Genomic DNA, 124206 nt, shown 5'->3' with positions numbered 1-124206 from the left:
CAGAAATCATTATGAATAGGCCTTTGGAGCATCCAATCAGCTTGGAGGGAACATTGGATGTAGTGAAGGATATGAAAATAGTGTGGCCTGGTAGATTAAATGTAACGACGTTGAAAGAATGGAATTGTATGTGTGAGGGATTATCAGTCATGCCATAGCTTGGGCCTACCTCTTGGTTTTGCAAATCTAAAAAGAATTAGAAAATGGATGTGAAATAATTTTCAATACTTATGAATTTTTTAAAATTTCTAATTCTAGCAATAGCCTTTTTTTTCTGATGTCAGCGTTTTGTCAGCATTCTTGAGAGCCAATCTGTAATTTAGGTTATAAAATGCACTCTAGGGACAAGTCTTATTTTGCTCATGTATCCCCTTTATAAAGGTCTCAGGGGATCCTCTGTGCATTTCCTTTCAATAACATTCAAGACTTAATGCTCTGCTGTTCCAATTACAAATGCTTTTTCACTGCTCCCAAGAATGCCAATCTTATATAGGAAGTGTTTGTGTTACACTTCAGTAAAATTACATTTGTATGCAGCACTCTTTTTTTAGTCTATTTGCTATTGAGCAGCTGTCCCTTTCTGCTACCTGATATTTTCTGAGGACTGGTATTCAACTTGCAGCCATATCACCTGCAGAACACATGATGCATGTGTTCATGATCTAGCACAAGATATTGTGATAGTGTATTGGTGTCAGTGGATCTCTGGCACATATGTAGAGACCCTGTGTGATAATGCATGAGATAATGCATCTTTTGCTCAAATTTCCAGCCTTAATGCAGAGCTGGAGAAGCCCTATGGCAGTTCACCTGTACCTCCACACACATCATCTATTGCATCCGCTGCACCCGATGTGGCCTCCTCTATATTGGTGAGACAGGCCGCTTACTTGCGGAACGCTTCAGAGAACACCTCTGGGCCGCCCGAACCAACCAACCCAATCACCCCGTGGCTCAACACTTTAACTCCCCCTCCCACTCCACCGAGGACATGCAGGTCCTTGGACTCCTCCACCGGCAGAACACAACTACACGACGGCTGGAGGAGGAGCGCCTCATCTTCCGCCTGGGAACCCTCCAACCACAAGGTATGAATTCAGATTTCTCCAGCTTCCTCATTTCCCCTCCCCCCACCTTGTCTCAGTCGGTTCCCTCAACTCAGCACCGCCCTCCTAACCTGCAATCCTCTTCCTGACCTCTCCGCCCCCACCCCACTCCGGCCTATCACCCTCACCTTGACCTCCTTCCACCTATCCCACCTCCATCGCCCCTCCCCCTAGTCCCTCCTCCCTACCTTTTATCTCAGCCGGCTTGGCTCTCTCTCTCTTATTCCTGATGAAGGGCTTATGCTCGAAACGTCGAATTCTCTATTCCTGAGATGCTGCCTAACCTGCTGTGCTTTGACCAGCAACACATTTGCAGCTGTGATCTCCAGCATCTGCAGACCTCATTTTTTACTCGAGGTTCTTAAGATAAACAAATGAATCGAGAGCAGCAGCAGATCTCCAATCTGTATTATTGTTCAACAGTGTCAATGCTGATTTGATTGTGGTCTCAACTCCACATTCCAATGTGCTGTTTATATCAGAGATAGTTGAATATGTTTCTATTTTGACTAAACTCAGCACAGGATACACTGTCTATTTACTGTGCTCCCACCAAAGCGACAGACCTCAAGAATCTAAACTACAATACTGGAAGCCTGTTTTCAAACCACACCTCTCAGAGAGCTTTCTCCCTCGTGCCAAAGGCCCCATCCTTCAAACCAGAAAATAAGTATATTAAATAATATGAATCGTTCATGATGTGACAGATTTAAATATAGTTTAAATCATCTTTCAGGACAATTTTCTTGATTTAAATAACTACACATATTTTGGAGAGTTTTATTTTCTAACTCCATTATGTACAAAATTGTAGTTTGTGCTCTATTTCCTTTCTGCTCCCAATGATTTTGATGTGTTTGGTATATAATCTAGCTGCTGTCTCCCATGCCTTGTGTACATATTGAGTTTTGTTGCACCAGGGAGACATGAAATCTGCTCAATTGTAGAGGTGTAGCAGAGCTGAGCCTTGGCTCTTTTTTTTCTTGTTTAACTACACACCTCATATTGCAAATGTATGATACTGTAGTAATTTAAGAGTTATATCGGAGGCTAGGTAAGAACAGCAGGTCTTGTTTTCCAGTGACAATCTATTCTGTTCTGTTTCCTGACGATCCAAGAGATGACTGGTTACTTTGGGTGGTTTTAAGTTTCCATTTCCAGAATTTTTTCCCAAACCAGCGTGGCATTTGAACTCCTAGATTTATATTTCAGTGACAACCATGGAACTATCGTAGCCATTATGTTTATATTCTTTATCCTTTGCAGCATAGTTTACACCAGGCGAAGCAGCAAGTGTGACCCTGGTTGCTTATTTCACTTCCCTCCCCTTCCAATCCCAGAACGTACTTTGGAATCCCTTAACAGAAAATAAAGAGTTACTACGTGGCTTGGTTTATGAGGAATATAAGTAGAATATTATGACGAGACAGCATCCTTTATTTCTTTAATATCATCCAGCAGGTCCTCTGGACGAGGATCCAACAAGTCTGAGTCTAGCATACTGAAGTTCTCATTGGTGAGCATTGAAGTCAAGACATCTTCAGTCTGGTGTAAATCAAATACTGAGTGACACACTCCGAGAGTGGATAGTTCTGCAGGATATGTCCTATGGAAGGCTGCTGAGTCTCCTGAAGTAGCCTCCAATACTGCTATTCTATTTTTAGCAATTATTTTCAGAAAGGTATAGAATTCATGGTAGCTGATTCCAGTGCATGATTTCAACAGCAACTGCAGCAAATAGGAACAGAACACAGACATTGGTCATTAGAGAGAATAGAGTTTGTATGTTGTTAAAATTTTGAGCTTTTGGTGGTTTCTTCAAACATTTAACACATCATAGATTTAGAGGTACAACTATATCATTTCTAGTTTTCTGAAGCTACAATTTGTCATATTGTGCATCCGGAGATCTATGTTTCTTCAATTTTTCACAATATCAGAGTGTGAAGACTGTTTTCGCCTGTTAAGTACAAAGACACCATTATATATTTTTCTATTTAATATGTAATGTTGAGCTTCACAATACTCGTATTGGGAGTTAAATACTGGTCAGATTTGGTGTTAAGCATATAGAACAATCAGATGCAGAGTAACGCTCCTTTCAAAAATATCTGACAGGTCTAGTTGAAAGAACAATGTGTACTGTTTACATAATGCTTACATTACTGCATTTAAAACCAAGAGATCTAAATTGGCTATTGAGAGAACATAAGCCCAAATCCCTCCGTGGTGATATGGATTTGGTTTAAAAAGTTATTGATGATGGTAAAAATGAATTGATTCACTAATTTCTTCAGGAAAGGAAACCTGGTATTCTTATGCGTGTTGCCTATCGTGTGATATGAGATCACTTCATATGGTGTTGCCTGCCTATCTTCTTTTCCACCTATCCACTCCACCCCCCCCCCCCCCCCCCCCCACCAACCTATCACCTTCATCCCCTCCTCCAATCACCTATTGTACTCTATGCTACTTTCTCCCCACCCCCATCCTCCTCTCATTTATCTCTCCACCCTTCAGGCTCTCTGTCTGTATTCCTGATGAAGGGCTTTTGCCCGAAACATTGATTTTACTGCTCCTCGGATTGCTGTTTTTTTCCAGCACCACTTTAATCTAGACTCTGGTTCAAAATTGCTAGCAAACCAAGCACTAAATGGCAACAAACATCAGATTTAAGTGCTCCAAGAAGATGGTCTTACTACAATGTTTGGAGGGCCATGAGCAATGTACGATCAATCGTGGCCCTGGAGACGATGCTCACATTCTGAGAATGAATAAATGTATTACTATGTTGTGTTCCATTTCACAAACCAGCTTTTTTACTTCTCTAATTTATGTTGAAATTCAAACATTGCTGTCATGAAGAGTAAGCAATAAACAGATGAATTACTCTCTCTTCCAATACCTGACAATGTTGATTCCAACCCTCCATATGGTTCTTCCACTCTCTGATCTCTTCCTGGACTGCCATCAGCTCCTGTTGGAGGAATTGCCACATGATGTCTATGTTGCAGCCATTCAGCCAGTTGTGGTTAATGGAGATGGTGTCCTCCTGAACAGAAGAACACAAAATGACTTATTATAGTTTGTACAAAGTGAAGAGAGAAATAAATCTATTATGATGAGCAATCATGACAGAAAAATTGAAAACCCAATACCGCAAATTAATTAGAACATAAAAATGTGTTCCAATTATATTAGGTTGTAGGGCTTTTGTGTCTCAAGAGTGGTGTCTTAGACATCCCATATGAAGATGCATGTAACTTAATAGGATACCCTACCTTGCAGGCACCATCTCAAGGGCTCAGATTTTATGGTAGGATCCTTCTGAGCTGATATTTGTTATTTCAAGATATCAACGCGGTCAAGTGTGAGAATGTTGCAATTGTCCAATAATCCTCAATATTATCACTGCGACAAATCATTGCCATGGGGGAAGCTACAAGGAGCTACTGTCAATTCATAACAAGTGCAAACCTTGAACATTTTCCTTTTGTTTGCAGAGACCAGATTCTTGTATATGAATACATGTTGCCTATAGCAAGTGTAAATGAGCCATGTTATGAACTGGACTGATTATTTCATTTTGGTTGTTAATGTAACTATTAGGTTCAGTTGTCCAATTGTGAATCACATCAAACAGTTGATTATTTGCTTTGGATTTTGCAGTTAAAAGTTGGTTCAGTACAAACTGTATGCTGCCTCATACAGCAACCGAAGGAATCTGCTGTTTGATTCAAACTTCCAATCATTTCGGACTTTTAGCTGATATATCTGACATCACACAGGTCCTGAAATTCAGAGACAATATGCTCAATATGTCTCAGAGAACGTAGTATTCTGTTCGTGGAAAATATATTTGTGCTCTAAATGAATTGTAATGAAATAGCTTAACTTATTCTTCAAATATTTATAACTACTTTGCCTTTTTGGGAGAACTTGAGGTTGACTGTGGTGGTCCATTTGCAATGTTGAATAATGGTGTGAACATGATAACCATTATCCTGCAGTTAGCTTTGTTGAGATCTATTTCTTTCAAAGGTATGTAAATGGCTTAGGGCTTGTTCAGAAGAATGCTAATCAGGCCATTATTACAGATCACGAAGTTTCACAAATCCCTACTTGTAGATTTCATGGTCAAGGTTGCTTTAGGGTATATAGAGGTATCACAAGGTTTGTTTTCTGTACCAGATTGTAAACTTGATGGTGCCAACTGCTTGGAACAAAGATGACCTCTCCAGCATCCTGCACCACCTCAATGGGTTGGCAGCACTGACTGTATTTTGGGTAGCGATTCTTGTCCTGCAGAACTGGAGACTGGACATCATAAATAAGGTTACCACTGTGGTCCTTCAAATGTTCCTCTTCACCAGGTGGGAACAGCAGCCACTTCTTCCGCCCACAGATGTTGGCTGACCAGCTGTATGATCGGAACACATCAGCATGAAATGGTGTCCTACACGAGGGAGGAGGAAAGGGAAATGTATCATGCCAGTGTGAAGCTGGAAATATTTTTCTAAATTCTTCGTTTTTGCAATATCCAGTTTATCCAGTAATCTAATAACCTAATTTTCCATCTCAAGAATGGATTGGCCCAGAATTATATTGAAAACATATCTGGTCAGAGAGCCATATGGACAAATGATTTAGGAACAGCAGTAGGCCACTTAGCCCCTCAAGCCTGCTCCACCATTCAATCAGATCAAGCTCTAACTGCAACCTCAATTCATATTCCCTTCTGCTCTTGATACTCTTTCATCCCTCTGCTTAACAATGATCTATTTATCTCTTCTTTCAAAATATTGAAAGGCTTTGATTGCACACCTTTTGAGGAAGGTAGTTACAAAGACTCATGACCCTCTCAGATAAAGAGTCTCCTTAATCATTGTCTTAAAAACCACATCTGTTATTTTTAAACAGTGACCCATAGTTCGAGAATCTCCCACCACAGGAAGCATCCTTTTCACATTCACCTTGTCAAGCCCCCTCATTATCCTATATGTTTCAATCAAGTCCCTTCTTATTCATTTGAAATCCTACAGATACAAGCTTAACCTGCCAACCTTTCCTCTTAAGATAATCTTCTCATTCTTGGTACTAATCTCGTAAACCTTACATGAAATACTTTCAACTCATTCACATTTTTCATTTAAATAGGCATGAATATGTACATAGTACTCCAGATGTATTCTTACATATGTATACAACTCTGTACAACGCAAGTGTAATCTTATAACTTTTGTATTCAATTCCCCTCACAATAATGATAAAATTCTATTAACTTTCCTGTTGTAACTGTATACTAGCCTTTTGCAATTCATGCACTAAGAAACTAAGATCTCTTCACATCTCTTTCCCACATTATACTCTATTTGCCAGATCTTTGCTCACTCATTTGACCTATCTGTATCTGTGTCATACCTATCCTCTTCACCACTCACTTATATTGTTAGCAAATCAGGCCCTTCATCCAAGTTATTTATAGAAATTGTACATTGAGGCCCATCACTGATCCCTGTGGCACACTACTCATTACATCTTACCATCTACTGATATCAATATGTCACCTTCTACACCATAACCTTTGATGTGGGATCTTATCAAATACCCTCTGGAAATATAAACACAATACAGCTGTTACTTCTTCAAAGACATCCAACAAATTGGTCAAACATGATCTACCCTTCACAAAACCATGTTGACTCTGTTTTATTATTTTAAACTTTTCTAAATTCCACGCTATAAATTCTTTAGTACCAGCAACCAATATTTTCTTTATGACAGATGTTAAGCTAACTGGCTTGTAGCGTCCTACTTTCTGGTTTCTTGCCTTTTTGAATCAATGAGTTTGCTACTTTCCACTCTAATGGAACTTTCCATGAACTTAGGAAAGTTTAAAAAATTAAAGATTTGCATCGACTATCTCATTATCTACTTCTTTAAACATCTTGGGATGAAGTTCATCGGAACTCAGGGACTTGTCAGACTGCCATTCTAATTCTGCTTTCTCTCCATAGATTCTGCCAGATCTGTTGAGTTTCTCCAGTGATTTTTGTTTTTGCTGTTGTTCCAACTGTTTGCTCAATATAACTTGCTCAGAGCTTGTAATTTTCCTGAGTTCCTCCCTCCCTTCCATTTCCTGATTTGCAGCTGCGTCTGGAATATTAACTGTATCCTCAAGTGTGAAAACTCCTGTAAAATATCATCTGACATCTTATTTTCCATTATTAATTCCTGACACTCAATTTTTGTGTTAGTTGTTCTTTACTCTACATAATATTCTGTCTAATCCTCTGGCCCACTATTTATCTTCGCACTGATGAGAACCATCCGATTGATTGAGCTTTAGTTTGTTACATAACTGTAAGTGGAAAAGCAGTCAAGAGACATTTTTAGCCTATAATCTGAAAATATATTTGTGTGTGTGTGTGCAGGAGGGGGCAAATAAACCAAAAAGCTTAAAATAAAAAATTCTAACAACACCTAAGTCTGCACAATCATTGTTAAAGTGACAATCATTGTTTTATAGACAAGTGTCAACTTAACCCACCCTTGAAACTTGTATCTTTGATCTTCAGAGTTTTACTTTCTTTGCTTAAGGAACAGTGGAGCACTATTATTGGTGTATTCTTCCCAGTTAAATAATGACAATTGATTTTTGACAGCAGAAAGTGCCTTGGTTTAAAGTCTCATCTCATAGAAATGGAAAACTAATGCTCAAACTTACAGGAATTTAAATGACAGCCTGTTTCCTTTGGTATAAAGGTCAATAACTAGTGTGCACAAATTGAAAACAATCGGCAAAACAAAAAAGATTCTCTGTTTGAATTATAATCTGGAATACACTACTTTAAAGGTGGGGAATGCAGATTTAATGATGGCTTTTAAAGAGAAATTAAAAGTATTCCAGAAAAAGAATAACTCCAATAAAAGTTAAGGAGAAATCTCTTCACAGAAGAAAGTAGAAGTAAAAAGGTTATGAACTTTGTATCATAAGTAGTTGTGACAGATGCTTTGAAGGGAAATCTAGAAAAGGACATGACGGAGAAAAGAAGGATTTGCTGATAGATGGAAGGAGGCTCATGTGGAGAATATAGAGTGTTCTAGATTGTCTGGCATGTTTCTGTCATGTGCACTGTTTGGACACAACCTTCTGAGAGGGCCAGGTGTCTCAAGTGCTGCCCACAAAATCAATGAAACACTGGTGCTGACTCTTAGCAGGCAGACCAGCCTGTCAGGTACATAATACTTAGGAGGACAACAGCAGACAATCTCATGACTGAAGATCCTGGAAATAACACCTTATCTGCTGCTAGAGCTGATCACTCAGAGGCCAGCCATTTTAATACTTGGCATCGTCATGGGGGTGTGAATACTGCCTGAACAATAACCCCAGAAGTCCCAGTATCGAAGAGCACTCTGCCTTGAACAGCAAACAACTCAGTCCAAGCAGGAAGAGAATGTAAGTGGCAGTTAGTTGAGCACATATGGGTTTCAAATGCAGGTGGGTCAGGAGCATTACAGAAGTGCCTTTCTGCCTGAAACTTACTTCTGTAGCTACATATTCTGATGTCAACTCTCTCATTCAGAAAGGCTCTTGCTTTTTCTGTGCCTCCTGTGGAACTGAAACATTCTACTCTATTCAATTCTATATAACTGTGTAGGAGACTTACATGCATTTCATTGTCTCCATTTATGGACAACTCAGTGTGTCCTTTGTTTCAGGAGTAAACTCTTTTTGGCATGAGATACACTTACCATGATCCTTTGGGGCCCATGTAAACAAAACGATAATCGTCCAATTGAATAGAGTCCCAGTATTCATTCAGCCAGTCAGACTGGAAGAAGAGAGGAGTACTGTATACCCCATGATCAGGGAAAACCCTAAAATCCAAGAAATGTCAAGGTTAATTCAGGAATATTACGTGTGTAAGAAAAATCCATCAAACATGTTCCTTTGATCAGCAAAATAATCTGACCCATCTGGTTCAATCTTGCATACTTTGTTCTTGAATCCTCTAGTCCTTTGTTAATTGTCCTAGTTAAATAGCTTGCTCAATCCCATATCCATACCATTCTAAACATTTGCCAGATTGTCAAATTATTTTTCTCTAATAATGTTAATAAGTTTGTTGCTTGGATTTTTCTTCTTTTAGTCAGTCTGGTCATTCCTTACCAAATTTCATTCTAGTGCATGCATTTTAATTCCTTTTATGCTGAATTAGGATTCATTGTTCACACTGAGTCTGTGTGGCTTGAATGTCCAGTTGCTGTAGCTCCAATACACTGAGTATATGAGAGGAGAAAGATTTAAAACTGACATGAGGGGCAACATTTTTACACAGTGAGTGGTTCATGTGTAGAATGAACTGCCAGAGGAAGTGGTGGATGCGGGTACAGTTACAATGTTAAATTTAGATAAGCACATGGATAAGAAATGTTTGGGGAGTTAGGGGCCAAGCGCAGGCAAGTGGGACTAGTTTAGTTTTGGATTGTAATTGGCACAGACTAGTTAGACCAAAGAGTCTATTTCCATGCTGTGTGACTCTATGATTCATTTTTAATTTACTGCCAGTTTATACTCTATAATTTTGGAAACACATTTTCAGTCTTGTTCCCTCATCACTGACTAACTAGGACATTTGAGGACAGCACAATAGACACAGAAGCGGAAGTAGTTATTCAGACCATTGAGTTTGCTCCACTGTTCAATGAGATCATAGCTGATTTGATAATCCTCAAATCCACTTTCCTGTCTTTTCCCCATTACCTTCATTTCCCTTACTACTTAAAAATCTACCTCAGCCTTCAATATACTTTACCACAGAAGCTGGGGCATGAAGAATTTCTCCTCAATTCTCTCTTAAATGGGTGATCCCTTACTCTGAGATTATGCCCTCTGATCCTAGATTCTCACACATGGGCAAAAAGCCACTCAGAATTTACCCTGTAAAGCCCTGGTCATATATTTCATTCTTCTAAATTCCAATGAGTACAAGCCCAACCTACTTAACCTCTCCTCATAAGACAATCCTTCCATATCTGGAATCAATATAGTGAACCTTTTCTGAACTACCTCAAAATGCAGTACATCTTTCCTTTGATTAGGGGATCAAACTGTTTGCAGTATTCCAGATGTGGTCTGAGGAGTGCCTTAGGTAGTTTTAATAAGACCTCCTTAGTTTCATTCTCCAGTCCTTTTGAAAAACATGCCAACAGTTGATTTGCCTTTCCTGTTAACTGCTGAACTTGGATGCTGGTTTTTTTTGTGATTCATGCACTCCCAAATCCCTCCCTGCTCTATCTTTTTTCAGTCTTTCACCACTTAGTTTAATCCTTTAGTCTTCTATTTTTCCTGTCAATGTGCATAACCTTATATTTACCCATACTATATTCCACCTAACAAATTATCGTCCACTCACTCAACTAGTCTATATCCCTCTGTAGCCTCTGTCATCTTCATTACTTGTCTTCCCACCTGTTTTTGTATCATCTGCAAAACTGCCAATAGCACATTCACTACCCTCATCTAAGTCTTGATTATGCAGTCCCAGTTGTATTCTCCGGATTACAGTTTGCCAATCTGAAAATGCCCTCTTTATCCCAACACTATTTTCTACTAGTTAGCCAAATTTCTAAACAAAGTAATATACTATGTCCAACACCGTGTGCTTTTATCTTATTAAGTAGCTTATGTGTATACCTTATAGAACACGTTTTGGAAATCTATTGGTTTCCCTTTGTTCATCCCCAAAGAATAATAATTAATCAGATATGATTTCCACTTTATGAGACCTCATTGATTCTGAATGTATATATTATGTATCCAATCATGCTATGTGTTCTGACTTGAAAACAGTAAATAAGTAATAGCTTTTGGTGATCAAGGTGTGTGTGAGAAGTTAAAATCATTCTGCTACCAATCATGGGTGGAAGGCTCTTGAAGCATTGGACTGTGATTAAGAAACTGCGTGTCGACCTGAACTGGAAAGTAAGAGTTGTATGGCCCTGATGGGCTACATCCTAGTGTTCTGAGGGAGGTGGCTGAGGAAATAGCGGAGGCGTTGGTTGAGATCTTTCAAAAGTCACTGGAGTCAGGGAAAGTCCCGGATGATTGGAAGATCGCTGTTGTAACCCCCTTGTTCAAGAAAGGATCAAGACAAAAGATGGATTAATTAATTAGATGGATTAATGAGCCTAACCTCGATTGTTGATAAAATTCTGGAATCCATCATTTCTAAATTCTTGGAAGAGCAGGGTCGGATTAGAACAAGTCAACAGGGATTTAGTAAGGGGAGGTTGTGCCTGACAAACCTGTTGGAATTCTTTGAAGAGGTGACAAGTAGGTTAGACCAGGGAAACCCAGTGGATGTGGTCTATTTAGACTTCCAAAAAGCCTTTGAGAAGGTGCCACATGGGAGGCTGCTGAGCAAGGTGAGGGCCCATGGTGTTCGAGGTGAGCTACTGGTATGGATTGAGGATTGGCTGTCTGACAGAAGGCAGAGAGTTGGGATTAAAGGTTCTTTTTCGGAATGGCAGCCGGTGACAAGCAGTGTCCCGCAGGGTTCTGTGTTGGGGCCGCAGTTGTTCACGTTATATATTAATGATCTGTATGAAGGGACTGGGGGCATTCTAGCGAAGTTTGCCGATGATGCAAAGTTAGGTGGACAGGCAGGTAGTACTGAGGAAGTGGGGAGGCTGCAGAAGGATCTAGACAGTTTGGGAGAGTGGTCCAGGAAATGGTTGATGGAATTCAATGTGAGCAAATGCAAGGTCTTGCACTTTGGAAAAAAGAATACAAGCATGGACTACTTTCTAAATGGTGTGAAAATTCGTAAAGCCAAAGTACAAAGGGATCTGGGAGCGCTAGTCGAGGATTGTCTTAAGGTAATCATGCAGGTTGAGTCTGTGATTAAGAAAGCGAATGCAATGTTGTCATTTATCTCAAGAGGGTTGGAATATAAAAGCACCGTTGTGCTACTGAGACTTTATAAAGCTCTGGTTAGGCCCCATTTGGAGTACTGTGTCCAGTTTGGTCCCCACACCTCAGGAAGGACATATTGGCACTGGAGTGTGTCCAGTAGAGATTCACAGGGATGATCCCTGGAATGGCAGGTCTAACATACGAGGAATGGCTGAGGATCCTGGGATTGTGTTCATTGGAGTTTAGAAGATTAAGGGGAGATCTAATAGAAACTTACAAGATAATACATGGCTTAGAAAGGGTGGATGCTAGGAAATTGTTAGGTGAGGAGACTAGGACCCGTGGACACAGCCTTAGAATTAGAGGGGGTAAATTCAGAACAGAAATGCGGAGACATTTCTTCAGCCAGAGAGTGGTGGGCCTGTGGAATTCATTGCCGCAGAGCGCAGTGGAGGCCGGGACGCTAAATGTCTTCAAGGCAGAGATTGATAAATTCTTGATGTCACAAGGAATTAAGGACTACGGGGAGAATGCGGGTAACTGGAGTTGAAATGCCCATCAGCCATGATTGAATGGCGGAGTGGACTCGATGGGCCGAATGGCCTTACTTCCACTCCTATATCTTATGGTCTTATGGTCTAAAGTTGCTGCTCTGTATTAATAGGTATTATTTATAACCTAAGTACAGTTTCCTGAGTTACTGCACAAGACTGATTACTGTTACCTTCTTGGTTAATTCAACAGGTTAATATTGGGATTTGAAATTAAATTATATATGATGTCTAAAATTGAACCTCACACAATTGTCCCCAACATCTAAGTAAGTTTGTTGGTTCAGTACAGAACAAGACCTTACATTTATACAGTATTTTATTACATCTCTCAAATAATATGCAAAACATTTCAAAATGAATTGATGAAGTGCAGTGACTACTCATTTGTAGGCAAGGCAGGGTTAGCTTTCTATTGTGGAGCTTCATCTACGCAGACTAGGTTAACACTATCCATTTAAGTAATTTGGCATTTCAATCAAGAGGAAATAGGAAGACTTTCAGCCCATTGATCGCAGCTGCATATTTAGATAAGCCACTGCATCACCTCAGCTTTGATTACTGTGGGGCTCAGGTAGAATGACTTGACAATTTGAAATGAAAAGCAACAGGATAATTATCCTGCATGCACTCACCTGTGCATGTGCCAGTCTTTCATGTACAAGCAGCCCTGTGGAGATGAATAGCCACTCTCCCTGTGTTCTCTCCAGTAATTGAGGTAGTCCCTTAATGGGATATTGTGCTTTGGATTTGCATTGTATTCCTTCACATCACAGTTGGCCACAGGGACAACAAAATCTCCTATTAAAACAAAGGAGCAATAAAGCAAAATTATATGGAATGCATGGACAGAAAGAACATCATTTCAGAACTAAGTGCAAAAATAACAATTTAAAGTTTGGACCTGTGTAAAGAGTTACGACATGTATTATGCAATGTATTATATATTATACATTTTAAAATGTATATTTTTCATGGGATTATTTTTGAGATGTGGGCATCACGAGCTGGCCAACATTTATTACCCATCACTGGTTGCCCTTGAGAAGGTGGTGGTGAGCTGCCTTCTTTAAGTGCTGCAGTCCATGGGCTGTAAGTTGATCCACAATGTCCTTAGGTAGAGAATGCCTGGATTTTGACCAACAACTTGAAGGAATGGCAATACATTTTAAAGTCTGGATGGTGAGTGGCTTGAAGTGGAACTTGCAGGTGACAGTGCTTCCAGGTATCTGCTGCCCTTGTTCTTCTAGATAGAAGTGATCATGGGTTTCAAAAGTGCTGCCTAAGATTCTTTTATGAATTTCTGAAGTGCACATTTGGATAGTACACACTGCTGCTGTTAAGCATCAGCAGTGGAAAGAGTTCATTTTTTTGTGGATGTGGTGCCAATCAAGTGGGTTGCTTTGTTCTGGATGCTATCAAGCTTCTTGAGCGTTGTTAGAGCTGCACTAATCTAGGTTAGAAGGAAGTATTCCATTATACTTCTGACATGTGCCTTGTCGATAGTGAACAGGCTTTGGGGAGTCAGGATTTGAGTTGTTCGCTGCTGTATTCCTAGTTTCTGACCCATTCTTGTAGCCACTGTTTTTATGTGGTGAGTCCAACTGGATCTCTGGTCATTAGTAACCCTCAGGATGTTGACAGTGGTGGATTCAATAATGTCTACACCATTGAATGTCAAGGGGCAGTGGTCAGCTTGTCTCTTATTAGATGATCATTGCCTGGCATTTTTGCCCTTTCATAATTGCCCTTGAATTGTTCGGCTATCACAGAAAGCAGGCACGAATCAACACATGGTTTTGGGGCTGCTGTCACACATCAGCTACACCAGGTCAGGGTGGCATTTTCCTTCCCAAGGGCATTGATGAATCCGCCTGAAATAACTCCACAAAGGCTGGCATTCCAACACTAAGTCAACATTGATTTACACATGCACAGTACATGACCCAGCTAGTTCAGAGTCAGCTCTGAGAGCATGCAGAATGCCGGACACTCCTGTTTTATATCTGTCAGCTAGGACTCTCTGAATGGACTAGATTAACAATACCAGTCAGGGAAATCATATACTGCAAGAGCCACCTGGCTGATCTCGTTCCAATCACTACACTATCAATGACCAACTCTCAGGAAAGATTTCAGAAGTGCATCCCATAATAATTAAATATCTACTTTGCACAGCCACATAACTCAGAAACATGGAAATGACTCAATTTCCCAAGTCAGCAGGATGCTGGGGTTGGCTCACTTCCTTGCTAGCACAGAGGTATGGAGTCAAGGTCATGTTTTACCCCAACTCCCTGCAATTGTCAGTATTGTGTATGGAAGCTTAGAAAACTGATTTCTTGCTCACGGAACAAACAGTATGCTGTTGCAGAATCATAACATGCTACTGGTCACCCAAGGAGACATTGTTTAATATAGCAGCTAGCAACAGTTGTTGCAGTTTGATAGCAAGACAAAGTTTATTTATAAAGTACCTTACAGTCGCTCAAGACATCCCAAAGTATTTTACAGTTAATAAAATAGTTCTGAAATGTGCTGACTGTTAAAGTACATAAAAACTTCCAGATGGTGAATTCCTCCCTTGGGCTGATAAAGGGAAGAGGTACAAGAGAATCCAGGTTCTTACTGCTATAGAAAATGACTAAATATTAACCCATTATTTTGGTTCCGTACCACAAGTCACATTTCTTGTCACTAGTTTGCATGAAAACAGTCTGAGGGTGAATCAAAGCTTTGTGTTATTTCTGCCTCCAAGATGAGCTGTGGGCCATAATCCACAACATCACAGGGAAGACATGCATCTATCTCTGCAACATTACATGATTCCACTCTTGTCTCAGTACAACAATTGCTGAAACCATCAACCATGCCTTTTTCTCTCTTGACTTAACTATTTCAATTGTCAACATCCGAATTCTACCCTCTCGAAACTGGAGTTCATCCAGAACTCTGACCTCATGTCCTCACTGTCTGATTCACCCAATGCACCCTTATCTAGATTGGATCCCAGTTAACCAGCACTTTAACTGTAAAATTCTCATTTAGCAGTACTGGCTCAAATGTTCTTAATATAAAATGCCCACTCTGTCACACTTTTTTGTCTTGCACACATCAGGACAATTTGGAAGAATTCAAGCTGAGATTTAAAATGTATAAGTGTGCTGATTGGTTGGCAATTGGAAAGTGATTGGTGGAGACATTGCCATTGAGAATGCAATATCCTTACTGGTCAGTATACAAATTGGAATTCCTACAATTCCATGCACTGTAAAATATTTCTTATTGGCAAACTTGCATATAAGGCCTGAGCAATTAGCTCACCACGAAAGATTAATGCTGAAATATGACACATCAAAACTAGTCCTCGGATAATGGCCAAATCATTCCTCACAATATATCATGTGGACTTAAGAATGGTCTCAAAGTAGCCACTGTTGGTCATGGAAAATGCCAGTCTATCTCAGATTACCGTTGAACAGTAAAGTACCGCAAATGTTTGAGCAATGGGTGAGCTAGTGGTTTCATGCTGTTCCAATGCGGTAGAAACACTAGTGATGTTGTCGCAAACAGGATGCTGCTGTCAAGCTGAAAATGCAATCTACCTATTCTTAAAACTAACATATGAATTTCAGTGCTGATGTGAAACCAGGTATGTAGGCCATACACACCAAAGACTGGAGGATTGTGTAAAACCCTATATCTCTTTGGCTGTTCACAATAGTCAAGGGACTCACCATATTGAAATAGCCTGTGTTTTCAAACACTACAACAGTGTCTACATTAAATGTGAGTCTGCAATTGGATGACATTTACTGGATAATCCTGAGTGTGCAAAGAATTACACTGATTTTAAGGTTGTCAGTCATAGTCACAGCGTGACATACATTCATGTATTGGACGCTACATATATTATTACACAGGACTCCACTCACTGCAGACAGAAATAACATATACATACTGTATCTATTTCAACACAACAGTCATTCACTGATTCAATTCTCATGGCAATGCTTTGATGAATTAGAGTCAACCTACTTGGTTTAAAACTTAAACAAAACTTGGCTGTTCTATCAGTCAACATCAACTAGTGCATTCTTCACTGCAACATCTCTATCAGAATGATCTTATCAAACACTCAGTGATTCTCCTCTTATACACTATAAATGTTGGCTTCCTTTAAAACTAATATTCTTATGCATTGTCCTAATGAATGCAAGACAAAAAGCTTTCAGCAATATTAAAGTTCTCACTACTGTTTTAAATTCCTCAATGATGGTTCCTCTCCTACCTTTGTAATTTCTTCCAGCCTTTGAACCCTCTAAGGTATTTTCAATTGTATAGCTTGATTTGTTGGAAATAACTTATATAGAATGGGTTTCTTATAGCTTATAGTTCAGGATTGTGACCAAGTTGACACTAGGATGGTCTGTAGCACAGGCATCATAAGATATGGTATTGTTATACTCATGGGAATTAGGGTTGTGTTTTCTTGAATTGTAGTTGAATGAGCAATCAAAGACAGCCATATTGGAAAGGGGGTGTGTCAGCTGCTCCTTCTCTTGAGCTTTTTGTCTTATTCCTATTAACCAGGGCTATGCTGACATCATGGGCTCTAATGTGGATCATTGTCTCTAATGAGTTCTCCAGAGTGGTCCTGTCAGTGGGGCGGTTACTTTAGCATCCTGTTCTAAAGAACGGTCACGGGACACAAAACAATGACTCTGATTTCTCTCCACAGACCAGCTGAATATTTCTAGCAGTTTTTGTTTTATTTCTGACTTCCAGCATCCACAGTTTTTTTTAAACATTAGTGTCTCAGTGGTCTGCTCTGATATTTGAATAGAAGCATGGCTTTCCTTTACACATGTGCTGACCATGTGCGGGAGAGGTTTTGATGTAGAGTCATGAATCACATTTAAAGATTTCTCTTGTGGCCTAGTAACCACTTTTGATTTGTGGTGGTGACTGAAAGACTGAATGAAAGCATTGTGACTGTCGTCAGCACAGTTAAGTGGTTTCATTTAATTGCACATTCAGCAAATCATTATGGTTGCAATACTTCTCCACATTTTAGGTGTTGCACTCACGAGCATCCAGGGGAAATCTCATCACTTTTACAAAGCTACGTGCACACCATTTGCTTTTTTGTGTTCAGGGGGAACATAATAAGCACCTCTTCCCTTGTATGAAGTGCAGCTATCACCTTTCTGCAAGAGAGAGGCACTGAACTCAGGGCTATAATCATCTTTTTATAACAACTGGCCCAACTCTGATGCTGCAAGTTATGTGGGCAATTCCTTCATAAAGTGTAGATAAGACAATACTGGTCCTGATTTAGATGCGGCCAAGAGAAATGTTCCTGGAGGACTCACAACGGATAAAATCTCCTGCTGAGTACACATCCACAAGTATTTTGCTGCCTCTATTATCTTTTGCTCTCACATTGTAACTTAAGGGGAATTGCAACTGTAGCATTTATAAATGGGAGAAAATGATCTGACTAGAACTGTTATAATCGTAGAAGGTATTCTTCATATCAGGAACCACTCCTTATTGACTTGCCAGGGTTGGACAGTTTGAGCTTATAGGGAGAGGCTGAATAGGTTGGGGCTATTTTCCCTGGAGTATCAAATGCTCAGGAGTGATCTTACATATGTTTGTAAAATCCTGAGAGGCATAGAAAGGTCAGGCAGCATCTCAGGAATAGAGAATTCGACGTTTCGAGCATAAGCTGATTGAGGGCTGATGAAGGGCTTATGCTCGAAACGTCGAATTCTCTATTCCTGAGATGCTGCCTAACCTGCTGTGCTTTGACCAGCAACACATTTGCAGCTGTGATCTCCAGCATCTGCAGACCTCATTTTTTACTAGGCATAGAAAGGTAAATAGACAAGGTTTTTTTTCCCTGCGGTGCAAGAGTCCAAAACTAGAAGGCATAGGTTTATAGTGAGAGGGGAAAGATTTAAAAGGAAGCTAAGGAGCAAAATTTTCATACAGCAGGCGGTGCATGTATGGAATGAGTTGCCACAGGAAGTGGTGGAGGCTGGTACAATTACAACATTTAAAAGACATCTGGATAGGTTTCTGAATAGGAAGGGTTTAAGAGGGTCATGGACCAAATGCTGCCAAATGGAACTAGATTTATTTAGGATATCTGATCATTTTGGACAAGTTGGACTGAACAATCTATTTCTATGCTGTATATCTATCTGACTATATAATTCTGGCCTTATGACCGTCTCCAATTTTAATTGCTCTAATATGATAGCTATGTTGTCTAATGTTCTAGAATCTTTGTATTTCTTCCTGCCTTTCGGAGACTATTTGAAATCACTCTTTTTGATCAATCCACATGTGACTACACTTCAAATTGTTCTCAATAATACTCAATGGGCTTCTTAGAACACTTCCCTGCCGTAAAGGTGTAATGCAAATATCCTTAGAAATGCATGTTTTTGTTGGGTAACATTGTGCATTATAGTGTCTGACTTTCAAGATGAGAATGGTGTCATTGAGTTGCCATCCAACATCAGGATTTCAAGCTATGAAAATATGTGGCACCACATTCAAACTAAAACTGAAATAAGGTACTGAAGGAAGTGAGTGTGGAAATTACAGAAGCACTGTACATAATTTTCAATCTTTCTCAGATTCAAGAGTAATGCCAGAGAATTGGAGAACTGCAATTTAAATAATTACAGGCTCAATAATTACAAACCAGTAAGTTTAGCTTCATTGATGGGAGGACATCTAGAAACAATAATTCTGAATAAAATTAAGAGTCATGTGGACAAAAGTGGATTAAGAGCCAGCATGTTTCCTTAAGGGAAAAATCATGTTTAATTAGTTTTAGTTTTTTTGGAAAAGGAAACAGAGAGGATTTGTGGACAATACTGTTAAAGTGTGAATATAGATCAATAGCCAACATGTGTACTGAATCCTGATTTTTAACAAGTCTTATGTCCTCATTGCTACCTCTCTATTGTTACAGCATTACTGAGAAGTTACTTTTAATTCCTGAAGACACCAAGACAATCCATGAGTGTTTGCAGCAATCCTTGTCCAAATATCTTGTACACCATTTGCCCAGGCCAGCGATGCCTACTCAAGGTTATCTCAGCATGGTAGCTACTACAGGGTCAGCCCAATTGTCTCATCAACCAAACCACACAGTCAGGATCAGCAACTTGTGTTTTGACAGCCACTAATAACCAGACATCTAGGCTAATATTCTGGGGATGCTGAAAATGTAATGCTGGTTAAAGCACAGCAGGTTAGGCAGCATCCAAGGAACAGGAAATTCGACGTTTCGGGTCAGAGCCCTTCATATTCTGGGGAGGTTGGTTCAAATCCCACCACGTGCTAGAACTTAATTGAATTGATAAATGTGAAATATAAAGCTGGTCTCAATATTCCACGACAAGAATCATTGATTGTTATAGAAACCCCTCTGGTTTACTAAGGAAATCTACCACTCCAGATATATAAAAAAATAACGTTGGATTTAACTGCTGTAGGCAATGGTCCAGCAAACCACTCCGTTCAAGGGTAATTGAAAATAGTCGACAAACTGGGACTTTGCCTGCGTCACCCACATTCCATGGGAAAGAATGATCTCACCTACCCCTTTCAGCAAATACGCGACCAAAATAAAATGGGACTAACCAAAATGTTTCAGCAAGTGCTCAAAGTCAGGCTTGCCATCCCCTTTCACCCACTCTTGCCTGCTCCTCCAGCCTTCTGTAAACTCAGGCGACAGTATGCATGGGAAATTGGGAAGCAGAAAATCCCTGAAAAACTGAGAGTAACTCCGATCTGATTTCCGGAGGTAATCAGGTTTTCGACCTTTGCGAAACTCTCCATATGAAGTCCTGTCACTCTGGAAAAATACCAGTGCACTCTTCAACGTTTCCTCGTCCATGTTCAGCAGTCAGGAATCTCACTCATAATAACCCTCATATTAAATGACCAGACTCCTGCAGCTTTTCTTTCCTCAAATATTCCTCGCTGAACAACTGCAAATGCTGAATCTGTTTTAGGCTTAAAAATAATGGAATAAAATGAATAAGAGAACACTTCCAGTCTATTAATCCCCTCTAAAGGAACCACAGCAGATCAGATTAATGCAGAAAACCGTCCATTAGTAATAGTCTGTCGCCCCAGACAGCTGCTTGTTGCTAAGTCTCCATTATTCAGACCAACTCCAACTGCATTGAACACGACCGCCACGTTACAGCCGGGCACCTGGAGCCTAGTGCGCAGCCGCAGATGCGAAAAAGGATCATTGAGTCCCGGAGGGGCGGGGTCAGTGATTGGCAGGAATTGGGGAGGGGCGGGGTCATGCGCGTGATCAACTGGAAAGAGGGAGGGGCAGGGTCATGCAGGAGATTGACAGGACCAAAGGAGGGGTGGGATCTGTCTGTGTTTGACAGTCGACAGGCACGGGGCGGGGTCAGTGTGTGATTGACAGGAGATAGGGGCGGGGTAAGTATGTGAATGACAGGGAATGGGAAGGGTTACACCTGAAAGCTAGTGTGCTTCCAATTAAACCTGTTTGTACCCGAAACGGAGACAGTGAGGACTGCAGATCAGAGTTGAGTGTGTGTTGCTGGAAAAGCACAGCAGGTCAGGCAGCATCCGAATGAAGGGCTGCGCCCAAAACGTAGATTTTCCTGCCCTCAGGGTGTGGGCTGGGGGCATGGATCTGACCAGGGAGTCATGAAGTGAATATTCTCTCTGAAATGCCAAAAGGAATTGGGAATGAAGGATGGCATTTTTACTGGGGGGGGGCAGCATGGTGGGAGGAGATGTAGTCCAGGTAGCTTTGGGAGTCGGTCGGTTTGTACCATCTCTGATATCTCCATCTGCTTCCTGGACTGCTCTATTTCCATCTCTGGTGATCAATTAGCCACAGACATCTGCCCAGCCCCACCCCTTCCCATTTATATCTCAGCTCTCTTGGCCCACAAGCCTCAATCTTGATGAATGACCTAAGCCCGGAACATTGATTATGCTGCCAGACCTGCTGTGCTTTTCTAGCACCACACTCTGGACTTTGATCTCCAGCATCTGCAGTCCTCACTTTCTCTTAGTACGTAGTTGGGAATGGGTGGGGACAGTGTGAATTGACTGGAGATGAGAAGGGGCGGTGTCATTGTGTGATTGACTGGAGATAGGAAGGGGCGGACCACTGTGTGATTGACATGGGATTGGGAGGGGCGGGGTCAGAAAGTGATTGACAGGATATTGGAAAGGGCGGGGACAGTATGATTGACAGGCTATTGGAAGGGGCGGAGACATTGTGTGATTGACTGGAGATAGGAAGGGGCGGAGACATTGTGTGATTGACTGGAGATAGGAAGGGGCGGGGTCAGTGTGTGATTGACAGGAATTGGGAAGTGGCGGAGTTAGTTTGTGATTGACAGGAGATGGGAGAGGACAATGTGAGGACTGCAAATGCTGGAAATCAGAGTCTGGAGTGTGGTGCTGCAAAAACACCTCAGGGCAGGCAGCACCTGAGGAGCAGGTGAATCGTCGTTTCGGGTATAAGCCCTTCATCTAGAATGGGGGAGGAGCGTGGCCTATGTTGTTAGGAGATGGGAAGGGACGGAGCCAGTGATTGATTGACAAGATATAGGAAGGGGCGGGGTCAGTAAATGAGTGGCAGTGGATGGGATGGGGCGAGGTCTGAATGATTGACAGGAGCTCGGTGGGGGGACAAGGTCTGTGGTGCTATCTATCGATGGGCAGGTTCAGGGTCTGAGATGGGGCGTGGTCAGTGAATGATTGACAAGAGATGGGAATGGGCGGGGGTCGGTTTGTGAGTGACAGAAGACAGGAAGAGGCGTGGTCTGTGCTGTTGTCCGTGATGGGAAGGGGCTGGGTCAGTGAATGATTGACAGGAGTTGGGAAGGGGCGTGGTCTGCAGTGATTGACAGGAGTTGGGAAGGGGCGTGGTCTGTAGTGATTGACAGGAGACGGGAAGGGGTGTGGTCTGTGGTGGTGTCTGCGATGGGAAGGGGCGGGAGTCGGCACGTGATTGACAAGAGATGGGAAGGGGCGTAGTCTGTGGTGTTGTCCGCGATGGGAAGGGCCTGGGTCAGTGAGTGAATGATTGACAGGAGACGGGAAGGGGCGGGGTCAGTGAGTGATTGACAAGAGCCTGGAAGGGGCGGGGTCAGTGCGTGATTGACAGGAGACGGGAAGGGGCGGGGTCGGTGAGTGACAGTGTCGTTCAGGTGGTGACAGGAGGCAGCTTGAGAAAGGCCGGCGGGAGGTGGAGCTCTGCTGAGAGACAGATCTTGAGTGGAGTTAGCGAGAGATGCGAGCTCCTGGTTAGCTGCCCGCCGGAGAGATGGAAAGGGCCTGAGACTGGGGAACAGAAGCAACGGCGTGAGTATTTGCAGACAGCGAGAGCCTGGCCTCCGGGCCACAGTCCTGTGAGGGAGCAAGAGTGTTTGGGGCACAGAGAGAAGGGACCCCAGGCTGCCAGGTTCTGCAGAGTGAGAGGGAATCTCCCGGGAGAAATCTTGCAGGAGAAAGCAGGTTATTTGAGGGAAATATTCCAGGAGGTAAATCCCCCAGGAGATAAATATCTTGAGTTAAGACTTTACAGGTTAATACCATTTCAAGAGAGAAATCCTGCAGGAGAGCTCAGATCCAGGGCCAAGTAAATATTTCCCGAAAGAATGTCCAGACATTAATCCTGCGGCAGTGCGAGACGTTAGCAGCTTGGAGTGGAGAAGGTTGCAGGCTGATAGAGTAAAATAGAATAGCTCCTGACATGGAGAAGTGTTGGGGAACAGAGAAAAAATAAGCAGGAAATATGGTGATAGCAGTACGCTGGACATAGAGCAAATTAAGTCAGCGACATAGATGAGTCACCCGAAAGTAGAGGGAAAATAAAAAAAACTAGCGCCACAGTAAAACCCCTGGGAATATGCAGAAGAAAACAAACAATGTAATGCACAATGTGCAAAGAATTATAGAAAGGAAAATTAGTTGGAAATAAAACACAAGTTAGTCGAACAGAGATGCTTACAGGGTAGTAGACTGAAAGATGTAAGGAGTTTTACTTGCAAAGAAGTGTTCTCTTACAGACTGAAGTTCCAAAGAAATTGCAGTAAACTTGCAGGTGGTGAAGCAGCCAAATGTCTGTTGGTCTTCATAGCAAAAGGGTTTTAGTCCAGGAGCAGGGATATCTTGCTACTATTGTACAGAATCTTGGTGAGTCCTGGAGTACTGTATGCAGTTCTAGTCTCCTTGCCTGAAGAGGGATGCTCTGGCTGTGGAGGGAGTGCAATGAAGGTTTACCAGATTGACGTATGAGGAGACACAGAATTCAATTATCGAGTCATCTAGCACAGAAACAGAGCCTTAAGCCCAACGTTCATGCTGACCAGGTTTCCGAAACTGAACTAGTTCCATTTGCCTGCATTTGGCCCGTATCCCTCTAACCCTTTTTATCCATGTACCTGGCCAAATAACTTTTAAGTCTTGTAATTGTATTTTCCTCTATTACTTCCTCTGTCAGCTCATTCCATATATGCACCTCCCTCTGCATGAAGAGGATTCCCCTCAGCTCCCTTTCAAACCTTTCCTTTCTCAATTGAAACTCATGCCCTCTGGTTTTGGACTCACCTACACTGGGGAAAAGGTGCTGGTAATTCACCATGCCCTCATGATATTATAAAGATCTGTAAGGTCACTCCTTAGCCTTCTACACTTCAGGGAGAAAAAAGCAACATTCCTCTCCTTATAATTCAAGCCCTCCAGTCTCAGTAACATCCTTGTAAATCTTGTATGGAACCTTTCCAGTTTAATAGTATCCTTCCTACAGCAAGGTGACCAGAATTGTATGCAGTAATTGCAAATGTGGCCTGACCAATGCCTTGCGCTGCTGTATCATGATGTCTCAACTCCAACACTCAGTACTCTGACCATTGAAGGCAAGTGTGCCAAATGCCTTCGTCACCATTCTGACTACCTGTGATGCCACTTGCACCCCATGTGTCTCTGTTTGATAAAATCCATAGGACCCTACTATTAACTGTGTAATTCCTGCTTTGCCTTGCCTTTCCAAAATGCAACAACCTAGTATTTATCTAAATTAAAATCCATCTGTCATTCTTTGGTCCAGTGACCCAGTTGATCAAGATTCCATTGTAATCTTAGATAACCTTCTTCGCTGTCCACTTGAATACTAATTTTGGTGTCATCCACAAACTTACTAACCATGCTTCCTATTGGGGAAATCATTTACTTAAATGATGAACAACAGTAGACTCAGCATTAATCCTTGAGCCACACCACTGGTCACAGGCCTCCAGTCTGAACAACAACCCCCTATCAACACCCTCTGTCTCTCACCATCAAGCCAATTTTGAACCTAATTAGCTAGCTCTCCCTGGATCTTGTGTGGTCTAATCTTAGCAACCAGTCTACCATGCAAAACTTTGTCGAAGGCCTTGCTAAAGTTCATGTAGACAATGTCTACCTCGCTGCCTTCATCTATTTTCTTGGTCACCTCTTCAAAAACCTCCATCAAATTTGTGAAATGATTTCCCATGCACAAAGCCATGCTGACTATCCCTAATTGGTCCTTTTCTTTCCAAATGCACATATTCATGTCTCTCAGAATGCCTTCCAACAACTTACCCACTAGTGACATCAGGCTTCTATAGTTCTCTGGCTTTTCTGTGCAGCATTTCTTAAATAATTCACAGATCCTGGGGATTTATCTACCTCCAGCACCTTCTGCAATGTGGACTGTGTTCAATTACTTTTCATCATTTTATATAAATGATTTGGATGCGAGCAAAGAGGTACAGTTAGTAAGCTTGCAGATGACACCAAAATTGGAGGTGTAGTGGGCAGCAAAGAAGGTTACCTCAGATTAAAAAGGGATCTTGATCAAATAGGCCAATGGGTTGAGAAGTGGCAGATGGAGTTTAATTTGGATAAATGTGAGGTGCTGCATTTTGGGAAAGCAAGTGTTGCTGAACAAAGAGACCTTGGAGTGTAGGTTCATAGCTCCTTGAAAATGGAGTCGCAGGTAGATAGGATAATAAAGAAGGCGTTTGGTATGCTTTCCTTTTATTGGTCAGAGTATTGAGTGCAGGAGTTGGGAGGTAATGTTGTGGCTGTACAGGATATTGGTTAGGCCACTGTTGGAATTTTGTGTGCAATTCTGGTCTCCTTCCTATCGGAAGGATGTTGTGAAACTTGAAAGGGTTCAGAAAAAATTTACGAGGATGCTGCCATGGTTGGAGGATTTGAGCAATAGGGAGAGGTTGAACAGGCTGGGGCTGTTTTCCCTAGAGCATTGGAGGCTGAGGGGTGACCTTATAGAGGTTTATCATGAGGGGCATGAATAGGTTAAATAAATAGGATATCATGGGGTGGAGGAGTCAGGAACTAGAGGGCATAGTTTTCGGGTGAGAGGGGAAAGATATAAAAGAGATCTAAAAGGCAACTTTTTCAAGCAGAGGGTGGTACGTGTATGGAATGAGCTGCCAGAGGAAGTGGTGGAGGCTGGTACAATTGAAACATTTAAAAGGCATTTGGATGGGTATATGAATAGGAAGGGTTTGGAGGGATATGGACCGGGTGCTGGCAGGTGGGACTAGATTGGGTTGGGATATCTGGTTGGCATGGACGAGTTGGACTAAAGGGTGTATTTCTGTGTTGTACATATCTATGACTCTAAGACATCACTATTTACTTTCCTGAGTTCCCTAGCTTCCATGTCTTTCTCTACAGTAAATGCTGAATTGTTTGTTTAGGATCTCATTCCATACATCAATGGCCTGTTGATTTTAAGGGGCCTTATTCACTCTCTCTTGCCCCTAATATACTTGTGGAATTTCTTTACAATCTCCTTAACCCTATCTACCAAAGCGCTCTCATGTACCCTCTTTACCCTGCTAATTTCCCTCTTAAGTGTACATCTCTTATACTCCGCAAGGGATTCACTTAATTCCAGCTGTCCATACCTGGCATGTGCTTCCTCCTTCTTGACCAGAGCCTCAATATTTTTATTTATCCAGTATTGTCTCTTCTTGCCAGCCTTACTCTTTACACTAACAGGAACATGCTGTCTCTGAATTCTTGTTATCTCCGTTTCTAAAGCATCCCACCTCCAAACAGCCTTCCCCAACCAACTTTTGAAAGTTCCTGTCTCATACCATCAAAATCAGCCTTACCCAATTTAGAACTTCAACTTGTAGACCAGGCCTAATCTTTTCCTTAACTATATTAAAACTATTAGAATTACGGTCACCGGTCCCAAAGTGCACCCCCACTAGTATCTCATTCACTTGTTCTGTCTTATTTCCCAAGAGGAGGTCAAGTTTTGCCCCTTCTCTAGTCGGGCCATCTACATATTGGTTAAGATTATGTTCACTGGAGTTCAGAAGAATGAGAGAATTTCAGAGAAACCTGTAAAATTATATGAGGACAATACAAGGTAAATACAGAAAGGATGTTCTTTATAACTCGGGAGTCTGGAATCAAGGGTCATACTTTAAAGACAAGGTGTAGGCCATTTAGGACTGAAACAAAGAGAAATATTTTCACCTAGAAAGTGGTGAATCTGTGGAAATCTCTGACACAGAAAGTGGTTGAGGCCAAAACATTGAACATTCTCAGGAAGGATTTAAATCTAGTTCTTAGGGCTAAAGGGATTAAATGGTGTGGGGAGAAAGGAGGAACAGGATACTGAGGCCTGATGTCTCAGTGGTTAGCACTGCTGCCTTACAGCGCGAGGGACCTGGGTTTGATTCCAGCCTCTGGCGACTGTCTTTGTGGAGTTTGCACATTCGCCCCATGTCTGTGTGGTTTTCCTCCGGGTGCACCGGTTTCTTCCCACAATCCAAAGATGTGAAGGTTAGGTGAATTAGTCAGGGATAAATGTAGGGGATTTGGGTTTGGGTGGGATATTCTTCAGAGGGTCAGTGTGGGCTTGCTGGGCTGAAGGGCCTGTTTTCACCCACTAGGGATTCTACTCTTATGAGTTGGGTGTTGAGCCATGACCATATTAAATGTCGGAGAGGCGTGAAGGGCTCGAATGGCCTACTCTTGCTCCTATTTCCTGTTTCTATTGGGATCTCAACAATAACAATGTATGTGCTGGATGTAGATGTACATGACCACATCAGTGTAATTGCCAGGAAGCTACTGAGGTAGAAAGGTATGAAACTGTATTGAGATAAGCAAATTAATTTCATATTTGCAATACCAAAGAAAGAGGAGAGAAGAAGAGGCTAAATCCTTGAGAACTGATTTCTGGTATTTTCATTAAAGATTCAGACTTACTGGATTGAAGTGGAACAGAGGAAAACGTTTTAAGAGAGCTGCGTTGGACAGGAGGATTGTTAAATAAAACAAATGATGTGTAAAGCTAATTTCTCACTGATTTATTTGTTTATGGTTAACACTTAAATACTATGAGCCGTGATGAAATTGTTAGAGGTCTTGCCTGCGGGTCATGGGGTTTCTGGTTCAAAGTCCAACTGTCGGGTGAGAATAAAAATAAAACCTGTAGCCTCATAGGACTCAGCAAGGTCAGTATTGTCAGATGTCTTGTTTTTTGCATGAGATGCTAAACAGAAGCCCATCTGCCTGCTGGGTGGTTGTAAAAATTCCTATGACCCTGTTCAAAGAGAATAGTGGTGTGCTGGTCAATATTTATCCCTGGATCAAATCACAAAAGAAGATCATCATGCCATCACTTTATGGGAACTGGCTTGCTTCTTTGTTACCTGCGTTACAACTATGACTACAACTTTGAAAGTTCTAGATTGTTTGATTGGACATCTCAAAGCACTTTATAATGATAATGAAGCACCATGTATGTCCACAAAATTTCTCTGTTCAATGCTGGATGATGATGTTTAATGGTTCCTTCCAGGTATTGCTTCGATCTTCTTCAAACTCACAGGGAAAAAGAACAGTTTGAAAAGAAATCTACTTAAATAAGAGCACATTGGTCACACTGCATGTACATTTTGAAGTGCACAAGATAAATCAAGCCAAGAAGTCTCATTCACCAGTAATTCTTTCCCCTTCTGGGCCTCCACCATCATCATCCTGATGTCCAAAATACTGACCTGTGAGCTTACAGTCAGAGCAAATTACTGTAAAACCTTCATGCCTTGTTCCTCTCCACAAGCCTTCAGTGTGTGCTCCCTCTCAAGGTTTTGGCCATCTTTCCTGGAATACCTTGTTGAAATTCCTCCGGTCAGGTTTCCACTCCTGCATGTCCAATTGGTTGGCCACAGGACCACGTCTGATCTACATGTGACTTTGGAGCAAAACCAATGTGATTGGTTCTTAAGTGCCCTCTGGGCATTTAGGGTTGGGCAATAAATGCTGCATGGCCAGTGATGTCCTCATAGAGTCATAGAGATGTACAGCATGGAAACAGACCCTTTCGTCAACTCATCCATGTCAAGTAGATATCCCAAACTAATCTAGTCCCACTTGCCAGCAACCAGCCCAGATCCCTCCAAACCTTTCCTATTCATATACCCATCCAGATGCCTCTTAAATGTTGCAATTGTACCAGCCTCCACCACTTCCTCTGTCAGCTCATTCCATACACGTACCACCCTGTGTGAAAAAGTTGTCCATTAGTTTTCTTTTGTACCTTTCCCCTCTCATCCTAAACCTATGCCCTCTAGTTCTGGACTCTTTCCCCCCCCCACCAGGAAAATGACTTTGTTTATTTACCCTATCCATGCCCTTCATGATTTTATAAACCTCTGTAAGGTCACCCCTCAGCCTCTGACACTCCAGGGAAAACAGCCCCAGCCTATTCAACCTCTCGCTATAGTTCAAATCTGCCAACCCAGGCAACATCCTTGTAAATTTTTCCTGAACCCTTTCAAGTTTCACAACATCCTTCCAACAGGAAGGAGACCAGAATTGCCGCAATATTCCAACAGTGACCTAACCAACGTACTGTACAGCTGCAACATGACTTCCCAACTCCTGTACTCAATACTCTGCCCAATAAAGGAAAGCATACGAAATGCCGCCTTCACTATCCTGAGAACCTGCACTTCAAGGTCTCTTTGTTCAGCAACACTCCCTAGGACCTCACCATTAAGTGTATAAGTCCTGCTCAGGTTTGCTTTCCCATAATGCAACACCTCACATTTATCTGAATTAAACTCCATCTGCCACTCCTCAGCCCATTCGCCCACCTGATCAAGATCCTGTTGTAATCTGAGGTAACCACCTTCACTGTCCACTGTACCTCCAATTTATTCATCCTGTGATTGAATAAAAAAAGGAAATTGTTGCTTGTAGAACAGAGGTGAGCAATAGAAATGATTGTAAGGGTTAGGAGAAGGATTTTCAGAGATTTAATAAAGTTTTCAAGGTTTGAAGGAACTTAACTGAGACAATGTGTTTAAAACCAAATATTTTATATGTGAGATAAATAAGTTGGTTAGTAAGACAGGAGCTTAAGTGGGATAGTTTCACCCAAAAAGTACTTCGATAATGCAGTAGTTTACAAACATAACCTATTCCAACTTGCGAAACGTTTCAGGGAACATCTGAGATGTATGCGCCAAACAACCCCACCGTCCTGTGGCTGACCAATTCAACTCCTCTTCCCACTCCACCAAGGACATGTAAGTCCTGGGCTGTCTCTACCACCAAATCCAAGCCATCCGATGACTGGAGGAAGAACACCTCATCATCTGTTTTGGGGCCCTTCAACTACACAGCATCAATGTTGACTTCACTAGTTTCCTTATCTCCCCTCCCTCACCTCATCCCAGATCCAACCCTCCAACGCGGCACTGCTCTCTTGAACTGTCCATCTTTCTTCCCACCTATCCGATCTGCCCTACTCTGGACTTATCACTATCACCCCCTACCTGCATCTACCTATCGCCTTCCCAGTTACCTTCCTCCCTCATCCCCATCCTCCTGTTTATCTCTCAGCACCCCCTTCTCCTCCCCCCACAACATTCCTCATGAAGTGCTTATGACTGAAATGCTGACTCTCCTGCTCCTCAGATGCTGCCTGACCTGTTGTGCTTTCCCAGCGCCACACATTTTGACTTTGATCCCCAGCATTGGCAGTCCTTGCCTCCTCCTATATTTATGTAGTGCACTGTCTAACCATGTAAATTAGACAGAAATTGGCATAGAGCCAAGAAGTAATTACTTGCAGTGGTGATGAAGAGTTTGAATCTCAACAGTTGAGTGAAAGTGGAGAGGTTTTGGGAAGTAATTCTGTTTTCGGTGCGCTATCACCAATAATGGGTTGAAGGGAAGAGGAAATACACAAGCACCAACTGTGTTGGAGGAAATTAGATTAAGTGGTTGGGTGCTGGAGAAACTTGAAGATTGTTATAAACTGCCGTTGAAATGGGCAGTACAAAAAAGTTTGGGCCTCTTTAGATATATTTCGATGGGAAGGGCATTGAAAGACTTCGTGAAAAGGTGAAGCAGAGCTTTCAAAATGTTTGTGTTAGTTTTTTGGTGTTTCTAAAAATGTTTGATTTGTAATTGTTTTTGTAATTGTAAATGGTTTTCGACTCCCACAAGAAAGGGGTCACTCAGGTTACTAGAAGATGCTGATTTATTTTGTGGGCCTTTTTGAATTGACAAATGACCTGATATCGGAGCAATTAAATTTAATTATTTCATTTATAGTAGACTGCTTTCTGCGCTAGAAAGAAATCTCACCCGACAAATTCCCGATAAAATTATTTTTTAAGGGAGAATTTGTGTAATCGTTTTAATCAATTCTTCTTTACCAGGCTACTGCTGTAAATGTTTTGCCTTTTAAAGGTATCTATAATTTCTTCTGCTGAACCCAAACTAAACTTCTCTCCTTCACTTGCCAAATGTGTCCCTAGGTATCCATCTATTTATCAACATACACACACGCACCACCTGGGAGATAAGAGAGCTGCTGTGATGAATAAAGACTTGTGCATCCATTCCTGGCCTGGTTCATACTATCTTGACAGTGAGAAACGATGGGTTTATGGCAAACTATCGCTCACACCGGGCCAATTGGCATTTACATCTGACAAGGAGGGGCTTACGCTGACCAGCTTTAAGCTCTCTGCCATCACCAGCATCAAGAAGGAGGCATCCAGCTTCATATTCAGCTCACTCACCGTGCTGGTAAATGGCAACGAGAAGCACTGGTTCAGTTCGCTGCAGCCCAATCGGACAGTGGTTTTTAACGTCATCGAGCACTTCTGGCAAGCACAGTTGCTTTCATCCGATGGGGTGGAAGTAGAGGCCAGCCCTGATCGCACATCCAAGGGGAAACAGCTTATTCACTTGGCTTCCAGCTCTCACCAACGCTTGGAAGACACAGCCAAAGTACTGCATCATCAGGGAGAGCAGTTTGATCGCATCATGAAAGGGCTGGACAAGATTGAGTCAGACATGGATGTGGCAAACAGGTATTGGAGCCGTGTGGGTCTTATTTTGTGAGTTTTAAAAGAAAGAGGAGGCAGCAAACTCCAGGAAAGGTGAGCTAAGAAAGCAGTGCAATATCCAGTGTGACACACATGACATAAAAGGGAACAGTTTTGTCCCACATGCTAATGTATAGCGTATATGTCTCTGCATATGCTCCCACAAGCATACAAACTGCACTATGCCAGGTAAGAGAAAAAAGTTGCTTAACCATTTTCTTAACTATGTCCCAGAATAAAATCTTCTCCTGGGTTACTTCCAACTGACAATTATTTTGCTTTTTAACATATTTCTGCCATTATCAATCTGCTTAGCTATTCTTCACCTCCAGCTTTGATAATGCTTTCCCACTCTGGCCATTCCCCAGGAATGGTCTTCATTTTAGCTCCCTCATACTCCAGTCTGTACCCCTTGTACTTTGCTGCTTCACAGTTAGTTGATTTTATCCATTGGATCTAACTTGTCCACATCTAGAACCATCCGACATCTTCCTCCTTTGCTAAAACGGATTCATATTCCAGGTTCCTCTTGAATAACAAACATAACCATATCAATCTCTTAGATGAACAAAGGGGTGGAGGAAACTATGGGTTCATTCATTCTGCCCCTCTCTGTTCATCACGATGCAAATATTCTCCATCCCAACTAGAAACCCTGCAATCTTGGACGAATAGAAACAGACTAAAATCTCTGTTTAATTGGGGGGGATATATAGATGGACAGTTCTTTTTTCAACTATTGAGGCGTTCAGGACTGTGACCTTGAAGGACATTACCACATTCCTATGAGTTATATCTTCTGATCTCCACCCAGCAAGAAGCAATTCTGATTCCCCAAGTTCAGCGATTCAGTGTACACCACACAAGCTCTATTTGTTAATTTATTCATTCACAGGCTGTGGGTCTTGTTAAGTAGTGGCTGTTACCTTTAATTGGCCATTGAATTGAGTAGCTTCTTGGGCAGTTACAGAGGACATTTAAGAATCAAATGTAAGTCAGACTAGATGAGGGTGGCAGATTTCCAGAATGTAGTGATATATTTAATTGACAATAGTTTCATGGCACTGTCGCTGACACAAGCTTTACCTTCCAGATTCCTTTTATTGAATTCAAATGCTCCCAACTATGGAGGTGGGGTTTTAGCTTCAGTCTCTGGATTACGAGTCTAGTAACATCACCATTATCCCATTCTCACCCTTACAACATAAATATACTATTTTCTAGGAAGGAAAATAATGTTTTGTGTCAGATTTCCAGGCATCTGCAGTATTTCATTCGCTAAACATTAACTATGTTCAGGCCTTGTATAACCTAAGATTGTGACCATTATTCCCCCCAGCCCCTTAGCTGTTTTTTTCCTTACTTCTGAAATGCACAATCTCTTTGAGAATTCTGTGCCACTTCAGTTTGGATCCTATGAATTTCCCAGTTCTCGTGCTTCACTGCTGTCACCTGGACCTTCACCTGATTTGGCCATACATTCTTGATTTACTCCTCTTCTTTCCTTCCCCTTCCCACTCTCTCTAGAATCGTAGAATCTCTACAGCTTGGAAGCAGGCCATTTGACCCATCAAATCCACACCGGCCCAACGAGCATCCTGCTCATCCTATCTCTGTAACTCTGCATTTCCTGTGGCTAATGCACCTAGCATCCTCATCCCTGGATACTTTGGACAATTTTTGGCACATAGAGTCATAGAGATGTACAGCATGGAAACAGACCCTTCGGTCCAACCAGATATCCCAACCCAATCCAGTCCCACCTGTAAGCACCTGGCCCATATCCCTCCAAACCCTTCCTATTCATATACCCATCCAAATGCCTCTAAACTGTTGCAATTGTACCAGCCTCCACCACTTCCTCTGGCAGCTCATTCCATACACGTACCACCCTCTGTGAAAAAGTTGCCCCTTCGGTTTCTTTTATATCTTTCCCCTCTCACCCTAAACCTATGCCCTCTAATTCTGGACTCCCTAACCCCAGGGAACAGACTTTGCCTATTTACCCTATCCATGTCCCTCATATTTTGTAAACCTCTATAAGGTCACCCCTCTGTGAGAGGAAACTGGAGCACCCATAGGAAACCCACTCAGTCATGGGGAGAATGTACAAACTCCACACCGACAGTTGCCTGAGGTGCTGTCAGGCAGCAGGGCTGACCACTGAGCCACTGTGCTGCCCTAAAACCAGCCTTTTTGGTCAAACTTTCAGTCACCTCCTCATCTCTCCTCCACTTGTTCAGTGTCAACATTGTTCAGTTATCCTCCTCAGAAAACTGACCAAGTTGTTTTAATCCGACGCTATATTGATCCGGTTATTGTCTGGTACCGAACAGATTGTATTTTTTTTGTGTTGACTCCTGCAATTTCACAGTGCACATTAGAATTAAAAAGAAACTGTTTACTGCACATCAATATGTGTGCAATCTGATATGTGAACAGAGTAATGATCTTTATATTAGAATGGAAGAGCTGGTTGCCAGAGGTAGAAGGTTCAAATTTGCATTCCTAGATAAAATCCTTGAGGGTGGGTTGAATACTTTCACTAGTTGGCTGATGTTTGCAGCCAATAAACAAAATTGCTTTTCCATTGAGAATGCATTTTTATGTTTTCATTTGCCTGTGAACCTTTTGGGACAAGAGATTCTGAAGCAGTAACCTATGCATGAAGAAAGCTGGGTCTAGATGCAATAGAAATTCCCCAGTGATGGAATATCATCAGGGATCCTGGAATAGCAGCTGTGCAATTTCAAAACAGCCCCTTGTTTGTGCTCTTTCACATACTTTATGTATTGCAAAACTTACAAATGAATGGAAGTCAAGATTGTGCATTTCATTTTATTCAACTATATTTCATTTAATTTTAATATTTCATGTCTTTAATGATTTGTATAACATACAATTAGCTCAAGGCAAATATGTGCAAATAGAATCATATTTAAGGGCTGGTTCACACTTTGCTCATAGACCTCTAAATGTTTTCAGCCCTCTGGCCACACTTCATGTATAAACTCAGATTCTGAGAGCGTGCTTTTCATAGACTTTGGAAAACTTTATGGTGTGATGAAAATGGTGGCTAAGATATAGCTCCAGGATTTATATTTCTCTGGGTTTCTTATTTTCACCAGTTTAAGGGTGCAAGCTAGTTTAGATTGCAATCCCACACCTTGCACTCCCAATCTCGCTGGCTCAGTATCAGGGGATAGACAGCACCTTGAACTCTAGTTTTCATGGAGTCAGGCCAGCATTTAAAGGATTTGTGATTCATGACACCTCGGAGGTTGTGAACCATAGTTGGCCTGAGAGAAAAGTATGTGTGAATGTTGCATCCTTGCCCTCTATGTCCCCACCAACCCCTAGAGCTATTCCATTTCCATTGAACAACTATACACTTTATATAGCAACTATGGACCCCATAGCGACAATAGGATTAGATTCCCTACAGTATGTAAACAGGTCCTTCGACCCAACAGGTCCACACCAACCCTCCGAAGAGCATCCTACCCAGACCCATTCCCCTACATTTACCCCTGAATATTAAAGTCGTGAAGTTTCCCCTGACACTATGTCAATTTAGCATGGCCAATTCACCTGACCTGCACATCTTTGGATTGTGGGAGGAAACTGGAGCACCCGGAGGAAACCCACACAAACACAGGGAGAATGTGCAAACTCCACACAGTCGCCCGAGGCTGGAATTGAACCCGGGTCCCTGGTGCTGTGAAGCAGCAGTGCTAAACACTGAGCTATCGTGCCACCCCATGTTCTTGAATAAAGCATGTTGGTCTTCTAGAGGGTGAAAATGTGGAGTTAATAGAAAATATTAAAGAGATGACAGATGTACTGAATAAGTCTGTCTTTATTATAGAGCAAAGTTCAACTTTGGCACTGGTCCCCAGATGTTAGTAAGGAGTAAGCAGGTTTGACAGGGCTGACTTTGCTGCTTCTTCTCACTTTGTAGTTTGTTTTGTATGATTGGGCTGTTTCAGAGACAATTTGAGAATTGCTGACATTACTGTGGTCTGGAGTCACACAAAGGCCCCAAAACAGATGGATTTTTACAACAATCATGATTGTTTCACAGTTGCCATTAGATTTGCTTTTAATCCCATATTTAATAACTGATTTCAAATTTCACCATCTTCTTTGGGATTTGAACCTGTTACCCTAAACATTAGCCTGGTCTTCTGGGTTAGAGTGGTGCTGGATAAGCACAGCAGTTCAGGCAGTATCCGAGGAGCAGGAAAATCGACGTTTCGGGCAAACCATCAGGAAGGGCTTTGTTCCTGATGAAGGGATTTTGCCCGAAACGTCGATTTTCCTGCTCCTTGGAAGCTGCCTGTCCTGCTGTGCTTATCCAGCACCACTCTAATCTTGACTCTGATCTCCAGCATCTGCTGTCCTCACTTGCACCTGATCTTCTGGATTACCAGTCCAATGTGTTATGATCTCAGACTACACTGCCAAATTTGTTAGAATCTGGTTTAGACTAGTAACTTTTTTTTTGAAACATACACAAAGTAGCATATCTTCAGGTACTAACTATAAAACTAAAACCACTCGAGGACTAAAAGATTTCATGGTTTTCAACACTAAACAATAAACTTTACTAGTTAAAACGGTAATATAGTATGCATTCTAACATCCAGCGTTAACCTGAAGTCAATATAGTTTACAGACACACTGTGTTTAAACTCCACGAAGTACATCAAGTTGCAAATGTGGATGAGACACATCCCAAGGATTTCTCAGGAACCTTCACCCTCTCCCCTCCCCTTCAGATGTTAGGATAGTGTGGGTCACCAAATATTATTGAAATTTTACAAGAGATTCTTGTCCTTCTCTTTTGCAGACTTAGCTTTGGAAACCCCTCAAAAGCCAGTCTGTTGTGGACTGCCTCAATAACTATTTATGCTCTGGTAGTTCACTTTCCTGAGTCTGTGATGTTCTTAATTCTGGGCTCCAGAACTGCACTCCACTTAATCACAGGTACAACTCTGGGCTTTTCACAGACTGAGTTTTAACAAGCTTGTACTTAGTTTTCCCCTCATCTTTAAATTTACTGTGCTATACCAATCAAATTCTGCTTGTGAGCTTTTCAACCCCTACTTTCAGCTGCATTGAAATATTAATTTCTTCACACAAGGCCATTATGGTTTATGAATTTCTGTTGAATACTAACTGTATAGAGGAATCCAACTGACCCTTGGACCTCTGTCTTAGCCCCAACTATACAGAGCCAGTGGCTTTTGAAACAGCACTTTTCTGCACAGACCCTGTTTTTGGCTCTATCTGTAACTATTGCTGTTCAGTGACTCTGAAACTGCTGTTCAGTGAACATTCAGCTGTTTTCAGTGAACTACTGAAATCTTGTAACAAGCCCATCCCTATTGCTGTGCAAAACTGAATACTGTAACCACCAGAGGAACTCAAATGTAACTAAGAGAAGACTAAGTTTTCTGAATGTTACAATTTTCACAGATACTGCTTATACAGAAACTAACGGTTGCAAAAATGGATTTCATCACAGCTGCTCTCAGTATCAGCATGTATTTATTATGCATTATCTTTGCTGAGTCCAGATATTCGTTAAGGCATTGAAACTGCTTTATCCCAGAGAGGACATTGTTTTCTTTATAACTCTGGCATCTGATCCACTGTGAATTTCATAATCTTTATTTACACAAGGTAAAGTGGTTTCAAGTGCTTATATCCTGCGATAGATACTTTAAAGGGTCAGGATGATTGACACTTTTGTTGGACTTTGGTAATAGATACGTTTAACACATCCTGTTGTCACTGTAAGGTTCATTTGTTCCAAACAGAGTGTATAGTGATTGAAGCGGGTTGGTTAGGCCAGTTGGCAGGACAGCTGATTTGCAATGCAGAGTGATACCAACATAGAATATGGAACAGTACAGCACAAGAATAGATCCTTTGGCCCACCATGTCTGAGCTAACCATGATGCTATTCTAAACTAATTCTGTCTGTCTGCATGTGTCCAATACCTGTACTGCCTGCCTATTCATGAACCTGTTGAAATGCATCATAAACTTTGCTGTTGTATTTGCTTCTAACGCCTACCTGGCAGTGTTCCGGGCATCTACTACCCTCTGTGTGAAAACAACTTGCCTGACACATTTCCTTTAAACTTGCCCTCTCTCACTTTAAACAATGGCCCTTAGTACCTGGCATTCCTACTCTGGGAAAGAGATTCCAATTATCCACCCTATCCATGTCTTTCATAACTTTACGTACTTCTATCCGGTCGCCCACACTCGAGCAAAACCAATACAAGCTTGTCCAACATCTTTTTCAGTCTGATCCAGACAACTGCGTTAGTTCAATTCAAGCATCTGCTGAGGTTACCACAAAGACTTTCTTTCACAGTCTCTCTCTTGGCCTGAGGCACGGTGACTCTCAGATTAAATGACTAGCAGTTATCTCTTTTGAATGAGCGAGCAGGCCATGGTCTGGTAAGACTATGGTGACACCCAACCAGGACAACCAGTACCTACAACAAATCCGAAGCTTCCAGCAACAGATCTCCCTCCGGATCCTCCGCTCCACGCTTGCAGCCATGCATCACTACCTACATTCCCTGCAATTAGACCTACCCCAGCTCAGGACAACACTCTCACAGACCTGCAAAGGACCTCTACTGTTCTTCATCTACAGAAGAATCCATACACTAAACAAACAGTTCTTCCTAGCCATGTTGGAAATTAAAGACAGTAAGTACCAAAAACTTTCATGTACTTACCCCCCCACTCTGGGTTCCTCAACTGTTCCAGAATCTTCCATCGGCCTCCGAAATCAGTCAGGCGCCATTAATCACGCGGCCGCTACAGCGCCCGCGGCAGCAAGTGCTGCCGCCGACCATGACGTCACTTCCACCCCCACCGACCTCGCAGCCTCCGTGATCGCTGCTCAGACAACCGCCTCCACGATCGCCAGGAAGACCATTGCCGACGGATTCGCGACCCTCGCAGCAATCGGGAATAACAGGGTTTCTTTCGTTGCCACAGCCACTTCCGCCCCTTGGGTTGCCGTCGCCGCAGACACTTCCGCCCCCAGCGACATCACTAACCTACACGACCACAACGCCTCATGTGTCTCCGCCCCCACGCTGATCTCTATCACCACGCCTAACTCCGCCTCCACGCCGATCTCCGTCCCTGCCCCTACACCTAACCCCGCCCCCACTCTCAGCTCCAGCCCCACAGCAGGTCCTAGCTCCCAGCCCTTCCATGTTTTCACCATCCCTCCAGACCTCCCCCTCTCTGAGGATGAAAGATCAGTTCTCAGCAGAGGCCTCACCTTCATTCCCCTACGCTCTCGGATTAACGAGTTCAACACGCGGCGAGACATTGAACAATTCTTCCGCCGCCTTTGCCTCCATGCCTACTTCTTCAACCAGGACTCTCGCCCACCCTCTGACGACCCCTTCTCCTGCCTCCAACACACCCCATCCACCTGGACGCCTCGTGCTGGCCTCTTACCCGCCCTCGATCTCTTTATAGCCAACTGCCGCCGCGACATTAACCGCCTCAACCTATCCACCCCTCTCACCCACTCCAACCTCTCACCCTCGGAACGTGAAGCCCTCCACTCCCTCTGCTCCAACCCCAACCTCACCATCAAACCGGCAGACAAGGGAGGCGTGGTAGTAGTTTGGCGCACCGACCTTTACACCGCTGAGGCTAAACGCCAGCTCGCAGACACCTCCTCCAACTGCCCCCTTGACCATGACCCCACCTCCCACCACCGAACCATCATCTCCCAGACCATCCATAACCTCATCACCTCAGGGGATCTCCCAACCACCGCCTCCAACCCACAACCCCCACTGCCTGTTTCTACCTCCTGCCCAAAATCCACAAACCTGACTACCCTGGCCGACCCATTGTCTCAGCCTGCTCCTGCCACACCAAACTCACCTCCGCATACCTCGACACGTTTTTGTCCCCCTTAGTCCAAGAACTCCCCACCTATGTTCGGGACACCACCCACGCCCTCCACCTCCTCCATGATTTTTGCTTCCCCGGTCCTCTTATCTTCACCATGGACATCCAGTCCCTGTACACCTCCATCCCCCATCACCAAGGACTCAAAGCCCTCTGCTTCTTCCTTTCTTGCCGTACCAACCAGTACCCTTCCACTGACACCCTCCTTTGACTGACTGAACTGGTCCTCACCCTGAACTACTTCTCTTTCCAATCCTCCCACTTCCTCCAAACCAAAGGAATTGCCATGGGCATCCGCATAGGCCCCAGCTATGCCTGCCTCTTCGTAGGATATGTGAAACAGTCCATCTTCCGCAGGTACACTGGCACCACCCCACACCTTTTCCTCCGCTACATTGATGACTGTATCAACGCTGCCTCATGCTCCCACGAGGAGGTTGAACAGTTCATCCACTTTACCAACACCTTCCACTCCGACCTCAAATTCACCTGGACTGTCTCAGACTCCTCCCTCCCCTTCCTAGACCTTTCCATTTCTATCTCGGGCGACCGAATCAGCACGGACATCTACTATAAACTGACTGACTCCCACAGCTACCTAGACTACACCTCCTCCCACCCTGGCCCCTGTAAAAATGCCATCCCATATTCCCAATTCCTTCGTCTCCGCCGCATCTACTCCCAGGAGGACCAGTTCCAATACCGTACAGCCCAGATGGCCGCCTCCTTCAAGGACCGCAGATTCCCCCCAGATGTGATCGACAATGCCCTCCACCACATCTCCTCCACTTCCCGCTCCTCCGCCTTTGAGCCCCGCCCCTCCAACCGCCACCAGGACAGAACCCCACTGGTTCACACCTACCACCCCACCAACCTCCATATACAGCGTATCATCCGCCGTCATTTCCGCCATCTCCAAATGGACCCCACCACCAGGGATATATTTCCTTCCCCTCCCCTATCAGCGTTCCGAAAAGACCACTCTCTCTGTGACTCCCTCGTCAGGTCCACAGCCCCGCCAACCCAACCTCCACTTCCGGCACCTTCCCCTGCAACCGCAAGAAATGCAAAACTTGCGCCCACACCTCCTCCCTTACTTCTCTCCAAGGCCCCAAGGGATCCTTCCATATCCGCCACAAATTCACCCGCACCTCCACACACATCATGTATTCCATCCGCTGCACCCGATGTGGCCTCCTCTGTATTGGGGAGACAGGCCGCCTACTTGCGGAACGTTTCAGAGAACACCTCTGGGACACCGGGACCAACCAACCCAACCACCCCATGGCTCAACACTTTAACTCCCCTTCTCACTCCACCAAGGACATGCAGGTCCTTGGACTCCTCCACCGCCAGACCATAACAACACGACGGTTGGAGGAAGAGCGCCTCATCTTCCACCTGGGAACCCTCCAACCACAAGGGATGAACTCAGATTTCTCCAGTTTCCTCATTTCCCCTCCCCTCCCCCAACCTTGTCTCAGTCAAATCCCTCAAACTCAGCACCGCCTTCCTAACCTGCAATCTTCTTCCTGACCTCTCTGCCCCCACCCCACTCGGCCTATCACCCTCACCTTGACCTCCTTCCACCTATTGCATCTCCAACGGCCCTCCCCCAAGTCCCTCCTCCCTACCTTTTATCTTAGCTTGCTGGACACACTTTCCTCATTCCTGAAGAAGGGCTTATGCCCAAAACGTCAAGTCTCCTGTTCCTTGGATGCTGCCTGACCTGCTTTTCCAGTAACACATTTTCAGCTATGGTGACATTACCCATAGGATTGAGTGCTGGAGAAGAATAATGACTTGGCATGGAGGGTAGGGGTTAATGACATGAGGTGGTATGGATTAGATACCAGGTGGATGTGAGGGGTGAGGCCTAGGGCATCCATAGTCCAACATATTGATGTAGGTCTAATGTTAGTCTTTTTTTAAAAAATACATTCCTTCCTAAAATTTGTAACAAAACTAAATCCAAGTCCAAGTGTTCTGTAATGTACATTAATGAGATAGAAGTTTCAACTGGTCTTGACACAGCATATTTTACTCAATATGATTGTCAGTTTTAATATTCCCCTTTAAGGAAGTCTATCTGTAATCCCTAACTGCTCAGTAAAGTAATCAATAATTAACGCCATGTAAAATTGCCAAGCAATCAACTTCGATTCAGGGCAGTTAGGGATAGACAATAAATGCTTACCTAACCTGTGATGTCCACATTCCATGAAAGAATTTCATGACGATCCTTCTCAACCTAACCTCACTTTGTGGCATGTGTCCCTCATACACAGTCTTTGGTATAGGCTGGATAAGTGAAAGTCTATAGTTTTCACTCCCTATCTATGCAAGCTACCATGTTGGATCTGGAATCAAATCTTTCTATTATTAGTTCGTACTTCTGGCTTGTCAGTTCAGTAATAAAACAGCTAAACCACTGTATTGTTCACATGCTGTTTTTAGCTGGTGTTCTATTGGATGACACTTATACGGTGGTCTTCTAGCTGATTTTTTTTTAAGTTAGGGTAATCACTACGTTCCATAATCATCAGACTAATATTTTGTAAGGAATCAACTTGAGACTTTTATTGCAGGGATTAATTTCTTACAATGCAGAGTAGTTATGAGACAGTTACTCTGGGAGCAGTTGAAACTTGATTTTGTTTTCTGAAAGTATTCCTAAGGGTGGGCTATTTTTGCTACAAATTGTCAGTAGGACTACCTATACATGCATTATTGCCCATTTTTAGCTTGGCCTAGTTTTCCAGGAATTGTATTGCACAAATAACACTAGTTTGACTCAGTTTATCATTGTGTTTGCTTGGAGATAGCTGTACCATGATGACTTAAAAGAAATTAAGTATTCTTTTCGGTTTTACCAAAATATAAACAAAATTGCTAAAGCTTTTCTTAGGCTGGGACATATTGTTTAATTAGTGATCTGTGGCATGAAGGATAGCCTGCTACTGTAGTGTGTTTCTTTTTCAGAATTAAATACCTGGATAGTCTGTTGCTTGTTTTTGGGCTGAGGGTGATTAGGCCGGATCCTGTCCATGACAGTTGTGGGAAGGGGATTTGGCTTGTGTTGACAATCTGCCATGAAAGTATTGGTGCTGGGTAGCAACAATGTAGGGGCATATTCATGTTGGAATATGTGGGTTTGGAGGTGATGACATTCCTGTGATATTGCTAATCTTGTCCTGAGTAGTAGAGGGCCTGGAGAGGATATCAAGTAAACATGCACTCTGGATAGTACAGGAAGGATGACGTAGAGAGGAGTGTGTTGAAGATTGAGTCTAGCAGCATGGAAGATCATCAACAATACAAGATTACCATCGATGGTACCAAACTTGTTGAGTGTATTTTGAGCAACCTCCATCCATTCCTGGCAATGGTGAACTTTGGGGAAGAGACTTTGAGAACTTGAGCCACGTACCAAAGACTGCAATTCGATTATAATTGCAGCATTGATATGTCTGGCCAAGTTCAGCTTTTGATCAGTCAGAATGCTTACTGACAAACTCAATAATAGCAGCGCTGTTGCAGTTTGTAGAGGTAGTTAGACCTTTTCTTACTGGTGATTTGCAGAGACCTATGTAGCATGACAAAACTACTACATCTTGGCCCTAGGTCTTCCTTTTACCTAGCACAAATTGTTAGAAGATCATTGAATGCAGAATGAACAATTGGGCACACAATAATCATCTTACACAAACACACACAATTTCATGACCTAGATAAATTTGTGAATTCTCAGGGTGATTGAGGCTTATATAATTGAATAAGCAAGAGAATGTGATTGCTTGTGTTTCAGTCAGCGTACGGTGTGCATCCGCATTGGATTACTTATTCTGTGTTTATTTTTTGGAACAAATATTTCACTTAACAATCCCCAAACACAGCCTTGCTGACCAAGAGAGATATTTTTGTGGAGACAGCTTTGCACTAAATAAAGAAAAGATGCTATACAAGGTTTTGTCCTATCTAGTGTACAATAGGGGCACAAAGGCTGAGATTTTGCATTTTTGTAGTGGTCCTCACAGTGCAGAATTATGCCTGAGCAATTCATAAGACGAGAGCAATATTGATACTAAGGGAATAAGGAAAGGCAAAAGGATAGAAAGTGGAGTTAGGTTTTGGAAGGTTTTTTCAAACAGGAGTGATGTTCTAGTGGGAATGGAGTGCAAGAGAAAAAAAAGTAGAGGATATGAGGGTAACATACTGGCTATGTTAGCGAGATAGGAATAAAAATGCCATCAGTTCAAATTCCACCATGATTAACCTGTATCTGACTCCTGAGCTTGCTCATCAATAAGCTCATCTTTAATTTCCCTTGAACTGCTGAAAATGTGTTGCTGGTTAAAGCACAGCAGGTTAGGCAGCATCCAAGGAATAGGAAATTTGACGTTTCGGGCACAAGCCCTTCATCAGGAATGAGGAGAGAGTGCCAAGCAGGCTAAGATAAAAGGTAGGGAGGAGGGACTTGGGGGAGGGGCGATGGAGATGTCTGAAGAGCTTCTGTGCAGAGGAGATGACCTGGGGGATGCAGTGAGAGAGAAACTCACTGAAATCCTTGTAGAGGGAGGAAGAGAGCTTCTTCAAGGAAGGCATCCTTGCAAGAGGATTCGCAGTAGGTTCGAACTGCCTATTATGCCACTGAGTTGGAATACCTGGGATTCCCAACAATGGGAACATTCACAGTGGTGTTTTTAAACTAGTTTATTGAGTGGACAGTGACTACAGGATCCTACGCTGAACCAGGTTTAGATATAGCCAGTATGAAAGTCAGGACAAAGATGTTGCCACTGGTAGATGAATTATTTTGGTCCCTAGTAATTTTTGAAAGTGTGATTTGGGATGATTTTGTGCAGATTTTATTTATTTTGGCAGATAATGCTCACACTGTTGCTAGTCCTTGAAATTTAGTCAGGTTTTACTTTATTGAGACTATCACATTGTTTTTCTCATTTCTTATTTGAAACTGTGAGCAAGAATTGAGAATTGAACTTTAACAACAGCTAGTTTTAAAAATAGGGAAAGAAGAAACAAGATGATGCTTGCGTATGCAAACTGATCTGGAAAGATGATTGCTGGTAAATTATTGCTCTAAGAACAATGCAGATGTTTCAGCCACAGGATGGTTAAAGCTCAAGGACTGCAGGCTGGTTGGATGTTGCATTGGCCAATCAAGGAAACGTGCTGGTGTTTGCCCGCCACAGAGAATGTTGGAAAAAGAAAGAGAAACTGTAGAAACTGATTTTTGCCTGGGTTTTTGGGGGCTGAGAGCTTGGAAGCTGCTGGTCCAGAAGGTTTCTTTGTGTTTTACGCTCTCTAACTTTGCATTCAGTTAAAGCATTGTTGATATTCATAGAAAATAATTCCAGTTTAGAAGAAATAAGTGAATATTCATCAGAACTTGTTGGAAGCTGTTCACATTGTTTGGAATTCAAACAAGATACAGTTTTAAATGCCTGTATTACAATGCATTTGTTAAGGATTCCAAAAACATTTGGTATTTGCTGTTGAAATGGTTACCGAATTGGCAAATTGCAAATCTTTTGTTTTCCTTTACTTTGTCCCTTAGCTGTCTGTCTGTTTATATGGGAGAGTGGGGTTTACGAGAAAGAAGATTGGATTTAAATCGTAGACATTAATTAGGTTACTTTGTGATTTAGCTATGCTCTGCTATACTTACAGTATTAATAAAATGTTAACATTTGTTTAAGTTATAAACTTGGTGTCCAAGATTTGTAATTCATAAAGTCTGGTTAGAGGCTCATTCAATCACTGCAAATCCAGTGATAGTGAGGCTGATTTTATTTGGTTTACTTTCCCTGTGCCATAACAATTTGAGTTTTCAAAATAGATCTGTGTATAATTTTATTTGAATATTTCTTTCCCCAATAGTCAAATTAGATTTTCTTCTGCAAAATTTTATTGCCTTTACAGGAGTGAAATGTTACAGAACTATTAATCTGAAAACATGAGTCCAAATCCTGACATGGCAGGCTGAGAATTTGAAAACTGTTGAGCAGGACTGAGCATATATATGAACCCATTTGCACCACATTGTGTTCGGTCTCAACTTCTCTCTGAAGTAGCGTATCAATCAATTTAGTTGTATCAGATGGTGGTGATTCTTTCATCATTTCTGAAAAGATGTTTTTAGATTCCCTACACTGTGGAAACAGGCCCTTCGGCCCGACAAGTCCACACCGACCCTCCAAAGAGTAACCCACCCAGACCCATTTCCCTCTGACTAATGCACCTAACAATATGGGCAATTTAGCATGGCCAGTTCACCTGACCTGCACATCTTTGGACTGTGGGAGGAAACCGTAGCACCTGGAGGAAACCCATGTAGACATGGGGAGGAGGTGCAAACTCCACACAGACAGTTGCCCAAGGCTGGAATCGTACCTGGGACTCTGGTGCTGTGAGGAGCAGTGCTAACCACCGCGCCACTGTGTTCATTGTCTATGTAACGCAAACAATTAGCTATTTAACTATGTAAGATAGGTATGAAACCATATAGTATTAGACATTGCAGATTTCCTTTCCTTCTGGATGTTAGTGATCCAGTTGAGTTTTAAAACATACTGGCAGCTTCTAGTTTCATGTTGTGCAAGCACATATTTGCTAAATTCATTTTCCTATCTTTGCATCACGATCTCTTGTGGCTAGACCAGTCTCATATTATTTGATAAAGTAGAACTAATTGTTTAGAATATGCCCAAAGATCTTGTAGGAAAAATGGAGGAACTCGAGACTTCTGAATTTTATCTGATTTTGTTTAAATCAAATTAACACACACAACTTCAGACTTCTGAGGAGATTGGCCTGTTTAAAGCATGACACTTATACCAGCTCTTCGCCTTTCCATGCTCTGTAACAGCTCTATAAATTAAAACCTCTGTCAGGTGATAACTAGTGAAATATCTTTAATCTCCTTGTGACAGACTGCTAACTGAGCTGGAGTCTCCGCCGTGGTGGCCGTTCAGCAGTCGCCTCCGAAAGGCTCAACAGGAAACGAAGAGTCAACAAGAACTCCCGCGATCTGCCTCAAAGGCTTTTGGGAAGGAAGGTTTGATATTGAAAGTCCCTGTTCTTTATTGCCAAGGTCAAGATCCTAACCTGAAACAGGGAACGCTCGCAGTTCTTTGCTCCGGTCTGGAAATCTGTGATTCGAATGACCAACTTGTGCATAAGTTCCGACGGGAGGAGGTTGATGATGTTAAAGTGCAAAGCCCTTATGAAATGATTGTCCGTCAGAGGTTCATAGGGAAGCCTGACATCTCCTTTACCCTACAGTCTGCAAAGATGACTGATGTTGTTTCCATTGTGGAGATACAGTACTCCAAAAAAGTGCAATTCAAAGATGATTTGTTGGGTCTCTTCAGACCAGAGGACTCTCCTGTTTCAGACAATGTTGGCATGGGTGGCTCCATATGGAATGCAGGTATGACTATTTTCATTTGATCACTGTGTGTGTAAAACTTCTCGTTTGGTAAATATATTTTGCTGAGGAACTTGGACATATATTTACATAAAGGATCTTGGGCTCGAGCTTGTGCTCTCCTTTTGTATAGGAAAATTGCTATACCGCTGATTTATTGTATTTTGATCCTTGCTCTTTCTAGATAAAAGTAATCTGGTGAACTTAGTTCGAAGCAGCCTATACAGAGATGCTATCACTTACCTATTAAGCACTTGAAAAGTTTTGAACATGATTCTCTTAGTCCAGAGCTGAAAAATGTGTCGCTGGAAAAGCGCAGCAAGTCAGGCAGCATCCAAGGAGCAGGAGTATCAACGTTTCTAGTCCGGAGGCATGTTTTACTATGAAGCCAGATTAAGGACTTCAGTGATGTGAAGTGAAATGTGTAGCAAAACAGCTTGTATGTTTTTATAATTTCAATAACTTTCCTACAGTAACTATATGCACATGATTATTACATATCCATGGAAAAATGATAGCTAACCTCATCTCATATTTTTTTCTTTTAAATTTTAAGTATCGCCTGGTGTTTAAATGGATTAAATGATAAATTTTTTTTGTACAAAGTGAGACTATTGCTCCCTTCTTGTCTATCTTGGTCTCTAGCCATCTTTTCCGTTTAGCCCTGTAACTCTTTGGCCTTTTTTGTCTAATTCTTATTTGAAAGTTAGTTTTGAATCTGTTTCCACCATCCTTTGAGGCTGTGCATTTGAGACCATAACTGTTTAAAAACAAAAGTGTTTTCTCATGAGAGCTTTATGTTTTTTTTCTTTGCCAATATTCTGAAGTTATTATTTTTTAAATAGTCTTTTGAACACTCCTATAAAATCTCGTCTCTTAACCTTGCCTGATGTATGGAGAACAATCTCCAGCCTTTGTTTTCTGCAGTTTCTCCACATCATTGAAGTTCTTATGTGGTAAGTCTTCTTACAGCAGAGATTAGGCAATTTGTTTGCTCTGAGGGGTGAGAGTTTTTGGATCTTGATTCGTGAAAGGTGGTGGATATGGAGTTTTTCAATATTTTTAAGGCCGTGACAGTTAAATTCTTGTTAAGCAAAGGAGTGAAAGTTTATCAGGGTTAGGCAGAAATGTGGATCTAAAGTTGCCATCAGATTATATGATTTTTTTAAAATAGTGGAGCAAGCTTGAGGGACTGAATGGCCTACTCCAACTCTTGTTCTAATGTTCATCTCTCTTCACTCTACCTAGACCTTGTCATCATTTCTAAAGTGTTCTCCAACTGAGGCCGGTATAAAGCCAAGGATCCATTATTTTTTAAAGATTTTTGTACATACCTCTGCAGGTTCCAAGATTTGCTTCATGTTACCTGTCCTTATTCTTCTAACCAAATAAAACATTGTCTTTTATGTGTTAACCCATTTCAGCATTGTCTTTCTTGCTGAAGTAAGCTATCCTTCTCACAGATTACTACAATTCTATGTTTTGTATTGCTTGCAAGTTTTGAATTGATGTCATGCCAGCCCAATTCATTGATCTAGATCAAAAAGAGCACCAGTCCTCATACTAACTCTTGGGGAACAATGCAGTATATCTCTCTACTTGCATCAGCTAGTCAATTTAGTAACCATGTTGTCATTGCTTTTTGAGATCCATTGACTTTAATGTTGTTAACAAGCTTATTTGTGGTACATTGTCAAATGCCTTTTGAAAGTCCATATACACAATGTTAATCTCTCTGTTGCTTTGTCTAAAATTTAATCAAATTAATTGAACATCAACACATATACTGAATTTGATTTATTAGCCCATTAATTTCCAAATACCAGTTCATTTTACTCTGAAATGTTGCTCTGAAATTTTTCCCAACACCGATGTTCCGCTGGCTATCCTGAGATTGCAGCAGGGTACAACTTTTACAATTCCCAATTCCTCTGTCACCATGAATTTCTAAGGAAAACTAGAGGATTACAAACAAATTAACATATGAAATAGAAACAGAAGTGGACCAATCATCCTCTCTGCTCTTCAATAAGATCATGGCTGATCTGTTGAATTCAAAGTTACCGTCTACCCCCAATAACCTTAGATTTCCCATGCCTAACAAGAACCTCCACCTCTGTCTTAAAATATATATAATGACCCTGCTTTCACTGCCTTCTGAGACAGTGTATTCTAAAGTCTCAAGTCTCAGAAAAATGAATTTTGCATCTCTCTCCTGAGAGGTCAAACCTGAATTTTAAAACTGTGCCCCCTAGTTCTGGTGTGCTCCAACAAGAGGAAATATCCTTTACATGTCTGTTTTGTCAAGACCATCTTACACACTTTAATCAAGTCACCCCTTACTCTTCTAAACAGCAGTGGAATCAAACACAGTCTGTCCAACCTATTCTGATATGATAACATATTCCTTCCAGGACTGTGGATATCTTTATGGGCATCTTTACTTCCTGTAGTACCTAGGATGCATCTCATCAACAACATTTGACTTTTCTATGTAGTGCTATCTAATATCACGACTTTCTTCACTGCCGTTGATACATTAGCAGCATTGCCTGTAGCAAAAGCAGATATAAAAGCTCTGTTAAGTACATCAGACATGACTCCTGCTTGGGAAAAAATACAGTTTTGATTCCCAGATACTCCTACCCCCTTTCACAATCTGTCTCTATTTATTATGTTTATTAAAGGCTTTTGGTTCAATTTATCGGTCAATACCCTAGTCTTATACTCTGTTCTTGCCCCTCCAATGGAGAGCAGGAGAACACGACAAGGCTTTACATTTATGAAGAATCTCTACAGTGTGGAAACCGCTTATTTGGCCCAACAAGACCACACTGACCCTCTGAAGAGTATCCCACCCAGATCCATTCCCCTCTCCAATTACTTTACATCTCTTCTGATTAATTCGCCTAACCTACACATCCCAGAACGCTATGGGGAATTTAGCATGGCAAATTCACCTAACTTGTACAACTTTGGCTTGTGGGAGGAAACCAGAGCACCCGGCGGAAACCTATGCAGACACTGGGAGAATATGCAAACTCCACACAGACAGTCGCCCAAGACTGGAATCGAACCAGGGTCCCTAGTGCTGTGAGGCAGCAGTGCTAACCACTGAGCCGATACCTGACACAGTATCTTCCAGTATCCGAGTATGTTGCAAAGTGCCATACAGCCAATTAGGCAATTTTGAAGTCAATGTTGTAATATAGGATTTTGGCAAAACAATGTGGCTGTAACAAGGTTCCACAAGTAATGAGTTAATGGCTGGAAATGCCCTTTAATGGTCTTGATTGAAGAACAATATTGCCTGTGATGTAGCAGAGATCTTCCCTTCTTTTTTCAGTACTAGTGCCATAGGAACATTTTGCATCCAGCTGAGAAAACAGATGGGGCATTTGGTTTAATAGTTTATCAAAACCACTCCCTATTTCATTGAAGTGCCATGTTTTTGAAGTAGCACTTGAATACACAACTTCCTGGTTCAGAGGTGAGAGTGCTATGCACTGAGCCACAAGCAATATCTATTTCAGTGGAGTGTTGATTATGTGAACGGAATAACTATAGCAGAAGCAGTCTCTCGAACCTGCTCGATTTATGGCTGATATCACCTCAGCCTCAATTCTACCCTCTTTCTCGGTCTAACCCTTCAACCCATTACTAATTAAAAATCTGTCTATCTCCGTCTTAAAGTTATTCAGTGCCCCAGTATCTACCACACGCTAGGGTAGTGAATTGCACAGATTCATGACTTGTCTCTATCTTAAATCTGCCATTCCTGAACCTAAAACTAAAATCTCTCATTCACCACCATGTGTTATCGTGGAGGTCAAATTCAGGTTAATATGTGCAGAACTTTCCATTAGGGTAGCTTGATTTTTAGGATGGAGAAGTTGTTTAATGTATTTTCATTAATTTCATTTGGGGAAACAGGGGAGGATAGAATAGCAATTTGAAATGCAAGTTTTTCTTAACACGCTTCTTTCTTCCCATCTAAACCTTTGCATTACAATGATTTTAGAATCTGTGCTTCTTTTTTCCTACAAGATAGACCCTCGTTGTCTGCCCTCATGCTGAAATACAAGGCAACATACACATATGGAGGTGGAGAATGAGATGTAAGGGCACTTACTAGCACAGTGTCTGCATGAAGATTGAATGATTAGATATACTCTTGGGGGTATGCCTAGTGTTTGTACATGGACATCTCAATGAGTAGGAAAGGCGGGATACCAAAATTTAGAGTATGAATGTATGTACATTTATTTAAACAATAATGTGTCAACTGGGGAAAAATAATGAAATTATGAACTTGTTTATGAAAATTGGGTTCATCATATTTTGCTTTCCTTCATTCCATCAGTTATGATGATCATTTCCACTAGTTTCCAATAAAAGAAAAATAACACCCACATCATTTCTGGCTTGATGCTTTTAGGTAATCATTTCTGATTGTGTCTATAGCCTTCAGTACCTTAAAATACAAAACATAATTCACCTTTTCTGCTACACAACTCAAAATACACTCCAGCTACAATATTAATTTTGAAAAGCAAAATCAGTCTCTACGTTGCTCTGATACACCCTATTTCTATCACAATTTCTTCCTCCTTCTCAAGGCCGAAGGAAAAACCATCTCTTTGACGCTGGTAGACTTGCACTCTAATGTTTTTATTGTTCCTTCTTGTGTGAATATTTGAAGATGATGATAGATATGTGTAGGTGGCGAAGAAATGTGATTTGAGTAGCTATAACCATTGTTTGGTGTAATGCGACAATGTCTGACACTATTAAATACAAGTGTTTATATTCGCTTCTCACAGAACAGAATAAAGTTCCAGTACAGAAAGGAAAGTAAGTACAGCTCTTTACCAGAGCAATCCAAAATTTAATCTTATTGTCCTGACATTTTCCAGTCAACTTTAATCTGCTTTGCATTGTTTCTGCTCTCATCCCTATGGGAAAATACTCTGTGTTCTTAACAACTATTTTAATGAATTTCCCTCAGTTTTGTTCTTTATTATTAGTAATTAAAAATGACAATTGCTCATAAGGACATAAGCAGGAGGAGTAGGACCTGCAGCCCTTGACTTTACTCCACTATTTGATAAGACCATGCCTGGTCTGTCCCAGGCCTCAACTTCCCTTTCATGCCAGCTCCTCATTGTCCTCAACACCTCAATATTTAAACAATGTATCTACCTCCCCTTTCAATGCTTTCAGTGATCCAGTTTTCATGGCTCTTTGGGTAGTGAATGTCTGGAACTTCCTCTGGGTATTACTCTGAAAATTACTCTGTGTTATAGAAAGACAGACTTTGCTCTTCCAAACTAGTATTGGGAGTGGAGACAGTATTTTCAGTTGTGTAGCAGAAAGAGTGAATTATGTTTAGTTATGGTGGCTCAGTAATTAGCAGAGGGCCAGGGACACAGATTTGATTCCACCCTTGAGTGACTGTGTGGAGTTTACACTTTTTCTCCCAGTGTCTGCTTGGGAGTCCAAAGATGTGTAATATGGGTGGATTGGCTATGCTAAATTGCACATCATATCCAGGGATGTGCAGGCTAGGTTGATTAGGGAATGGGAAATGCAGGGCTACAGGTGTAGAATAGGGGATGAGTCTGAGTGGAATGCTCTTTGGAGGATCAGTGTGGACTTAGTCATAGAGATGTACAGCGTGGAAACACACCCTTCAGTCCAACCCATGCCGACCAGATATCCTAACCCAATCTAGTCCCACCTGCCAGCACCTGGCCCATATCCCTCCAAACCCTTCCTATTCATATACCCATCCAAATGCCTTTTGAATGTTGCATTTGTACCAGCCTCCGCCACTTCCTCTGCTGCTCATTCCATACATGTACCACCCTCTGTGTGAAAACATTGTCCCTTAGGTCTCTTTTTATATCTTTTTGCCCCCCTCACCCTAAACCTATGCCCTCTAGTTCTGGACTCCCTGACCCCAGGGAAAAGATTTTGCCTATTTACCCTATCTATGCCCCTCATAATTTTGTAAATCTCTATAAGGTCACCCCTCGGCCTCTGACGCTCCAGGGAAAACAGCCCCAGCCTTTCAGCCTCTCTCTATAGCTCCAATCCTCCAACCCTGGCAACATCTTTATAAATCTTTTCTGAACCCTTTCAAGTTTTGCAACATCTTTCCGATAGGAAGGAGACCAGAATTGCACGCAATATTCCAACAGTGGCCTAACCAATGTCCTGTACAGCTGTAACATGACCTTCTGGTTTGTATACTCAATGCTGTGACCAATAAAGGAAAGCAACCAAATGCCACCTTCAATATCCTACTTATGTGCAATTCCACTCTTGAGAGACAGTGAATCTGCACTCCAGGGTCTCTTTGTTCAGCAATATTACCTCGAACCTTACCATTAAATGTATAAATCCTGCCCTGATTTGCCTTTCCAAAATGAAGCACCTCATATTTACCTAAATTAAATTCCATCTGCCACTCTTTGGCCCATCTGATCAAGATCCCATTGTACTCTGAGGTAATCTTCTTCGCTGTCCACCACACCAACAATTTTGGTGTTATCTGCAAACTTACTAACCTAGTGTCTTTCAGTCAGGTGATTCTCATTCATCTAAACACTAATGAATAAAGGCTTAAACTGTTTAACCATTCTTGGTAAAATAAAACCACGTCCTGCCAATTCACTAATGTAGATGATAAAGAATTGAAGTCCCCAGATATGATCCTTGTGGCATTCCATGAGTTACACATTCCCCAACTCTGTCTTCTGTGATTTGGAGATGCCGGTGTTGGACTGGGGTGTACAAAATTAAAAATCTCACAACACCAGGTTACAGTCCAAAAGGTTTAATTGGAAGCACACTAACTTTCGGAGTGCCGCTCCTTCATCAAGTGGTTGTGGAGGACAATTGTAAGGCACAGAATTTATAGCAAAAGTTTACAGTGTGGTGTAACTGAAATTATACATTGAAAAATACCTAGATTGTCTGTTGATTCTTTCATCTGTTCGAATACCATGATAGTTTCACTTCTTTCATTTTTTTTAAAAGTTGCATTCTTGGGTTAACTGTAACAATTGGTGTTAGCTAGACAATATGTTGAAGGTGTTAGCCCCTTGTGTTCTCTGGCTGTGCCATGATGTTTAGATTGATTCTAATCTAAAAAATGAGGTAACAGAGTTTTACATGAATTCATGCATTTTTTTGAGCAAAGTACAATGTAACTCTGCAAGTACAAATTCACCCCACAAACATATATGTGTGCATGTAGGTCTTCTGTGTGTGTGTGTGTGTTTGTCTGTCTGTCTGGGTTGGGGGGGGGGAGTTGTGATTGTTAGAGTGTATTTGAGTTTAGAGTGTCTTAAGTCTGTGAGGGGGAGCATGTGTGAGTGAGAGTGTTTGTGTTTGGGGTGGGGGGTTGGGAGTGTCTGTGGGAGAGAGTGTATATGTGTGTGCGCGTGAATGTAGTGCGTGTGTGTGTGTGTGCACGTGCGTGTGTGCGTAGGAGTGCCTGTGTGTGTGTGTGCAAGCGTGCATCGGAGTGTATGTGTAGTGCAATGGTGGTCACCTGTAGTGTGACATGAACCCAAGGTCCCGGTTGAGGCCCTCCCTATTGGTATGGAGTTTAGCTATCAGCCTCTGCTCGGCCACTTTTTGCTGCTGCCTGTCCCGAAGTCCACCTTGGAGGATGGTCACCTGAAGGTCCAAGGTTGAACGTCCTGGACCACTGAAGTGTTCCCCAACTGGGAGGGAACACTCTTGTCTGTTGATTGTTGTGTGGTGCCCATTCATCTGTTGCTGTGGCCTTTGTTCGGTTTCCCCAATGTACCATACCTCCGGGCATCCTTGCCTGAAACGTATAAGATAGACAACATTGGCTGAGTCACATGAGTACCTGCCACGTACATGGTGGGAGGAAATCAAAGACTAGAGGGCATCAGTTTTAGGTTAGAGGGGAAAGCAACAGACATTTCAGTCCAACTTGTCCATGCCAACCAGGTCTCCTAAACAAGTCAAATTTGCCTGTGTTTGGCCCATATCTCTCTAAACCTTTTCTAGTCGTAGAGGTCCTTTGACTCAAACTGGTCCATACAGACCAAAATGTCCATCAACTCTAACCCTATTTCCCTGCACTTGGCCCATACACTTCTAAAACTTTTTTATCCATATATTTGTCCAAATGCTTTTTAAATGTTGTTAATGTATGCTGCTCAACCACTTGCGCTGGCAGCTCAATATGCATACCACCCTCAGGTCCCCTTTTATTCTTTCCCCTCTAACCTAAAACTGATGTCCTCTAGTCTTTGATTTCCTAATCCAGGGAAAAAAGACAGTGCATTCTCCCTACCACCAACCCCCACCATTCAGTCTCCAATGCTGTAAAGATAAAGGTCCTAGCTTGTCCAACCTCTCCCAATAGTTTAGACCGTTGAGGCCTGGCAACATCCTTGTAAATTTCTTCTTCACTTTTTCCAGTTTAATAACATACTTCCTTGGTGAGCTGAAAATGTGTTACTGGTTAAAGCACAGCAGGTTAGGCAGCATCCAAGGAACAGGAAATTCGACGTTTCGGGCCAGGGCCCTTCATCAGGATTCCTGATGAAGGGCTCTGGCCCGAAACGTCGAATTTCCTCTTCCTTGGATGCTGCCTAACCTGCTGTGCTTTAACCAGCAACACATTTTCAGCTCTGATCTCCAGCATCTGCAGACCTCACTTTTTACTTCCTTGGTGACCAAAACTGAACACAATACTCCAAGTGCAACCTCACCAACATCCTGTACAACTGCAATATAATTTCCCAGCTTCTATACTCAATGCCCTGACTAACGAAGGCCAGTGTACCAAAAGCTCTGTTCGCTGCCCTGTCTACCTGTGAGTGCACTTTCACAGAACCATTCTCCTGAACTGCAAGATCCCTCTGTTCTACTACACTCCTTAATGTGCTACCATTCACCTTGAAACTGCTAGGAGAAAGTGAGGACTGCAGATGCTGGAGACCAGAGTTGAAAAATGTGGTGCTGGAAAAACACAGCAGGCCAGGCAGCATCCGAGGAGCAGGAGAACCGACGTTTTGGGCATAAGCCCTTCTTCAGGAATGAGGCTGGTGTGCCAGGCGGCTGAGATAAAAGATAAGGGGGAGGGAATTTGGGGGAGGGGCGCTGGGAATACGATAGGTGGAAGGAGGTGAGGGTGAGGGTGATAGGCCGGAGAGGGGGTGGGGCCGGAGGCGGAGAAGTCGGGAAGAAGATTGCAGGCAAGAGGGCGGTGCTGAATCCGGGGGTTGGGAATGAGATAAGGTGTGGGGAGGGGAAATGAAGAAGCTGGAGAAATCTACATTCACCCAGTGTGGTTGGAGGATTCCTAGGCGGAAGATGAGGCGCTCTTCCTCCAGGCGTCGTGTGGTCAGGGTCTAGCGATGGAGGAGGCCAAGGGCCTTCTTGTCTGGAGGAAGAGCGCCTCACCTTCCGCCCTAGGAACCCCCCAACCACACGGGATGAATGTAGATTTCTCCAGCTTTCTCATTTCCCCTCCCCACACCCTTTCTCAGTCCCAACCCCCGGATTCAGCATTGCCCTCTTGACCTGCAATCTTCTTCCCGATCTCTCTGCCCCCACCCCTTCCTTCTCCGGCCTTTCGCCCTCACCCTCACCTCCTTCCACCTACCATATTCTCAGCGCCCTTCCCCCAAATTCCCTCCCCCCTACCTTTTATCTCAGCCTGCCTGGCACACCAGCCTCATTCCTGAGGAAGGGCTTATGCCCAAAACGTTGATTCTCCTGTTCCTCTGATGCTGCCTGGCCTGCTGTGTTTTTCCAGCACCACATTTTTCAACCTTGAAACTCCTATCTTGATTTGACTTTCCAAAATGCAACACCTCACACTTATCTTTTTCAAACTCCATCTGCCATTTCTCAGCCCACGTCCCCAACTGATCAAGGTCCTGCTGCAATTTCTGATAAACTTTCTCACTGTCCACAACACCTCCTATTTTAGTGTCATTTGCAAACTTATTAATTACGCCTTGTACATTTTCATCCAAATCATTGAAATAGATAACAAACAGTAATGTGCCCAGCACCGACCCCTGAGACACTAGTCACAGGCTTCCAGTCCAACAAGCATCCTTCCACTATTACCTTCTGCTTCTTACCATCAAGCCAATTATGTATCCAATTTACCAGCTTGTCCTGGATTCCTTGTGGTCTAACCTTCCATAGCAACCTTATCAAAGGCCTTACTGAAATCCGTATAGACTACTGTCCTGCCCTTGTCAATCTTCCTGGTCACTTCACCAAGGAACTCGAACAAATTTGTGAGACATGATCTCCCACGCACAAAGCTATGCTGACTATTCCTAATCGAACCCTGTCTTTCCAAATGCATGTATATCGTATCCCTCAGAATCTTCTCAAGTAACATAGATGTTTATTTGATTTAATTTTGATAAGTTTCCAATAACCTTTTGACTTATTGTATTTCCCACAATGCTACACCAAAGCATTTTCTTATAAAAATATAGAAAAAGGCCTTCCAGGCCAGAAGTGAACTTTATTGCAGAAGTTGCATATAAGGCAGCAGGTTAAGGGTTGGTTTATTTCCTTGAAGGACCTTGGTGAATCCATTGTATTTTTACAGCATCTAAAAGATTCTTGACTCATGCCAACAACAGTACAGAATTAAAATTCTAAAAGTCATGTTGGAATTAAAATTTGACCACATGGGCAGCACGGTGGCACAGTGGTTAGCACTGTTGCGAATGTATGTATACATTATCTTGAAAACTTCTCCAGTAACTTACCCACCACAAATGTTAGGCTTACTGCTCTATATTTGCAGTCCTTCTTGAATCAGGGCATGCCACTCGCTACCCTCCAGTCTTCTGGGACCTTTATCCATGGCTAACAATAATGCAAAAATGTCAGCCAGAGCCCCCATAATTTCTTCTGTTGCCTCTTGCAGTGTACTCGCATATATCTGGTCAGGTGCAAGTGATTTATCCACCTTCATACATTTTAATACATCCAGCACATTGTCTACTGTAATACAGACTATCCCCAAGATATGACCACTAACTTTCCCAAGTCTTAATGTCTTTCTCCACCGTAAACACAGAGGAGAAATACTCATTCAGGTCTCGCCCATCTCTCTTGGTTCTATACGTACACGTCCACTTTGGTCCTTGAGGGGTCCTATTCTCTCTCTAGTTTTTTTTTTCCTTTAATATTCTTAAGGAACCTTTTTGGATTCACCCTAATCTTCTCAGCCAAGGCTATCTCAAGTCACCTTTTCTCCTTCCTGATTTCCTTCTTCAGTAAACTCCTGTATTCCCCATATATCTCCAGGGATTCCCATGACTCTAGCTGGCAGTACCTGAGCCATACCTCCTTTTTTTTTCTGGTCAAAGCCTCAATATCTCTTTTCATTCATGGTTCCCTATTCCTGTCAACCTTGCCTTTTACCCTCACAGGAACATGTAGACATTGAACTCTAGCTATCTCACTTTTAAAGACTTCCCACTTTCTGGAGGTCCCTTTGCTTGCAAACAAACTACTCCAATCAATCCCTGCAAGATCCTGTCTAATTCCATAAAAATTTGTATTGCCCCAATTTCGAACTTGAACCTGTTTTTGTCCCTCTCCATAACAATCTTAAAATTAATAGAACTATGGTCACTGGTCCTTGTCCAAATGTCTTTTAAATGTTGTAACTGTAGCTGCCTCTACCATTGCCTCTGCCAATTGATTTGATGTATATACATGGCCATCAGTGTGAAAACGTTGCTCCTCAGCTCCCTTTTAAATTTTTCTCCTCTAACCTTAAACCTTTAATTTTGAACAAAAGACTTTTGCTATTCACCTTATCTATGCCTCTCATGATTTTATGAACCCCTTAACTTCCTACACTCCAAAAAAAAGTCCACACTATCCAGCATGTGCCTATAACTCAAACCCTCCAGTCTTCCTCTAACACCCTTGTAAATGTTTTCTTGTAAACCCTTTCCAATTTACTAACATCCTCCTGTAGCAGAGCGACCAGAACTTTGTGTAGTACTCCAAAAGTGATCTCATCAATGTTCTGTACAGCTGTGACATGATGTCCCAACTCCTATACTCAGTGCTCTGACCAATAAAGGCAAGCATGCCAAAGACCTCCTTCACTACCCTGTCTACCTGTGACACTGCGCCATCTCCTCAGCCACTGCTTTAGCTGATGTGATTGTTTGCACAGGCACCCAGACAGGCCACTTGTCAATGTAGATCTAGCCAGTGGTGGCTGGGTGTGGATCCTGGGTGAGGAGTCCACCAAAACCTCAGTCTAATACCTACACTGTGCCAGCTGCCTGTGTGGCAAACACACTGCACATCAACTCAATCATATGGCTATGGTGGAAACTAGTAAGGGATAGTTCTTCAGTTTTCTTGAGAGGGAGCCACTGTCAGCCTGAGCAGGTGGAACTATCAGTCACTGGTACAGTCTGCACATGGTCCAAGTGCTTTTCCACTGTCAGTCACCTGCTTTGAAGGCTGGTGCTCAGGTGATTTGTTCCAGTACAGTCTAATGGTCAGTGGTCAGTCCTGTTGGGTCAACTCAAGCAATCTGAGGAATTATGTATTGTTAGTTGCAAATACAATGGTCAAGGGCCTAGTCAGCCATTTCTGGGGGCTGCTAGTTGAAGTCATTCAGTGGCATCACTGCCTAAAGAAGTTGAGGAGTGAAGGCTAGTGGGAGAGGGCCGGACAGGCATTTTGTGAGGTGGGGGACAAGGATAGTAATGGGGAGGAAATACTCAAGGTGAATAGGGTGTAGTATAAAGTGTAACATAGGGTATGGGAGAGTGTTTTAGTAGCAGTGATCACCGCCAATACCTCCAGAGGGGGAGCATTGAGGAGTAGGGTAACATCAAGGTGTAATGCTGGGGTTCAGGGATGAGAGAGTACACTTGTAGATTAGGTTCAATGTGTAGGTCTTCACATGGGGGAGTATGCATGGAAATTGGTTGTTGACTAGTATGAAAGGAGACTTGAAAGTCTTGAGCTTTTTTGAAGGAGTGTCTGGCCACCAGGTGCAACTTAGTGCTGACTGCAATCCCTGCCATCACTTCCTATCCTTGAGCTGTGAAGTGGCACTAGAAAATGGCTGGGACAGTGTCACTTGATTGGCGAAAGCACAAAGTCCGTGTTCATTAGATGCTAGGACATTGAAAGAACAAACATATAAATTTGCAAATCCCATCTACAATTAATTTTCAAATATTTCACTCTCCATTTGCATGCTCATCAAAGGCACTTTACAATCTGTCATTGGTGTTTGCAAATTGTTTTTCATGGCTAAACTTCAAAATGATTAAGCTCTTGTAAAGTACTTTGGGGTATCCTGTGAGCCTTCAATCCTTTAGGATGGAAGTACTAGTTGTTTTGGAATCTGTTGTGTAAAAGACCCTTGGTAAATTTCTCCAGTAGTCTCGTAGGTGACACACACTAATGTGGCTGAGTGTTGGTAGTGGAGAGTGTGGATCTTTGTGAATGTAGTGCCAGTCATGAGGGTTGTTTCGTCATGGCTGGTGTCAAGTTTCACAAGTGTTGTCGTAGCTACACTCATCCAGGCAAGTGGGAACTATTCCATCACACTCCTGACTTGTGTATTATAGGTGGTGAGCAGGCTTTGGGAGCCTGGAGGTGAGTTGCTTGCTAGTCACAGTATTTACGTGGCTGGTGCAGGTCACTTTCTGGTCAACAGTAACCTGAAGGATAGTGGGGGAATTAAGTAATAGTAACAACTACTAAATGTTAAGGAATGATAGTTAGACTCTTTCTAGTTGGAGATGGTAAGTACCTGCATTTGTGTGGTGCAAATGTTACTTGCCACTTTTCAGCCCAAACCTGAAAATTGTCCAGATGTTGCTGCCTTTGAACTGCTTCAGAATCTGAGGAGTATCAAATGGCTAAACATTGTGCAATCACCAGCAAGCAACCCCAGTTCAGATTTTACGATGGAGGGTGAAATAACCGATGATGATTGAGCAGTAGTCCCTGAGGAACTTCTGCAGAAGAACTGAGATCCATGTCCTCCAATAACTATAACCATATTCCTATATGCTAGGTATGGCTACAATGAGCAGAGAGTCTCCCCCTGATTCACGTAGATTCCAGTTTTGTTGGGGTTCTTTGATACCACACTCAGTCAAATGCAGCCTGATGTCAAGGACAGTCAATTTTACCCTCTGGAATTCAGCTGTTTTGTCTGTGTTTGAATCAATGTTGGAATAAGGTCAGGAGCTGAGTGGCCTTGGGAGAAGCCAAACTGGGCATCAGCAACCAGGTTATTGCTAAGTGCTGTTTGATAGCACTGTTGATGACACATTTCTTCATTTTACAGATTGAGAGTAGACTCATGTAATGGTAATTGGCCAGGTTATATTCATCTTTGTGTGTATAGGACATACCTGAGCAATTTTCCACATTGCTGCATAGATGCCAGTGTTGTAGATGTACTGGAACAACTTGGCTAGGTGTGCTGAAAGGATACGAGTACATGGCTTTAGTACTATTGCCAGAATGTTGCCATGGCCTCCACATCCTTCGCAGTACGTAGTGCCACCAGCCATTTTTTAAATATTATGTGGAGCAAATTGAATTGGTTGAAGACTGGCACCTGTGGTGCTGCAGACCTCTGGGGGAGGCTGAGATGGATCACCCACTTCGCATTTCTGCCTGAAAACTGTTACAAATACTTTCAATGTGATGTGACTACAGAAACTGACCACTTAAACTGGCATTTTCATATATTGGCTTACAAGATGTGATAAATTTACAGACATTTGGATCTTGAAGGTGGCACAGTTGCTCAGTGGTTAGCACTGCTGCCTCACAGCACCAGGGTCCCAAGTTCAATTCCAGCCTTGGACTGTCTGTGTGGAGTTTGCACATTCTCTCCATGTCTGCATGGGTTTCCTCCAGGTGCTCCGGTTTCCTCCCACAATCCAAAGATGTGCAGGTCAGGTGAATTGGCCATGCTGAATTGCCCATAGTGTTAGGTGCATTATTCAGAGAGAAATGGGTCTGGGTGGGTTACTATTTAGCGGGTCGGTGTGGACTTGTTGGACTGAGGGCCTGTTTCCACACTGTAGGGAATCTGATCTAGTCTAATCTAGTACACATTGGAAAATTCAGCACCTGGAAAGATGCTGTCGAACTGTTCTGCTCTAAAAACCTCTTTCTCTTAATCACTGATCCCTTCAAATATCCATCATCAATTTTCTTTGCTACACCATCTATGTCCCAGAAACTCATTTTCCATACCCTGTGTAATTATCTAAATAATCTGTAGTTCAGGTTTTTGGAATATTAACAACATCATTGGTGTTTGATTTCTCCATAGCTTCAAGTATCCTGCGTAATATCTATCTTGAAACTTCCACAGGGACAATGCGTTCTTGGACTTTAGATATGAAGAAGAAAGATAGATGTTTAAATTAAAAACTGATAAGGTAACCAAAGGCATAATTAAAGAGGTAGTGTGTAAGATGCAACAACACCTAGAAAGGGAATAGTCCAAAATGTTCAATCTTGGAGGGACGTGTAGGACTGGAGTAGATTGCAAAAAAGAGCCTCTGGAAGAAATTATAAATGGTGGGAATTGTGATATTGTTACTGTGCCCACAGAAATTAGCGTGTATTAGGTAGTGGGTGAGTTGAAGTTTATACTGGTATAGCTGACTTAAAAGGAATTTGAGAAGTAGGGTCGGTAGGCTCTGTAGCTATGGATGTTGCAGAGAAAATGCTTTGGATACTATGATTAGATGGAGTTCTGCTGATGGACAACATGTGCTATTTGAAGACCAAGTATTAATACTCATATAAAATGGAATTAAGTTAACTCTTGGCATCAATTTTACTGTGATTCTTAACCTTAATTTTCAAAGCTATAATTCCAATGTACTTTTGGGATGGAGTTTGATTTAGTTTGATTATGTCACGCAGGTGATAATAAATTGGAGTCTTATTTACGTTTCTTAAGTTTTATTTCCATGACTTCAGTGGATATATGGATAATTATAAAATAATCACCTTTTTGTGTAAACCTGGTCTAAACCAGTGACATGCACATTGCGACTGAGTTTAAGGCTGTTTCCTACCCTCCTGTCATGTTTTAGCCTGATGTTGTATTTAATACCTTCCTATCTAACGAGATTTAACATTTCTTTTTTATAAGACAAGAAGAAATGGAACAGGAGAAGGCTGTTCGGCCACTCGAGCCTGCTCTGCCATTCAGTAGGATCATGGCTGATCTGACATTCCTCTCATCCATTTTCCTGCCTTTTTCCTGTTTTTTTCCCATAACCCTTGATTTTCCTACTGATCAAAAATCTATTTCAGCCTTCAATATACACAGGGACTCTGCCCTCACCGCGCTCTATAGCAAGGAGTTTCAAAGTTACTCGACCTGCTGAGAGAAGAAATTCATCCACATCTCAGTCTTCATTCTGAGATTATGCCCTTTAGTCCAAGACTCTTCCATGATGAGGGGAGACATCCTCTCAGCATTTATCCTGTTAAGCCCTTTAAGAATCTTATATGTATCAATGAGATCACCGCTCATTCTTCTCAACTCCAGTGAATTGATTCCCAACCTGCTTAGCCTTTGCTCATAAGACAATCCCTTCATACGAGGGATCATCCGAACGAACCTTGTTTGAATTTCCTTGAATGAAATTAGATATTTCCATAAATGCCGGAACCAAAACTGCTCACCAGAACCTTGCACAGTTGTAGTAAGACTTCCTTACTGTTCTATTCCAACCTTCTTGAAATAAGTGCCAACTTTCCATAAGCCTTCCTGATACCTGCTGTTCCTATGTGCTACTTTCCTGTATTTCATGCACAAGTGCCCCCAAGCCCCTTTTTTTATATTGCAGCTTTCTCCATTTAATAATATTCTGTTTTTTTTGTTCTACCTTTAAAATTGAATAACTTCCCATTTTCTGTTATTTCCATTTGCCAACTTTTTTTACTTAACCTGTCAATATCTCTCTTTAAATTGTTTGCATCCCTCTCGCAGCCTTCATTCCATCTATTTTTGTGTCGTTTGCAAATTTGGCTACAGTACATGCAATTTCTTCCTGAAAGTCATTAATTCTATTGTTACTGTTCCAGTACTGATGCCTGTGGAATCTCGCTGGTTATGGGTCACCAATCTGGAAAAGAACTCTTTATTTCCACTCACTATTTCTGGCCCGTTAGCCAATTCTCTAACCATGGCAATGTTGTACTTCCAATGTTATATGTGGGCTCTTATCTTATGATTTAACCTTTTGTGAGGTACTTATAGCCAACTTGCAAGTTTCTTTGCCTTTCTTCATAACAGTGTTGTGGAGGCGCCAGTGTTGGACAGGGATGGACAAAGTGAGAAGTCACATGACACCAGGTTATAGTCCAATAGGTTTATTTGAAATCACAAGCTTTTAGAGTGCTCCATTTTCGTCAGATGAAGTGGAGGAGACTTCACTTGATGAAGGACCAGTGTTCCAAAAGCTTGTGGTTTCAAGTAAAGTTGTTGGACTATATCCTGGTGTCATGTGACTTCTGACTTCATAACTCTATGCTAGGATTTGGGAGAAGATTTGTAGCTCGGGTGCTCATTGTTATGGTTCTTTTCGCCGAGCTGGGAATTTGTGTTGCATACGTTTCGCCCCCTGTCTAGGTGACATCTTTAGTGCTTGGGAGCCTCCTGTGAAGCGCTCCTGTGATGTTTCCTCTGGCATTTATAGTGGTTTGTACCTGCCGCTTCCGGTTGTCAGTTCCAGCTGTCCGCTGCAGTGGCCGGTATATTGGGTCCCGGTCGATGTGCTTATTGATTGAATCTGTGGATGAGTGCCATGCCTCTAGGAATTCCATGGCTGTTCTCTGTTTGGCTTGTCCTATAATAGTAGTGTTGTCCTAGTCGAACTCATGTTGCTTGTCATCTGAGTGTGTGGCTACTAAGGATAGTTGGTCATGTCGTTTCGTGGCTAGTTGGTGTTCATGGATGCGGACCGTTAGCTGTCTTCCTGTTTGTCTTGTATGTAACAGAACAGACAACAAGACGGGGAACCTATCAACAAAGACGGCATACTCAAACTACTGGACCTGTGCCTCACAACACACTTCACATTCAACAACCAAATATATGAACAAATCAACGGCACACCCATGGGCTCATCCATCTCTGGACTCATAGCAGAAGCAGTAATGCAAAGGTTAGAACAAACAGTCTTACTGCAAATTCAACCCAAACTCTGGGTCAGATATGTAGATGATACCTTTGTAATCATTAAAAACACAGAAATAGAGAACACATACCTGATCATCAACGCCACACTCACAGGAATCCGATTCACTAGAGAGAAAGAAAAGGACAACTAACTTCCATTCCTAGATGTGATGGTACAGAGAACACCGAACGGAGATTTCACCACACAGGTATACAGGAAAGCCTCACACACAGACCAAGTCCTAAACTATGAAAGCAACCACCCCAACACACAAAAGAAGTTGCATTAAGACACTGTTCAAAAGGGGCACAACACACTACAGTACACCAGAACTGCAAAAAGAGGAAGAAGAACACCTATACAATGTATTTGCCAAAAATGGATACCCCCGCAATTTCATCAACAGATGTCTAAGGGAAAGACATCGGAATGAGGACATGCCACAACCCAAAGGACTAGCCACACTACCATACATCAAAAACATTTCTGAACTGACAGCCAGACTGCTGCGACCACAAGGACTCATAACAGCACACAAACCAACAGTCACTGTCAGACAACAACTCACCAGGACGAAGGACTCAATGCCCAGCATGAGCAAAACCAATGCTGTGCACAAAATCCCATGCAAGGACTGCACAAAACACTACATAGGACAAACAGGAAGACAACTAACGGTCCGCATCCATGAACACCCACTAGCCATGAAACGACATGACCAGCTATCCTTAGTAGCCACACACTCTGATGACAAGCAACATGAGTTCGACTGGGACAACACTACTATTATAAGACAAGCCAAACAAGAATAGCCAGGGAATTCCTAGAGGCATGGCATTCATTCGCAGATTCGATCAATAAGCACATCGACCTGGACCCAATATACCGGCCACTGCACTGCGTCTCACACCTGCATACACACACTATGGGTTCTGGGGAAAAAAATAAGCACTACCGCAGTTAGGCGGTAGTGTGCGGGTTAATAAAAAAGGAGTGTCTAAAAAAAATATACTGGCCACTGCAGCGGACAGCTGGAACTGACAACCGGAAGGGGCAGGTACAAATCATTATAAATGCCAGAGGAAACATCACAGAAGCGCTTCACAGGAGGCTCTCAAGCACTGAGGATGTCACCTAGACAGGGGACAAAACGTCTGCAACATTATTTCCCAGCTCGGCGAACAGAACCACAACATCTATGCTAGGAATCAGCCCTTCTAGCTTTTTTTTTTGCATGTCCTTCAGGACTTGGTTGTCTTCCTTCAATGTGACTGATGCAGATAAGGTTTTGACTCAATAAATAGCAATACAAATTTGTGTTTGCTTTTACTTCTGCAGCAACTGGCTTCTTGGATAGAGTTATGCATCCTGTTTCAGCGAGTGGTGGACAGATGTCTCAACAAGTGTCTGACCAGACAGTTTCAGAGGCTGAGGCTCAAGAACTGAGACAGGTGAGTGCATTCTGCTTCATTCAGATATTTTCATTTATGGGCTCAATATTATGTAATGGGCATATCCTTAAAGTTCATTGCTTGAGTAGATGCTATTAAATAACTGAATACATTGTGCATTTTTTTTGAGCCATTGTCACTTCTATTGTTGGTCACTACTGGTCATGACTATTTTTTGGAGTTCAATATTTAGCCTAAGTAAGAAAGATTAGATTAGATTACTTAGTGTGGAAACAGGCTCTTTGGCCCAACAAGTCCACACCGACCCGCCGAAGCGCAACCCACCCATTCCTACCCCTTTTACCTAACACCACGGGCAATTTAGCATGGCCAATTCACCTAACCCACATATCTTTGGACTGTGGGAGGAAACCGGAGCACCCAGAGGAAACCCACGCAGTCACGGGGAGAATGTGCAAGCTCCACATAGTCAGTCGCCTGAGGCGGGAATTGAACCCGGGTCTCTGGTGCTGTGAGGCAGCAGTGCTAACCACTGTGCCACCATACCAAAGAGGAGATAGCAAACTCCATCCATGTAGTGGACTGTGACAAGACAAATTGCCAGTGTGATTATCTGTGACTTGTCCTCCCTGCTTGACTGTAAATCTTCAACAAGTTGAGTGTGATTACCACAGTATTTCATTCTTTTGCTCAGACGTCTTCATTGTATTTCTTGTGCATTCTTTTCCTCCTTCTTGTTCATTTAGTCCAATGCACAGTAAAAAATGATCATATTCCTAGCTTTTACTGGAACGATGGCACAGTGGTTAGCACTGCTGCCTCACAGCACCTGAGACCTGGGTTCAATTCCCGACTCAGGCGACTGACTGTGTGGAGTTTGCACGTTTTCCCCGTGTCTGTGTGGGTTTCCTCCGGGTGCTCCGGTTTCCTCCCACAGTCCAAAGATGTGCGGGTCAGGTGAATTGGCCATGCTAAATTGCCCGTAGTGTTAAGTAAGGGATAAATGTAGGGGTATGGGTGGGTTGCGCTTCAGCGGGTCAGTGTGGACTTGTTGGGCCGAAGGGCCTGTTTCCACACTGTAAGTAATCTAATCTTAAAAAAAAACTTTATTCAATGTGTATTCTTTGAATTTAACTTTTCCTTTCAAACAGTGCAGAAATTTGAAAAGTGCATTCAAAGGCTAACTCACCGTCCAAATTACTGTCCAAAGGAAATCAAAAGTCACATCTCAAATGAAAGGATTAAACATGCATATCCTGAGACCGTCAAAAGAGGTTCCTGAATTGAATGGATCTCTTTTAAAACAAAGAAGATTACTTTTTAACACCCTCAGGATGAATGTTTTCAAACAATAAAACAGGATATAGCTAATTAACCCCAGACCACCACCACTTTTGGAAAATGAGTGTGAGCAGTTTATCCCAATCAGTCCTAATGCTGAATTCAACAGCCAATTCTGTCATGTGCAGAGTAAGACAACAGTGAAATCCCTATTTCCTTCTCAATTGCTGAAAATGTGTTGCTGGTCAAAGCACAGCAGGCCAGGCAGCATCTCAGGAATAGGGAATTCGACGTTTCGAGCATAAGCCCTTCATCAGCCCTCAATCAGCCCTTCCTGATGAAGGGCTTATGCTCGAAACGTCGAATTCCCTATTCCTGAGATGCTGCCTGGCCTGCTGTGCCTTGACCAGCAACACATTTTCAGCTGTGATCTCCAGCATCTGCAGACTTCATTTTTTACTTCTCAATTGCTCCCAGTCAGAAAGCCTTTGAGAGGCAGATGCATGTGTCTGTTAGCCCCCGCTGAGTGTGCTGGCTGACTAAGCAGTGTTTTGGTGGTTGTACCTAGAGTAAATACATTTATTATGAAATAATAAAATATTATTTGAAATATAATGCTGCCAACTTACCACATATTTCTCTCCCAAAAGCACATTCAAATGAAGTATAGGTGAAGAGAAAGTACCCCTCAATCATCACCAGCTGCATCCTGCCACTCAGCCAAACGTAGATCCAACTTGCCAAATTTTCTTTGATCCCATGGGTTCTTACCTTTGTTATCAGTATCCCAGTGGGACCTTATCAAAAGCCTTGTTGAAGTCCAAGTAGACTGCATCAAAACATTGTTCCATCTGCACACCTGGTCACCCCTTCAAAACATTTAATCAGACATGACCTTCCCTTGACAAAACTATGCTGAGTATTCTTGATTAATCTCTGCCTCTCCAAATGTGTCTCTCCAAATTGTTTCTAATTGTTTCCTCCCCACCAGAAAACATTAGTATGCAGATACTATATGCGGGCTAATGATATGCTATCCTTTATTATAAGTAAGATTAAACATAAAACTAAGGATTTAATGCATTAGTTGCCAGGATTGAAATGATGCCACATCTTGAATGCAGTGTATATTTTTGGTCTCCTTATCTAAGGAAGATGTAAGTTCATCGGTGGTGATTCATGAGGAATTAATTAGCTTAATATCTCAGGAATGAGCAGATAATTCTGAGGATGATTTGCACAATCTGGGCCTGTTTTCACTGGAGTTTAGAATATTGAGAAGATAACTGAACATGAATGAACTTGATAAAGTGGATAGGGAAGGGATATTTCCTCTTGTAGTTGAGTCCAGAATGAGGGAACGCTGTTTTCCATTTTAGGGCCCTAGTTTTTAACTTGGGAAACTCCTTTCATTCTAGAATTTTTTTCTGAGAATTGTGAGACTTTGGAACATTGCCTCAGACAGTGGTGGAGCCAGGGTTGTTGAATATTTTAAGACAGAAGCAAATGGATTTATGGTAGAAAGGGGAATCGGGTGTTGTCAGGAGTAGTTGGGAATTTGGCCTTTGAGATACGATAGAGCAGACTCGAGGGGTCAAATAGTCCACTTCTGCTTCTATTTATAATATGAGCACTAGCGAGTTTCTAGTGATTAATTTTTTTCTTCTTCTGACGACATTGACTCCTAACTTAAGAGCTGTTATTCTACATCTCCCGAGTAGCCATTCTTCACCCAAGAGTCCAGGTAGTTGAAGGTACGGTGCTGCGTATGGAATTGCATTGCAGAGAAGTTGCCTGTTACTATGCTAATTAATATCTTAACGCAGTTTCACCACTACTGTTGTAACAAATTAGTATCTAACAGCTGATAGTTTAGATTTCTATATCTCTCCTGCATGCCTTCTTCCTTTAGTTGAGAGAAAGAATCTATATTTATGTCGAGTCTTTCACAACCTCAGCACGTCTAAAGCCAGTAAAGTATGTTTGAAGAGTGGTCACTGTTGTAATGTAGGGAAAGGCAGCAGCCCATTAGTGAAATTAACATTTTTATTGATGTTGGTTGCAGGATAAATATTGACCATGATTCCCTAGTACCATCATGAAGACCCTCAGCTCGACCCAGCTCAGCATTTCATCCGAAATCTAGCAGTGAAGCAGTCAATCAATATTGCTGTAAATGTTGGACTAGCCTATGTGCTAGAGTATCTGAGTGAGGCTTGAACCCATAACTTTCTGACTGAGACATGAGCGTGAGAACAATGAGCCATGGCTGATTAGGAAAGATATGATTAGTTCTTTCAGGTTCAGTTCAAAATCACTTTCTAGCACAATGAATTTTTGCAAAGCTTTTTGCATACAAAGATAAAAGAGACGTTGCCTTAGGGTGACACAGAAGATGACATGGCATTACTTAAAGAAGAATCAGATAGTGTAATTCATTAAACCGCTCTTTCAAAGAACTGGCACAGGCTCCATAGTCTGAATGACTGCCTCCTATGCAGTAAGCTTCTGTAAGATTAGCACAATCCTTGTAGGCCTCTTTTTTTGCCCCCCAAAAAATCTGATGTTCTATTCCATTGCCGTCTCTGGGATCTTGCTGTTTGCAAATTGGCTATGGGTATGCAAAATTTCCCCACATTACAATTGAGACTATATTTATTTTGCTGTGTTGCTTTGGAAGATTGAAATATTGAAAGCTACTATGCACATCCAAGTTAATTCTCTCTATTCAGCTGCTTCTCTTTTTTTTGGAACTCTCTGCACCGTTTTTCACACTGAAGCAGTATCTGTATACTGTATCAGGTTCTGTGAAGCGGTGATTGATAAAACCAGACACCAGAGGGCTCCAAATGCATTCTGTATGTGGGCCTGAACTTATTTATTACTCTGTAAATCTTAGGATGGGCTGTAAGAGTACAAAAGCTGCAGGGGCGATACGGTGGCTCAGTGGTTAGCACTGTTGATCAACAACTCCATAATTGCATCATTTACATGTCAACATGATACAAGTGTTATCACTCCAAGCTGTGAGGTAAAAACTTAGGGGTTCAAATCCCCCTTTAGAGACTTGAGCACATAATCTAGACTGTATCTGTGCTGTGCTGAAGCAGTGGTGCATTGTTAAAAGTGTGATCATAAAATTGGGCTTTATTACCCACTCTAGTGAATATAAATGATTGTAAAGCAGTACTTTGCACAAGAATTCTCCCCAATATCCTGGTCAATATCTATCCTTCAACTAACATCACTAAAAGATAATACCTGGACATTATTGAATTTCTATAATGTATGTAATTTAGCTACATACTAGCAGAGGCAACAATTAAAATATACGTCAGCAATTGTAAAGTACATTTTGATGCTCTGAGGTCATTGAAAGGTATTATATAAACCTTATATAAAATCTTTACTTTCTTTCACACTTCCCTGGAGGGCTCAACTATTGGCAGCAAGTTGTTGTTAGCTCATGCGTGAAGCTCTTATGAAAAACAAGTCAAGCCCCTCCAAGTTGCACCAAAAAGCTTAGCCATTCTTCAGTAGCTTCTTAAAGTTTCCTGGCAGAATTATAGTGCAAATCACTTTGAGAAATGATGTAGCTCTACACAAAATTTGTGAGTTTAAACAACTTGTTCACTTTCCAGTTTCAAATATTTTGCATTAACATTAAATGCTCACAACAAAGTGAGGAGAGGTTTGAATGCAAAGAGAGAACAGGTAACACAGAAGTATTAAAGAATTGAGTTGGAGCCAGTAGGATGCCTGGGTATAAATGTCTGCCACTGATTTAGGGGGAACATACAGAGAGCTGGCATTGAAGATCTGCAGAGTAGGGGCTTGAGACTTAGGACAAAACCTATTAAAGGTAAGCTCTGCAGTTCTGTCTGTCCACTCGTGAATAGAGGTGGGCAATTAAATAGCCCACTCAAGGAAGAGGCTCCACAAACATCTCTATCTTCAGTAATAAGGGATGTCCTGCACATCAGTGCACCAGGGGAGGCAGCCATCTTCAGCCAGAAATGCAGAGTAAAGTTCCATCTTGGCACTGCCCTGAGATCTCCAGCAGATGCCAGTCTCCCACCAAATTGATTCACTCCACGTGATATCAACAAATGTCTGAAGACACTGTTTACTGCTAAGACTATGGGCCCTGACAATATTGTGATACTGAAGACTTGGGCTCCAAAACTAGCCACGCCCCTGGCCAAGCAGGTTCCAGTACAACTACAACACTGTGAAGCTATGCAGAAATGTGGAAGGTTGCTCATATATGTCTTGTCCACAAAAAGCAGGACAAATTCAACCCAGCCAATTACTGCCCTTTAAGTCCACCCTCAATCATCAGCAAAGAAATAGAAGTGGCCATTGACAGAGCTCTCAAGTGGTGTTTACTCAACAATATCCTGCTCACTGATGCTCCATTTGGGTTCTGTCAAGTTTCCATAGTTCTTGTCCTCATTGCAGTCTTGGTTAAAACTTAAGAGCTGAATTCCACAGGCCGGGTGGGAGTGACAGCCCTTGATATCAAGACAACATTTGACCGAGTGTGGTTTCAAAGAGCTCTGGCAAACTGAAGTTGAGTGTGAGCAGGAGAGAAAGCTCCCTGCTGGTTGGAGTTCTACCCTAGTACAAAGCAAGATCATTGTGTTTGTGTCAGACATAATCCTGGTTGACAGTGAGGAGATAAGCTGGATATCATCAACACGAAAGTGAAAACTACTTTGTGGTGTAAAGTCACTGCTGATCAGCATGTAAATTAGAAAAAGGAGAATTATGCCTTTAGGTATGGGAAAGGAGTCGAAACAGTGGGATGGGAAGCAGAGCAAGCCATTGTTAGAGATATCCTATGTTCAGATAGAACTGGAAGATGATTCCTGAACATCAACCATTACTGGGCAGCACGGTGGCTCAGTGGTTAGCACTGCTGCCTCACAGTGCCGGGGACCCAGGTTTGATTCCATCCTCGGGTGACTGTCTGTGTGGAGTTTACACATTCTCTCAGTGTCTGCGTGGGTTTCCTCCAGATGCTCCAGTTTCCTCCCACAGTCCAAAGATGTGCAGGTTAGGTGAATTAGCCATGCTTAAATTGTCAATTAGGTGCATTAGACAGAGGGAAAAGGGGTTTGGGTGGGTTACTCTTCGGCGGGTCATTGTGGACCTGTTTGGCCAGAGGGCCTGTTTCCACACTGTAGGGAATCTAATCGAATCTAAAAGTAGTCATTAGACTTCATTATGTTGAACTGGTGCTCTTCATTTTTATTTAAAGCTGGAGTTGTGTATTTAACTGGAACACAAAAGAAAAGTCAGCAAACTGAGCCAAAATGCTGCAAAGGAATTAACAAGATACCTTCTATAAAATGTCAGAACAAATTACTCCAGATGCTGGAATCTGTATTGAAAATCAACAAATGCTGGAGATCATAGCGGGTCAGAGGGCATCCATGGAGAGAGATAGCAAGCTAAAGTTTCGAGTCTGTATGGCTCTTCATCAGAGCTGAAGTGAAGTGTGGAGAGGTCAACATGTATGCTATAGTTTAGGTATGGGGTGGGAGATTGTGGGAGTTATAGGTGTGGGTTGCTGGTGCAGAAGAGATGTTGATAGTTCAGATTTAGCGATTGGAATGTGAGAATGGTAGAACAATAGTGTGTATCCTGTTAGACTTGAAAGGACAGACAGTCCCACTGGGAATGGGGGGAGGGGAGAGAGCACTTGATATTAGAATGAAACAAGACAAAAGAAAGGGAAGAAGTGATTCACGGTTTGAAGGTGTTAAACTCAATATTAAATCCAGAAGGTTGCAAAGTATGAAGATGGGATGATCCCCCAGTTTGCACTGTGATTCACTGGAACATTGCAGCATGCCAAGGACATACAGGTGGGTATGTGAGCAGGATGCTGTGTTAACATTACCAGCTACGGGAAGGTTGGGGTCATGCTTGCGCATGGACTGGAGGTGTTCTGCAAAATGGTCACCCAGTCTGTGTTTGATTTCTCCAACATAGAGTAGGCCACACTGGATGCAGCGAGTATAATACACCAGATTGGATGACGTGCAGGTGAAATGCTGCTTCACCGAGATAGACTGTTTAGGCCCTTGGAGGATGAGCAGGGATGGGGTGAAGGCGCAGGTGTTGCACCTTCTGCGGTTACGTGGGAAGGGGTGATAGTGTGGGTGGTTGTGGAATGGACTAGGATGTCCCAGAGGAAATGATCTCCTGCGAAATGCGGGCAGGGGAAGTGAGGGGAAGATATTTGGTGGTGTTCTACTGGAGTTGTCTAAAATGGCAGAGAATAATCCTTTGAATGCGGAAGCTGGCCGGATGAAAAAATGAGGGCAAGGGGAACCCGACGAGTGATAGAATTGGGCAAGGGCAGAAACTCGGATGATAGGTTGGATGCAGTTGAGGGCCCTGTCAATCATGGTGGTTGGAAAATCATGGTCATGGAAGAAGCAAGCCATGTCAGCAGTGTTATTTTGGAAAATGGCCTCATCTGAACAGGAACTGGGGGAATGGGATGGAGCCCTAGCAGGGCATGGGGTGTGATGAGGTGTAGTGAAGGTAGCTACGGGAGTCAGTAACTTTGTAGTAGATGGCAGTGGAGAGTTTATTCCCAAAATTGAGACAGAGAGGCAAGAAAAGGAAGGGAACTGTCAGAAATGGATGATGTGAAATTTATGGAGGGGTCAAAATTGAAGGCAAAATGAAGAACGTTTTCAAGGTCCTGGCTGGAGCATGTCGCAGCACCGAAGCAGTCATTGATGTACCGAGAAAAGAGTTGTGGGAGGCAGCCAGTGTAAGACTGGAATAAGGATCATTCCACATACTCCGTAAAGAGGCAGGCATAACTGGGATCTGTGCGGGTGCCCATAGCCACTCCTATTACTTGGCAGAAGTGAGATGAATTAAAGGAGAAATTGTTCAATGAAAGACCAAGTGTAGCCAAGTGGAGGAGAGTGTTGGTGGATGGGGATTGAGCAGTTCAGTGATTGAGGAAGAAGCCAAGAGCTCTCAGACCATCCTGGTGTATGGAGAAATAGAGGGATTGGACATCCATAGAGAGGAGAAGGCACTTAGGGTCAGGGAATATAAATTGTCAATGTGGTGGAGGGCATCAGAGGAATCGCAGATGTTGGTGGGCAGGGCATGGACAAGTGGAGAGAGGATGGAGTCAAGGTAGGAGAAAATGAGCTCTCTGGGGCAGGAACAGGCTTACTGAGCCTATTTACCTCCCTTCCAAAATTCACAAACCAGACTGCCCTATCATGTACTCTCCCAAATGTCATACCAAATTTGTGGATGATGCAAAGCTAAATGGGAATATGTCTTGTGAGGAAGATGTAAGGATGAAGGTTTCAGGAGGATTTGGTCAGGCTTAGTAAATGAGCAAAAACACAGCAGCTCGAATGTAATGTGGAAAAATGTAAGGAGGTGCAGATGTGCAAAGTATTTCTTCAATGGTTAAGAAGTTAAGAATTTGGAAATACAAAAGGACTTGGGTGTCCTTGTCAGTAAATCATTGAATGCTAACCTACAAGTGCAGCATGTTATAGGGCTAATGAAATGTTAGTTTTTATTGCAAGAGGATTTGAGTACTGGAGTAGTGAGGTCTTCAGATTTGTTTGGTTAGACTGTACCTCAACTCTGCAAGCAGTTCTGATCTTCTTATCTTATGCTATAGAGGAAATGTAACGAAAATTCACCAGGCTTATCCTGTAATGGAGGAACTATTCCTTAAAAACAGATTGGGCAAATTGGGCCTGTACTTTCAAAGTTGCAAAGAATGAGAGGTGATCTTGAAACCTATGCAATACCTAAAGGGATAAACAGTAATTGCAGCGAAGATGTTTGCCTGGTTGGACCATATAGAACCTGGGGTCAAAGTTTAAAAATAAGAGAGATACCTCGAGTTTGAGATAAGAATATTTTTTAGTCTGGGGGTTGTGAATCTTTAGAATTTTCTACCTGAAAGCTCAATCTTTGAGCATTTTTAAGCTAGAGTTTGATAGATTTCTGATTAGCAATGGCATATACGGTTATGGGATAGGGTAAAAAAAAGGTATTGAAGTGTGTGATCCGCCACAGTTATATTAAATGACAGGGCAGGATTGAAGGACTCCATGAGCTACTCCTGTTCCTATATTCTGATAGGAAACCACTGATGGTGAATGTCTGTGGACTGTGTATAAACGAGGCTGTAACATCATGTTTCTGATTTCATCCATTTAGAATCATAGAGATATATGGCACAGAAACAGACCAATTCGTCAATGCCTACCAGATATACTAAATAAATCTAGTCCCATTTGCCAGCATTTGGCCCATATCCCTCAACCCTTTTCTATTCATATTCCCATCCAAATGCCTTTTAAATGTTGAAATTGCACTAGCCTCTTCAACTTCCTCCGGCAGTTCATTCCATACATCCTCTGCGCAAAAGTTGCCTCTTAGATACCTCTTAAATCTTTCCCCTCTCATTTGAAACCTATACCTGTATGCTTCCAGTACAGATCTCAGTTGCAATCAGCAGCTATAATCAAGTTATTAAAAACTTTCTGTTATTGAGGCTGATTGTTTTGCCATACAATCTAAGAATAGATGTAAGCAAGTTGCATTAAAACAGTGCTTTACCATATTCACTGGAAAAAAAAGGAAGCTAGGAGGAGATTGAATAAAGATGTCAAAATTCTGAAAGTTTTGATAAAATGAACTGTAGTGAGGCAGTGATCGGGGGCTATGAATTTAAATATACCATTAAATTATTGAGCAGAGAAGATAAAATGGAGTCTTTAATATTGGAGCACTGAATTGTTTGCCAGAAGGATTATTTAGAAATGATAGCATTGCATGTTGTATTGGAAAATAATAAATATGTGAAGCAGAGAAAGTAAACAGCACAGTGGGTGAGGTTTTCATTGTCTGGTCAATGACTCAGCATACACATGATGGACTCAGAGTTAAGGCACTCACCACTCACACTCACACTCACACTCACAACCCCCACCCCAGACAGACAAAGACCCACATGCACACATATATTTTGTGGGGTGAATTTGTACTTGCAGAGGTACATTTGCTCAAAAACTGCATGCATTCATGTAGAACTCTGTCATCTCACTTTTTAGATTAGAATCAATCTAAACATCATGGCATAGAGAGAGAACACAGTGGGCCCACACCTTCAACATGTTGTCTAGCTATCACCATTGTTAACAGCTAACCCGAGAATGCAACTTTTAAAAAAAAGTTTTGTAATTTACACATGAAAGAAGTGAAACTATCACTATATTCTAACAGATGAAAGGCTTAACAGACAATCAATTTTTCAATGTGTAATTGCAGTTACATCACAATGTAAATTTTTGCTGTAAATTCTGTGTTACGATCGAGCCCTCCACTATCACCTGATGAAGGAGCATCGCTCTGAAAGCTAGTGTGCTTCCAATTAATCTGTTGGACAATAACCTGGTGTTGTGTGATTTTTAACTTTGTACACCCCAGTCCAAAACCAGCATCTCCAAATCATAATGGACTCCATTTGTTCTGTTTTTCCTTTTATGGTCTTGTGTCTCACAAATATCTCCAGGTACTTGACTTACTTTGAATTACAATGAAATTTAGTGACTGTTATGGAAGCAAATGTGACGGTTATTTTTATTAGCAGGAGATCCCACAAGCAGCAAGGACAATAAGCAATAAGTATACACAGTGTGTAGTGTAGCGGGCTCAAATAAAGAGACAAAATGCTGTAGAAAATCAGTACGTTTGACAGCGTTGATGTTCACTTTTCAAGTCCAGCGTTAGACGTCTTCAGACCTGGGGGGCCATGTAAAGATTTAAAAGAAAAACAGTCAATCTAATATAGTACTTTCAGTACAGATTTAATAATGGAAAACATTCTTTTCACAAAAGCCTGAAAGCTTTTCAGTCTTCTCACATAGTTAATCTGGTACTTAAAAAGAGCTTCTGTTTATTTCTCTAAACATTGAAGAGCTTCTTTGAACTGTCAAAATAATAACTCCCACTGAGATAATTGTAGCTTTTGAAGCTCAGCCAGGTGTTCATAATGAATTGCTTTTAGGGGCAAATCAAAAAGTAAATATTGTATTTGTTGAAATGAAGGTGACACCAGTTGACCTGCCAATCAAAGCAATCTAGTAGAATAATAGATTTTATCTACCTTCACCAGTTGTGTTTCTTTTGGGGGGGGGGGAGGGGCATGATGTAAAATGGGGCTGCAGCCAGTCTGCCATCTATGTCAGGCCTCCCATCCCAGCCAGTTCACCCCTATAATACAGTAGGTGTGCAAGCCTCAAGGTTGACTGCCTGAAATAAACAATAGCAGCTTGTGTATCTGCCTCAGAAAGTGTCCACAATTGCTCAGAAAAAGTACTCTCAGGTTGGTTCCTTGGAGAAATGCTGTCCCTATAAGTAGAATGGAAGGAACTAGTGAGGAACAGTCTGGTTCTCCCTCGGATTGTTGATGATAAGCTCATTAGTGACCTACTAGCAACAAACACACAAGCAAATCCACTAGTGAATGGAAGAACAACTAGCTTATGAAGCTAGGTATTGACAGTGAGGGAATTGTTGGAGGAGATTCTGCCTGGTCTGGATCTGGAATGTGGAGTTGGGTGCTGCTTTTTGTTGAGGTCAGGAGAAGGTTGCCTTTTACTTGGCTGGAGGTCCATCAGCTGGATCTGGGTAAGGAAGCTGAAAGTGTGTTTGTTTGGGGACAGAGTAGGAGACTGTAAGAGGAATGTGAGGATTGAAGGCAGTGAATGGAGGCTTAATGAGTAGAGAGAGGCTGTTAGGAAGTGGGATAGTGAAGAGGAGATTGCAAGGGAGAGTGGAGAAGGAGCCTGCAAGTGGGAAGTTCTGGGGAGAGGCAAGTTGGAAAGGTGGGGAAGACAGGCTACAAAAGAGAGAACAGTTTTAGACTTGTAAACAATTGAACACTTAAATAAGTGGGAAGCAGGAAATGTTGAAATCACTTGAGGTAGTGAATTCCTTGGAATCTCAAATTTGCATAGGTTCAGAAACTGCTATGTTTGGAAACAATGTAGTGAATCTTACTATGATGAACCCCTTTGTGTCACTTGTTAAATTTAAATGTGAGGTTGGATCCAAGATACAATAAATGGAACAATCACCAGATTAAATTGTTCCACCTTTAAGCATTCGATAAAGCTGGCGATGAGTTGTTACCTGGCTAGTTTCTGGAAAGTGTGTTTAAGTGCTGGAATTTTGAGTGCAGAAATGTGTCAATTTTTTGGGGGGACAAAAAAAATGTTTGTTGAATTATGCCTGTTGTAGTGTCTAGGGAATTAATGTTTTCTTTATGTGTAGCTTTAGGTTTAAGGGAGAATCGAAGATTGTTGAGAATATTAATAGATTATTATAACTTTGCTTCTGCAAGACTTCCTTTGTCAACACACATACACGTGACATTGTTAACACTGCATCACTTAATAAACAAGTTATTGAGAATAGAAAAGTATCCCCTAAAAGCTAACCCTTTTACAATTAGATTTCCTACAGTGTGGAAACAGGCCCTTCGGCCCAACAAGTCCACACCAACCCTCCGAACAGTAACCCACTCCCCTCTGACTAATGCACCTAACAACTATGGACAATTTAGCACAGCCAGTTCACCTGATCTGCACATCTTTGGAAAGTGGGAGGAAACTGGAATACACGGAGGGAACGCACACAGACATGGGGAGAATGTGCAAACTCCACATAGACTGTCATCCAAGGCTGGAATCGAACCTGAGACCTTAGCGCTGTGAGGCAGCAGTGCTAACCACTGAGCCACCATGTCAAGAGGAGCCCTGGAGAAAAATATTATTTTGATGTCTGCCAGATGTGCATGGATTATGTTCATCTAGGCTTGCTAACAAGGTAATTGACCTGAATAATGTGATTCCAATACCAAAATAAGTTTGGGATCGGCAGTCAAAGATGGCTGATGTAGGGGGAGAAAAAGCAGGCCATATGATTCATGGGTGCACCATCCACTTACAATTACCCCTTCCCAAGATGTGAACCTCACTTTTCTTTCAGGGCCACGTGTCCAATAGAACCTAGCCCCCAACCTTCTCTCTTCTTCTGCCCTGGGCTGCAGGATTCTTCCCAGTCTATAACTGTAGTTCTACAAAGAGCCATGATCCTCTTTGGGCTTCTTCGTGAACTCACAGCAGAACCCACTACTCTGTTCTAGCAATGTCAGGTGTGATAGAACTGCTGTATTTGGAAAATAATTAGTGGAGTTTACTATAATGAACACTGCTAATCAAATTGGTCAGTAGTTTGGATACACCCAAACTCACTCCATAAAATCCATCTGGAGGATTTTTGATTTACTCAACATGGACTGCTGTCTCCAGATTCTCTTAACAGTTTGAAGAGTGGGTCAGTCCATTTTGATGTATTCTCTTCCTGCTTTCCCTACCAACCTCCGCTCACTTATGATGCCCCATCATGGACATTGCCCATAATGGGAATTCCACATGAACATCCAATTGGCTACACAAGTCATTCCTGGTGGGGATTAATATTTGAAAACAAAAAATAAGTCATGGTGATTTGGTGGCAGGAAAGTCGTCTAGTAGTATGTGATGACACTTCTGGATATATTTTTTAAAAAAGGCTGAGTGAGAGGGCACTTATGGTGCAGTGGTAGGAGGCCTGGGTTCAATTATCACTTACTCCAAAAGTGTGGGATAACATCTCTGAACAGGTGATTTGAAAATGCCTAAAGAGTAGATTTGGACCCTCAGGACACCACGGTAATGTCCCTACTTATGAGCCAGGAGGCCTGGGTTCAACTCCCACTTGAATCTTAGAATCATATTGTACAGAAGAAGCCCTTCAGCCCATTGAGCTGTACTGCTAAAAATATACTACTACCCAGACTAGTCTCACTTTCCCGCTTTAGGTCCATAGGCTTCAACAATTCAAGTTTTTCATCCAACTACTTTTTAAAAAGTAATGAGTGATGATTTGAAAGACAAACAAACCCATGACCGTTAAATACACCTTATCACCTTCAAGAATGATTATGTCTATTTGATAAGAACATAAGAAATAGGAAGAGAAGTAGGCCATTTGGTCTGGTCTGTTGAGCCTGCTCTGCCATTTAATAAGATTATGGCTGATCTTTTTGTAGATTAAGCTTCACCATAACCCTTAATTCCTTTACTGTTCAAAAATTGATTTATTTTTACCTTTTAAAAATATTTAACATCATTTAGCTTCAACTGCTCTACTGGGCAGGGAACTCCACAAGCTTTGGACGAAGAAGTTCCTCCTCAACTCTGTCCTAAATTTGTGACTCCTGTGTTGGGGATAAAGGTAACTACAAGCCAAGTTCTGAACTATGGATGCTGGTAATTCTTCAGCACCTCTTCCAAGGAGGCCTATATAAACACAAGTTTATCACAGCAGAAATCTATTTTTGCTATCTTTTACTATTCTTCTAACCAACTCTTAATCATCTAGTTTGTTGGTTTAGAGTGCCTTTTTGGTTGATTAGCTTTTGTGGGGCACTTTGCTATGGGTTTAACATAAAATAAATGTAAGTTGTTGCTGAACATTGCAGTTTTAGAGTACTTATCATCTTGTGATGCAGTTAACAAGTAATGATTAATTGATTATCTGGAATTATGCCGCCTTTGAGTCTCACTGGCTTCCTGTACAAGTGTAGCATACATTGAAAAATTTGACCATTGTTGGGTACAGTACAGTTCATGTGGAACTTGCTCCAGGCTTATATTCAGATTATGCCCACTAAATTTCTGATTCTGGAGTATTTTTACCCAGTTTCTCTTAACTATCATGGTTCTGTACTCTGGAATTCCTTATCTAAACCTGCCTGCCTTCTACTTGGGTTATGAACAAGTTCTATACTTGAGTATGTTTGTAAGTTAATGTGTACCCAAGTTGGAACACAATATAGTAAAATGTAAAATAGCTTTATGTACATATGTGCAAATGTTTGCAGGTTGGATCCTCAGAATTGATATTATTGTAGGATCATGCTTGTAAGGCAACATTTGTTAATGGCCTGCCGCATGCCTTTAGTTACTTTACCCCAATTCAGCAGCATGTCGTCCTCAAGTTGGCTTGTTACATTGACCTAGCTGCTAGTTCCTGTAGGATATGAAGGAAATGAAAAGGAGCAATTTATGCCATGCGATACTATATACAACTTGAACCTGCCAGCGTTGGTATACACCAAGAGCAACTCACTTGCCTACTCTTTCGTTTTAGATTTTACGGAAGTTGAAGACTATCGCGCTGGATACTGAGGCTGAGCTAGAGCGTCAGGACGAAGTGCTGGATGTCATCAGTTCCTCCACAGACCAGGCAACATCCCGGATAAACACGAGTCACCGCCGAATGCGGAAACTCCTGTAGGACTTGAGCTGACCAAATGTTGCAATGTTCAGTCATGTTTGATGCAGTTCGTTCTTCAACAGGCCATCAGCATTTGGATGGAATGCTTCAAAGAGCTGGAACAACAATGGGTCAGATGGCAATGAATCAGGTTCACTCACTCCTTAAAGTTTGAAGAGAAAGACCTGTTTATGTGTACCTGGCTTGAGACTGTTGAAAAATCTCATATAAATTGTTAGAACAATCTGTGGCCAGTCTGCTGTTCTATTGTCTTGGCCTCATCAACAATATATCAGCATACATAGAGGAGCTAAGAATGTGCTCTTGTCATTCAGACTCCATTTCCATGGCAACCATCTAAGCATCTAATATTCCACTGTTTTAGAACACAATAAATTTTAGCTAATTGCAGAAAATCTTCAAAGATACTAGCAAATTCAGACATCCTTCTAATTTGCAATCTACAAAAAAAAACGCAGTTTCTTTAAAAACAATGAATGACACTTAATGATACAATAATTTTTTTTCTAAGGGAATATAGATAGGTGTACCCTTGAGTCAAGATTCCCCCCTATATGAGGCATGCCTTTCTGGTTGCTTATGTATTTACAACTGGTACTATATCGCTTCACCATGCAGAGGAAAGTCATGCAAAGCGTACATGTGCCAATACATTCCTGTTACAGCTTGAAGCTCAGACAAAATTTCACTACTCCATGGCACACTATTGCTTGTTTTTCCGGTTATTCCTGGTGAATTGCATCCACTAGTGATCAACAAAGTGCCAATAATGTGCAGCTGGTCGAGCAGTTTGTGAAAAGGAAAAGGAAGTTAATTTTTCTGGTGAGACACATCACCCAAAATGTTTCTCATTTGAGATTCAGAGACAGCTGTTTTTACCTTAAGATTTCCTGCATTTGTGGTCCTTCCTTGCATTTTGTGCATTGGATTCAGTCATAATTAGTGCTTTGCAACAAGATCATGTTTGGGGGTAAGAGAAGAGAAATTAGTAACTTCAGTCATAGTGAGTGGTGGGATTTAGAATTGAAAGGCTCAAGATAAGTGTTATAGGGATTGTGTTCAAGAAGGGAAGGACAGTAATAAGGTTTAAAATCTGACTGCATCTACTTGTTTCTGTCAATTGCTACAAACACTATTAGTGCAAACAAATGGCAGCATTATGAATTCCATTTGTTAGCTATCCTATCAGTTGTAGTTTGGGGATGCTCTGCCTTGCATACACTCACTCAATGAGAAAAATTGAACAAGGCAAATGGACTTGCAGTTCTACTGTTAATGGATTATTGAACGTTTTGCTTCAACGCATTAATCATGCTTATCTCTCCCTATATATCTCTATTCTGCATGCTACTAGGATTTGGTTTGTGGGTGACATTTTCATTCTATGTGCTTGAGTTCTGGGAGTGGTGGGAAGTGAATACAAAATACAGTTATTGACTGTGCCGTTTTGATATTTTGGTGACACCGGAAGAAAGTTTTGATGTGTGTACCACACCAGTGAAGTGTTAATGATTACAACTCTACCTCTGCCACTGTTGACTGCAGTGGCGAAGGAAATAATATGAAGAATTAAATGTATCACACAAAATATTAAAAAACAAAGTTTAAAATGCATTGCTTCAAGAATATACTATATTGATACCAATTAGTTAAATACACACTACACTATTTACTTATCATGCTAGTGATATCTAGGGCCACAATATCAACAAACAGCAGTCTCACCAAGACAGCCTGGAATTTTAAATCAGAAATGGTCTTGGGAGTTTCCTCTACATGTGGCATAACTCCTTTTAATGTTGATTTGCTGCCTGTTTGTACTCATGGTTTGCTGCAAATATGTACATTAGGATGTTGCATGGCCTTAAAAATGTCTTACTAAGTTAAATAGATGAAGTTATAACCATAACGTGCATATCCCAGTATGCAATGCTAATTAACATATTCTCCTGTTGATAATTATTTTCACTTGTACTTCAGTGCATGAGCATGTCTTTACCCCTGTGAGTGGATGCAACTTTCCTTTGGAGATACACATGAAAAAGTAGTAGGACCAACAGGGAATTGTGCACTTTAATAAACTCCAAGATATAAATGGAGTACTTTCTGTGCTGAGGAGTTCAGTTCATTGGCATGGTCTATTTGGCTGGATCTCACATGCAACTTTTATAATGTCACATTAATGGATTGATTGCTGTGAATTGTAATATCCTAGGACATGCTGGAAATGTTCAATAGAATTGCTTACTTTTAAGATGTAGCATTGGCATTGTTCACAGTTATTTGAGTATACTTGACTTAATATTTTTGATTTATGATGGGTATTGAAGTGGGATGACGTTCCCTCATTTCCATCGCCACTGCTTCCAAACTGGGAGATGGAATAATGTGTATGGAGGCATAGGATAATTGATAATGCAGCACATGAATAAGCAACATTCTCAATGTGTTAAGTCCGCTTTCATGGATGAATTAGAGTAGGTAAACTCAGTGAGAATCAATTTCCATTCTTGATCCACCGTCCACACAAGAGCCATGAAAGGAGAAAGAGGTGCAGTGTGAAAGACTACAGATTATCACTAAAAATAATTGAAGTCTTGAAAGCTTGTGCTTTTAGATACTTTGGCACGATAGAACATCGAGCAGTTAGATAAAATGGTTACAAAGATAAGTATATATATTTACTAGATATATATTAGGTTTTATAGTAGAAGGCACTGAATTCACAACTATTGCTGGTAAACTAGATGTTGATGTGATCTTGGCAAAGCCTGTAGTTAGTTCATCATTTTTTTCTGGAAGAACAAGATCTTTACCTGGATATTTTGCTTTTGAACTCTACAAAGTGCATTAGCAAATTGCTGCTGGTAAATCGTTCTTTAATTCATTTCTGGATTCTAGTGAGTTCTGAACTGCAATATTTCAGTGCTACTGTTTTGGTCCTTGTTACTGATAGTGCCACAGATTTGCATGCATCTTGCTCTCAAGAACAATTGGTCTTCAATAGCACTTTATCCTCAAAAAATAACACCTTATTTCCCCAATTGATCTCAGCCTTCATAGATAGTAACCCTATTGACTTTTCATTGAAGAATCTGGCTGCATATCAAGGATCTGTGCCTTGGCCTTAATAACTTTCCAGACAGCCCTTTACAATTTGTGATATTATAAAAATTAAAAATCCTTATATCAGTCTTAACCTTTTTGTTCATAACGCAGATTGTGTGTTGTCTTCTCCTGCAGCTCAGCTTATCCTAAAAAATATTGTTCCACAATTGTTCTTTTTTCTGTAATACATTGGATATGTAATGTTCTCTCAGAACAACTACCTTCACGAAGGAAGGTGCCAGCTTCTCATTCCTCATAAGCACTATTTTGAGCATCAGCGATTAATCATGTCTGTTTTTCATTTATTATGCTTTTGTCTCCTTTGCAGTGACACGGGAAGCTTTTCTTGATCCTCTTGACATTGCATTGTGATTCACTTCTGGTATTTTTATTTTTAGTTCATCACATGGTTTCTCAGTGTAAGATGTAGATATTTTACACTTAGCATCAGTCAGTGGACCTTCCCACACATATAAATGTAAAGCTTCTACCACTGCCCAACAAAGTGCCTTATTCCTAATTTTGGAAGAACCATTTCTTCTTCTGCCAACTGTGACATTTCAAAATTTGCACACCCTATGGCCTTTGTGAGTTTGCCAATTTAGTGTTGAATGTACGTAGCATATTGTAGACTTAGAGACATTCGGAAACTGTTAAAAGTAGTCCAATTTTCTTTCTCTTCAAATTTGCCCAGACAAGAGGGAAATTGGACTGAGTTGAAGCCAAATATTGGAGTTAAGGTAACACCTACACAGGTTCCTTCACAGTTCATGTTTTAAGTTTATTTTTGTGGATATCATTATTGTAATTTCCAATTTAAAAATTATAGTCAGTTTGATCACAACCGTGGCATAAACCATAAATTGTTGATCCCTGGATCACTGCCCTCAACATTGCTTCATAGTGACTGGTTTTCTGGCCATGATTCTCTGCTTTATGGTCTCTGGTTACCCAGCCTTGATTCACCTCGCCATGGTCCCTTGTTATCTAGCCATGCATTGTGATCCATTGTCTGCCTATCTAAACATTGGTCTCCCATCAGTGGTGCACGCTGTCTGGCTGAGAGTACCTTGTCAATAATGCCTGGCCATAGATCATGGCTACCTTGTGCCATGTCATTTGCTCTTTTGCAATTGAGGCAGCACGCTAAATTCGGACAGCCAATGAGAAGATGAGCCTATCATATCTTGTACATAGACATACATTTTTATTTGTAAATTATAAAATAATGTTTTAAAGTAGTCCTTTTTCCTGAGTCTTAGCTGCTGGGAGAATGATTTTATGCATTTCTCTTTGGCTCACCATTTTGTTTTCTAATTCTTATTGTGTGGCCTAAAGGGGTCCATGGTATGCAGTCCATAAAAATGAAAGTTTGGGCACCCCTGACTTATATTTGATGCTTTTGAGAAGAGTACTGCCAAACCAATGGAGGAAACCGAATTCCTGCCAGACACGGTCATTCTGCAAATTACTGCACTGATTTTCAGATGGAATTATATATGTAGTCATTTTTTTTGTTTGTGTGGTCTTTAAGATCAACCATTGATTATAACGATAGAGGGAGTCGAATTTCAAGCGGTTTCAGGTAATTGTCTGCAGACTCTCTGTGTTTAGGAAAATGGTTTGTAATGGGGAGCAGGCATTATTAAATCTCTTGCTTTCAATACTATATTACTGATTTGCTGTATGGAATTGTACACGCTGCCTGTGTCGTGTTTGCTTTGTACAATAAATACTGAAATAAATCTACAAACCACATTACAGAGGCTGTGTTGAAATTTTTTGGATGTCTCTGTTACGGCTGCCTTGCCCATATGTTTATACAGTTCTCCTGTGTTGTGTTCTGGGTGGCATAGCAACAGTGTGCAGAGGAAGGCTACTGACTCCATCTCTGTCTCAGGAACCCAGAAATAGTTAGATTTATTAGGTGCTCCCAAGGGTAGGCACACAGCCTTCCCCTGCAAACCGTAGGAATTCTCCTGGATCTGTAAGTGCTGGTTCATTCTGCATTTCTCAGTGTAACAATGTTTAATAAAATCCTAATTATTCATGTAGCTGGAATGCTTAAACTTTGTTGCTCATTTTGCGTTGTCATTGAAGTTGGCGGTGGGCTGTCGTCTTGACCCACTCCATACAGATTAGATTAGATTACTTACAGTGTGGAAACAGGCCTTTCGGCCCAACAAATCCACAACTGACCTACAACCCACCCATACCCCTACATTTACCCCTTACCTAACACTACAGGCAATTTAGCATGGCCAATTCACCTGATCCGCACATCTTTGTGACTGTGTGAGGAAACCGGAGCACCCGGAGGAAACCCACGCAGACACGGGAAGAACGTGCAAACTCCACACAGTCCGTCATCTGAGGCGGGAAATGAACCCGGATCTCTGGCGCTGTGAGGCTGCAGTGCTAACCACTGTGCCACCGTGCAGCCACAAGTAAGCTTTCATACAAGTAAGTAACTTCCTAGGACACAGCAGAGAGCTGAAAAAGTCATCCTTCATGCTATCAGGCTGGAGTCACATATAGGCCAGCCTGAGTAAGAAACGCAGGTTTCTTTCTCCAAAAGTTGTAAGTGTGCCAGTTGAAATTGTCCAACAATCTGACACATTTGTAATCATTTTTACTGAAACCAGTCTTACAACAGTTCTTCTGTGTTGTGTTCTGGGTGGCATAGCAACTTTTAATTTACACGTGGATTTAAATAATGTAGATTATTAGTTCCTTGTAGACTAATAATATCAAACACTGTCACTGCTGAAGAGTGCTGACCTGACTGCCCATTAAGAGGGATGTCCACCCTTTGATACTTGGCTAGGTAACCATTCTATATCTCCAAATCTATATCATGAGGTGGGACTTCCAATTAAACCCTGTGCCTGATCTTGGCATTGCTAGACTTGCAGAGGCTAGCATTTCCTGCAGGCATCTCTGAAGATCAGAAGGTCTGGGAGTTTGGTTAAGTGAGTGGGCAAAAACTTGGCAGATGGAATAAAATGTGAAAAACTACATGGTTATGTACTTTGGTAGGAAGAATACAAGTCCTGAATATTCCTTAAATGGGGAAGGACTGCAGAAAACTGAAGCACATAAGGATTCGGGGTCCTTGTGTATGAATCTCAAAAAAGCTAGCATCCAGGGATAAATGTGTAACAAAGGCAAATGGAACATTGTTTTTTACTTCCAGGGGAATGGGGTATAAAATTAGCGAGGTATTGCTAAAACTTATACTATTCACTAATCAGAATACACCTGAAATACTGTGAAAAGCATTAAAGGCAGTTCAGAGAATGTCCACTCTTTTCATTCTGGATTTGAAGAGATTTTCTTATGAGGTGAGGTTGAGTAGGTTGGGCTTGTACTTGTCTGAGTTTAGAACATCGAAACATGTAAGATTCTTGGTGGAATTGTCAAAGGTAAATATGAAAGGTTATTTCCTGTGTGTAGGAGAATGTAGGACCAGAGAGCCTAATCTCAGTTTAAGGGGTCATCCAATTAAGATAGAGATGAGGATGAATGTCTTTGAGGTAGTGAATCTGTGAATTTTTTTTAGGGCTGTTGAGGCTGGGGCATTAAGTATATTCAAGACTGAGAAAGATTTTTTTTTCAGAAAGGGAATCATGAGTTATACAGAAAAGGCAGGGAAGTGGACAATATCGAATAAACCATAAGACATTGGAGCAAAAGATAAGCATTCAGCCTATTGAGTCTGCTCTGCCATTCAATCCTGGCTGATGGGGTTGAAAATCTATTTTCTGGCTTTCTCCCCATAACCTCTGATCCCCTTGGCATTCGAGAACTTATCTACCCCTGTTTTAAATATACTCAAAAATGGCATGATGTCCACAGCCCTTTGGAGCAATGAAGTCCACAGAGCCCACCACTCTCTGGGTGAAGTAGTTCCTCCCTATCTCTGTTCTAAAAGGTTTTCCCTTTACTTTAAGGCTCTGCTATCAGGTCCTTGTCTCTCTTCTAATGGAAATATCCTCCCAACATCCATTTGGTCCAGGCTGTTCAGTATTCGGAAAGTTTCAATCAGATCCCCCTCATCCTTCCAAACTCCATTGAGCCTAGTCCCAGAGTCCTCAAATGTTCCTCAAGTTAAGCTTGTGAGATCATTGAGTGGTGGATCAGACTTGATGGGGCGAATGGCCTCCTGCTCCTATGTCTAATGGTCTTATTACCACTCATTTCGAGACGCTGAATTATTTTGTAGCTGACCAGCTAATCTGGGATTAAACCTGGACATGCCTTGTCTCATATGACACAGGGCTAACGAGCAATATGGTTAACCACTGGCTGGTCAGAGCATGACAAATAGAGTTAGGATTACAACAGTAATCCTGGAGAAAGGGTACCTAAAACCACTTCAACGATATTCAGTGATAAGGTGCTGCTTATTGTCAGAAATTTTCTTTGCGGGAGGGGTCACCTTGGCAGCTGCAACTTCAGAAATTTAGGCTTTGCCCCAAAGCCACAGTGCTCAATAGGTGGATCACACCCAGCTGAAATAAAAATTCCTGATGCCCATAGTCTTGGATAAGTGTTAGAGTTGGCTTAAAGGAGATGGAAAGTCTTGAGGAATGGTGAATGGAGGGGAGTGTGGGTGGGAGTGTGTTTTGTGTATATTTTTTAAAATTCACTTGCCAACAGGAGAGAGCTTCCATTTCCACATTTTCCCTTTCCATGCACACCACCAGTTCTGCTCTCCATTCAGCCCTGAGGAGGGAAAATGTGTTTAGTTATGTTGAAGAAAAGGCGACTTTTATTCTTGTACACCTCATTTAAGATTTAAAGTTTTAAGTTTAAACTGAAACCTGGAGGAATGAAGAAAAGACTTTAAAATAGAGGGTGGTGAGTGCAAAGATGTGGTAGAGGTGGGCAGCAGCAATTACTTCAACAGGAAATTGGGTGGATATTTGGCAGAAAAAATAAAATGGGGGTTGGGGAGAGGAATAAGAGCTGAAGGAGTTTATGATGCACTTTGAATTGTGAGGAAGTATTCAAGAATACAAATATAGGACTGAAGCTGGAAACATTGGCACGTGGAATAAAACTCCAGGTAAACCTGTTATGGTTAGAGGATACAGTGATTGGTCTTTCTGGTTTTCCGTCATAAATTCTTAGAGTACGGAAGATGGCTGGTCCATTTATCCCAATCTGGTTGTTTGAAAGAGCTGTTCAGCTCTTTTAAACAAGGGAAACCAAAAGAAGTGGCAAAAATCGTTATTGAGGGTAAGATAATGGATGTTGTCTTTGCTGAGGTATTTGTAAAGTTTCCTCATGTTAGGTTGGTCCAGAAAATACGTGGAACAGTCCATTTTTCGCAGTTACACTGGCATCATATCCGTCGTTTTCCTCCATTACATTGTTGACTGTACCGGCGCCACCTTGTGCTCTCACGAGTACGTTAAGCAGATCATTGACTTTAACAATGCCTTCCACTCTGACCTCAAGTTCACTTGGGCCATTTCCAGCACCTCCCTCTTCTTTCTGGACATCTTCCTCTCCGGGGACCAACTCAGCGTGGACATCTATTTCAAACCCACGAAATCCCACACCTGCCTGAACTACACGTCCTCCCATACCCACTCCTTGTAAAATTGCTATCCCTCCCCTTCCCAAATCCCTGTATATCTTCTTTAATTACATATACAGTCTCTTATCTAGTCTCTTTTATGATCATTCATGCAAACCTTTTTTTTTAACAGGAATATAAGAATTCTGAAGCATTTCTATTCGCAGATGTAAGAAATTCTCCACCACAAAGAAGGACAGAAATTGCTGGAATAGCTCAGCAGGTCTGGCAGCTTCTGTAGAGAGAAATCAGAGTTAACGTTTTGAGTTGGATGACCGCTCCTCAGATTCTACCACCTAGACAGACAAGGGGGAAGGAGCATTCACTTAGAAAAATTACCACCTGCAAGCTCCCTTCTAAGCCATGCATCACCATGACTTGGAAAAATGTTGCTGTCTTCTTGCTGTGGATGGATCAAGAAACCTTGCACCAACTGGACTGCAGCAGTTCCAGAAGGTGGCTCACCATTACCTCCTTGAGGGTAGTTAGGGATAAGCAGCAAGTCCCTTATTTGCTGTTCTCACAACCCATGAAAGAATAAAATAAGTCTGTGACAATCATAATGCTGCAAATTCTGCAACCATGCTAGTTTAATGTCCTGATTTCTGACTGATAACCAACGCTGCTGTTTTGGCTGAACTAATGGATAGTGGCATCCAGTCATTCACTAGAGTAGGTAGAGGCCTGAATTGCCATTATGGAACTGCTTTTATAAGATTTTCCTAATTAGTTATTGATCATTTGTTTTGAAGAAGGCAAAGTGTCCAATCTTATTGCTAAGTTTGAGAACCGAGAAATACCATTACCTTGACCGAATCCCTCTTTCTTTGAGCTATTCATGTGCCTCTGTTTGCTTCTCTCTCTCTCTTTCCACTGCACCCCAATTGCAACATTTTATTTTTCTCTAGAACTGGCCCTTTAGAAGTTTTGAAACTATGGTCCTCCCATCCCCAGCACTTTTCCAAATCCCTTTCCTGTTGATGTTTAACATCTCAATCTTGCAATTGTGAAATGAAATAGGATATTCGAATTAAATAGGATCACAGGAATGTACTGGGCTCCGAGAAATTACTGTTATCCAGCTGGTCACTCCCAAAGTTTCAAAAACCTGTAGTTTACACTATCTCTGGAACACATCAATCCCTTTCTCTGCCAAATATCTGTCCAGTTCATCTTTAATTTGTTGGCTACCTCCAACTCAGTACGTTTCCCACAGTCTGCCCTATATATTTACTGCCTGTTGTCTAAAGTGGTTGTCACATGTACTGATGTAGAATTTGGTCTCCTGTAAAAGTTGATCCCAACTTTCCAAGAACACACCATTCTGATTCAGCTCATGGGCACACTCTGTGCTCAGAGAATCACAATAGGGACCAGGATGTGAAGCAAGAGGTTTCTTAATTTTCTCCATTGATGCCAAATCAAGAGAGCAATTTTCTCACTGAGCTACTGGGGGAGCTTCAATAATGTTTTAGTTTTGCGTTGAAATGCGAACGTATGGCTGTAACAAATGGCACCAATCATTCCCCAGAGGTGTGCTGCAGCCATCTGGCAGTAAGCCCCTCTAAAGCATTGCCATCCAAAGTTGACCCCTTAATTTAAATCTAAATAATAGGTGTTTTACAGGCACATAAATGATAATTTCATTCACTTTCTCTAAATGAACTTTGGCCTGTTACTCTGTTAATTGGTGAATTATTTTTTATTGTCTTGTTTGACACTGGTAAAAACCATATTGCCTAGTTATAATTGCTTTAAGCAGGTCAACATGTGCCTGTTGTTGATAGCGATGGCAATGAGTTAACTATGGAATGCAGAACTGGCATCATGTGCAGCCAGGACCAGGCAGAAGTGTCAGGCTCTGATCCCTGAAGGACGTTAGTGAACCAGTTAGGTTTTGGATCAAGGTTAATCCACAAATCACCAGATTTATTAAATTCCACTCTGGGGATTTGAATTCAGAACCTTTGGATATAAAGCTTTTTACAACACCTCATTTGTACAAATTGACCTGGATGGCTCCAACACCCATTCTCCCATTTTCTCCATTGAGAAAAAATACTGTCAGAGAAAATCTGATCTGACCACAGAACAACATTAAATATGATCACAATCAAGAACCCTACAAAACAAAATGGGCATGTATTGTGTAAAAATGTATGAATTCGATAAACTACCAGAACTGACATGCATCCCCAGGTAAGGGAACGTTGGAAAAGTGAACATTAAAGTTAATCTGTTTGTTCAGGCCATTAGTTAGGTCCAGGACGTATTTGGAGATGTTTTAAACCCTTTAACTTAAGAAAAATATGAAACGGGAAAGCTACAGTTAAGGCATCTTAATGTGACAATTTTATTATCTACTTACAAACTATAGAAGTGAAAAGAAATCTTGATCCTATTTCTAGAACCCAAGACCAAATTCAATAAGGGACACCTCAACCTGGTCGCTGTCCAATCCTTTCTGTTCCCTGTTGTGTGCTGACTGGTAATCTATTTTGGAGATGCCCAGTGCACTATCAGGTGTTTTTATTACACCACCAACCTTTGTTTCTTTCAACCACTGCCACAGAGTTTCTGATATGTCCTCCTCTTTGATCTGGGAGTAGTTGCTGCTGACACTCTGGCTGAAAAAGAAACATGCTGTGTTTCCCAGTATTAAACGTGATGAGAACAAAATAAACTAAAACACAGCAAGGTTTTGTTTAAAATCCTTGTTTGTATAAAAGGAACAGCTTATTCTGTTCTGGAATTGAAAAAATTTGGTGCAGAACACCTACAGACAGTAACTTCATGAGGTAACTTCTGTTGAAGATTCGCGAGACTCAAAATTTTAACTCTGATTTTTCCCCATATATGCTGCTAGACCTGCTGAGCTTCGACAGCAATTTCTGTTTTTGTTTGAAGAGGTAACCTACAAGATTACTTTTTTAAAAAAATCCATCCTGGGATGTTGATGTTGCTGGCAAGGTCAGCATTGATTGCCCATCCTGGGTAGCTTCCCCATAAACAGGAATTAATGGGGAAACTTGGTAGGTCTGGCAACAGCTATGGAGAGAAAGTAGTGTTAACATAGAACATAGAACAATACAGAGCAGAACAGACCCTTCAGCCCTCGATGTTACACCGATCTGTGAACTAATCTAAGCCCATCACCTGAACTGAAATGCTTTCTATACAGACACTACTGAATTTCTCCACCAACTTCTGTTTGTTTAAGGTTTCCAGAATCCATAACTCTTTGTTTTATTCATAAGTAGCTCGCCTGTTTCAGAGGACAGTTAAGAGTCAATCACATTGCTGTGGGTCTGAAGCAGTGGGATCTAGGCCAGACCAGGGAAAGGATGGCAGATTTCCTGCCCTGAAAGGTATATTGAACCAGATAGTTTTATATTTTTTACAAAAATCTAATAATTTTACAAATATAAATTTTATTCCAGATTATTTAATAAATTAAATTAAAATCTACCAGAAACCACAACAAGATTTGAACTCATATCTCTGGAAAATTAGCCTGGTCCTCTGCTTAATTACTCTAGTAAGATTTACCATTATGCTCCTTCTCATCTTGGTGGCACAGCAACATTTACAGAGGAAAAATAAAATCAAATTTTCAAGTAGATTCTCTGGCTTTATCCAGATGCAGATGAATGAATGGTGACCTCCATTCACTGCTGAATTGCAACTTCTATCTCCAGAATTCATTGACCCCGTAAACATAAATAGATACTTAAAATTGGCAGGAAAGTACTCGGGTGGGAGAAAGTGCCTTTACCACAGGCGCTCAGTGGTATGGGTGTGAGCCAGCAGTGATTAAATATTAACTAAATATAAATAAATACATCTTTCTTTGAGTGCCAAAATACATAGACATGTTTCTTAATTTCTAATGCTTATCCTGTACATCAATGCTAACTTGTGCACATTCTTGCTCCTCTCTGTATCCTCCACTTTGTTCAAATTCAATTCACTAAACTGTGCCAGGCCATTTTCCCATTTTTTGGATAGACTTACCTGCCGCATCTACAGAAAACCAAACTGCTTAATATTTAGCCTATTCATAATTTTTGTTAGCTTAAGTGCACATTACTGGTTCTCTCTGATCTGTGAAACTCAAATAATCCATCAATTCAGATACTTTATTCTCCACGTTAGGCCTTTACCTTCAATAGGTTTCAAAAGAGTAAATCCTCTCTCATGAATCTGTGTTTTTTCTGCGGTAAATATTCACCTGCCTCCAATCCTGAGGTAAGAATTGTTCCCTTCATCCAAGTAACCTGCCTATTTTTATTTTGCTGGCACAATACTCAATCTGAGATGGAATCCTTCCTACCCACCAGTTCTCCTCTTTCTGATATAATACAAAACATCTGGAACAATTCTTCACATCCACCTGTCCTCAATCCCCCAAGCTATCCATTTATTCCCTACGTTAGGTAGCTGAACAATACATAATTGGTTGAAATGTACTTCTTTTCCAGCAGGGGGCACCGATGTCTTGCGTTGCTGAATCCTTCAGGGCAGGGAAAGCCCTCAACTGAGAGCAAGCTGAACAACAGAACAAGACTGTTTCTTAAAGAAAATAAACAGACCCAGAGAAGCCGTATACTTAAGCCCAGTCCACACCCATCCACCTACAGGTCAAACCGTTGTCGGTTTGCAGTCAATATTTTTCAGCTGAATTTGTTTTAAACCAAGTTCATTATGATGAAACCATTCAATATTTTGTTGATTTATTTTTAAAAAAGTGTCAAGCTATATTTCTAAAACTGGGAAACAGTGTAATGCTGCTATTTAATTAAATATTTTATAATAAAAGAAGGTCCGATCTTCACCAACCGCCCCCCCCCCCCTCCCCCCAATCAGTTTATACCAAACAGATGTGGAAATAAGTATGCCAAGGTTTATATTAGTGGTTCCTGATTGATGAGGTTTAAGTTCCAGATCCAGTTTACAAACACTTTGTGAAATTGATTTCATTTTGCACAGTGCCCATCAACTCTACAATTGGCAGCATTGAAGACAGAAAACTTTGCAGGGGGCATTACAGCAGGTTGGTACTGCTGGCTGAATCAAAAGTAAAATAGTGCAGATACTGGAAATCTGAAAGAAAAACAAAATGTTTGAGAATTCAGATCTGGCAGTGTCCATGGTGAAAGAGACAATGTTAACATTTTGAGTCCAATATGACTCCATTTGTAACCATCATTGTTAGCTTAATGTTTAATCTGCCCTATTTGACATGCTTTGTTCTCACTCTTTAACTTTGTCATTTTGCTCTCTAGATTCCCGCCAAATTATAGCAGTCATAGAACTGAAACAGGTGACATCATGACCCTAAAATAGCTAAATAGCTTTGTAAGTGACAATATTCTCTTTCTGACTGAGCTGAATAGAGCAGCATGTCAGTAACTAAAATAATAAGGTAAGGTTTAGTGTTGGATTAGGTTTACTATCAGAATGGCATTTGAGGTATGATGGCAGGCTCATAAAAGTCAGTTTGGTTAAAAGTCAGCAGTTAGTTTGTTTATGTTAAGCTAACTCATAGCTGAAAATGTGTTGCTGGAAAAGCGCAGCAGGTCAGGCAGCATCCAAGGAGCAGGACAGCAGCAACACATTTTCAGCTCTGATCTCCAGCATCTGCAGTCCTCACTTTCTTCAGCCACGTTCTCAAACAGACTCGCTACCACAAATGAACTCAGATTTCTCCAGTTTCCTCATTTCCCCTCCCCCCACCTTGTCTCAGTCTCATCCCTCGAACTCAGCACCACCTTCCTAACCTGCAATCTTCTTCCTGACCTCTCCGTCCCTACCCCCACTCCGGCCTACCACCCTCACCTTGACCTCCTTCCACCTATCGCATTTCCAACGCCCCTCCCCCAAGTCCCTCCTCCCTTCCTTTTATCTTAGCCTGCTGGATACACTTTCCTCATTCCTGAAGAAGGGCTCATGCCTGAAACGTCGACTCTCCTGCTCCTTGGATGCTGGCTGACCTGCTGCGCTTTTCCAGCAACACATTTTCAACTCTGATCTCCAACATCTGCAGTCCTCACTTTCTCCTAAGCTAACTCATAGAACTGGTGTAGATTGTTAATTATTTTTATATCATTCACAAAAATTGTTTTTTCTGTTTGGAGGGAATTTGATTATGACTATTGCTCTGACTGTGCACCTTACTGAGGCATAAGGAACATTAATGATGCATACTTCATCTCATTTAGTATTAACTTGGTCTGTCTTCGAAGAGAAATGATGTGTAAGAGACAAGGATATCTTTCAGGCCACAATAGTTACACCCCTGGGTCTCACTATTATGTACGTGTATAAAGGTCAGTATGAATCAATTCTCATGAAACTAAAACACTCAAGCACTGACGAAAGTGACACCACTGAACCTGAGAAGGTATCTACAGTAGACTCAAATTTATAACAGGCCTTCAGTTGTTTTATATGTTCTTTCTCTTTCATTTTAAAAAAATCATTTTTATAACTTTTCCAATATTTTCTCATGAAAATATTGCTTCCTTTCTGGGGGGAAGGTGCATATAATACCACATATGGTACTTTTCTCCAAATGTCTCAGAGTGTCCATTTTTAATTTGTGAACTTAAATTGTTAGTTCAAAGTTTGTGAGAAGATTTGTACCTTGGGTGCTCATTGTGGTTGTGTTCGCCGAGCTGGGAATTTGTGTTGCAGACTTTTCGTCCCCAGTCTAGGTGACATCTTTAGTGCTTGGGAGCCTCCTGTGAAGCGATTCTCTGATGACTCCTCCGGCATTTATAGTGGTTTATAGTGCCGGAGGAAACATCACAGAAGCACTTCACAGGAGGCTCCCAAGCACTGAGGATGTCACCTAGACAGGGGACGAAATGTCTGCAACACTTAAATTGTTAGATTGGCAGAACATTTGAGTGTGGAGAGCATCACAGCCAAAGCTGATCCATCTTTACTCAGTATGCTCACTTGATTTGTCATTGTGGAGTGATCAATAGAATCTGACTGATGCTTCCCCGACTTCCCACTGAGGACAACCAGCTACTGTCAAGAAATCAGTGACCCAGCACAGATCAGGCATTCAACTTGTGACTTAGTGCTGCTCCACACCGTACAATTACCTGCACAGTCAATAGACAAGTCTTTGATAAAAAGAAGAATTTGTTTTAATGTGGAACCTTTCACAACTTCAAGGCATCCCATATTGCCACTTCACTGCAAGATTGTTTAGCCTTACTGGTATAAACCATTTTCCTTCTCTCTGAATCCCACCACTAGTTTATAAAGAAAAATAAAACCTTGCATTTGGGCAGTGCCTTTTGTGATGACTAGATATTACAAACTGCTTTACAGTCATTTGAAATGTAGCCATTGTTGTAATGTAGGAAAGTTAAGACCATAAGATTTAGGGAGTAGAATTAGGCCATTCGTCCCATCAGGTCTTCTCCACTATTTGATCATGGCAGATATGTTTTGCACGCCTATCCTCCTGCCTTCTTCCCATAATCCTTGATCACCTGACTAATCAAGAACTTATCTATCTCTGTCTTAAATACACTCAATAATTTGTCGTCCACAGCCTGCTGCAGCAATGAGTTCCACAGATTCATCACCCTCTGGCTGAAGAAATTCCTCTTCATCTCAGTTCTAAAGGATCGTCCCCTCACCTGAGGCAGTGCTGTTTAGTCCTAGTCTCTCCTACTAATGGAAATATCTTCTCCACAACCACTCAATCTGCGTCGGACGCTATTCTGTAACTTGCAATGTGATTCCCTCCCCTCATTGTTATAGATCTCAACTGTTCTTCATGTGAGAGCCCATCATCCCTGGGATCATTCTTGTAAACTTCCCCTGGACACTCTCCAAAACTGACATATCCTTCTTTAGATACAGGGACCCAAAATTGCTCATAATATTCCAAACGTGATTCTGACCAAAGCAGTATACAAGCCTCAGCAGCACATCTTTGTTCTTGTTTCCTTGCCCTCTTGAAATGATTGCTAACTTTGCATTTGCCTTCCTAACTGCCAACTAAAGCTGCATGTTAATCTTAAGAGAATTCTGAACTAGGGCTCCCAAGTCCCTTTGTGCTTCAGATTTTTGAAGCCTTTCCCCATTTAGAAAACATACTTTTATTCTTCCCACCAAAGTGTATAACCTCTCACTGTCCCAAATTGTATTCCATCTGCCACTTCTTTGCCCACTCTCCTAGCGTGTCCAAGTCCTTCTGCAGGCTCCTCACATCCTCAACACCATCTGCCCCTATACTTATCTTTGTATCATCTGCAAATAATGCCCTCAGTTCCTTCATCCAGGTCGTTAATGTATAATATGAATAATTATTGACCCAACACTGTCATCAGCTACCATCCTGAAGAAGACCCCTTTATTCCCAATCTCTGCCTTCTACTAGTTAGCCAACCCTCTATCCATGCCACTACCTTGCCCCTAACACCATGAGCTCTTATCTTCTTTAGCAGCCTCCTATGCGGCACTTTGACAAGAGCCTTCTGGGAATCCAAATAAATCATGCCCACTGGCTGTCCTTTATCTAATTTACTAGTTACTTCCTCAAAGAATTCGATTGGATTTGTCAGGCATGACCTCGTCTTGGCGATGCTATGCTGACTCCGACCTATTTTACCAAGCACTTCCAAGTTACAAAACAATCTCACCCTTTATAAAGGACTCTAAAATCTTACCAATGACCAAGGTCAAGCTAACTGGCCTTTAGTTTCCTCTCTTCTGTCTCCCTCCCTTCTTAAACAAGGGTGTTACATTTGCTATTTTCCTCTGGGACTCTCCCTAACTCCAATGTTTCCTGAAAGGTCACCATCCATACCTCCACCATCTCCTCAGCTATCTCCTTCAGGACCTTTTGGGGTATAGTCCATCTGATCTGGGTGATGTATCCACCTTCAGACATTTCAGCTGTCTCAGTATGTCTTTAGTGATGGTCATTATACATTTAAGGCAGATTTGAGGAGGAATTTCTTTTTTGAAAGGGTAGTGAATTTGCAAATTCTTTACTGAAGAGGGCTGTTGAGACTGGCTTATTAATTATATTCGAGACTGAGGTAAACAGATCATTAATCAGTGAGGGAATCAAGTGTGATAGGGAAAATACAGGAAAATGGAGTTGATCCTTATCAGATCAGCCATGATCTCATTGAATGGCACAACAGATTTGGTGGGCTGAATGGCCTACTTATGGTCTTATAGCTAGAATCACAGAATAGGGTCATGGGGCTCATGGGACTCCAGCTGTGAATGAACAAGCAAACATGACGAAGAGAACATAAGTGATGTAGAATAGGGTAGAGAGAAAGAGTGCACAGAAAGCATCGCAGCTACCTTCAGAACAGTGAAGGCCAATTTAGGAGGCATCTTCACATGATGAAAGAAGCAGCCACCTAAATCTTCCACCTCCTGAGGGTAGGTCTATAATCGCAGTGTTCGTGCACTGAAGATCCTGTCCACTGGCTCCTTTCAAAGCTCAACTGGCATCACCTAATCAGCAACCCACAAGTATATTTGTGAGGTTACTAATAAAAATCACAGCAAAACATTTAAGTTTGTTCAGTTCACTATGGATTCAATCAGCCAAGTTACCCAAAACATGGGATTCACCATCATCACTGGGTTCCCACACTATGAGGCACCATTAACTCAATGTATCTGGCACTTAGAACTCCTGGCTTCACCTAGCCATCATCCTGAACAGGAAAGGATTTTACTCCTTCAGTCCCTGGCTCATCTGTGACCAATGGGAACAATTTCTTTCAGATGTGCAACTGCTTTCCAGATATCTACCATGGCACTTACATTCTGAACAGCTCTCAACTTTCTTGAATGCTTCCTCCCACCACACACATCATCTCCACAACTGGCTCTTGGGTGACCTGAGGAACTCTCAGAAGGGATAACTGATGATCTGAGTGGTAGAAAACAGCACTACAATGCTGATTGTGCCAGTAGGCTACAACTAAATACGCAATTGTGCTTTTAAAAATGCATTACTTTAATATAGACTGCTCAGGAAGTGCACTCCAGTACTTGCTGGACAGACTCTTCAGATTAGTCATTGTTCTTGGTGCATTGTGCAACCTTGTTCAGCGAGGGGGTGAGAACTTAGACATGGGGAAAATGGGGCAAAAACTCATCTCCTCAGAGGAGAAGAAGGGGAGTTGGATGGAAATGCTTAGGAGCTAATGCTGACAATGAGAATGTTACGGAAGTCATGACAGTAATGTGATAAAGCAGACAAGCCCTCAAGAACCTGACCGCAGCTACATTTGAGAACAAACGATTTTACATAAACATTTTGGACTTTCATAAATTATTGGCAATTGTGACATTGAAGCATTACTGACCTCAAAGGAAAGCTTGTTTCATAACTATGAAACATTATGATAGGCTGTTTGTCATATACTGCATGTTCCATTATATTGTTCACTTTGTACCAATTAGCTTTTCAGTTACTAGCCCAATTATCACTATAACCTCTGCAGGCTTTGCTTTGGGATGGTGCACTGATGACATAATGCTTTACTTATGAGGGTCATTCATGTATCAAAGGTGTGTCTATACTGTACTGATTCCTGAAGGACAATCATATAGCTTTCATTCAAACTTTCCAAAGATTAGGTTTCTCCCAGCTGACAGCTGTGAATAAGAACCATTGAGCTGTTTGCAATTGCCCCAGGTACACATGTGAGTATGTGAAGTCATCATTGGCTGCACAAGGTAGTCCATAATGACATGATAAATAGTTAGAAATCTTAAAAGGTTGACTGAGACCAAAGGAAGATGGATAAAAGTCTTGTATTTCTTTCCCAGTAATGCTATTCAGAAGGCTTACATCTTGTTGTTTCCAATGTTCTGATGTAAGCATTCCCTACTCAAAATTTCATTAAGACTTTGATGCTTGGATGTTGGATCTGGTAGTTGTGGTTTGGAGGCTTTCAGCAAGGAGGCAGTGCCATACTGGTATTATCACTGGATTGTTAATCCAGAGATCCAGGTCGTGTTCAGGGGACCTCTGGGCAATTAGGGATAAGCAATGAATGCTGGCCTAGCCAGTGACGCCCTCACCCTGTGAATGAATAAAGGGAAAAAAAGATGGCTGGACACAGCCTTCAGCACCAGCATATTCTCCTTGTTTATCTGATAGCTCAGCAGCCTGTTCCTTGTGCCTGGTGTCCTCCCCAGCACTACACCTGTCTGTGCTGCTTGCACTAGTTCTTCACTTTCTCCTCATGCAGAAAGTAAGGGGCATTCAGAGACAGTAGCATAGTTACATGTGCATTCTGGCTGCATAGATAGATACAGATAGAGATCTCAAAGCTGTACTTGTCCTTGTGTGTGACTAATAAGATGACTGTGGTAGGAGGGAAATTAGAAGTTGAATGAATCTGAATGAAAGCTGGTTCAGTTTGATCAAATAGTTAGAGTTAATTGAGATCAATAAAGCTTTACATGATGTATATGCCTCACATTCATGTGAGGTGTTCATTCTGGAGTGACATTTATTGATGGTGTCCTTGCCTTATGCAAGCATTTGGTGAGAAGCTATGACTTGTGTAAATTTACCTAGTTGTGATGAAAGGCCAACGTGCTGACTGTACGTGAGCTGCCCAGTGTTGTAGCTCCTTTTCTGTTTTAAATGAGAGCTCCAGCAGATGGAAGAGAGACTGTAACACTCTGCTGCAAGTAGACAATTTGAATTGGTGCAGTTGAGTTACAGATATTGCTTACACATGAGGAATGCGGTGGAGAAGCCATTCTGACAATCCTGTGTAGTGGTAAGCTCACAATGCTAATGAAAGGGAATGAAACTTTGGGCATTTACCTGGCATTAACCAATAAGCTATGTATGTTCTTGTGGCTATGGATCCAGTCTCTCATGACACCTCAGTGGTTGATGACTGCTGTAGCCACCTCTGCCCAGGCTGCCTTGGTCACTCTGAATAGGTTCTTGGTGCCATCTCATGGAAAAAGTGCAACCATTTCCTACCGGAGTACATCTAGCGAGGTGACAGTCAATCATGAGGCTGACGTGTGGAAGGTCTTAGACATCTTCAGAAATGGATGGTGGTGATGAGGTTCACTGATGGTCCTGGGTTGCAGAGAGTGAAGTGCTGTTTGGAAGCTTGTTAAATATGGTACCAAGAGTTGAAGGCCGCAATGTCCTGATAAGCTTCTAAGCTTTCTGCCTGCCCGCCATTAACATTTGGAATTTCAACTGTGTTTGTATATGTAATGAACTTGAATGATTGTAATAATACAAGAAAGCCTGCCTTGCACCCAAATGGAATTCCTTCCAGCTTTTCGGCCTACCTCTCTGCTTAGCCTCAGAAATAAACATTTTGTCCATGGTGTCAAGAATGAAACAGCTGAAAGTGTGTGAGTTTTCAGAATTGCTAGAGGAGTACCAGCTGAAAGAAACTGCAAGGACGGAATGGAAAAAAGGGAACAGTCCACTGGGTGAGTAGAAAATGGCTGTGCATTTTCCAATCTTCCTGCTGTGAAAGTGAAAGGTGACATGAGGCAGATTTGTAAATTTTCCCACTCAGTACCAAAACTATGAAATTGCTACAGAATTAAATAAAAAAGACTCACCAAATAAGAGTAGCTATCCTGATATCGATGCTGAGGCAAAAGTAGCCTCAACGTTAGTCAGCAAGACAAAAGTCAGACTGCAGAGGTTTTGAGGGCTTACTTTGAATCAATACTAACGTTATTTATCAATGTATGTGTTTAAAGTCAGAGTAGGGGAGTAGGAAACGATTGATCAGTATGATCAGTATGATTTTGCTGTGATACATCTAAATGAATCCTGTGATGTTGACCTATTGAGAGAGTTTTGGCTGATCAGCTGATATGCTATACAAAATGATCAACAGCTTGGGTTCAATTTTTGCGCCAGCTGAAGTTGCCATGAAGGAATTTTTCTCAATCTCTCCCCTCACTGCAGCAGTGGTGACTTGCAAGGTAAACCATCACCAGTCACCTCTGTCTAATGAGAGAGCAGCCTTATGCTCCTGTTGGACATAACCTTTGACTACTGAGAGATGATCTCATACAAACATTGACTCCCTACAGTGTGGAAACAGGCCATTTGGCCCAAAAAATCCACACAGACTTTCCAAACAGCTACTCGCCCAGACCCTTTCCCCTACATAACACATCTAACCTCCCCATTTCTGGACACTATGAGAAATTTATCATGGCCAATTCACCTAACCTACACATCTTTGGAAAGTAACTGGAGCACCCAATGGAAACCCACACAGACACAAGGAGAATGTGCAAAGTCCATACAGTCACCCAATGCTGGAATTGAACCTGCGTCTGTGGCACTGCAAGGCAGCAGTGCTAACCACTGAGCCACCATGATCAATGGTAGGATTGCCTTTGCATAACATTGGTCATTATCACATTACAGCTTGAGCGAGCAGGTGTAAAGGGTTCAGTGGTTTCCTCTTGTTCATTGTTCAGAAGTTTGTCTGTTTGTCATGATAGCATGTCTGCTGAGAGAGGAGAAATTTACTGGCAAGAAAAGTATCAACACCTGCAGAAGCTCTAAGATAGTTGACTGTCAGCTTGACAGTATGAGTGGGAGACCAGATGAGGCTTTGCATTCTGCTGAGAGACCTTCCAAGTCAAACTAGCACAATATATTGGGAATAAAGTAATATTTGAAGAAGGACCTGCAGAAAGATCAAAGCTGGGGGGCAGGTATAAGAAAGAAAGGAAAGCATGTTCTGCATGGGACAAATTGGGATGAGCACTCCTAATAAATGCTGGCCTGTCCAACAAAGCTCATATCCCTTGATTCTTAGGTTACTATAATGTACGTTTTGCATATCTTGAACTTCCAGTTCTTAATTATCCATTCATGTTATCTCTTATTTTGGTACACCTGTTTGACATACTTTCCTTTCAGGGTTAAACTTTTAATGATTGTACTTTTGATGATTTATCTTAAAGATAGATAGAAGATGCTTTAGTTCATTTTGGAGTTCATTTGAAGTGGATTTTCCCAGTTGGGATTCTAAGGTACTTATATGGCAATATTTTGAACAATAAAACCCACCTTGACTGACCCACCCCAACATTCTTATCACCTAAGTTGTCAATCACTTCCCTTCCTTGCACCCAAGCAAGGGCTATAATTATTTCGAATTCTTCTGTCATTATTTTGATTTTAATATTAATCTTAATAACTTCTCCACAAACAAGAAGAAAAATTATGGCATTAAAATACTTAGAGTCATAGACATATACGGCCCTTCGGTCCAACACATCCATACCAACCAGATATCCTAAATAAATCTAATCCCATTTGGCCCATATCCCTCTAAACCCTTCCTTTCATATACCCATCCAGATTCCTTTTAAAGTTGCAATTGTACCAGCCTCCACCACTTCTTCTCGCAGCTCATTCGAGACAGACACCACCGTCTGTATGAAAAAGTTGCACTTTAGATCCCTTTTAAATCTTTCACTTCTCACCTTAAACCTATGCTTTCTAGTTTTGGACTCTCACACCCTGTAAAAAAAAACTTCTTTATTTCCCCTATCCATGCCCCTCATGATTCTATAATCCTCAACTCTCAGCCTCAGTAAGTGCAGGGAAAATAGCCCCAGCCCATTCAGCCTCTCCCTATAACGCTTGTAAATCTTTTCTGAACCCTCTCAAGCTTCACAACACCCTTCCTATAGCAGGGAGACCAGAATTGCACACAGCATTCCAAAGTAGCCTAACCAATGTCCTAAACAGCTGTAAGATGACCTTCTAACTCCTATACTCAATGCTCTTACCAATAAGGGGAAATATACCAAATGCCTTCTTTACTATTATATCGACCTGCAACTCCACTTTCAAGTAACTATGAACCTGTACACCAAGGTCTCTTTGTTTATCAACATTCCCCAGGATGTACCTTTCAAAAATGCAGCATCTCACATCTATCAAAATTCAACTCGATGTGCCACTCCTCAGTCCATTGGTTCATCTGATCAGGATTCTGTTATAACCTTCTTTGCTGTCTACCTACACCTTCAATTTTGGTGTCATCTACAAACTTATTACCCATACCACCTATGTTCAAATCCAAATCATTTATATAAATGATGAAAAGCAGTGGACCCAGCACTGATCCTTGGGGCACATCACTGGTCACAGGCCTCCAGTCTGAAAAACAACCCTGCACCACCACCTTCTGACTTCTACCTTTGAGCTCGAACTGTATTGTGTGAATTTGTGTTTCATTTTCATTTGAACACTTTTATTTTTTGATTATGTTAATACAGTATTTGAGAAAGAAACAAAGATCAAAGGCCAATCATCAGGCATGAGCCAATTGTACACTATCAGCCATGCGTCCATTAGTTGAATTTTTGTACCTGAATCACAATGTTGCGAATTTGAGTCCCACTATAGAACACAAAAAGGGAAAAGTTGACACTCCAACCGTGCCAAAGGATTCCTTTACCTTTGCACATACTGATTTTTTTTTTGGATGAAGTAAGGGGCACTGGTGGCACACTAATATTCACTAGCAATGCAGAAACCCAAGCTAATGTTTTGGACGTGATTTTGAATCCCACTTGCTAGATGGTGTGATTTGAATTCAGTGTAATCTGGAATGAAGAACTGGCCTAATGGTGACCATGAAACCATTGATGATTGTTGTAAAAATATATCTGGTTCTTTAGAGAAGGAAACCTGCCATCCTAATCTAGTCTAGTCTACATGTGACTCCATATTTATAGCAATGTGGTTGATTCTTGGAAATGGGCAATAGATGTTGGCCTAGTTAGCAATGCCTACATCCCATGAACAACTATTTTCAAAACAATACTTAAAGCAAATGCCCTCCTTAAGATCCCATGGCATTAATTAAAAGAAGAGCAATGGAATCTTGGATTCTTGGCTAATATCTATCTGTCAACTAACATTGCAAATAAAAATTGTCTGGTCATTCTCACATTACTGTTTGAGGGAGTAGTTTGCTGTGCACAAATTAGTTGATGTATTTCCTACTCAGTAATTTCATTTCGAGAGTACTTCATTAGCTGTCAAGTATTTTGAGACAGTAGGTGAATATGAATGATAGTACATGAATGCAATTTTTAAATGTTCGAACAGATAATGTCTACTTTCTACTTACTTGTTAGACCACAAGGTTGGAGGTATTGGACAATTCAAATTTCTTTGAACCCACTCCATCTGAACTCTGTCATTCTTGCAGGAATAAAGCTATCTTCGTCAAAATCAGTGTCGAAGTCTGTGACTACAACTGGAGCTTGTAACTCTTGCCTTAATACCTTTGTTTTAACTTTGCATAGTATTCCACTGGTAAAAAATGAGGTCTGCAGATGTGACATATTTATAACCTCAAGTCAATTTGATGAAGGGCTTATGCCTGAAACGTCGAATTTCCTATTCCTTGGATGCTGCCTGACCTGCTGTGCTTTAACCAGCAACACATTTTCACCATAGTATTCCACTGACTCAGTAGAATTAGAACTCCTACAGTGTGGAAACAGGCCCTTCAGCTAAACAAGTCCACACTGACCCTGCAAAGAGTAACCCACCCAGAACCATTCCCTTATTCCATATTTGCCCCTGACTAATGAACCCAACCTGCACATCTCTATGGGCAATTTAGCATGGTCAATTCACCTAACCTGTACACCTTTAGACTGTGGGAGGAAACTGGAGCACCTGGAGGAAAACCACACAGATATGGGGAGAACGTGCAAATTCCACACAGACAATCACCCGAGGATGGAATCAAACCTGGGTTCCTGGTGCTGTGAAGCAGCAGTGCTAACCACTGAGCCACCGTGCTGCCCAGTAATGGTTGATGTTCAGGAATCATCTTCCAGTTCTATCTGAACATAGGATATCTCTAACAATGGCTTGCTCTGCTTCCCATCCCACTGTTTCGACTCCTTTCCCATACCTAAAGGCATAATTCTCCTTTTTCTAATTTACATGCTGATCAGCAGTGACTTTACACCACAAAGTAGTTTTCACTTTCGTGTTGATGATATCCAGCTTATCTCCTCACTGTCAACCAGGATTATGTCTGACACAAACTCAATGATCTTGCTTTGTACTAGGGTAGAACTCCAACCAGCAGGGAGCTTTCTCTCCTGCTCACACTCAACTTCAGTTTGCCAGAGCTCTTTGAAACCACACTCGGTCAAATGTTGTCTTGATATCAAGGGCTGTCACTCCCACCCGGCCTGTGGAATCCAGCTCTTAAGTTTTAACCAAGACTGCAATGAGGTCAAGAACTAAGTAAACTTGACAGAACCCAAATGGAGCATCAGTGAGCAGGATATTGTTGAGTAAACACCACTTGAGAGCTCTGTCAATGGCCACTTCTGTTTCTTTGCTGATGATTGAGGGTGGACTTAAAGGGCGGTAATTGGCTGGGTTGAATTTGTCCTGCTTTTTGTGGACAAGACATATATGAGCAACCTTCCACATTTTTGCATAGCTTCACAGTGTTGTAGTTGTACTGGAACCACTTGGCCAGGGGCGTGGCTAGTTTTGGAGCCCAAGTCTTCAGTATCATTACTGTAATATTGTCAGGGCCCATAGTCTTAGCAGTAAACAGTGTCTTCAGACATTTGTTGATATCACGTGGAGTGAATCAATTTGGTGGGAGACTGGCATCTGCTGGAGACCTCAGGGCAAGGCCAAGATGGAACTTTACTCTGCATTTCTGGCTGAAGATGGCTGCCTCCCCTGGTGCACTGATGTGCAGGATTTCCCCTTTTGTTGAAGATGGAGATGTTTGTGGAGCCTCCTCCTTGAATGGGCTACTTAATTGCCCACCTCTATTCATGAGTGGACAGACAGAACTGCAGAGCTTATCTTTAATATGTTTTGTCCTGAGTCTCAAGCCCCTACTCTGCAGATCTCCAATGCCAGCTCTCTGTATGTTCCCCCTAAATCAGTGGCAGACATTTATACCCAGGCATCCTACTGGCTCCAACTCAATCCTTCAATGGCTCTGTGTTACCTGTTCTCTCTTTGCATTCAAACCTCTCCTCACTTTGTTGTGCGCATTTAACGTTGATGCAAAATATTTGAAACTGGAAAGTGAACAAGTTGTTTAAACTCACAAATTTTGTGTAGAGCTACATCATTTCTCAAAATGATTTGCACTATAATTCTGCCAGGAAACTCTAAAAAGCTATTGAAGAATGGCTAAGCTCTTTGGTGCAACTTGGAGGAGCTTGACCTATTGTTCATAAGAGCTTCACGCATGAGCTAACAACAACTTGCTGCCAATAGTTGAGCCCTCCCGGGAAGTGTGAAAGAAAGTAAAGATCTTATATAAGGTTTTTTTTATACCTTTCAATGACGTCAGAGCATCAAAATGTACTTTACAATTGCTGACGGATATTTCAATTGTTGCCTCTGCTAGTATGTAGTTAAATTACATACATTATAAAAATTCAATAATGTCCAGGTAATATCTTTTAGTGATGTTAGTTGAAGGGTAGATATTGACCAGGATATTGGGGAGAACACCCATGCAAAACTACTGCTTTACAACGTTTATATTCACTAGAGAGGGTAATATAGCCCAATTTTATGATCACAATTTTAACAATGCACCACTGCTTCAGCACAGGTACAGTCTAGATTATGCGTTCAAGTCTCTAAAGTGGGATTTGAACCCCTAAGTTTTTACCTCACAGCTTAGAGTGATAATAATTGTATCATGTTAACATGTACATGATGCAATAATGGAGTTGTTGATCAGTCATGCAAATCACTCTCTGTCAGTTAAATTGATAACAAGCCCAGACCTGATGTCAGTGGTGGACAGCTTTAAGAATCAAATGACCAAAGACACCTGATTCTCCCAAACTCATATGGCATAACTAAAGTTATAGAGTCATCCAGCATGGAAACAGATCCTTTGGTCTAACCAGTCCAATGCAAGCATAATCCCAAACTAAATTAGTCCCACCTGCCTGCTCCGGCCCCTATCCCTCCAAACTTATCATATCCATGTAATATTCCAAGTGTCTTTTAAATGTTTTAAATAGCATCCACCACTTCCTCAGGAGGTTCAATCCACATGTGAACCACCTTCTGTGTAAAAAATTTGCCCCTCGCGTCTTTTATACATTTCTCTCCTCTCAACTTCAAACTATGCCCTCTAGTCTTGAAATTCCCCATCCTAGGCAAAAGACTCCGACCATTAATCCTGTCTATACCTCTCATGATTTTATAAACCTCTTTGAGGTGCCCTCTCAATCATTCAGCCTTTTTAGCAATTCTAACCTTTCATACCCTGCAACACCCTGGTAAATCTCGTCTGAACTGTCTCCAGCTTAATAATATCCTTCCTATAACAGGGTGACCAGAACTCCAGAAGATGCATCACCAATATCCCATACAACCTCAACATGAATTCCTGAGCACAAAGGACTGAGAAATGAAGGTAAGTGTGCTAAACATAACTTGTACTTTATCCCAGAATGGAAGGTAGCTGGCACTTGTGGAATTGTACTGCAATGTAACTGACTCCTTTAGGAGAGTAGAGAAAATGAGAAGAGGAAATGGTGAGCACCAGCACATCCCATAATAACCACTTCAGGGAACTCTGAGAAACTATACAGTTCTTAGCTGACTACATAAACATCTGGGGCTGAGGAATCACAGTGACTTCCCAGCCACAGCTGCACTGTTTCCAGACAGACCCTTCATCATTAGGTAGCATGGTTGGAATTAAACACAGTATCAAGTTAACAGAAACATGAGAAACAATGTTAATTCATGATAACAATTAACCATCATTACATAAACCTGATGATATTATACTAGAGGCCAACACCCTTGGTTGACTGAAACCACATAATTATCCACTCCCCCATGCAAACCTCAATTTCCCTCCATACAAACAATCCTGTTTCCAGCTACACCCATTACATTTATGTCTTAACTGTAAAAAAAATCTCTTGAATTATAACATTCTTCCCAGATTGCACAATGTATTGTGTTTTCTGACCATATAACAGACAGTTTTCTTCTCTTGTTGGTGCTGGATGAAGGCTCCACAGGAGTAAGTTTCCCCTGTTACCTCACTGAAATACATCATTATAGAAGTTGGGTGTCAGGGATCCATTCTATCATTGGCAAGGTGGGATGTATTGTATGGGAACTACATCTGAGCTTTTTCTTCTCATCCAATGTGGAGGAGCTAAGTTCACAGGAAAGGGAACCATGCAAAATTTCCCCACCCATAATTCTTCACATGGGTGAGTGCCAACTCCCTTTTGAGCAGAAATCAGATAATTCATTACAGACCAGACATTGAATGTGCCTCAGCATTGAACTGTGGAGTGCATTCACCAACAAAACTGTTAGGACCAGCTGTGATCCAACATTATGTCTAAATGGTATAAAGAGAATCTTATGTTTATTCACTGAGGGATGCCTAATCCTGCAAAGTTATATTGCTTATCCTGTTACTAGAGGCTAATGTCAGGATAAGGAGGAGCTGCAGAATTGATCTGCTCTCCTCTGAATGGCATCTTTAATGCACTAAATTGAGGAAATAGAGAAGAGGAACAGGGACTGCAAGGCACTAATAAGTGCAGTTATCTCTTCACTTAATGCACAATCATGTCAAATTGGATTGATACCCACAAAAGAGCATCAAGTATTGTGGCTACTTCTTTATTAAAGGAATAAAATGGCATGTCGTGTTAAAACCAATTGCTGGCTGACCCACAGTAGGTTTTTGCCTTTCTGATGGAGACCAGTTTTATTCCCCATCTCCCACCGCTCGCTGGTTAGAGAAAAAATCCCTCAGATTTAAAAAGAAAGGATTGCATTTCTGTGACATATTTATAACCTCAAGTCAATTTGAAAGTACTTCACAGCCAATGAAACACTATTAAGTGTAGTCAGTGTCATCCTTCAGGGAGATGGGGCAGCCAGTTTGTACAGAGTAAGATCCCACAGATAGCGCTGAGAAAATAACTGCATATTTTCCAATGATTTTGCTTGAGGGATAGCTTTTTGCTAGGCCATTTTAAAAAGAATTTTTAAAATGCTTTTACAGCAATGTGTAACTGGATTTTTGTTTGGTCTCATACCGTTTGATGATATGAACCATGGAGAGTTGAAATGGAGAAGTAATTTTGCATAATTTTCTACCTGTTAAACTGTGCTGTGTTCGTTGAGGGCTGAATATTGCCCAGGATATTTGGAATCACCATTGCTTTAATTAAGCAAAGCCTTGGGAAATTGTCACATTCAATTGATTTAATTCTTATTTGACACATTCCCCAAAATATTGGCACTGAGTATTGCACTGTTGTGTCTGAATGGAACGTATGATCTCTCTCTTTCTGTCTGTCTCTGTCTCTCTGTTTCTGTCTCTCTCGGTCTCTGTCTCTCTCTGTCTGTCTCTCACTTATTCTCTGTCTGTCTATCTTTCTGTCTGTCTGTCTGTCTGTCTGTCTCTGTCTCCCGCCCCACCCCGTCCCTATCCCTCTTTCTGCCCTCCCTATACACTCTGCATTATCTTGTTCAGGTATCGATGTTAAATGTCCTCTATTGCCTAGAAGTGCTGTGGCCAATTGTGGCACATACCATGGATCATTACTTAACAGTCTTTCAATATAGTTTTCTACATTGATAATTTTCAGATGATGTACCTATGCCTTAAGGATCCTGTGAAAAACTGCATTAGCATGAAACTACATGAAATAAAGTGAACAGAGAAACAAAACCAAGTCACAGAAGCACAGAACTGTTACGTGTAATAGTGGCTTTATGGCCCATTGTGCCTACACCAGCTCTTCAAATGAGCATCATTTCCTAGTCCAATCTCCTGCTTTTCCCCAAATAATTTCTATCCAAATAATGATCCAGATCCTTACTGCCTGAATTGGACCTGCTTCCACCACATTTCCAAGCAGTGTGCATTCCACACCCTAACTATTCACTACATGATTTTTAAAAAATCTCACATCACCTTTGCTAACTTTGCACATCACTTTAAATCTACGCCCTTTCATTCTTTTTTCTTTTACGAGGATGAACAACTTATCACTATCAACTCTATCCAGCCCACTCATGATTTTGTAAAGCTCTATCACATCTCCTCTCAGCCTTTTTCTCTCCAGGATGAACAGTTTCAACATAGAACATAGAGCAATACAGCGCAGAACAGGCCCTTCGGCCTTCAATGTTACACCGACCTGTGTAGTATTCTCAGCTCATCCCCGTACACTATCCCAAAATCATCCATGTGCTTATCTAAGGATTGTTTAAATCACCCTAATGTGGCTGAGTTGACTACATCAGCAGGTAGGGCATTCCATGCCCTTACCACTCTCTGCATAAAGAACCTGCCTGTGACATCTGTCTTAAATCTATCACCTCTCAATTTGTAGTTATGCCCTCTCGTACAAGCTGATGTCAGCATCCTAGGAAAAAGTCTCACTGTCTACCCTTTCTAATCCTTTGATCATCTTGTATGTCTCTACCGAATCCCCCCTTAGCCTTCTTCTTTCCAATGAGAACAGACCCAAATCTCTCAGCCTTTCCTCATAAGATTTTCCCTCCAGACCAGGCAACATCCTGGTAAATCTCCTCTGCACCTTTTCTAATGCTTCCACATCCTTCCTGTAACGGGGCGAACAGAACTGTACACAATATTCCAAGTGTGGCCGCACCAGCGTTTTGTCTAGTTGCAGCATGATATTGCGGTTCCGGAACTTAATCCCTCTACCAATGAAACCTAACACACCATATGCCTTCTTAAAAGCACTATCCACCTCGGTGGCAACTTTCAGGGATCTATGCACGTGGACTCCAAGATCTCTCTACACATCCACGCGACCAAGAATCTGTCCATTGACCCAGTACTCTGCCTTCCTGTTATTCTTCTTAAAGTGCATCACCTCACATTTAGCTGCATTGAACCCCATTTGCTACCTCTCAGCCCAATTCTGCAGTTTATCCAAGTCCCCCTGCAACCTGCAACATTCTTCCAATCTGTCCACTACTCCACCAACTTTAGTGTCATCTGCAAATTTACTAATCCTGATGAAGGGCTTTTGCCCGAAACGTCGATTTCGCTGCTTGTTGGATGCTGCCTGAACTGCTGTGCTCTTCCAGCACCAGTGATCCAGGATCTGGTTTCCAGCATCTGCAGTCATTGTTTTTACCAAATTTGCTAATCCATCCACCTATGCCTACGTCTAAGTCATTAATAAAAATGACAAACAGCAGTGGTCCCAAAACAGATCCTTGTGGCACACCACTAGTAACTGGTGGCACACCACTAGTAACATCTTCAATCTATCCTCAGAAGTGAAACTTCTCATTCCTGGAGCCATTCTTGAAAAGCACTTCTGCACTCTCTCCAATGCATTCATTTCTTTCCTTTAATTTCCCACAACTGTATGTAGTACTGAAGCTGAAGACTAACAGTTGTCTTATACAAGTTTAACAGTTCCTTGCTCTTGTATTCTGGACATGGATTGAGTAAGTAGGTAAAAATCTAGCAGGAGTATGAATGTGGGAAGTTGTGATGTTATTCACTTTGGCAGGAAGACTAAAAAACAGGGCACTATCTAAATGGAGAATAACTGCAGAACTCCTAGGTGCGAAGGGATCTATGTGCTTTAGTAGGAGTGACAAAAAGTTGGTATGTAAGTACATAACATAATCAGAAATGCTAATTGAATGTTACCCTTTATTAGAGGAATTGGACATGAATGTAATGGCTACACAGGGCTTTGCTGAGACTATATCTTGAATGCTTTCTCCAGTTTTGATTAATTTTTTTGAAGGAAGGATGTAAGTGAGTTAGAAGTTACTTAGGGGAAGTTAACAACATTGATATCTGGGATTAAATTTGAATCCTGCCCCTCTCACTTTTTTCCCAGCTCAAAAAGATATCCACATAAATTTCCCATAGATAGGAAAAGCTTTAGATTAGGTTTGGGTTGTGACTCACGCACACAAGGTAATATCAGGGTCCCCATTTAGAGGTGACAGGAAATGTGCATTCACAGTATGTTCAGGCACAGTTAGTTTTGGGATGTATTTGGGAATGATCAGGTAAGAGAGTTTGGAAACTGGGGAAACCTACTTGGGAACGAGAAACATTCTGATAAATAAACACAAAATGCTTTAATAATTTCATTTTTATTAATCATTATTCAATGCTATCTTAGAAGTTAGATATGTTTTTTTTAATGCAGTGATTGATCAAGGGCTCTGTTTGGAAAAGGTAAATTAACCATTACAATGAGCAGCATTGTGCAAGTGTTAAGATGCACTCGAGTGCTTTTCTTGTTTTTTTAAAAAATTCATTCATGGAATATGGGTGCCATTGGCTGGGCCAGCATTTATTACCAATCCCTAGGGAAGTTGATAGTGAATTGCTTTCTCGAACTGCTGCCGTCCATGTGCTGTAGGTAGACCTACAATGCATTAGGGAGGAACATCCAGGATATTGATCCAGTAACCGTGAAGGCATGGGGATATGTTTCCAAATCAGGATGGTGAGTGGCCAGAAGGAAACTTGCAGGTGGTGGTGGGTTTGTATTTGGGACATTAGGAATTGCCATGCCTGGCATTACAGAAACCCACAGCAAACCTTTTCTCTCTCCGGAGCCTTTCTGACCTGCCGAGTACATTCAGTGCAGTAAAGCCCTTCTGTTTGTGGGGCTTGTGTTCCTCAAAAGCCTTGCAAATGATAATGTTTGTAAATGGCGATCATGCTGGATTGCACATACAGGACACATGCGCCATGCTCACTTTCTTCTGCAGGAAGTTAGCTTTTCTGTAATATTTTCTTTAAGTAATGGATAAAAAATTACTAATCTGACTCTCCTACACAATCTTTTATGTCCCACATACTCATAATTTCATTTCCCTGCCCTTTCTCTATGTTCATTGCATTCTTCCAATTCAAATACTCATCTAATTTCTTTTTAAATGTTGTTTTAGTCCGTGAACACTTAGATGGAAAAACATCTTAGTTGTCTCTGTGCGAAGTGGAAACAGTGAGATGAAGCCCTCTGGAGGTCAGATATCTCAACACTTAAATATGTATAGATAAGTTTCTCCACAGTGGGTCAGCGCCCAAAAGGTCACTCCATAAGTCTGTGAAACAGGAAACCTTGAAATCTGCCTGAACATCATTTCCTGGTGATACTCGCTGTGATTCCACAGGCTTTTCAATTTTTCCAGATGAAATCTTTGATCCTGAGAACATGGGAGGTACTCAGCATGTGCCAAACCAAACTCAACCCTTAGGTCTAGCTTCCTATCCTCCACTCCCGGTGTTTCCCACCTTCCAAAGCGACAAGTCTGGGAAAGAAAACGCCCAGTCAGTTTGGAAGTGACGAGCTTATAGAAGCTTGTTTTATTTGGTGCCTCTGATCTCAGTTGTGGTCTGAAACTGCTTTTCCTTTTTATGGTGTATGAATCGACGGTCAACCGGGGTGAAGAATGCTACACTGTGTCACTTCACCACTGGTGTTATTTTCTCATTTTTGCTTCTCCCACAGATGTGTTTTAAAGATTGATTATGCTCAGAAAGGAGATATTTCTCTTTCCTTCCTCTGGCTCTAGTAGATCTCCATCAATAGCAACCAGTCGGTACCTCACATAGTTACGTATCATAAGACTTATGTGTACAAAAGCCTTTTCTTCTGATCCACTTAAAAAGAACAAAAACCTAAGATCTTATTGCCAGGCATTGCAGCTTCCTATGGAGCAGGAAATTAGTATTTTATGTGTGCTGACTGGTTCGACAGCTTATTTCACACACACACAAGACTAGAGTCAGATGCCGAAAGAAAACAGAGGGCAAAAGAGATCCAAAGTCTGAGAGAAGCCTGGAAGAAGAGAGAGGAGATGGAGGGGAGGAGTGGGGAGTGAGTGGGATACAGATGAGAAAGAGACTGAAAATGTACAGGGAAGCAAGAGTGGGGAAGAGACCAGGAAATTATGATGTACTTGGAAGATAGGAGCAGAGTCCAGGGTGTTTACTGACAGAAGAGAAACTACGGGAGGTGATTCTGAATCTGAAAGAGGAGTGGACAGTGAGAGCAAAAAGGAGATCCTAGACTGCAAACTTGTGACAGGAAAGTGGAGTCTGATATGGAATGGGAGCGTAAGAGAGGAAAGCTTGGGAGACTGAATGAAGATGCTAAGGAGCCCATGAGATGGGAGAACCATGTGAAATCATGAGAGAATAAACTGTATAGGAGTCTGTGTGGAGACTGAAATAAAGGAATGAAAAAGAGTGGGGAGGGTGCATTGTAAGTCTCATGGAGGATAGTAGAGTCTTCAAAGAGGCAAATGGAGCCAGAAACCTATAAGAAAGAAAAACAGATGTAAATAGATAAAAAGGCTTGTGAAAATCATAAGCCAGAGATACTAGAGACGAGGAACTTGAGAGAGAAGACTGGAAGTCTGAAAGAAGTGAATGGAGTATGGATGGGTGCTTTAGAGTGAGGAGAGGAGTCTGAATCCTAACTTTATCAGGAAACATGGTAGGAATGGAAATGAATGGCACAGTTGCCAGACAATGACACTAGGAGATTTTGATTCTGAGGTACCTTTGGTATGGGTCCATCAATCGTTTGCCTGTATGAGATGGCAGAAAGCAATGGAATGATCCCTAGCACCCAGGTTACTGTTTGGATGTAGTTTCAGATAGGCCCTCGAATTTGGGCAGAAATAAGCCAGGGAGCTAAACTTTCCATGAGGGGCTTGGAAAAAAGTGTTCTTGTTCCTCCAAGATGTACGTGAAAAGGCAAAAAGAAACAATTAAGTGTTTATTTGGGCCTCTTTAGCCACCAATTCCTATTCTTGCTACCTTGCCCTTCCCTGGACAAGCAATCAGTTAAAATTCCAGTTGGACCCTTGTGCTATCGTTGGAGCCTGATGAACATATCAAAGTAAGGACTGTGCTGGCTTCTGACAACTCCCTTTCACAGAAGAGGAATTTTAAAAGTGATATGTTGTGAAGTTGCAAAATGAGGCATTTGGGGGAGAGTGGAATGTAGATGGATGTACCAAGGAATAAGAGTTTGATTATGACATCTGAAAGAATCAGACGATGTGGCTGGGAGCTGTGTCAGAGGAGTTTGCAGAAATAGTGTGGAATTAGCAGGTTCTAGACTGGAATACGGTGCAACTAACAAGTGGAGATTAGGAGATCACAGTTCAAAATCATGGCTTGAGGTATGAAAGCATGTTAAATCAGCAGATTTCTTCAATGAGGTAGCTGAAACAGAACTGTTTTGCAGAGAGAGGCTGGCTTGAAATGCAGATGAAGTCCAATTTCATCATCACTTGCAACAATCTTCAGCCAGAAGTGCTGAGTGGGTGATTCGTCTCGGTCTCATCACAGATCACCACCATCACAGATGCCAAATTAATTCAATCCACGTGATGTCAAGGAATTGCTATGGGCCCTGACAACATTCCATCAATATTCGTGAAGATATACCTCAGGCCAAGCTCTTCCAGCAATATAGAAAATTGCCAAAGATTTCCTGTTCACAAAGTAAGGGTAAATCCAATGCATTCTATTAGTCTACCCCGATCATCAGTGAGATCGATAGATCATCATGGAAGGGGTAATTATCAGTGCTGTCAAACAGCAATGACTTAGCATTTCCCAACTCATTGATGCTCAGTTCAGGTTCTGCCAGGATCACTCAGCTCCTGACTTTATTATAATCTTGTTTCAAAAACACATACACTGAAACCCAGAGGTATAGTGAGAGTGACTGCTCCTGACTAATGCCAGTTGACCGAGTGTAGCATTAGGAATCTGCAGGAATTCCTCAGAGTAGTTTTCTAGGTTGTAACAACTCACTGGAAGGCAAAGGTCCACAAATATATCTATCCTCAATGTGGAAGAACCCAACACATTAGTGCAAAAGGTAAGGCTGATGCATTTGCGGGGGACTGAAAACATTTTTTGCACCATCTAAGTAGCTGGAAACTTACGGGATACACCAAATTTTTGAAACATGCTCCCTGTAGCCAAACATCCAAGTCAGGTGCTCAGAACTGAAAATTAATTTTGCTGTTTGAATAGACATTGAAAATCCCTTAAAATAATAGCCAGCACCTGGTTTAAAAGACCAAGGCACTGTACAAATATTGGCTAGTAATTATGCACAAGTGAGCATCATGTCCAACAATTCTCATTCTCCACTTCTCAGTCATGGTCAGCTAGTGGTGGTCAAGCATAGGGAAAATGAATCATGGAATCATAGAGTCATACAACACAAGAATGAACATTCACAGAGAAACCCTGGACTTGGATATTTGCTGGGTTACTTCACAGGAGGCCCAAAAAAAGAAATGACTGAAACAGTAGGTTTTGAGGGGATGTGGTGGACAGCGAGAGAAAGAGATCTTTGGCCAGAAACAGAAGGGATCTTACATGATTATTCGTTCATATTTATACAGCCTGATTTCAATAGTGGGGTTAATCTGTGGGCTGGACGAGCACTTTGTGATTTTCCATCGCTTACTCATAAATTTATATTTATTTTATTTGACACAATCTGAACTCATTTCAGCCAATTCAAAACAAAAATGTTAGTTACAAGGAAGAGAAAGGGAAGAGGGCTGATGCAATGTGTTAAAACTTTTCTTCTCACCTCGGAGATTTGGGTTTTGACTCGAACCCAAACAGATGGTATAGCTGCTCCTCTCTGACAAATGTAGGAGCCTGTGACTTAAATGAAATGAGCTTGAAAAGTCCAGTTTTGGCTCCCAATGGGTTCTGGTGCAAATGCTTGCAGCTTCCCATAATTTCAGGATAATTGGTGCGTTCTTCTTTCGATAGGTTTGTAGGCTCGGGCAAGATGATGATTGTCAAACTAGCAGAGCGTTTAAAATATACCCAAAACCATTTGGAAGGAAGAAAGGGGATGTGAGAGAAAGAAAGGTCATGATTGTTGTCCTGGAAGAGGAACATGGCAGGAATGAGTTCAAAATGCCACTAGCCAAGTTGTGAAAATGAAATCAAACCCGGTCCTTTATATGGCCTGATGATATTGAGAAGCTCTGGACTGTTGCTAAAAATCCCGATTAGTTTACTGATGTGTTTCAGGTTTATGTATGACTCAATATAGTTGATGTTCTTGTCCTCTAAGAAGGATGGCATCCCCTTGATACATTCAAAGTCAATTAGAGATCTGCAATAAATACAGTCCTGCTGGCATTCCTTACATTTTGAGAACAACAGAAAAAGATATGATTCCTCAGATTAATTTTGGTTATATCTGAACTGTGAAAATTTAACGCTATAAAAAATAGAGTTTTATTCTTTTGCAATGTTCATACTTGCTTCAGTGATCAAAAGTTACAATTTGTTTTTTAAAGATGTTTTTGATTTGCAATCAGTTAACTTTTCTCAAATGATGAATCAATGATAGGTCAGTGCTCCTGGACTCTTACATCATTAATAACAGCAGGAGGCCACTCAGCCCCTCGAACCTGCTCTGTCCCCTTGCTTATTCATGGCTGATGTGCCACACCTCCACTCAACGCTTTTTTCTGATAAGTAACCTGCAATAATCCCAAACCTTGCAACTCCATTACTTCAAGGGGAGATTGGGGCACTGTTAAAATTTCCTCTTTTGCTGGAATCATAAACTGTCTAAGGTGCTGAGGGCAGAGAACAGGCTCAGATGTGATGCCTTTTTAAACAATCACTTACACTTGCACAGTGTTTCTGAGCAGAAGTATATCTGAACATACTGAAAAGTGAAAGAAAACATGACAGAAAGCATAAGTGATAGTAAATTCAAGGATGTTGATGTTTGCTTTGAGCATGATCAAAAGGACAACTGCAGAGGGAGGGGTTCAGGAAATTCAGAGAGCATCTGAAAATGTGAAAGCAGTGAGATATCTACAGAATGCAATTGCAGATAAAGGTCTGAGGCTCACACTGAGTCCAACCTTAGAACTGGTCTTTTGCGGTAGCAGCAGGTAATGCAGCTGGCCAGCTGAGGCTTCATAAAATAACCTGGCTAAAATGTGGTAAATGTGCAGGGATGAACTTTGGTCTGTAGTAATAGGAACAATTTTGCTTCTCGTGGTTCTACATTAACCAAAGTGAGAGAAAAAAAAAATTCTTATCTCTTTAGTACTTTTCAGTAAAGTCACAGTTAGGCTAAACCAGTTCCCTCCCCCTTAGTTGACATTAGTGAACAAAGACAAAAATTGAAAAAAAACCCATTTGTTCACTAATGTCAACTAAGGGTGAGGGAACTGGTTTAGCCTAACTGTGACTTTACACGGACAGCAAAGTAGTTGAATTTTAACTGCCCTTTGGGCCATTAGATATGAGAAATAAATGTTAGTCTGATCACTGATGCCCATCTCCTCTGAATGAATGAATTGTAACCAGGCAAGCGATTGCCCACGAGTGGTAGCTGGACAATTTCCCCACTTGAAGGACTGCTGGACCTGTTATTCACAATAGGCCTGGGAAAACATGGCATATGCTCCATCCAGTTTTTTGATGAATTTGTCAACCTGTTAATGAAATAGGAGCCAAATCTAATCAAAGTTGGAGATTAGAAAATTCTTACAGGGTATTATATAGTGGGGGTGTATAAGATGTTTCCCCTGAACGGTGAGTCTTGAACGAAGGGATAAGGTCTTAGAATAAGAGTTTAGGTCATTTAAAACTGAGATGAGGAGCAATTTCTTCACTCAGTCAGTGGTAAAACTTTGACATTCTGTACCTCATGGACTTATTGAAGTTTAGTCTTTGAGCATGTTCAAGGCAGGTATCAGTAAATTCCTGGAGACTAAGGGCGTCAAAGGATATGGAGATAGTGCAGCAAAGTGGCATCTGGGGTAAATAATCTATAGTTGAACAGGCACAAAGAGTTGAATGGCCTAGTCATGTTTCTACATTCCTGTTTCTCATTAGCACATTCAAGGGGATAATTATCTATTTTAAGCAGTACATTGGGCACTCTGATGTTACTAGTTACCAATTTGACAATTGTAACCAGGCAAGTGATTGCCCATGAGTGGTAGCTGGACAATTTCCCCACTTGAAGCACAGTCATCCCTAGAACAGATATTATGGGACTTATTACCTCAGCCAATGTTTCGAAGAATATTTTTAGGGGAGGTGATGGCCTATTGGATACTATCGCTGGACTATTAATCCAGAGACCCATGTGAGGCTGTGGGAACCTGGTTCAAATTCTGACATGGGCAATGGTGGAATTTGAACTCATTAAAATCTGAAATTAAAAGTCTAATAATGACCTTGAAACATTGTTGATTGAAAAACCCATTTTGTTCACTAATGTCAACTAAGGGGGAGGGAACTGGTTTAGCCTAACTGTGACTTTACACGCACAGCAAAGTAGTTGAATTTTAACTGCCCTTTGGGCCATTAGATATGAGAAATAAATGTTAGTCTGATCACTGATGCCCATCTCCTGTGAATGAATAAGAAAACAAAATTAAGGACCTGAATGGGGGAAAGTTTGAGAGAGGGCCACAGTGACTGAAGGATTAGCTACCGATGGTCAGACAGTGAAGCAGAATCAGTTAGAAGAGCACAGAGTGCATGCTGTATACTATTGTTGGAAGAGATAACTTTAGTAAGTTTTTAATTGCATGGAGATAAAGGGTAAGTGATAAAATGGATAAATGTTTGGATTGATGACCAGAAATCAGCAGTGGAGCTTGGCAAAATTAACAGTAACAGGAGTCCATCATTTTGTGTGAAAAGGAGTCAAGCAGAGTTTTGCATATGTACCCAATGAAAAAGGCATTTGATGAAGAAACCTAGTTATATTGTATGCATTGGGCTAAGAATAAATGGTAGTAAGAGAGGAGTAGGGATATGAGTATACAATAGCCTGGTCCTTACTTGAACAAGAGGGAGCTTGTGGGTGGAACGTCTGTTCAAGAAACCCAGAAGTTGGAATTTTTAAGAAAGCTGCTCAAGTTCAACTCTACAGCATACATATTTTTTTGTTTTCAAAGACATCTGTAGGCACATCTTTGCTTGATTGCGATGCTTGGCTCGTTGTTCGACTGAGAGCACAGTTGAAGGGTTTGCAGTTCATGAGCAGTCATATTGTCTGCTCCTGAAGGTAAGAATGGATATTCTGTGAGCTGCATGTTTGAGGGCATGAGACCATGGGGGAAGGTTAGAGAAAGAGCGGGGATGGAAATAAGTGGTGTAGGGAGGGGGAATCAATGATCATGAGACAAGGGGAGCTGACTGAAGGAAGACATCCAAACACAGTGGAGTGTCCAGTCATGGAAATAGAAGCCTGAGCTGAAATGCCTCTTCCATGTAGCAATCTTCACTTCGCATTCTTCACTTCTTACCCCTTTAACTGCTGAGTATTGGGAAGCTCGGGAAAACTGACTGGACAGTATCTTCACTTTTTGACTTTTAAAACTTTAAATCTCAAGTAACACAAACCAGCCAGCTTTTGGGGATCAAGTTACCCTCAGTGATTCTGAGATAGAAGAACCAGAATTTGGAATTAAAAAAAATGTCAGTTCATGGTCTAACCATACATGTCACTTAATTCAAGCTTAGCAAGAACATTGGACCTTAATACAAGGAATTCCAGATAGTGGGAATTGTTTTGGGACACCTTTACGTGTA

At 41.6% G+C, this 124206-nt stretch overlaps 2 protein-coding genes across 3 annotated transcripts; one reads left to right on the top strand and one right to left on the bottom strand.

Annotated features, from left to right (window-relative positions):
- Nucleotides 1-2520: 2520 nt before the first annotated feature.
- On the bottom strand, nucleotides 2521-20815 carry jmjd4 (jumonji domain containing 4). The gene is made up of 6 exons (XM_060824451.1): nucleotides 20250-20815; nucleotides 13217-13382; nucleotides 8865-8990; nucleotides 5295-5562; nucleotides 4012-4158; nucleotides 2521-2834 (listed from the first exon to the last, which is right to left on the bottom strand). The coding sequence occupies exons 1-6, from the start codon at nucleotides 20503-20505 to the stop codon at nucleotides 2523-2525; spliced, it is 1275 nt and encodes a 424-aa protein (XP_060680434.1). The 5' UTR covers nucleotides 20506-20815; the 3' UTR covers nucleotides 2521-2522.
- Nucleotides 20816-22042: 1227 nt separating this feature from the next.
- snap47 (synaptosome associated protein 47) lies at nucleotides 22043-87681 on the top strand. Of its 2 annotated transcripts, none has more exons than XM_060823749.1 (5): nucleotides 22043-22110; nucleotides 31466-32026; nucleotides 46963-47462; nucleotides 67043-67155; nucleotides 82669-87681. In XM_060823749.1, the coding sequence occupies exons 2-5, from the start codon at nucleotides 31527-31529 to the stop codon at nucleotides 82813-82815; spliced, it is 1260 nt and encodes a 419-aa protein (XP_060679732.1). In that variant the 5' UTR covers nucleotides 22043-22110; nucleotides 31466-31526; the 3' UTR covers nucleotides 82816-87681. The 2 variants fall into 2 exon arrangements, with proteins under 2 accessions (XP_060679732.1, XP_060679731.1); XM_060823748.1 differs by lacking the exon at nucleotides 22043-22110 and adding an exon at nucleotides 22841-22976.
- The last annotated feature ends 36525 nt before the right edge of the window (nucleotides 87682-124206 follow it).

This window comes from Hemiscyllium ocellatum, chromosome 4, assembly GCF_020745735.1.
Source record: "Hemiscyllium ocellatum isolate sHemOce1 chromosome 4, sHemOce1.pat.X.cur, whole genome shotgun sequence".
Taxonomy (NCBI): Eukaryota; Metazoa; Chordata; class Chondrichthyes; order Orectolobiformes; family Hemiscylliidae; genus Hemiscyllium; species Hemiscyllium ocellatum.
This window is presented reverse-complemented; position numbering and strand designations above follow the sequence as displayed.

Excerpts from the sequence above, each read along its gene's own strand:
- jmjd4 (XM_060824451.1), bottom strand. The coding sequence starts at position 20,505 with ATGGACGAGGAAACGTTGAAGAGTGCACTGGTATTTTTCCAGAGTGAC. Across the intron at positions 8,991-13,216 it reads AAAGACTGGCACATGCACAG|GGTTTTCCCTGATCATGGGG; the intron begins GTGAGTGCATGC and ends CTTGGATTTTAG. Across the intron at positions 5,563-8,864 it reads ATGGGCCCCAAAGGATCATG|GACACCATTTCATGCTGATG; the intron begins GTAAGTGTATCT and ends TCCCTCGTGTAG.
- snap47 (XM_060823749.1), top strand. The coding sequence starts at position 31,527 with ATGAATAAAGACTTGTGCATCCATTCCTGGCCTGGTTCATACTATCTT. Across the intron at positions 32,027-46,962 it reads GACATGGATGTGGCAAACAG|ACTGCTAACTGAGCTGGAGT; the intron begins GTATTGGAGCCG and ends TCCTTGTGACAG. Across the intron at positions 67,156-82,668 it reads AGGCTCAAGAACTGAGACAG|ATTTTACGGAAGTTGAAGAC; the intron begins GTGAGTGCATTC and ends CTTTCGTTTTAG.